This window comes from Euprymna scolopes, chromosome 21 (assembly GCF_053919585.1).
Source record: "Euprymna scolopes isolate OS-2025 chromosome 21, ASM5391958v1, whole genome shotgun sequence".
Lineage (NCBI taxonomy): Eukaryota > Metazoa > Mollusca > Cephalopoda > Sepiida > Sepiolidae > Euprymna > Euprymna scolopes.
Genome location: NC_136502.1, coordinates 44555742 through 44699311, shown reverse-complemented (window position 1 = coordinate 44699311; position 143570 = coordinate 44555742). Strand labels below are relative to the sequence as shown.

The 143570-nt window shown below is 32.7% G+C and overlaps 3 protein-coding genes and 1 pseudogene across 5 annotated transcripts; 1 reads left to right on the top strand and 3 right to left on the bottom strand.

The window, feature by feature from the left end:
• The first annotated feature begins 26914 nt into the window (after nucleotides 1–26914).
• LOC145242179 (SMC5-SMC6 complex localization factor protein 2-like) lies at nucleotides 26915–105993 on the top strand. Of its 3 annotated transcripts, none has more exons than XM_080105172.1 (24): nucleotides 26921–27094; nucleotides 37401–37461; nucleotides 40317–40382; nucleotides 41551–41594; nucleotides 44935–45060; nucleotides 52121–52354; nucleotides 55810–55870; nucleotides 59467–59506; nucleotides 61861–61950; nucleotides 65587–65619; nucleotides 69331–69382; nucleotides 72514–72551; nucleotides 73184–73346; nucleotides 76334–76435; nucleotides 79827–79970; nucleotides 82689–82746; nucleotides 84575–84766; nucleotides 89874–89951; nucleotides 93357–93435; nucleotides 95832–96014; nucleotides 96589–96717; nucleotides 98987–99070; nucleotides 100761–100829; nucleotides 105350–105993. In XM_080105172.1, the coding sequence occupies exons 3-24, from the start codon at nucleotides 40369–40371 to the stop codon at nucleotides 105497–105499; spliced, it is 2163 nt and encodes a 720-aa protein (XP_079961298.1). In that variant the 5' UTR covers nucleotides 26921–27094; nucleotides 37401–37461; nucleotides 40317–40368; the 3' UTR covers nucleotides 105500–105993. The 3 variants fall into 3 exon arrangements, with proteins under 3 accessions (XP_079961300.1, XP_079961298.1, XP_079961299.1); XM_080105173.1 differs by lacking the exon at nucleotides 26921–27094 and adding an exon at nucleotides 30847–30949; XM_080105174.1 differs by lacking the exon at nucleotides 44935–45060 and having other exon boundaries at nucleotides 26915–27094.
• Nucleotides 105994–107280: 1287 nt separating this feature from the next.
• Nucleotides 107281–107724, bottom strand: LOC145242772 (uncharacterized). Its single transcript, XM_080105910.1, has one exon. The coding sequence runs from the start codon at nucleotides 107722–107724 to the stop codon at nucleotides 107281–107283; it is 444 nt and encodes a 147-aa protein (XP_079962036.1).
• A 19761-nt stretch (nucleotides 107725–127485) lies between these two features.
• Nucleotides 127486–140172, bottom strand: LOC145242170 (uncharacterized). The gene is made up of 5 exons (XM_080105156.1): nucleotides 140050–140172; nucleotides 135188–135337; nucleotides 133431–133512; nucleotides 129041–129225; nucleotides 127486–127897 (listed from the first exon to the last, which is right to left on the bottom strand). Exons 1-5 carry the CDS (start codon nucleotides 140050–140052, stop codon nucleotides 127808–127810), a joined length of 510 nt encoding a protein of 169 aa, XP_079961282.1. The 5' UTR covers nucleotides 140053–140172; the 3' UTR covers nucleotides 127486–127807.
• Nucleotides 130727–130863, bottom strand: LOC145243197 (U2 spliceosomal RNA; annotated as a pseudogene).
• Nucleotides 140173–143570: the final 3398 nt, after the last annotated feature.

The window sequence follows — 143570 nt, the reverse complement described above, 5'->3', positions numbered from 1 at the left end:
AACAAGTTCAAATCGCAAGGCCACGTTATGAGTTTAGAGGGTAGAGGGAGAAAAAGGATTCTTTCCCCAAGAGATGAACGGAAAATTGTTCGACAAGTAAAACAAAACCCAAGGATCTCTGTTGGGGAGATTGTTGATGAACAGAGCACCTCTGGAGTGAATGTATCTCGACATACAGTTGGTAGAGTTTTGAAGAGAGCTGGTTTAAAAGCATGTCGTCCGAGAAAGACTCCCTTATTGAAGCCTATGCACCTGAAAGCAAGGCTAGCCTTTGCAAAACGTCATATTGATAAAGATGTTGCATTCTGGAAACGTGTTCTATGGACTGACGAAACGAAAATAGAGTTATTTGGCCATAATAAAGTGTCTTATATTTACAGAAAATCTGGCGAAGCTTTCCTGCCTAAGAACACCATACCCACAGTGACGCACGGTGGAGGCAGTTTGATGTTTTGGGGATCCTTTGCTGCCTCTGGACCAGGGCGACTTGTTAAGGTCACAGGTAGCATAAAAAAGGAAGATTATGTTAAAATATTGGATGAAAACCTGAAAGACTCTGCTAAAGAGCTCTCACTTGGTCGTCGTTGGTGGTTCATGCAAGATAATGACCCAAAGCATTCGGCTAAACTGACTAAGAAATGGCTTGAGGACAATCATATTAATGTTTTGGAGTGGCCATCACAAAGCCCAGACCTTAATCCAATTGAAAATTTATGGAGAACATTAAAATTGAGGGTAATGCAAAGGAAGCCTAAGAATCTTATTCAATTGGAGGATTATTGTCAGGAAGAGTGGGCTAAAATTACTACTGAAGAGTGCAACAACTTGGTTGTAAACTATGAAAAGCGACTGAGGAAGGTAATCAAGGCCAAAGGCTATACAATTGATTATTAAATAAATCGTGCCAATAATTTTGAACAAGGGTTTTTTGCAATTATGTTTGTTGTTACTTTGTTATTTATTTTTTCTAAAATCCGATTGCTGCATCGGAAAGGCCAGTTAAAAAACATAATATACTTTGTTATTTTCTTTAATTTAATCCCTTTTTTAGAATTTATTAGACAAAATTTAACTTTTATTTTACCGTGCCAATAAATATGATCATCACTGTATATATTAACATTATATATATGCATTATATATATATATACATTTTGTATATATATATATATAAAATACATATATATATTATATATATATATATTTTATATATATATTTCATATATATGTATATATACATTATATATATATTATATATATATATTATATATATATTATATATATATATTTTATATATATATTTCATATATATGTATATATACATTATATATATATATTATATATATAATATATATATTATATATATATATATATATTATATATATATTTCATATATATGTATATATACATTATATATATATATTATATATATATATATTATACATATATATTATATATATATATTATATATATATTTCATATATATATATACATTATATATATATATACATCATATATATATACATTATATATATATTATATCTATACATTATATATACATTATATATTTATACATTGTATATATACATACATTATATATATACATTATATATATACAATGTATATATACATTATATATACATTATATATAAATATATATATATATACATTATATATAAATTATATATATATATAAATATATATATACATTATATATATATAAATATATATATATACATTATATATATAAATTATATAATATATATACATTATATATACATATATATGCATACATTATATATATATACATTATATATATACATCATATATATATACATTTTATATATATATACATTTTATATATATGTATACATTTTATGTATATACATTATACATGTACATTATATATACATTGTATATATATACATTATATATATACATTATGTGTATATACATTGTGTATATATATACATTGTATATATACATTTTTTTTATACATTATATATGTATACATTTAATATATACGTATATATATACATTATATATATACACATATATAAACATTATATATATACATTATACATTATACATTATACATTATATATATACATTATATATATAGTAGACCACTTTTTTCTTTTTTTTCTTTTTTGCTCAACATAACACCACCAAACGCCCGGGAAACGCCAGGCTGAAATGCTGGTGGAGAAAAAAAATGAATATTCTTTACTGCTTTACTAAATGTTTAATAAATACATGGGAACCATTGATGGACACTTGGATATTTTTTGTCTCATATAGAAACCAAGTGTTAGCACTAGGAAGAGGGGCTCCTTTATTTCTGACATCTAACTCAAGTTAAATGTAAAAAAAAATATAGTAATATATCCGATTTTGTGAAGCATGTGTATGTGTAACATTTCAATAACAAATAAAATAGTTCTTTATGCATACATGTGCTTGTTTTTTTACATGCTTTCACCTCCTTTCACGAGTGTTCATTTATACTCTCGTCTGTTTAACTAAGATGAATAAAACACTTTTCATGAAGAAAGACACACATGGAAACGTCTACTGGGTTTTCTTTAAGGTTTTTATTTGAAGAGAATTTACTTAGGAGAGAGAAAGAGACCAATGTTACTGTATTTAGTTAAATTCACAGATGTGATAAACCTAATCATAAAGAGTTTCAATCCATATTTCTGCAGAATTAAATGAATACTCCTGAGACAATTATCATTTTTGGCCCCTACCAGAGTACCTCTTTTGCCCTCCTTTTGGGGGACTTGTTTTCCCCCACATTAAAAACGACCTTGTGTCACATTTTGGGAAAGCAAATAAATACCATTAAATGAATACTCGGATATTTAGGTCACTCATAAAGTAAGTGTTAGCCCCAGAATGAGGCTTCTTCACTTCTGACAAGCGAACTGAATATCCTGCTCTACTAGTGCACAGTGATTAGCATATGAGTTGACGTTTTTAAAAAAGTATTTATAGAGATATAAAAATTCTAAACCTTATGTCTAGAATCTTTATTCTAAAGTTGAACAGGCCGACATTGGGTTATCTTACTGATAGTTGATTTAGGAAAATCGACTATTACTATGAAAAAGTAAAATGTTAGATAATAAACATTATTATTATTTTTAGTGTTATGTAAAAAAAAAAGGTATAAAGAGAGAATGTTTTGGAAAGAAAGAATGTTTAGTAAAATATTTAGATTAACTTAAAAACAATTAAGGAAAGAATGCGGTGGATAAAAAAATAACAGATAGAAAAACGTGATTCACATGTCAAAAGATGTGAGTTGAATTACGTTATTACAAGGATTAGTTTGAATATATACAGAGACAGAGAGAGACGGGACAGGAGTTCTCAGATGGTAGGGAATCGTTCAGCCGTGGAAGCTATCATGCGCAGGGAAATAACAAGAATGTAGGATAGGTATCTGTGTGCAATCTTCCAACAGGAAACCATTTGAAACAAAAGCTGTCTGAAAACATAACCGAAACTTTCTGATCATTTCTTTAGATGGATGATCATTTAAGCTTTGGCCGGTTCATCAACCAAGACTCCAGATGAATGAAGGTAATGTTTTCCTGTTTGGGAAGATATAATTCCCCTAGAAGATGTTCGTTCCTTTGTTGTTAAGGAAATGTTTGTTGTTAAAATGTTTGTCGAACTGTTGTTGAAACTAGATATATCTGTTTCTTATATGTGTTAAAAATGTGCACACGCACATACACACAACAAACATTACATAAACGACTATATAACATACACACAGTTTGGTCCCCTCATTTATACGTCCCTGTTTTATATACACTCGTGACACACTCCTCCAAGTTATACAGAACTAGGCAATACAAAACAAAAATCTATTGCATAATTTGGGTTCTAGAAAATGTTTCATATTTAAAGTTTACACATAAGAGATTTCACAAAGAAATCGAAATTCAAAAAATCTTGCTTCATTTGGTATCTAATGACTTGATCAAATTCAAGGCAAACCTGAAATATTTTAAATTTTTAAATAGGAGACTGTGACCATATTATGCCTAAAACCCTACCTTAAAATCTTTTAAAACAATCAAAAGAAACTGAACTTTGATGAATATTTAATGTCTTGGACTCCCAACCCTATTTTTATCCCCCTTTGAATAAAACTAAATTAAACTAAATATAGCCCACATTAAAATTATTTACGCTTAGCAGATGTGCTTCAAATTTTCTAATGATTGGTTAATTAGTTTGGGAGCGAATCTTATACATACAAGTACATAAATCTAACTTTATAAAGATAAGGACGATTTGAAAATATACATATGAACTTAGAGTAGTGATGAAGATTCTGAGTCAGTATTGCTAGTAAATTTATGAAAATGCATCTGTTGTCGACTGTGGGAACATGGTAAATCGCTATTCATTATGCCTCTCCAAAACAGAACCACACAGTTTTAAAAATGTGATATATAAAAAAAGAATTACTCCAACGCTCCCATTGTTACGTTGTGTGTGTATATGAATATGTTCCATAATGACATACATGTTGAATAGTGGGGTTTATATTTTATCTGTATATTCATGTATATGTAAATGCGTGTATGTTTATACGTTGTATCATTTAGTTGATCGTCTAGTGTGTATATTTTAACATTTATGCAACAGTTCTAACAGGAAACGATTGAAATGGACGTATCGAAACAGTTGTAAACAAACAGTTCTTTTTGACAGATGTAAATAACACAAGACTTACCTGAATTATATACAAACATTTATTTTCATGATCTCAGCTGACATCTTCAAAGAGTATAACGTCTTTACATCTTGGCTGCCTGAGGAAACGCCGCTCCCTGCGTTATAGAGAGACCAACTCCCCTTTTGAGTCGTCTGTTCTCTCTGATGTCCAGCTAACGACTGACTTGAATTTCCCCAACTCTACATCTCATTACGTGTCTCAGACCAACAGCTGATGTAACCTCAATTTAGTTATTTATTTATTTATTTATGCAAACCAAAATGCATGTTTACATCTATTTTCTATTTTCACATTCCTTTGTAGCGATATTATTATTATTTGCTGTCAATCACTTTTCCCCAATCTAATTGTTTATTTTTCTAATCATAATAATTGATCCAGCAACTCGCCATCGCTCGAATCAATTAATAATAATAATAATAATAATAATAATAATAATAATAATAATAACAACAACAATAATGTTTTGACCCTTGGCCCTTACTGCCACAGTTAACACAGATACTACGTTATGATCACAGCCAAAGGGTCACAACATATATTACATCTCTGTGCCCGTTTTACTTGTACTTTATTGGAATGTGCTTTGATGAACTCAAAGCAATCATATGCCCCTTCAACTAACTCGGCAAGCAACAAAATCCCGCCCTTCACTGTTGAGGTCCCTACATACCAGAAAGCCTTCCACTCTAATAGTTTCTTCCCACGGACTGCTAGACTTAAGGATTCCCTTCTCGTTTCTTGCTTATCTGACTGTATTAGGATGCAAATTTTAAATGTTGCATGAACAGAAATCTCATGGCTCAACTCCCCACATAAAGTCCTGTAGACATTATCAGAATTAGTAGCCCCTCATGTCCAAGTGATAATATTTTCAGGAAAAATATGTTTTTCTTTGACATTTGGACAATTGTGCATTATACTTAACAATAAAAAAAGGTTGACAAAAAAAAATATTTACAACAAATAACTTTTTACATTTAATCTTCTATCGACCTGTATGAATTTTGGAACAGTTTTTTAATGTTTCTAATTTCAGGATTGAATAGTTCATTAAGGAAATGAAAGAAGACACAAAGGAATTAAAGAGAAATGTTTATAAATAAACTTTTTTTGGATCATATCTCCTTTCTAGTTTGTAGGAGTAATTTCGATGAGAGTATATTCACCTCTTAAAATGGGTGCGGATTTTCTCTCAACCATTTTTTTGTTTTCTTTTTGGTTCACTTAAAAGCTTTAGTTTTTATTAGTGATGGGATGATTCCAATATTTTCCCCGATTCTGATATAATTACAGATTCCGATTCTTTATAAATCTGTAATTATTTAACTATAAGATTATTTTCCCCGAATTTTCGTAAAAACACATGTTAAATATGCACATATTTTCTCAAACGTAAAAATACACTGATGAGAAATGATCTATCGATTTTAGTTTTATTGGTATTTTAAAATCAATAAATATTTATTATTTCATCATTATAACCAGCAAGGGAAGATTTTATTTTAAACAAAATCAAATAAAAGAAGACAATTAAAAGAATCGTTTTGGCATCGGAAAATAGGTATCAATTTTTCAGATTCCGATACCGATTCTGATACCCTCAAATCTTCCAATTTTTCCGATTTCCAATTCCGATTAATCGTTCCAACACTAGTTTTTATAACCACTTGTAGATTCCAAAAGGAGAATTAACTACCTATATTATTATCTTGAGTGCAAAAACTTTTTTATTGACTAGAAATTAATTTTTTTTTTAACCAGAAAAGAATGTGTGGAGCCTTGTTATATACAAAACTGAGCATATGGAAAGCAAGAAATTAACAAACGAAAAGGTTAAGTTTAAACGTTTACTTAAAATTTAAACAACCATGATATGAACTGTTTGTCGTGTCAGGATAGTCTTCACGGCAGTAGCGGCGGTGGTGGCGCTTTTCGGTATGAAAGCTGATCGGGTGTTGAGATGAACTCGGTGGCGATCTAAGTTTTGGTCCGGCTGGGTGAGGGGCGGCAATGGCAGGAATATGGCTTAGCAAGTGCGGCGATCCTTAATAACTGGTGTCGCTAGCGAGGGGTTGGTGAGTGTTGATGATCTGGCGGCGGCCAAAGAGGGGTAATGTTCGGGGCTTGTATTAGAATCACGGGTGAGATGACGGCGGTGCTGGCTGTGCGTAGTAGCAAGAAGTAAGCTGCTAAGTTCACAGCTCGCCACACATGGCCGATCTGCTTGTTTATCGAGAAAACTGGCGCTTTTATAGTCACGAAGAGGATGTAGTTGTGGGCAAAGAGAGTTTTAATCGCTGGCTTGTGTTTTGCTTTTTAATTGTATTTGTTTTTTGTGCTTTAATGCATTGTAGGGAATCGTCTGTTTGGTGTATGTATGTATGCATGTGTTATATCGATTTAAAGCTAATAAAATTGTGAATGTAATATAGTCGGTGTTTTATGGTTGCAGTGTTTTGTGAAATAATTATTCGTGTTTATATGCTGCAGGAGTTGCGTTTACTGCGATGTTTGTGTTTTGTATTTTGGTTTTTCTTTTGATATGTAGCCTTCTCTGGCGGTTTTCTTTGTTGAAGTGAGGTGCGAGCTATTCTATTGATGTGTGTACATGAAAAAATGGGCTTTGAAGTTATCGTGTGTATTTAGTGAGTTCATTTGTGTTGTATCGACGAATGGCTTTGTCTTAGTGTCGCCATTATTGTCGCTGTCGTTGCTCCTGCTGATTTCTGGTTTATTCATGTAAATATGGAGGGATATACGATATAACAGCCTGGCTGAGCACTAATGTTTTTTTAAACATTTTGTATTTGGCAGTTGACGAGTTAACATCCAGCTGGGAGTGTTCTTTTATTTACTAATTCCGACATATGTGTCCATTGAAAAAAGAGCTCAAGATTCGGTGAGTTGACAAGAAAGAATTATGATGAGTGTCCTTTGGGTGATGATGTTGGTGCATGGACTGGTTGATGATTGCTGTGATGATGAATTCTGGCCGGTATGTCCTTTGTTATTTTCAGTGGGAGGTGTTGCTTTTGAGGTAACTGCTGAAGAAGTTACAATCCATTGCTCTTCATTTGTGTTTTGGGGAGTTTCATACAGAATGTGCAGAAGAGATTCCTTATTCTAATGATCTACTACTTGTCTGTTGTAATGAATAAGTCGAAGAATTCACACTAGCTAACTTAATCGCTACTTACTGGTATAGGGTCACAACTATGTAACAAGAGTTAATAGGTAAGTAGATGTAGAGCAGTCGAGATAGAAGGGTCAACTGACAATGGAAGACCAAGAAAAACAAGAAAAGAAGTAATAAGAATGGATTTGAAAGAAAAGAATTATAAATAAAGACAGCCAAAGATCGGTAAAATTTGAAGTCAATTTTTAAAATGTCGGCATATAAAATATACATCAAAACGAATATAGGATATAATAATATATTATTATTGTATATTATATAATATATAATAATATACTATTATATATTTTCATTATATATATATATATATATATTATTGAAAAATTTATAATATAATAATATATTATTATTGTATATTATATAATATATAATATATTATATAATAAAATAGTATTATATATTTTTATTATATAATCATATATTATTATTGTTGTTGTAATTGTAGTTGTTGTTGTGCTGCTGTTGTTGATGAGCAGCATTCATTAATTTTAAAGCTTTATTCTAAGGACTATGCAGAGAATACAATAGCAGTCTAAAAGGAAAGAAGGAGCAAGGGAAAGTAATTTACTTCCGGAGAGTATAAAAAGAGATCGAAGAGTTCTCATTTTCATCACACCTGTGAAATGATGAAACGTCTAGATGTTAAAATGTCTACATGTCGAAGGAATGCGATGGAAAGTAAAAGTATGAGAGGAAATGTCACCAAGACCAAAGTGATGATCAGTGGTTGTAGCGTTGAAAAACCTCTCGGAAAGAGAAAAGTTTGTGGAAAGGGAGTCGGTGCACCTCCAATTTTTTGTGATACTTGTATTCATTGGAATCACAAGAAGTGATGGGGGAATAACCAAGCTTCTATCTTTACATCATCATCGCTCTGATCTCCATCTCGCATCAATTGAAATGAATGGCTCTCATCTTGGGGAGGCTTCATGTTTTGACAAGCTTCTGGGCTTGATTTTTACTCCTGATCTGAAATGGAACACATACATCAAATCCATTGCCAAGGCCGCTGGAAAAATGGTGGGATCATTCTATCAATCCAGTAGATATCTCACTGCTGATGCAATTCTCTACCTATATAAGAGCCAGATACGTCCAAGGATGAAGTACTATTGCCAAATCTGGGAAGGAGCAGCTAAAAAGGACTTATCCTGCCGTGATAGTGTTCAAAATAGACTTCATAGCCCACTAGAGGATGCCCTTTTCTCTTCCCTGCAACCTTTTTCTCACAGAAGAGATGTTGCAAGTCTGTCTCTGCTTTATCGTTATTTTCATGGCAAGTGCTCGTCCGAGCTCAAATCTATGGTCCCCCCCTCGCCAAACTTTAAGAGAAACACTCGTCTAGCTGAAAACACTATCAATAATTTCCCCCAATCTTTATCTGTACCTAAACCTAAACAGATTCCATGAACAAAGTTTCTTTCTTAGAACTGCATGCCTGTGCAACTGTCGTCCATATAATATTTGCCGTCCCTAAGAACAATAGCCTCCTTGAGGGCATTTATGTTTTCTTCATCAAGAGAAGACAACTTTTGTTTTGTCAATACCAATGAAGTCTAGGACTCCATGTTCGACAGCAGAATGGTCGAAAAAGGGTTGAAGTGCATCTACGTAAGTAGCTACAGGATTTAACATGCTATCAATTAAGTAAGAATGGCACGTAGGTAGTGCTTTAATAATTTGATCAAAGGCCGGTAACTCTTCCTTAACTTTTGCATTGGAATTCAAAAATTTAGACACCTTGTGAAAGGGAATTATGTACTTGGGGAGTTTCCATGCAGAACCTCCCAAACATTTAATTAAACTGAGATTATCTATCCGTGGAATAAGGTCCAGACCAATTATGCCATGAATAGCAGACCCATTCAATTCAGAGTATCCAGGACAAAGACGAAAACCCTCTTTAGTCAATTTTGACGTAATCTCATCAAATTTGTCCACTTGAAATTTTAACCTCAAACCATCTGCAAACAAGGCAGAAAAAGGAAAGAAGCGCTGATGCCCCAATTTAAGAGACACTTCCAGCTCCCTACCTGAAGTAAAGAGTTCTATGGGGAACTATTGAATGTGCCAAAAATTACGGGGACACTAAAATAAAGTTTATTAACGTTTAAAAAACGATTAAAATAATGGCACAACGGGGGGGGGGGGGAAACCGAGAGAAAAGATTCACAGTTCCCCAAAGAGAAACAATGCGTTAGATGTTTCTTTCTGCCGGCACAAAGAATTGCGGTGCGGAAACCTTCTTTGTGCCGGCAGAAAGAAACATCTAACGCATTGTTTCTCTTTGGGGAACTGTGAATCTTTTCTCCCGATTCCCCCCCCCCCCGTTGTGCCATTATTTTAATCGTTTTTTAAACGTTAATAAACTTTATTTTAGTGTGCCCGTAATTTTTGGCACATTCAATAGTTCCCCATAGAACTCTTTACTTTCGACATAATATTGTTATTTTTACGCTATCTATTTTCTCCTGATGAGATGATACCTGAAAGAGCTCTCGAGAGACTTCCACCTATTATATTTAAAAAAAAAAAAAAATATATATATATATATATATATATATATATATATATATAAAGCTGAACGCCTGTGTGTCCATAAATAGGCTCCTATATGGTTTGCTATTATACTAAACTGACCACATACAAAGAGGTATCTAGGATCTGAAATGAGTATGATTAAATAATGCCCCAGGGGTGGAGGTCACATAAGGGGCATGCTCACACCGTTTCACATAGAGCTACCAAATTTGGCAGGATAACTCACCATGGGGAAGAGGGAATTTTGACGGGTACACTGCTCTCCCACCAGTGGGAGGGTGGCTTGAAGGGGTCACTTATAACTGGAAACTATGAGCACGTTCACACCGTTCAATGGACATTTGTAGAATTAGCAAATATGGCAAGATAATCCACCCTGGGGTAGGGAAGTTTTGACAGGTATTTGATAGATTTTCTTAGATAAAAATAAGACTACTTAATGAATGTATATGATTTTTGAAATATGACATTTTTTTTTTCATTACATACTTCATATATATAGTTTTTATTTTCTGGTTCCCCGACAAAAGGAGGGTGGACCTGTAAATTAACCCTTGTCTGTACGTCTGTCCGCACTTTTCTCAATAACTACGCCTTGGAATTTTTGGAAATTTTGCACAAACATTAAACATGATATGAGTAAAAAAGTAACAGAACGGATTTCCCGGGAAACTCCAGTTGCCCCCCTAGGGGTGCCTTTTGGGTTAAAATGGCTAAAATTGACTCTTATTAAAAAAAAATATTGATGTCTTGGATTTTTATAAAACTTTCTGGAAAGTTGTAACTAACTGATCTCCATATAATTTTGTTTGTCTATACTTCACGCTAACTCTTGGGTCTGCACCAGGCGCTCTTTTAGGACTAATAAAAATATTCCATTTTTGGGACTATTTTACCATATTTGTCCAAAATTTTCTGTGTTTTTTTTTTTTTTTTTTTTTTTTTTTTTTTACAAAGGCATCACCACATTATCAAGGCCCAGAGGCCACTCAAGGATAAGGGTTAAAGAGTGTACAGTAGAAGTTGGTCAATATAGTAATCATTAGTAATGAAAATTTGGTAAATTTAATAACTTATATGGAACGGCTCATCAAGAACTTATTTACTTTAGACTTGAACAAAACCATATTGTAGTCAGCCGGAAAGCAGGAAAACGGAAGACAATTCCACAGGCGTGCAGTTCTAAGAAAGAAGCTTTGTTCATGGAATCTACGTTTAGGTTTAGGCACAGATAAAGAGTGGGGGAAATTATTGATAGTGTTTACAGCTAGACGAGTGTTTCTTGTGAAAGTTTGGCGAGGGGGGACCATAGATTGAAGCTCAGTTGAACACTTTCCATGAAAATAACGATACATCAGAGACAAACTCGCAACATCTCTTCTGTGAGATAGAGGTTGCAAGGAGGAGAAAAGGACATCTCCTACGAGGCTACGAAGTCTATTTTGAACTCTATCAAGGCAGGACAAGTTCTTTCTAGCAGCTCCTGCCCAGATGTGGCAACAGTATTCCATCCTTGGACGTACCTGGCTCTTATATAGATAGAGAATAGCATCAGCAGTGAGATATCTACTGGATCGATAGAAAGATCCCACCATTTTTCCAGCGGCCTTGGCAACAGATTTGATATACGTGTTCCATTTAAGATCAGGAGTAATGGTCAAGCCCAGAAGCTTGTCAAAACTTGAGGCCTCCTGAAGACGAGAGCCATTCATTTCAATTGATGACAAATGTGGATTAGAATGTTGATGATGTAAAGAGAGAAGCTTGGTTTTAGATGCATTAAAAGTAACCAGCCACTCCTTTCCCCATTGTACTACGTGCTCAAGATCAGAGGAGAGAGAATTGGAGAGAACTTGGTCGTTTACTGTCTTAGATGTGGTACCATAAATGGTAGTGTCGTCAGCATAAATGTCTACAAATGATGTAAGGATATGATTTGGAAGATCATTAATGTAGATCAGGAAAAGAGTTGGGCCCAGGATGGATCCCTGAGGGACACCGGCATTAATATTGTGAGCTTCTGATTTTTGCCCCTCAACTACTACTCTTATGAACCTATCAGAAAGAAATGATTTAATAATTGAGAAGACTTTTCCAGCTATACCATAGCTAGCGATCTTATGAAGTAAACCTTTATGCCATACCCTATCAAAGGCTTTAGATATGTCAAGAGCAATTGCCCTAGAAAGATTGCCACCGTCGAGAGATTTGCTAATCCTATGCGATATAACTGTAAGGACATCTGCTGTAGATCTAGCAGAACGGAAACCATATTGAGTGTCACTAAGAAGGTTATTTTTGTTGAGATGTTTGATTACTTCTGTATTTAACACAGATTCTAGCAACTTACTCATGACGCACAGGAGACTTATTGGCCTGTACTGAGAGGGGGATGAGCGATCACCTGAATTCTTAAATACAGGGCATACTGATGAGATTTTCCAGGGAGATGGGAAACTATTCTCCTTAAGACAACGTTTAAACAGTTTTGTAAGTATGGGCGCTAGTTCAGGTTGAAGTTTTTTGAGTACTATAATTGGAATACCATCAGGGCCAGTTGCTTTACTGGAATCAAGGTTTTTGATTAGCTTGGCAACATCACGTACAGATATACGTATATCACATAGCGTGTTTTCTGATACAAGAGGAAATATTGGGGGTTGGCGGTCTTGGTCGCAAAGGGTAGAATTAGCTGCAAAGTTCTTGACAAAGAGTTTGGCTTTGTCTGATGCTGACGAGATTACCTCAGATCCATTGATAATAGTTGGGATGGAGCACACGCTTCTGTTCAGGATTCTGTTTGCTATTTGCCAAAACTGGTGGGAACCAAGCCGCTGCTCAGCTACTTTGGACTTAACAGATTGAGCATACAACTCTCTTGCGTTCCTTATTACTTTCTTACAATGGTTGCTGGCAGTCCTGAAAACGGCTTTAGTTTCCATACATCTATTACGTTTGAAGCAGTGGAAAAAGTGATTTCTGTGCGCAATGGCAGCAGCACATTCTGGAGAGAACCATGGCTGGCTGTTAGGTTTTTGCTGAAACTTTTTAGAGGGTATGAAATGGTCAATACCTACAATTAACCATTCAGTTAGGTCTAATACTATAGAGGACACATCCTTTTTAAACATGGAATGCAGAGGTAGATCAGATATAAATGTACGGAAGCTATCCCAGTCAGCCTTAGTGTATCGATATACTGTACGATGAAGAGGTACGTCTGGGGACTTATTACATTTCATTTTTATCTTAATTGATACAACAGAGTGGTCGGAAGATCCAAGAGGCGACAGAACAGAAACTGAACATAGTTCAGGGCAAGTTGTGAGAAAAAGGTCTAGTAGGCTCGCATACTGGCCGTCATTATCGGGCACACGGGTAGGTTCCTGAACAATCTGAGTGAGGTCATAGGCAATGGAGAAATCATGACAGAACCTCCCCTCATCTTCGGTCTTGTTTGAGTGGGTCAACCATTCGACGTTGTGAACATTGAAGTCTCCACATACGTGAATGTTAGCTGAAGGATAAGTAGAAAGGACTTGGTCAATTTTCTCAGATATGCTTTGAAAGATAGTAACTCCGCTGTTGTGGGGGCGATAGAGAGTAAATATAAATGCAGTAGTGTGAGCTAAAGCAACCCGGAAGCACATATAAGGTAAGTTAGGATCTTCCCTGGAGATGTCCCTCCCACATGGAAAGCTATCTTTAATATAGGCACATATTCCATGCCCATGGCGATCTTGGGGGTCAGATTTAGAAGTTAAGTTAGAGTATCCTGTAATTGCAAACTCATCAAGGGAAATAGCCTGTCCAATGCCAGTTTCACTTAAAAATAAAAGGTCTGGTTTAGTCTCCTGTAATTGGGTTTCAACCTCTGGAAGGTTAGAACGTAGACCCCTGATGTTGGAGAAGGAGACATGGTAGTAGGGGTCTACGTTGGAAGTTGGAGAACCGGGTTTAATCGTGTATTTTTTCTTGAAACTTGTCATGATGAAATTTTGGAATTTGTGGACTAGGTCGACAGATTTACTAAGAGCAGGACAGAGAGGGGAAACTAAGAGAGAAAAAGAAACGAAGAATTTTTTTTTTTTTTTTGTACCACATGATAAGGTAAAGCCGTAACAATTACCCACTAGTATGGCATCGAGAGGCCCCACCAGAAGCTACTGCATGGTCCAGATTCCATTCACCAAATGGCAATACAGCAGCCCCAGTACTTTGCACCTGCTGATAGGACAGCCTCCTTAGTGGTTAATCCAAGGTTCGGGTCCCTGACTATCAGGCGGATAACGTCAGCCCAGACAAAACGTTTACCTCCAGCACCCTTACTAGTGACATGGCTACAAGGATAGACATAGAAACAGAAAATTTCCACCAACTCTGCCAACTGTTCGCGCAAAAATACTGCCAACCTAGAAAACAGCTTTTTCTTCTCCCTTTGTCAGAAAAATCACTCATTTAAAAAATGAGGACTGAGGGACAAATAAGAAGAAGCGAGAGTAACAGGAGCTGCCGATAACGCATCCACAATGCGTTTTCTACTCTCCATTAAAAAAAAAAAATAAATAAATAAATAAATAAATAAATAAATAAATAAATAAAAAATAACTATTAAGTATTGTACTTAATAAAAGTCCAACGGACCTGTTTAAGGGAAAGTATGGTGATAGATTCCCCTCCCACGAACTAAAAATGAGTACAATTAGGTAATCTATTTATGCAATCAACTCGGTAGATAAATAAACATTTATGGACGAGAAAAAAAAAAAAAAAAAAAAAAAAAAAAAAAAAAAATTAAAGCTAGCATTTAATACAACAGAAATACATAAATTAAATACTGAAATAAAATGTAGTTATTAATATTTGAATCTTAAAATAAAAAGTGCGAATTAATAGAGAAAATCACTTATCACAACAACGCATTCCGTCTCCAAACTAGTGAAGAATTTAACTTTTAATAGCGTTCAGAAGATTTTTTTTTAAATTAACCGTTAAGAGAAAGCGTGATTTTATTCTGAACTTTAACTAATCACGTTTTAAGCAACTTATGATATAAAACAAAATCGGATGGGGGGGGGTTTCTTCCGAAGTTAGTTGGTGACGTTATAAGTAATGCGAGATGAGATGGGAGCCAGAAATTAGGGGTGGGGGACTGAAAATGATAATATAATGGATTGATTATACAATATTTAAGATCAACTTGGTAGATAAACATTTATGGACGAGAAAAAAAAAAAAAAAAAAAAAAAAAATTAAAGCTAGCATTTAATACAACAGAAATACATAAATTAAATACTGAAATAAAATGTAGTTATTAATATTTGAATCTTAAAATAAAAAGTGCGAATTAATAGAGAAAATCACTTATCACAACAACGCATTCCGTCTCCAAACTAGTGAAGAATTTAACTTTTAATAGCGTTCAGAAGATTTTTTTTTTAAATTAACCGTTAAGAGAAAGCGTGATTTTATTCTGAACTTTAACTAATCACGTTTTAAGCAACTTATGATATAAAACAAAATCGGATGGGGGGGGGTTCTTCCGAAGTTAGTTGGTGACGTTATAAGTAATGCGAGATGAGATGGGAGCCAGAAATTAGGGGTGGGGGACTGAAAATGATAATATAATGGATTGATTATACAATATTTAAGATCAACTTGGTAGATAAACATTTATGGACGAGAAAAAAAAAAAAAAAAAAAAAAAAAAAAAATTAAAGCTAGCATTTAATACAACAGAAATACATAAATTAAATACTGAAATAAAATGTAGTTATTAATATTTGAATCTTAAAATAAAAAGTGCGAATTAATAGAGAAAATCACTTATCACAACAACGCATTCCGTCTCCAAACTAGTGAAGAATTTAACTTTTAATAGCGTTCAGAAGATTTTTTTTTTAAATTAACCGTTAAGAGAAAGCGTGATTTTATTCTGAACTTTAACTAATCACGTTTTAAGCAACTTATGATATAAAACAAAATCGGATGGGGGGGGGGGGTTTCTTCCGAAGTTAGTTGGTGACGTTATAAGTAATGCGAGATGAGATGGGAGCCAGAAATTAGGGGTGGGGGACTGAAAATGATAATATAATGGATTGATTATACAATATTTAAGATCAACTTGGTAGATAAACATTTATGGACGAGAAAAAAAAAAAAAAAAAAAAATTAAAGCTAGCATTTAATACAACAGAAATACATAAATTAAATACTGAAATAAAATGTAGTTATTAATATTTGAATCTTAAAATAAAAAGTGCGAATTAATAGAGAAAATCACTTATCACAACAACGCATTCCGTCTCCAAACTAGTGAAGAATTTAACTTTTAATAGCGTTCAGAAGATTTTTTTTTTAAATTAACCGTTAAGAGAAAGCGTGATTTTATTCTGAACTTTAACTAATCACGTTTTAAGCAACTTATGATATAAAACAAAATCGGATGGGGGGGGGTTTCTTCCGAAGTTAGTTGGTGACGTTATAAGTAATGCGAGATGAGATGGGAGCCAGAAATTAGGGGTGGGGGACTGAAAATGATAATATAATGGATTGATTATACAATATTTAAGATCAACTTGGTAGATAAACATTTATGGACGAGAAAAAAAAAAAAAAAAAAAAAAAAAAAAAAAAAAAAAAAAAATTAAAGCTAGCATTTAATACAACAGAAATACATAAATTAAATACTGAAATAAAATGTAGTTATTAATATTTGAATCTTAAAATAAAAAGTGCGAATTAATAGAGAAAATCACTTATCACAACAACGCATTCCGTCTCCAAACTAGTGAAGAATTTAACTTTTAATAGCGTTCAGAAGATTTTTTTTTTAAATTAACCGTTAAGAGAAAGCGTGATTTTATTCTGAACTTTAACTAATCACGTTTTAAGCAACTTATGATATAAAACAAAATCGGATGGGGGGGGGGGGGTTTTCTTCCGAAGTTAGTTGGTGACGTTATAAGTAATGCGAGATGAGATGGGAGCCAGAAATTAGGGGTGGGGGACTGAAAATGATAATATAATGGATTGATTATACAATATTTAAGATCAACTTGGTAGATAAACATTTATGGACGAGAAAAAAAAAAAAAAAAAAAAAAAAAAAATTAAAGCTAGCATTTAATACAACAGAAATACATAAATTAAATACTGAAATAAAATGTAGTTATTAATATTTGAATCTTAAAATAAAAAGTGCGAATTAATAGAGAAAATCACTTATCACAACAACGCATTCCGTCTCCAAACTAGTGAAGAATTTAACTTTTAATAGCGTTCAGAAGATTTTTTTTTTAAATTAACCGTTAAGAGAAAGCGTGATTTTATTCTGAACTTTAACTAATCACGTTTTAAGCAACTTATGATATAAAACAAAATCGGATGGGGGGGGGGTTTCTTCCGAAGTTAGTTGGTGACGTTATAAGTAATGCGAGATGAGATGGGAGCCAGAAATTAGGGGTGGGGGACTGAAAATGATAATATAATGGATTGATTATACAATATTTAAGATCAACTTGGTAGATAAACATTTATGGACGAGAAAAAAAAAAAAAAAAAAAAAATTAAAGCTAGCATTTAATACAACAGAAATACATAAATTAAATACTGAAATAAAATGTAGTTATTAATATTTGAATCTTAAAATAAAAAGTGCGAATTAATAGAGAAAATCACTTATCACAACAACGCATTCCGTCTCCAAACTAGTGAAGAATTTAACTTTTAATAGCGTTCAGAAGATTTTTTTTTTAAATTAACCGTTAAGAGAAAGCGTGATTTTATTCTGAACTTTAACTAATCACGTTTTAAGCAACTTATGATATAAAACAAAATCGGATGGGGGGGGGTTTCTTCCGAAGTTAGTTGGTGACGTTATAAGTAATGCGAGATGAGATGGGAGCCAGAAATTAGGGGTGGGGGACTGAAAATGATAATATAATGGATTGATTATACAATATTTAAGATCAACTTGGTAGATAAACATTTATGGACGAGAAAAAAAAAAAAAAAAAAAAAAAAATAAAAAAAATTAAAGCTAGCATTTAATACAACAGAAATACATAAATTAAATACTGAAATAAAATGTAGTTATTAATATTTGAATCTTAAAATAAAAAGTGCGAATTAATAGAGAAAATCACTTATCACAACAACGCATTCCGTCTCCAAACTAGTGAAGAATTTAACTTTTAATAGCGTTCAGAAGATTTTTTTTTTAAATTAACCGTTAAGAGAAAGCGTGATTTTATTCTGAACTTTAACTAATCACGTTTTAAGCAACTTATGATATAAAACAAAATCGGATGGGGGGGGGGGGTTTCTTCCGAAGTTAGTTGGTGACGTTATAAGTAATGCGAGATGAGATGGGAGCCAGAAATTAGGGGTGGGGGACTGAAAATGATAATATAATGGATTGATTATACAATATTTAAGATCAACTTGGTAGATAAACATTTATGGACGAGAAAAAAAAAAAAAAAAAAAAAAAAAAAAAAAAAAAAAAATTAAAGCTAGCATTTAATACAACAGAAATACATAAATTAAATACTGAAATAAAATGTAGTTATTAATATTTGAATCTTAAAATAAAAAGTGCGAATTAATAGAGAAAATCACTTATCACAACAACGCATTCCGTCTCCAAACTAGTGAAGAATTTAACTTTTAATAGCGTTCAGAAGATTTTTTTTTTTAAATTAACCGTTAAGAGAAAGCGTGATTTTATTCTGAACTTTAACTAATCACGTTTTAAGCAACTTATGATATAAAACAAAATCGGATGGGGGGGGGGTTTCTTCCGAAGTTAGTTGGTGACGTTATAAGTAATGCGAGATGAGATGGGAGCCAGAAATTAGGGGTGGGGGACTGAAAATGATAATATAATGGATTGATTATACAATATTTAAGATCAACTTGGTAGATAAACATTTATGGACGAGAAAAAAAAAAAAAAAATTAAAGCTAGCATTTAATACAACAGAAATACATAAATTAAATACTGAAATAAAATGTAGTTATTAATATTTGAATCTTAAAATAAAAAGTGCGAATTAATAGAGAAAATCACTTATCACAACAACGCATTCCGTCTCCAAACTAGTGAAGAATTTAACTTTTAATAGCGTTCAGAAGATTTTTTTTTTAAATTAACCGTTAAGAGAAAGCGTGATTTTATTCTGAACTTTAACTAATCACGTTTTAAGCAACTTATGATATAAAACAAAATCGGATGGGGGGGGTCTTCCGAAGTTAGTTGGTGACGTTATAAGTAATGCGAGATGAGATGGGAGCCAGAAATTAGGGGTGGGGGACTGAAAATGATAATATAATGGATTGATTATACAATATTTAAGATCAACTTGGTAGATAAACATTTATGGACGAGAAAAAAAAAAAAAAAAAAAAAAAAAAAAAAAAAAAAAAAATTAAAGCTAGCATTTAATACAACAGAAATACATAAATTAAATACTGAAATAAAATGTAGTTATTAATATTTGAATCTTAAAATAAAAAGTGCGAATTAATAGAGAAAATCACTTATCACAACAACGCATTCCGTCTCCAAACTAGTGAAGAATTTAACTTTTAATAGCGTTCAGAAGATTTTTTTTTTAAATTAACCGTTAAGAGAAAGCGTGATTTTATTCTGAACTTTAACTAATCACGTTTTAAGCAACTTATGATATAAAACAAAATCGGATGGGGGGGGGGGTTTCTTCCGAAGTTAGTTGGTGACGTTATAAGTAATGCGAGATGAGATGGGAGCCAGAAATTAGGGGTGGGGGACTGAAAATGATAATATAATGGATTGATTATACAATATTTAAGATCAACTTGGTAGATAAACATTTATGGACGAGAAAAAAAAAAAAAAAAAAAAAAAAAAAATTAAAGCTAGCATTTAATACAACAGAAATACATAAATTAAATACTGAAATAAAATGTAGTTATTAATATTTGAATCTTAAAATAAAAAGTGCGAATTAATAGAGAAAATCACTTATCACAACAACGCATTCCGTCTCCAAACTAGTGAAGAATTTAACTTTTAATAGCGTTCAGAAGATTTTTTTTTTAAATTAACCGTTAAGAGAAAGCGTGATTTTATTCTGAACTTTAACTAATCACGTTTTAAGCAACTTATGATATAAAACAAAATCGGATGGGGGGGGGTTTCTTCCGAAGTTAGTTGGTGACGTTATAAGTAATGCGAGATGAGATGGGAGCCAGAAATTAGGGGTGGGGGACTGAAAATGATAATATAATGGATTGATTATACAATATTTAAGATCAACTTGGTAGATAAACATTTATGGACGAGAAAAAAAAAAAAAAAAAAAAAATTAAAGCTAGCATTTAATACAACAGAAATACATAAATTAAATACTGAAATAAAATGTAGTTATTAATATTTGAATCTTAAAATAAAAAGTGCGAATTAATAGAGAAAATCACTTATCACAACAACGCATTCCGTCTCCAAACTAGTGAAGAATTTAACTTTTAATAGCGTTCAGAAGATTTTTTTTTTAAATTAACCGTTAAGAGAAAGCGTGATTTTATTCTGAACTTTAACTAATCACGTTTTAAGCAACTTATGATATAAAACAAAATCGGATGGGGGGGGGGGGTTTCTTCCGAAGTTAGTTGGTGACGTTATAAGTAATGCGAGATGAGATGGGAGCCAGAAATTAGGGGTGGGGGACTGAAAATGATAATATAATGGATTGATTATACAATATTTAAGATCAACTTGGTAGATAAACATTTATGGACGAGAAAAAAAAAAAAAAAAAAAAAATTAAAGCTAGCATTTAATACAACAGAAATACATAAATTAAATACTGAAATAAAATGTAGTTATTAATATTTGAATCTTAAAATAAAAAGTGCGAATTAATAGAGAAAATCACTTATCACAACAACGCATTCCGTCTCCAAACTAGTGAAGAATTTAACTTTTAATAGCGTTCAGAAGATTTTTTTTTTAAATTAACCGTTAAGAGAAAGCGTGATTTTATTCTGAACTTTAACTAATCACGTTTTAAGCAACTTATGATATAAAACAAAATCGGATGGGGGGGGGGGTTCTTCCGAAGTTAGTTGGTGACGTTATAAGTAATGCGAGATGAGATGGGAGCCAGAAATTAGGGGTGGGGGACTGAAAATGATAATATAATGGATTGATTATACAATATTTAAGATCAACTTGGTAGATAAACATTTATGGACGAGAAAAAAAAAAAAAAAAAAAAAAAAAAAAAAAAAAAAAAAAAAAAAATTAAAGCTAGCATTTAATACAACAGAAATACATAAATTAAATACTGAAATAAAATGTAGTTATTAATATTTGAATCTTAAAATAAAAAGTGCGAATTAATAGAGAAAATCACTTATCACAACAACGCATTCCGTCTCCAAACTAGTGAAGAATTTAACTTTTAATCTATGTATGTCTATTTAGCAGTTTTGCATGGTCCTGAACTCTAATATAAATATGTTAAGGCCTTGGGCACTTTTGGGGCTAAATGGGGAAGGCAGAGGGCAATGCTAAATTTAGTAATTTTTTTATGCCTCGTTCACTGTGCACTCACGGGGGATTATGCATGTTTCACTTGTTTTTTATTATAAGAGAAATTCTGGACAAAAACACAATTTTCATTAAAAATATTTCTCTAAAAGTGGCTCTTCCCGAAATGTTTCCTCCCAAATTTGAACCCAGTGCTTATGCTCGTTTTATAAATAGTATTTTCACGTTAAATTCAAGTTATATATCTTTTTCATTAAATCGTTAGATAAAAGTACAGAATAATTACAAAACACCCTCTCCATATTAAGAATGGCTTTCTAAATAACATTATTATTTCAACATGGTAACATAAGTGCATAATGCTACCCCAACTGTACTGACATGCAGAAGTTCAAATGTAATGTGAACAGACATCTTGCTGCTCAACTCCCTACATAGTATCCCTGCAACTTATGTTTCTGATAGTAGCGTCCTATATCAAAGTGGCACTGTGCCTTGTTTGAGATGAAAATGTAATAATTTTTCTTTTTTTTAAATTACCTTGAACCTTAAAAGAGGGCCTCCAAGCAAGCACCAATATTTCTTTAAAGCAAATAGGGCATACATACTTAGGTAAACCAACATACATTGTTTTTAAATAATTTCCCATTTATATTCATTTGGCTATAATCTGTTACGAATAGTAACGTTTTACCGATTTCGGCACTTATCCAGAAAATCAGTTTTAAGCAAATGTGTGTGTTTTCCAATATCACCCTCCTCGTGTTAAGAATGGCTTTCTAAAATCTCGATTCGAAGTTATCTCCCTTGTTTCTTCAGGTTGCTTACAAGATGACGTCGCTCACAGTTTAGTCAAAAAAATTTATTTCCTTATTTAAAAATAAAACTATATTTTGACAATTTTATCAATTTATGTGATTGTATATGTATACAACTTACGTGATTGTATATGTATACCTTTAATAATGCTATTTTTTAAAATTTTTATATGACTTGGCACAGATGGTAACGAATAATGCTAGAAAGCTATATGTTTTGATTTCGATTCTAGTTTATTGGAAAGCGCATAAAATTTCACATTGAACCTGAAAATATGGTAAAAATTGAACCATTAGAAAAATTTTGATAGATTTTTAAAGTTTAAAAATTGAAAAAAAATTAACTCGTAAAATTCAATTGATTTCATTACGTAAAAAAAATGGCTGCATGAACGCGCGCATGCACTTTGTAAACACTGTTTGTTTTTAATAAAAAATAATATTTCTATTATTTTTTAAACAACTTTAATAGTTTATTTTGGAAGTATATTCCATAAAGAAAATGAACAACCCACTTTAAAAAGAGAAATTACAAGTTTTCATATATATATATATATATATATATATATATAGTCTTTGAAGTTTTTAACATTTGAAACCATACAAAAAATTACTTTTTATCATTCGTTAAAAAACCATCTAATCAGTAAGTCATTTAATCACCTGCAATCACTGCATCAACTCTCTCGAATTTCCTATAATACCAATTGTTTTATATTTTTCAATGGATCATCAGTTGTTTACCATGAAACACTGTTTCGGGGATTTAAAAACAAAACAGTATATTACATCATGGATCCCCAGCAGTGTTGATCAAACACCACCACCCTTAATCTTAGGAAGAAGACATGTTACAAAAATTTAATCCAATTTCCTATTCTTAATTGCAATTACTAACCTTTTCATAGTATAAAAATGAATTTCTTACCTGTGCGATTCATCAATTTCCACATTTAAAATGGATACATTTTTTAATTTATCAGTCTTGTATTTATAAGATTTGGATTAATCCAAATAACTACTTATCACCCTCACTATAATTAGTAGTTTGTATATTTACATTCTTATTTATTTAAAATTAGATATATAAAGGTTAAAAATATTTTATTTTTACATATATACATTTTTATATATATATATATATATATATATATATATATATATATATATATATATATATATATATATATATATATATAAATTTATTATATGTAATTATAAATACATTTTATACATTGCTAATATAGTTTTGGATTTCCTTTATTAATATAGTCTGGTTTATCTTAAACGATTCAAAAGCATCAGGATAACGAACAAATGCTTTATTTAACTGTTCCACATATATATATTATTCGCACTTTTGTGTTAGAGGTGTCAAAAATTCCCAAAATATTCCGACACATCGCATTTTACATTTTTTTTTCTTAATGTTATAAAACTTTGTTATATTAAGTGAAATAGCTGAAAAAAAATTTTTTTACAATTTTTAGTAAAATAGAACACGTGCATGCACTTTGTAAACACTGTTTTTTTTTTGTTTGTTTTTTTAATAAAAAATAATATTTCTATTATTTTTTAAACAACTTTAATAGTTTATTTTGGAAGTATATTCCATAAAGAAAATGAACAACCCACTTTAAAAAGAGAAATTACAAGTTTTCATTCATATATATATATATATATATATATATATATATATATATATATATATATATATATATATATATGATTTTCAGAATGTGAGAGATTGTATAATAAATTCCACAGCCAAATAACGTCGCAGCTCACAAGAGCCATGACAGTCAACGAACCGGAAGTCCAAGACTCGAGTTTCGCCCTCATTTGGGCTCATCAGTTAGACACATCAGAACTCAGGATTCGTCTTGTGTGCGGGCTGCGGGGTGTTTGCTCAGTTGGTAGAGTGGCAGAGTGCTTGCCTCGCATGCAAGAGGCTCAGGTTTCGAATCCTGAGTTCGGATGTGTCTAACTGATGAGCTAGCAGTGTCAGAAATTTCGTGAAAATAGTGAATAATTCCACCCCATCTTTCCAAGCTTATAACTCCTCGAAAAATGTAATTCAAGCCCTAATTATTTTTTCAATTAAAGGAGCAAGGACCAAGGTTTCATTAAAAAAAAAAGACAAAAAAAGAAAAAAAAACAATGTGTTCTTATAAAATAAGGTTTTAAACTTCGGACTTTACAGGTAAATTTCTAAAAAAGCGATTTTTTTTTTTTGTTTTAAATTTGAATATATTATTTATTGACCTTTTCTCTTTAATTTGTGATATATAAAACTCCCCGACATAAATAAATTATTTACTTTTTAATAGACATTTCAAAATGGGTGACACTTGGAGGGGGGCGTGAATTAAAAAAAAAACGTTTGTCTAAAATATTATATTCGGTTTATTGGAAAGAACATAAAATTTCACATTGACTCTGAAAATATCGTAAAAATAGAATCAATAGAAAAATTTTGATAGATTTTTAAAGTTTAAAAATTGAAAAATATTGAGTTCGGAAAATTCATTACTGTTTTTAAAAAAAAAAAAATATTTCTATTACTTTTAAAACAACTGTAATAGTTTATTTTGGAAGTATAATCCATAAAGAAAATAAATAACCCACTTTTAACGGAGAAATTACGAGATTTTTATATTGTATTCGCAGTTTCGTGTTAGGGGTGTCAAAAATTCCTACAAAAATTCTGATACTGCTACTGATGAGCCCAAATGAGGGCGAAACTCGAGTCTTGGACTTCCGGTTCGTTGACTGTCATGGCTCTTGTGAGCTGCTGCGACGTTGCTTCTTGGCTGTGGAATTTATTATATATATATATATATATATATATATATATATATATATATATATATATATATATATATATATATATATATATATATATATATATTATTCGCAGTTTTGTCTTAGAGGTGCCAAAAATTCCCAAAATATTCTGACACATCGCATTTTTTTTTCTTAATGTTATAAAACTTTGTTATATTAAGTGAAATAGCTAAAAAAAAAAAAAAAAATTTTTACAATTTTTAGTAAAATAGAGTTACCTGCCTTAGAATAATGAATTATTCCTATTTACAATGCCTCCCCACGGGACAGAGTTAGACACCAGGGTCGTTTTTTAATGTAGAGAAAAGGATTGTTATTCTGAATTGCCAAATTGGCTGTATAATGATTACGAAATATGTTATATTTGAGTTTATTTTATGACAGAGCAACAGTCAACATCGGGCGGCAGCCTGCTAGTTGGCGCTGTTTTACAGTTTGTAAAGGGAGACAAGTCTCGTTTATTAAAAGATTCGTTCATTTTTTTCATCTCATAATTTAGGACGCGATATTTTAATTAAATCAAAACATTTTAAAAAGCTGCGATGATTTTTTAATGTCACAAAGTTAATAACATTAATAATACAAAACGTAGTCTTAATGCGACTATTAAGAGAATCGTTTTTGTTTTCATATCATAATTTACGATGCTAAAAAAACAACGAACAAACGATATTTGCATTAGATGAAACATTTAAAAATAAAACTGCGGTAACTTTTTTTTAATTAAAAAGGAAATAGGAAGTTTTCTAAAAAATTGTCTTTAACTTTAAAAAATACAAAGGATGAAACCTTTAAAGATGTGGCGACTTCTTTGTTATTGTTACAAAAAAAATGTGACGATAGTTGTAGAGGAATTGTAAAGAAATTTGATAACATTAATAATACAAAATGTAGTCTTTACGCAATTATTAAGAGAAAACCAATGAACCAACACCTGCTACTAATTTCGACATAAGTACGAAATAATGTTTTCACCTGAAATGCGTTCGTTTAAACGATCACCAATGTAAATAAGAACCGATTTTTATTTATTATTTATTTATTCATACGACAGGAATTCTGCATAAGCACTTCTATTTTGCCTATGGTGTCTCTTTTTAACTATAAATTGAAGAATTATATTTCGATCGCAAAACGTGCAAGAAACAATTGCGTTTGTATTTCTTTTATTTATTTATTTATTTATTTATTTATTTATTTTTCGGCTAGCCAATGACGTCATTTCCGGTTTGTCTTTCAAAACGCAACAAACACTTCCTGTTTCTTTTCAAAACAGTATTTCATTCTGCTTTTTTGTCATTATGTTGTTTTTGTTCAATATTTGATTATGAAATGAAATTATGATTACTTGAGCATGGCGGAAAGTTTCAAGTTTAATCATCCTAAAGCAAGTAAGTTGGAGACGTCAATTAAAGCGTTCAGCTTTTCTTCCTCGTAAATGTTGCATTTTTAAAACGTTATCTAATGTTTTAATTTCCTGTTTCATTATTATAAAATAACATTTCTCCGATTAAAACCTAAATTTTGGGTTTGTATTACTGTACACATAGATTCGAAAAAGTTGTCAAAAACACATATATAACAAATAAATGTTATCAAAGGCAAGATAAGTTACTTTTCTACCAAACTGGATATATTTTTCTTGTTTTTATTCAATATAACATGTTTATTCAGCTCGAAAAACATAGTGTTTTGGAAAATTCAAGATGGCGCCTGACTCTCTCTTAACACGGCAAGTTTGGGAAAAGGTGTTATAAATAAAAAAACTAGACAAAATACTGTTAAAAACTCGCTCAATATATGTTACCGTGACATAGGTTGACATATATTCGGCGGCTTTTTAACAGTATTTTGTCTAGTTTTTTATATATAAGACCTTTTCCTAAACTTACCGTGTTAAAGAGAGAGTCATGCGCCATCTTGAATTTTCCAATACACCGGTAAACACTGTATGTTTTTCAAGCTGAATAAACATGTTACATTGAATAAAAACACGAAAAATATATCCAGTTAGGTAGAAACGTAACTTATCTTGCCTTTGATAATATTTATTTGTTATATATTTGTTTTCTTGACAACTTTTTCGAATCTATGTGTACAAACCCAGAAAATCCTTTTAAAATTACCACTAGTATAGGGGGCTTTTGGGGGGGGGGCTGAAAACGAAAGTAATGTTTAAAATTCCAGGAAACAAGTAGTTGCCACGATATGAAGAAATAGTTTCGAAAAGGGGGGATCACCTTTCTATATTGATTTAACGTAAAATGAGCACTCACTTTATGGCCACCTTTTAGTATGGGGGTAAAAAAAAACTTGGAGTTTTCGGGTGTGCTGAAAACGAATATCGCATTTAAATTTTCCGCAAATAAGTAGTTTTTCGGGTATTAAGCAATGTAATTATTTATGTTCTAATTTACTTGCCTCCCCACGAGGGCAGAATTAGACACAAGGTCGGTTTTTAGTGTAGGGAAAATCCAGCTCCCAAAAAGGGGCACTCTCGATAAAAACAAAAATAAAAATTGATCCAGACTAGAAGGATTTCTACTCCACTGATCGAGGTATAAGCTATTTTACCGGCTTAAAACCAAATCGAAATTGTTTCACATGTCCAAGTTTAAAGTCTGTAGACCAAATGTGCTCGATTGTTCGTCCTAAACGCTACGCAATTATGCAGATTGTAGGAAATATGCGTAAATAGAATTGGTAAATATCCAGATACGCTACAACAAAAAAACACCGACGACTAATTTTTTTTTTTTTTTTTTTTTATATAGTTCATTAAGGTCGCTGACAACGAATCTGATAGTCAAACTTGGGGCAAATTTACAGTTTGCATGGTATTAACCCCTGAACCCACGAACTACTTTCCACCATTTTGCAGCTTCCGTTTACGCTACGCGCGTGCGCTGCAGCATAAACGACGCCGGGCTTCCACCTAGCAAACTGCCTTCTCACATGGCGTATCAATCAAAAAAATACAGACTGATATTTTTTAATGGCTTACAATTAAAGAAAAGAACAACAAATTGGGGGACCTTTTTTTTTTGTCTCACGTAGTTTTAATGCGGTTTACAAAAACATAGGACCCAACAATTTTTATGTTTTTCGTTCTTTCTTATGTGGCTTGTTAATAGGTGCTTCTGCAGTTTAGTTAAGCGTTTTTCCGTAAATAACGCGCCGATATTTACCAATTAAAACACGATTTTACATTTTTCGAAGATTTTACTGTTTAAATTAGGGGCGCGAGCGGGGGAGGGGAGGTGTTGTTGGGGCGCTCGAAGATAAGGGTTATTGCGCATGGGATAATAAGTAATCGTTAGTAATGGAGATTTGGTAATTTGGATTACTTAAGGGGGCGGTTTATCAGGAATTTGTTTATGTTGAACTTGAAGACATCCAAGTTGTAGTCAGATGGGAAACAAGCAATTGGAAGAGAGTTCCACAGGCGTGCAGTTGAAAGATAGAAGCTGTGGCTGTGTTCATGGAACCTACGTTTTGATTTAGGGACAGATAAAGAGTGGGGAAAATTATTGACAGTGGTTTCAACTAGACGGGTGTTTTTCGTGAAAGATTGGCGGGGGGGGGGCAGAGATTGGAGCTCAGACGAACTTTACTTAATTATTCATTTTTTATGGTTTCTTATGGGATGATAGATTTTATTTAACTATTATCATACTCAATTCTATGGTGCTTATGCAGAAAGTGATATCCGCGCTATTTTTTAAATCGTATTTCCACGTTTAATTGAAGTTTTATTTTTTTTTATTCAATTGTAAGGTTAAAGTACAGAATAGGTACAAAACACCCTCCTCTCCCCATGTTAAGAATGGCTCTTTAAATAATAACGTTATTATTTCACCACGGATCACTTTCTGCATGACGCATGAGTACCAAAAAACAACGTTATTTACTTAATTGCCATGTCGTAGTTAGTAACATACTGCATTTATTACATAAAACTTTCACGATTCAATGATCCGCTATTATTGTAACTTAAACAAGGGAAGTAACTCATAGTTTGGAATCTGTTTATTATTTAAGTATAACTTGCAGTTTCTTCAAAAACTATTTTAATTAATAATTTCTATGTTATCATTTTTCGTAATTTTTGGTTATTTTACTAATTTCGACATGACAATTAAGTACCATTGATTTTAATTACAATTCAATCTTTTAATTTTCATTCTTATTCCGAATAAGTGTCGATTTTTTAGTTTTGTTTTTTAATCAAGCTGAACGTTGGACTTGCACCGAAAAAATAAATTAAAACAAATATTTTAGAATTTAGAATAAATGCTCAGTCTTGCATATAAATTTAACGTAAAATGATCCCCCATTTCCGGACCATTCTAGTTTTTAGGGCAATTTACCAAAAACAAGTTTTCAAAGAAGCAAAGCCATATGAGGTAAATTTTGACCCCCTTTTTTTTTTTTTTCAGGAGGTGGGGATTGATGCTGAAAAGTTAGTAAAGCGAAAGTTAGCAAAGCTTAGCTTCTTCACCTCTTAAAAAAAAATATATCTTAAGCCTACTATTAACCCGAAGTACAAATGGCAAAACTCTCTCCCTAAACAAAAATTCCTTTAACTTTACTACTCACCCTAAGTCCAAGTGTTAAGTCTCTCCTCTTTTAATTTTCAATAGAAAAATGTTGTAAAACTACATATAAAGGTCTAAAAAGTATGATTAACTGCCCTAAAACTCGAGAATGGCCCACAAATGAGGAGTCATTTTACATTAAATATATATGGAAAATTGATCTAAAATAATTTGACTTTTCGTGTGTTTGGTTTCCCTACTTTTTATCATGCTGTGCTGCTCACCTAAAAAAATGATTTGATGGGGGGGGGGGGGTCAAAGCAAAGGGCGTCTGTTACCTCATGCATATGTTGGTAGGGTTCCAGTCCTTACATTTTCTTCTTTATTGGGTGGGAAGGGGGAATGCAAATCGGGGGGGGGGGGATAAATTAAAATTAGACAATATTTACGAAATATTAGAAGAAAAGGTAAAACAGTAGTGAAAAACGATTTTGCTAAAAAATAGAATTAGAAAAAGGTGGGTGATGTTGTTTATCCGAAAAATAAATAAACTGGTAAAGGAATTGACGTTTCTGCAAATTCCATAAATCGTCAAAACTCGGGAATTTTTTTGTCATTATGTTGTTTTGGTTCAATATTTGATTATGAAATGAAATTATAATTACTTGAGCATGGCAGAAAGTTTCAAGTTTAATCATCCTAAAGCAAGTAAGTTGGAGACGTCAATTAAAGCGTTCAGTCTTTCTTCCTCGTAAATGTTGCATTTTTAAAACGTTGTCTAATGTTTTAATTTCCTGTTTCATTATTATAAAATAACATTTCTCCGATTAAAACCTAAATTTTGGTTATTTCGATTCTTATTTAGAATTAAACCTAATTTTGGTAAAGGTGTAGTATCTTTCCAGTTCCACGCTCAAGAAATTCTTTAAAATTGCCACTAGTATATGGGGGTTTTTTGGGGGGAAGGGGGGGGGGCTGCTGAAAACGAAAGTAATGTTTAAAATTCCAGGAAACAAATAGTTGCTACGATATGAAGAAATAGTTTCGAAAAGGGGGGATCATTTTTCTATATTGATTTAACATAAAATGAGCACCTACTTTATGGTCACCTTTTGGGAGTGGAAGTAAAAAAAAAAACTTGGAGTTTTTGGGTGTGCTGAAAACGAATATCGCACTTTTATTAAATTCTTAGATGACTATTCTGCATTTGTACTCCTGAACCTTGTGCTAATTTATCTTCCTCCGAAAGAAAAATAGATTCTACCTATTTTTGCAAACAACCTAAAAGGGTTTGTGATAAAAGCAGGTAGCCATAAAACGAAAAAAAAAAAATTCAATATCTTATTTGGAAGGTAGGTCAGTTTCGCATACGGCACAATCACGTTGAGACACCGGTTCTCGATAGATCACCGAAGTTAAGCAACGTTTAGCCTGGCTAGTACCAGATGGGTGACCATTTGAAAAGGCTAGGCGCCGTATGTGCCTTCTGGAAAGATTGGGTGTGGGGCCAGCACCCTCACCCCAAAAAAAGGACTCCTCACTACTAAAGCATCTACAAAAATTGTGGATGGCTTATGCCCCTCCAGGGGCTCAAGGCTATGGATGAATGGATGGCTAGTTTCGCATATAAATTAACTGTAAAATGATCACTTGCTTCCAGATCAGATAGTGTTTTACAAACATATAACCAAATATAATTTTTGGATGGGTGGGAGATAGCAAATCTTGCGCATTTTTTTTTTTATTATGTTGAACAAAAAATGGCACGTGTTCTTGCAGCCAACCTTTGATGATCCTATTTCAATTTGTATTTTTAATAAAGCAAAGTTTATTTGTTTGATTCCCAAAATTTGGTCGTAACATGTGTATGCTACTGTAACATGTCTGTAGGGAAACACATGACTTACCTAACTAACACGTGTGCATAATTCAACGGGTCGGTCATGGAATGAAATGAATGAAGAAGAAAGAAACAAAAATGGCTACCTTATCTCTTTATATGCCTGCAATGTTATCACCTGATATGCAGATGAGATTCTCCTGGTTGGAGATAAAAGAGGGTTGATTTTTCAGAGAGACGTTCATTTTGAAGTTGAATTTTGAAGAAGTAAGTTCAATCAGCAGAAGTGCATTTGCAGTTGAGAGAAGGTGCATTATGTATACAGATGTTTGGAAGTTGGAAGTTTGGACAACAGTGTCAAACTTAACCAAGAAATTGATATGAAGGGCAGAAGAAATAACACTCGAGTTATTTAATTATAATGTCTATCATACAACTGTAACATATTTCATATGCGAGAAGTTCTTTGAAATTCAGTTGCCAGAATTCTTGAGAACTCTATTTCACCAAAAGAAAAATAAACGTCATAAAAACATGAACCAAAAATTAAGTATCAGATCAGGTCTTAGTGTTGTTTTATATGCCTAGGGAATTTTAGTTGGGTTTTCAGGCTTATTATAAAATTTCAGTCATCTACAGAGGATTTTCCCCTCTTCCGTTTACATGTCTTGAATTCAATCTTGATAAACTTGATAAAACTCCAGGTCTTTCCTGGCTGATTTTTATTGACCTTTACTGTTCGCGTCATGTCATTGGTTATTACTTCTACAACATGATCATGTCATTCGTTATTACTTCTACAACATGATGATGTTGTTGGTTATTACTTCTACAACATGATGATGTCGTTGGTTATTACTTCTACAACATGATGATGTCGTTGGTTATTACTTCTACAACATGATGATGTCGTTGGTTATTACTTCTACAACATGATGATGTCGTTGGTTATTACTTCTACAACATGATGATGTCGTTGGTTATTACTTCTACAACATGATGATGTCGTTGGTTATTACTTCTACAACATGATCATGTCGTTGGTTATTACTTCTACAACATGATGATGTCGTTGGTTATTACTTCTACAACATGATGATGTCGTTGGTTATTACTTCTACAACATGATGATGTCGTTGGTTATTACTTCTACAACATGATGATGTCGTTGGTTATTACTTCTACAACATGATGATGTCGTTGGTTATTACTTCTACAACATGATGATGTCGTTGGTTATTACTTCTACAACATGATGATGTCGTTGGTTATTACTTCTACAACATGATGATGTCGTTGGTTATTACTTCTACAACATGATGATGTCGTTGGTTATTACTTCTACAACATGATGATGTCGTTGGTTATTACTTCTACAACATGATGATGTCGTTGGTTATTACTTCTACAACATGATGATGTCGTTGGTTATTACTTCTACAACATGATCATGTCGTTGGTTATTACTTCTACAACATGATGATGTCGTTGGTTATTACTTCTACAACATGATGATGTCGTTGGTTATTACTTCTACAACATGATGATGTCGTTGGTTATTACTTCTACAACATGATGATGTCGTTGGTTATTACTTCTACAACATGATGATGTCGTTGGTTATTACTTCTACAACATGATGATGTCGTTGGTTATTACTTCTACAACATGATGATGTCGTTGGTTATTACTTCTACAACATGATGATGTCGTTGGTTATTACTTCTACAACATGATGATGTCGTTGGTTATTACTTCTACAACATGATGATGTCGTTGGTTATTACTTCTACAACATGATGATGTCGTTGGTTATTACTTCTACAACATGATGATGTCGTTGGTTATTACTTCTACAACATGATGATGTCGTTGGTTATTACTTCTACAACATGATGATGTCGTTGGTTATTACTTCTACAACATGATGATGTCGTTGGTTATTACTTCTACAACATGATGATGTCGTTGGTTATTACTTCTACAACATGATGATGTCGTTGGTTATTACTTCTACAACATGATGATGTCGTTGGTTATTACTTCTACAACATGATGATGTCGTTGGTTATTACTTCTACAACATGATGATGTCGTTGGTTATTACTTCTACAACATGATGATGTCGTTGGTTATTACTTCTACAACATGATGATGTCGTTGGTTATTACTTCTACAACATGATGATGTCGTTGGTTATTACTTCTACAACATGATGATGTCGTTGGTTATTACTTCTACAACATGATGATGTCGTTGGTTATTACTTCTACAACATGATGATGTCGTTGGTTATTACTTCTACAACATGATGATGTCGTTGGTTATTACTTCTACAACATGATGATGTCGTTGGTTATTACTTCTACAACATGATGATGTCGTTGGTTATTACTTCTACAACATGATGATGTCGTTGGTTATTACTTCTACAACATGATGATGTCGTTGGTTATTACTTCTACAACATGATGATGTCGTTGGTTATTACTTCTACAACATGATGATGTCGTTGGTTATTACTTCTACACATGATGATGTCGTTGGTTATTACTTCTACAACATGATGATGTCGTTGGTTATTACTTCTACAACATGATCATGTCGTTGGTTATTACTTCTACAACATGATCATGTCGCCAACAGTATCAACCATCACTCAAAAGCTTTGGAATAAGCGCTTAGGATGTGATGTAAATTTCCTTTCCTTGTCACATGGTTTTCTATTAGAATTCTTGGCCTTATCCTATATTTGTGGGTTTCTTAGGCTTGGCAGTATGTTGTACATCAACTAAATTAGAAAGCAAATCTTGTTAAAAACTTACTGATTGCTGAGATCACTCTGACTAGGTAATGGAAATGACATCTTTTTCCTTTGGCTGTGTTGATTTGTGGAAGGGAGATAACCCAATCCCATTTTGTCTTTAGCTACTGATTCTAATATAACTTAATACTTAAGCCTCTCTTCTAATACTCACAACTCTCTCTCTCAGCATTCCATTTCCTGCCTGATCTTTTCTGAATTCCAACTGCCACCAATTTGGGATTTTTCGATTCAACATATTGCAGCCTTTCTCTTGTTTTGATTATTTTGAATTCTTCTTTAAGGATGCTGAAGGGAAGATGCCACACATTGTTGTTACTTTAGAGTATTTTAGCACTTCAAGCCATCTTCTCGGCCAATTAATAATTGTTCTGTTCAATCTTTTCATAGTATGAATTGAAAAATCATAGAAGGGCAGTGGTCATGATATCCAGGACAATACTGTATGCTGAAAGGGGCATGCTTTAAAACTCTCTGGCGGCCCGGATTTATCTATCTTGGTCAATCACTCAAGATCTTTTATAGTTTGTCGGATTGGATTGTGGCTGCATCCTTAGGGTTGCTGTTGAAGATTTTGCTCAAGCTCTCAACAGGTTTTTCAGTGATGGTTGATATTTTTGCTTCTCTGATCAAAAAACTGGCTTTTTTCATGAGCTTGCTTTTCTTCAATACCAGTGACCTCAAGTTTACTTATTTGAAATTTATTCTGGCTCATGTCATATTCTCTTCAAGCCCATTCAAAACCCATCTACCTCTTACGACTGATGTCCTCGACATGATTAGATCATTTATGTAAGCTCTTGGGGAAGGGGGGGGGGTCTGACATACTTCTGAAGTAGATGGTGGACCTCGGCATCCCACCTCAGCTGCTTTAACCAGCATGTTTATGGCTAACAAGAAGCAGACAGTGTACAACTGGTAACGATAGCTTTTTCCAGCTTTTATCTTTCTGATGCTGTTGTTTCAGAAACTACTCTTTGTCAGAAATTTTTATAGTAGTTATTAGTTTAGAACTGTTGAAGACACATGATGTCTTTTAAGGGTTTATTTCATCAGTTTGCATGACATGGACCCATAGGCATTTGTGATGGCCAACAATGAAACTTATTTTCCTTTGACTCTCTTAAGAGTTGTGTTAAGATTCCTGTGTGTTCCAGGCAGATTGGTATACCAGTGACCTCGTCTTTCTGGATTGATGTATCAATGTAGCTATTCTTGAGAAGGAAATTCGAAAGGCATCTTGTTAATGGCCCAAAGAAGATGTCGCTCTTAGTAATAAGCAAATAAATATGGAATTGGCACAGCATCTTTGATGATTCTTCTTTTTGAAAAATTTGTGTGCACCATTTGTACACCAATGTAAAATACCTCACTCTGACCGGGTGCTGAGGTAGATCTCGATTCTCTCGTAACTTCTTGAATAACTCCCTAGATAGGAAGTCTTGTCTCAAATAGGTGAACTGGTGGTTGGTGAAGAATCAAAAGATTGTTTGCATCAAATGCTTGTTCCTTTTCAAGCTCTAACATGGAATTACAGAGAAGTGTTCATTTCTCCTTTCAATGCTTCCAATTGCTCACTGCACTTCTAAGAATATCTTTGTGAAGTCAAAAGGGTTCCTCAGAAAATTGTCTCTTTTCTTTGACCTTTCTTTCCTTCTCCTTTTATGCCACTCACCTCAGGATTTTTAAAATTTTGCTGAGTATTTCCCACGTTTACATGACTGATGTTCCTCTCTAGCTGCAGTTTTAAAGAGTTTTTTAAAAGACTTTATTTCCTTTCTCATTTCTTTGATTTTATTTGCCCTATGTTTGCCAATATAGGGTGTCTTTGGCTGTTATGGTTCAATGTAACCTGATCTCTCTGCCACCATGTTATTTTTGCCATAAATTTTAGTCATTTGTCTATATATCTCTGAGTTGATGTCTTGCCAGGCTTCCTTGTTGTTCGCTGGGCCCACTTTATCTTCTTTTGTGATTCTGTGCCCTGATTGGGGAGGGCTGTAGTTTGGAAGGACTGGCCCTTGGGATGTGATTTCTCTTCTCGTACCAACTCTGTTATATTAGAACTTATACCTGCATATTATTCTTGGTTTCCTTCCTTAAGATATTTCAATTGATTGTGGTGAATTTTTAAGCTGCTTTGATTTTGTGTGTGTTTCTGCATCTTTACCTATTTGTTGTCGATAGAGTAGTTTCGTCCATTTCCGTTAAATCCATCCTGTTGGGGATCTCTTCCACCCCCTTCTTCAGATATATATATATATATATATATATATATATATATACAAAATATAAACAAAAGTGATATAATTCAGGGATGAGAACAAGAGATTTTAGAACTCATCATTTTCTCAAGCAACCCTCAGATACATGTTTCACTCGAACAAAATAAATTGGATATAAAATTCATCATTCAATTTTGTAAATAAATGTTGAAAATTTGAAAGTGTTTTAAAGTGAACATTTAAATACATTTCTTTTTTTCTTGCCTACAGGCTATCAGATAATTGAAACTTGGAATAGCAAACAAGGTGACTTCACACTTCAAAATAAAAGGTAAATTAATCTCTAACTTTGTTTTGTATTTGTAAGTATCTCAAACCAAAGTTTTTTGTTTTTTTTTTCTATTTGGTCTAGACACTTTTTATACGTCTACATAGATAAACAATGATACAAAATTCATGTCAGTAGCCACCAAATTATGACAGTTAAATTTAATGACAATGTTTTAGTGGGGTATAACTATGTAAAAATCAAGAGTTGAGTCAAACATGCCTGGCCATCTTCTAACTCAATACCAAAAATATTTGGAACCTTGTACTATGCCTAGGATCTCCAAACTACAGTCCACGGGCTAAATCTGGCCTGCTAAAGTTTTTAATCTGGCCCATGGAGCTTTTATAGAAAATTTAAAAAAATATATATATTCAGAAAAAAAAATTTTAAATGAAAATATGTAGAAAATAGTGTGATCGTTTTTCTTTTTGTTCAGAAAATGATTAAAAGAATGAGGTTTTGGAAAACAAATTTCACTAAAAAGCAAAATTAATGAACAATATAAAACACGTCCAGGACATATTTTTAATTTTGCCTGTGTCGCTTTAAAAATTCAGCAAAATTTGTGAAACCCCTGTACTATATAAGTCTATAGTATATATGGTGAGTTACAGTAAACAGATGTTTTTAAAAAAAAGCAATTCAAAATCAATACCTCACTAAAACATCCATTTCCTGTGACTCATCCTGTTTATTTATATATATATACATATATATATATATATATATATATATATATATATATATATATAAAGAATTACAAAGATAAATATAAATATTTTAAAATTGGAACTTCTCAATACAATAAAATGTTCAACATACACTAGTTTCTTACATTTTTTTAATATATTTTCAAATTCATACTAACCAGTGATGCATTTATCCTAATGTTTATCTTCTGATGAAAAGAGCTTATCTTTAAAAATCCATGGGTTAAGGATTTTCCATTATTATAATTTTTTGTTTAAATTTTTCACGGCTCAATAAATATTGTAACTTGTTCAATTTTACTTTACATCATCTATTTTTCCTATCTTTTATATTTTTATATGTGTAAATATTAGTTAGACCACACTGTAAGACCACTCAAGATTTATTAGCTGTTAATCTATAGACATAAAAGCTAACTGACCATGACAGCCCACCATCTGGAATGAGCATAACTTTTGTAGAATCTCCAGTGATTCACAATCACAGTAGGAAACCTTACCTAAAAGAGACAACCACTTTAACAAGTGGAGAAATCACACTTTGACTGATTAAATCCGAAGCTAGATATTTTTTTACATCACAATTGTATATGCACCTTATAAAACGTGCATCATCATGGGTGCTGTTTTACAATTTTTCATTGTGCTGAGGGAGACGACTAATGCTTAAAATACATTACCATAACATTAACTTTTTAATTAAAAAAAAATTGTCGCAAAAAATGTAGAAAAATTTGCCGCAGCTTCTTTTTTAAATGTTTACATTTAATGAAAATATCTTTGGTTCATTGTTGTAAATTATGAGATAAAAACGGAAACGATTCTCTTAATAGTCGCATAAAAACTACATTTTGTATTCTTAATGTTATCAACTTTGTTAGATTAAAAAAAAAAATTTGTCGCAGCTTTCTTTTTTAATGTTTTGATTTTTATAAAAAAGTATCGTCCATTTGAATGTCCTGAATTGTGAGATGAAAAAATGAACGAATCTCTTAGTAAAAGAGAGTTGCCTTGATCAGCACAATGACAAATTGTAAAACCGTGCCACATCATACATTTTTACTCCGAACCAACATTGCTGGTCGATTTTCATTTGAAAATTGTAAAGCTAAAGAATTATCCTTCAAATAATATAAAGCTGGTGCTTCCAGATCAGGCTGTCTGAAGATATCAGCTTCCTGATTTAAGGTCCTGGATATGACCTTAAACTATATCCAGTGGTGAGGCCCTAGCTTGCGGGCTTTGGGGAGCATGGAGCCACCCTTTAATTACCATTGCTCTCAGGTCCACTCTGACCCGGAGTGGTAGTACCTGTTAGGGTCCCAACTATGGGTTAAATAGAAACAACAAATATATTCTATTAAACTTTTTCTTCAAAATCTTTGGATTCGGCATTAAATAACCCGAAAAGGGTTGATATGCCGTAAAACAGAAACAACCAACCAACCAATCCTGATTTAAATGCACCAAACGTTGATGTTTTTTTCCTTTAACTTTTCAAAATTCAATCATATTCTGCACACCCAATAACAAAATATAATTTTTCGCTAAAGAAAAAAAAAACTAAACACCATAAATAAATATTTAAAGCTATGCAGAACTTGTAGCATAAAAACTTTTACCAAAACGATTGAACCCAAAAAAGGGTTGATATGCGATAAAACAAAACAATCAAACTAAACACGTAACAAGTAAATATTTAAAGAATTTTATGCATAAAACTTTTTTTTCTTCCAAAATTACCAGATTCAGGATTAAATAACCAGAGAAGAGTTGATATGCTATAAAACAAAACAACCAAACCAAACACCATGAATAAATATTTGGAAATATAAACAACTCAAAAAATAAAAACTTCTTTCCAAAATCACTGGATTTGGCATTAAATGACCCAAAAAGGGTTGATATGCCATAAAATAAAAAAAAAGACAATAGAAAACATTTTGACGATGTGTTTTCATTTGTGTTCTGCGTTTTTAAATTTAGAAGCAATAAAATGTCTGAATTATGCCTTAGTCATTCTATTTCATTTTCTATAGAAATCTCCATGAGATTTGCCATCAACATAATTTTAGAGTTGTTTTGCGAAATAAAAGAAATCAATGGTTTATTTTCTATTAAACAATTCTTTATTTCTATTTGTAGATTTCATTCCCCAGATGTGCAATATTTAATGACAGAAAACTAAAAGCTAACCATGGCTGCACAGAAGTAAGTATGAATATTTTAAGTTATTCCTTTTTTTAAAGTTATTCCTTTTTTTAAAGTTATTCCTTTTTTTTAAATTATTCCTTTTTTAAAGTTATTCCTTTTTTAAAGTTATTCCTTTTTTAAAGTTATTCCTTTTTTTTAAATTATTTCTTTTTTAAAGTTATTCCTTTTTTTAAAATTATTCCTTTTTTAAAGTTATTCCTTTTTTAAAGTTATTCCTTTTTTTTAAATTATTCCTTTTTTAAAGTTATTCCTTTTTTAAAGTTATTCCTTTTTTAAAGTTATTCCTTTTTTAAAGTTATTCCTTTTTTTAAAGTTATTCCTTTTTTAAAGTTATTCCTTTTTTAAAGTTATTCCTTTTTTTAAAGTTATTCCTTTTTTAAAGTTATTCCTTTTTTTAAAGTTATTCCTTTTTTTAAAGTTATTCCTTTTTTAAAGTTATTCATTTTTTTAAAGTTATTCCTTTTTTAAAGTTATTCCTTTTTTAAAGTTATTCCTTTTTTAAAGTTATTCCTTTTTTTAAAGTTATTCCTTTTTTTAAAGTTATTCCTTTTTTAAAGTTATTCCTTTTTTAAAGTTATTCCTTTTTTAAAGTTATTCCTTTTTTTAAAGTTATTCCTTTTTTAAAGTTATTCCTTTTTTTAAAGTTATTCCTTTTTTAAAGTTATTCCTTTTTTTAAAGTTATTCCTTTTTTAAGTTATTCCTTTTTTAAGTTATTCCTTTTTTAAAGTTATTCCTTTTTTAAAGTTATTCCTTTTTTTTAAATTATTCCTTTTTTAAAGTTATTCCTTTTTTAAAGTTATTCCTTTTTTAAAGTTATTCCTTTTTTTAAAGTTATTCCTTTTTTTAAAGTTATTCCTTTTTTTAAAGTTATTCCTTTTTTAAGTTATTCCTTTTTTAAGTTATTCCTTTTTTTAAAGTTATTCCTTTTTTTAAAGTTATTCCTTTTTTTAATTTATTCTTTTTTAAGTTATTCTTTTAAGTTATTCTTTTAAGTTATTCTTTTTTTAAGTTATTCCTTTTTTAAAAGTTATTCCCTTTTTTGAAGTTATTCCCTTTTTTAAAAAGTTATTCCCTTTTTTAAAGTTCTTTCTTTTTTATAAGTTATTCCTTTTTTTTAATTCTGTTTTTCAAATCATCTTAATATTATTTTATTACATTTTTTAGGCAAGTGACATTAAAGAAATATCTTCGGGTTCTACTTGACCGACGTAAGTAGATATACAATTTTTTTATATCTCATCCTTTTTACAGGAATTATAGCATTTTCATTTTATCCTCACCATTCTCTGGTGCTCCCAGCTCAGGCTGTCTAAAGATACCGGCTTCCTGGCTTAAATGCACAAAAAATTGAGGGGTTTTTTTTTTTGGTGTTTTTTTTTCTTTCTTTTTCTACAAAACTCCATCATTATCTCCAAAGTCGACTTTCTTTCCCTTTCTTTCTCTCTTTTCTTTGGCTCAGTCAATAGGATATTAGAATATGCAAACTGGTCCCCTACAGAAAGTAAAAGTCCCTCAAGAAATATAAAAACAGTTTTGGGTCAAATTCATTTTCTGAACCGGATTTGGCGTATATAATCTCCAAACTGTATTCAGTATAGGGTCTTTTATGTTTATTAATTGTTAATAGTTTTATTCATTTATTTTTTTAATTTCACCTTCTTTGCCCTCCCCTCACCTCGGAAACCCAGCAGTGGGAAATGTTGGGGAAAATCCATTCGCTGTATTATCCCAGCAATACAAGGAAGGTATACTCATGCTAGTAAGTGACTGTTATTCAGGTTCCACTTTCTTTTCCCAGCTCATTTTTGATGAACACGTCAATTGTAATCCTTATCTGTAACAACTTTTGTCTTACTAATAGATTGGACCTTCCCACTTTCTTCTAATACTTGCTCTATCTTTTGCTTGTAGTTTAGAGTTGGATGAGTTTTATGCATCATCTGATGGGTTATGTTGTTGTAGGTAGATGGGTTTTATACAGGTAAATATTACGATGAAATGACTAGTTGATTGATCAGGAAGAGCCTCTCCTATCATCCGTCTACCTCAACTAAAGGCCAAAGTAATGTCATGAGGGGCCAGGTCTTCTTTGTACCCAAGTCATGGTCTGCTCAACCACCAAGATCCCGTTCCAAGGTATTGCAGATTGCCATCCATGGCAATCATCAAATTATCTCCATTTATTATTGAAAAATGATGAGATCTTTTATAAAAATTAATATTATTTAGTTTATTCAAACTGAATATTGAACAAACCTCTTCGGGCTTGGAAAAAATGATGCGGAGGTTAGCTGACAACCTTACTCAGAACAGTGAAACATGATGCTATGATGATGGACTTCACTGCTGGAATCATCATAGGCTAATATTTATATCTGCTACTGCAATGGATAATTGTTCCAGGTTAGCATTCGTTTAGGATGCGGCAAATTCTCTGGATGGGGCTGGCTCAACCACTCCGGTGTGAATGCCAAAACAAGTAAAATTACAAATAATTAAATCCTTTGGACTAAATAATAACTTGTTTATTATTTTCTGTTAACAAAAAAAGCAGCTTAACCCTTTATGCCCTGGTTGAACCAATTTATTCAGACATAAATGAATATGATGGCATAAAAAAATGTGGGAATTGATTCAAACACGCCTTGTACATATTAGTTCAGTAACTGAGTAGATGCCAGATAACTCCAGATTGCTACTGTCATTGCTTACATTCAGTATGTTACCATCTAAAATTAACAATAAATATTTTTTAATCATCTACATCATAATTCAGGTCATAAAGGGTTAATTACTATATCCACCACCCCCCTATTACATATTTGCTTGTTAAGTAATATTATCAGCACAAACAATAGCATCAATAACAAAAAAGTATATACTGCTTGAAATAAATTTGCAATATTCAAAACATTAGAAACAAATGCAGACAATATTGCGTAGAAGTTAACGATTCGTTAGCTTTAGCTGTTCATTAAAGGAAGCTTTTTTTCTGTCCTCTTCACCTTTTAATCGGCTTTATCTTCATTTTCATTATAAGACTGATTGGAACTGGTTTTGTCGCGGCAGCAACATCCAATGAGTGCGAGTGTAGTTGGCTGGAATGAAAATGAATCATCCTGGTTGGTTGACAAGTTGGATGACCAACTTCCGCAGAACTGACAGAAATAATATTTTACTCATAGGAAAAAGTTTCCAAGTTAAAATTTTTATTGTCGATCAAAAAATGACTTGGAGAAGTAAATCATTTTTTTTTTTCTTCCCTCCCCCCTCCCTGGTACTCCACCTGCTCTGTCAGTTGGGAAGTGATTTCAACATTTTTAGCCATCATAATAGATGAAATTCTTTTATTAAAAGTCATTCCTTACAGCAAAAAAAAAAAAAAAAATGATTTTGACAAACATACTAGATGTACAATTTTCTCTTTTCATTCATATCTCGTAAAATATGAAAAGAATTATTTTGTAGCAGTTTCATTTTTGATAGATTATTTTCAATGTGAATTAATGTTTCGATCCAAAGTGATTCATCTATTATCCAATGAATACGCTTTGCATGAAATGCACTTCTGTTAGATTACTTACAAATTTTTAGGTTCGTCTCCAGAATTCCTCTTATATATATTTAAAAAAAAAATAAATAAATAAATAAAGTTTGTATAATGTACATAACCTTGACAAAGCAAAAATATATTCCAAAAATAATGTAAATTGATCAGATAGCTTTATTTTTTATAAAGAAAATTATTTTGTAAGCGATTAATGGGAATCCACAGGCATTACAATGTAAATCTAGTAAGTATGAACTATTATCTTTTATTTCTTGATATTTATTTTTTTTTTTTCAAAATATTGGCTGTGATATCACTTCGGAAATCATTAATTTTTTTTTTTTTTTTTTTTTTTTTTCATAAAAATAAAACTACTTGATCAATTTATGTGGCTTTGGGAATGTGATATTTTCGTTTTATCACAGGTACACACATTGTACATACTTTTCTTTATTTTAGTTTTATTAATATAGGGGAAATTCTAGACAAGAACCATTTTTTTTCTTTGCATTTAAGTTGAATTTAAGATGTCAACCCAAGCCAACATGAAATGTGGCCCTGTCCAAATTAGATCAACAAAGAATCCTTATTTAACATTTGATATCAAATCTTTTCTTGATCGCTTTCTTTTGTTCGTTGAGCCCAGAAAATGTGGACTGCAATTAATCAAATATGTTAGAATGGATTTTGTCATTAATTTTCGTTTTGACCAAATTTCTTTATTCTATACTGATGACCCCGATGTGATGTACGAGTCGCTTGCCTGTACGTTACTATTTCTGTTCCAATTTGAACTAACCCATTCTGCTTGATTAGATATGAAATAAAACATAAAAAGGGCTGCATATTCAAATACAAGTCTAATAATTATATCTTTTTCAACTGCTTTCACACACCTGCACACATCTTTAAATTTTTCCTTTAATTTTTGTCCGTCTTCATCTCTCTATCCTCCACATCGTACTCTTTCTCTTCTCCCGTCCCATGAACGGCAACAGAGGAAGCAATCTGGCCCCGACCAACTCAAGGGAGAACCGTACAACAGAGTGGCAAAGTTTCCAACTCCATCACTTCTTCCGGTCTAAAGGATTCAACATCTTCCGATGATTTTTGCAGTACAACAGGTAGGAGTGCCGATCTCCTACCTCAACGTTGCATGGGCATGTTCTCCATTAAACCGTGGAAACTCCTACCTCAAGTATTTGCATGCATTGTTTGGGTTTTTTTTGTTTCGTTTGGTTATTTTGTTATATATTGTTATTTCTTGTTTTGTAAATAACGTCTAATGATGTTGGAGTAACACTTACTGACGATGTTCTTTGTTTTTATGGTCTTCTTTATTAGAGAAGACCAACTTATGAGAGAATAACGTTTTTTTTTTTTTTTTTTTCAAAATGTTTGAATTTCAGATATCAAAAAAAGAAAATATGTTCAATTTGTTTTACTAACATTCTTATGCAATTAGCTTTTCTTTAATTTTGTATTTTACATTTTTCAATGTTAAACTAAAAGTCAACATAATTTTGTTTTGTAAATACCATTTTCGAAAGAGAAATTGTTTATAATTTTTTTTAATCCATTATTAATTGAGATTTTATATCTATCTGAAGTGGAACTATACTTCTATTACCAATCTTTTAATCTAAGCTATTATGATGATTTGGTATTGCTATGAGCTAGGAGAGACAAGAATCGGGTGTTTTCATAACAGAAAAAAAGTATATAAAATGATGTCAGCTGTATATTACAACCTTTGTAGTATGTTGTCTGATTCAAGATAAGCTTCTCATTATATCCCCAAGCGATGCATATGGATGGCAAGAACAACAAGATAGATGGTTAAATGCAGATTTATATGTAAGATGTTATTATGATAAGGGATTCAGTCTTTATGTAATTTCTGCCAACATATCTCAATGGACCAAGGCATGGGGGAATAAAAGAAATACAATTGTGATATCATAAGAACTGAATGAACGACCCCAAAAAAAGAAAACATTATGAGTCAATGTTATTATAAAGTCTAATTGACTGTCAAATAGGGAGGGGACTTGGAGATTGAGGTTGGATAAAAGAAAATGTAAGATTCTTAGCTGTATGAAACAACCAATGGTAATAAAATAAAATATCAAACAAAAAAAAATACATCCAGTCCTGAACATCTCCGAATGATCGGAAGATGATGCTATGGTCCATATATTGTTCAATCTTTTTTTCCCATTATTTCCATCTCACTCCACTTCTTTTTTTTTCTTTTTCTTTTTCTTTTATACTTGTATTTTCTCTCTCATTTAACTGTTCATCTTAGTTTTTTCCTCATGCGAATTACTCTCAGTCTTTAGGTGGAATGTTAACAATTCGTTATAGCCTTTTTGTGAATCCTTCATTCACATAACATAAACACTTCATTAGTTTTAATCTTTTTCTCATGATTTAAGCAAGTGTATGAAATTGTATTATGAGGATTTCATAATCCTTCACCTGGACTGAAACAAAACATATCTCACCATATCCATTTTGGTTCCTTCGCAGCACAGGATAATTTGAAATCAGTCTCCTCTTTTGGGGCATGGTGTAAATTGATGGCATGTGGGTTGATATGCTGCGGATTCACTCCATAGCCTAGCTAATGGGACACAGTGTTTCAAGTATCTATTCTAAGCACCAGCTATGCTTAGAATGATTTTTGAAAAACTTTTGGCGCCTCATGGTCTTTGCTTTTTTCACTAAAAATGTTTCATTTTTGTCTTTTTAAGTTAACCACTTAGCCTTTGTCATTGTACCTATTTACTATGCCTCCCCACGGGACAGAGTTAGACACCAGGGTCGTTTTTTAACGTGGAGAAAAGGTACAAAAATAAAAATTGTCTCAGTCGTGAAGGATTTCTCCTCCACCGAAAGAGAACAAGAAATAGAAGTGCAGCATCTGAAGAACAGATACTACACTTTGATCTTGTCCCGAAGGCCAAGTTAGCCTTTGTCATTGTATTTGATTTTGCTTTTTGCTATGTGACTTCATGTTTCTCCTTCCTTTTATTTTTAAAGGGAGAGTGCAAGAGAGAGGAAGAGATGGATAGGGTGTTCTGTCTAGCTGACTTTCACCCGCATGGACATATAGACAGTTAAATACATTGCTCGTGGGCGGAGGAGGAGTGGGGGATCAGGTAGCTGTCTGGTAACTCAAATTGAGGAAGCTATCGATGTGCTATGGCCCTGCTATGATTTCCCATTAAAGTATCTATTTAAAAGTTGAAAGTGTATTATTACTTCTATTAATAACAGAAATTTGGTATCTCTCTAAAGTCAAAACTATATTATTACTGGGAGATGTATTAGGTGTTGCCTACTATTAAACATAGTATTAAATTCTTTCAAAAAAAAAAAAATGAATACAATAAAAACGGAAAGAAACTGAGACATGTGCATGTGAGTATTATGGGGGGGGGGGTCTAAACAGTTCACTTCTTGTAAGTAAAAAAAAAAAAAAAAAAATACTTGAGCTGAGATCAAAACCAAAATCTAAAGACAATGAGTCAAGTATGATAACCATTAGGCCAGCGATCTTTAAAATGTGTTTTCAAACCTGCTTATTCTTAACATAAGTAATATATCATGTGAATGGTTTGAATATTAAAAATAAAATCAAAATCAATACATTTTTCTGAAATTGCATGGTATTATTATTTCCGGTAGTGTCAATACAAGAGTTATGTCCCTTTATCACAAAACTTCAAGAAATAAAATGGAAGTGACTTTTCCTGTTGTCAATTACTAAGTTTTTTGCTTGATTGTATTATTGTTTATTTATCAAATTTTGTTTTGAAAACTTGAATTTTGTCTGGAGAAGTCCTTGAAAAATGAACATTGAAAATCTGTATGATCCTTGTATAACTTCTTAGGATTGTCACATCATTTATTTTGATGAGTTTTGTAGCTTTGAAAACTGTACAATGTTCTTACTTGATTGGAAGGAGTAATCAACAAAAATGGAGAACAAAATGTTAATTATAATAAAGAGCAAAATAAATGGAAAGACAAAGATTAGTCAGACATTACTGAACTCCAAAGTATGACTCACTCTACATTCAAACAAATGAAAAATCAAATCAAATGAAATCCAAAGCAAAAAACATGTTCAAACCAGACACCACCCCAAACAAAACCAATTCGCTTCCTCTTTTGAAATTGGCATTCACAAATATCCATGGACTTAGAAGTAACCTAGATGATGTAGAATCTTTTCTTTTAGTAAACTTTCCAGATATCCTAGCATCAAGTGAAACCAATATATGCTCTTCAATCCCCTCTACAAATAGACAAAAGTTTATAGAAGCTAGAAACAACTGCAAGATATATAAAAACATTTCCTTGTGCTAGAACGTTTATTTCTTAAATTCTACTCAAATTATGCAGAATGTAAAAACTATGCATAAATAGAATTAAGCATAATAGTTAAATGAAACAATCATCTAATAAGAAAACAAAAAATGAATAATTAATTAATGAATGTTTGCTTTTCAAAACAATATGCAAATTAGTTAACTTTCATGTAGTTACTCACATGTCCATGACTGAGTATATTAAGATGTTTGTTTTAATTTTTAAATAGAAAAAGTAGGCTTTTAATGCCAATGTCAGACTGAGAAAAAATAATCAATTTTATAAGTATAATAGACAGTTTATTACTAATGGAGATTTTGTATCTGCCTGTTTAAAGCCGAAACTATATTTCTATTTTTATTACTAATGGAGATTTTGAATCTATACATTTGAAACCAAAACCATTCTACTTGTATTAATAATCTCCTTAGCTGTTATGGAGATTTTGAATCTGTCTGAAGCTGTAACTGTACTTCTATTTTTATTACTAATATTCTTATCAATTACTTTTCTTTTTTTTTTTTATTTTCTTCCTTTGAAGATTGTAACGATGGGTATGGGGCAGTCAAACCAGCTGCCAACATTGTCCTGCTTTTTATTGAAACCAGCTGAGAGATCTTTTTAGTATCCTCGCTGTTCTCTTAAGTGCAATTGTCTGAATCTCTTTTGCACTTGGTTCACCAGGAATATTAGTTAGGTAGGACTTCAGGTTCTTCTTCATAAGCCTTGTAGCAGCTATAATAACTGATATGATTGATATCTCCGTAAGATTCCAGTTTCTTTTCATATCATACATGAGACCTTGATATTTGGTCTGTTTCTTCCTTTCAGCTCTGTTCAGACCTCCATCATTAGGGACATTCACCTCAACCAAGGTTTAATATGAGATTTCGTACGTTTGAAGTAACTATACTATTATTACTTCTATTTGTTTTGAGATTGTACTACGTTTTAATATTCAATTCTGTTTACTGTGCTATTTTAGACTATCTTTCAGAGAATGGGATAATGTAGTATATTTTCTGTTGCTATGAACCCTACTCCCAGGAATTACCTACTTTTTTATATGGGAGCCGGCGCTATAATATGGTATCTGTTCTGCTGCTATAAACCCATCCTTCCAGGAATTGCCTCCTCATTTTGTTTAGAAGAGTGGAAGATAGTGTTGTAATGATTTTCCTCAAAATTATGCTAATGTTAAAATACTTTCATTTTGTTTTTGTTGTTTTTTTTATTTGTTTGATGTTTTTTTATGTTCATGTTATATCTTTTCCATCCTCCAAAAGGCTGATCGTTACTGTCAACTGTTGATTGATTTTAGAAATGTTTTAGATAAAATCTTGAAACCATATATATATATATATATATATATATATATATATATATTTGAAAAGGTAAGAAAAGAACAAAAGTCTTGTTTTGTTGATATTGTATTTTTAAAAAAATGTTTAAATATTATTTTGGTGTTGTTCTTGATGAAATATTTTACCAAATGTGAATTTTATATTTTTAACTTATTTTTTTTATTTTTTTTTTTTTTTATGTATTTTTAATTATTTTTTAAATTTTATTTTGCTTGTATCTTTTTTGTTATTTTTTTTTTGTTGTCATTAAATTGAATTGGAACATTTTTATTTTTACTAAAAAGATTTACGGAAAAATTAAAATTCATCTGGTATTTTGTATTGTTTGAATTATTCAAACTACTGTTTTCATCGCGGACATTCTTACATTTCTGCTGGCGTAACCTCCAAATTTCAGGAATATTTAGTCAAACTTGGATCATAGGCACAATGGATAAAGGTGCTAAGTATAATAAGTACTAAGTGACAGTCTTTTGAAGGTCCATTCCTTGGTACAGTCGATACTATGGATGCAATTACGAATTACTTAAGATTTGTTACTCAGTTATAGCTGAAGAAATGTAAGTAAGCTACACCTGCCTCCCGGAGATTAAATAAAGGGTTCTGTCTGAAATTTTGTGCAGATTCCCAAGTTTGAAAAGGCACCCTTGAAGAAGGTCAGAAGTTACATCAGTAGAAGTGTAAGAATAATCTATAAGATGAGATCAGTAGTGTACATAAATCTTCAGCTCAAAAATTCAGAAATGTGAATGCTTCCTCATTATTATAGCAAAATTCAAAATATTGGTTTTCGAATAAAACCAGTGATATCTACTTAATTGTCATGTCATATAGTAATGGACATATCCAAAAATTACAAAAAACGATAAAACAGAAAATTAATTTTTGATAAATAGTTTTCAAAGACAATTAGCAAAAATTTAGTTTTGCTAAAAAAAAAAAAAAGAAACCAGAGAGTTCAAATCATAACAAGGAAGTAATTATTTTCTCAAAGCTTTGCAGATCTCAGATCAGTTAAGTAAAACTCAGTTTTCACTAATTGTCTTCGAAAACTGTTTTCATTAATAATTAAGTTTCTACCTTGTTTTTTATAATTTTCTGATATGTTCATTACTGTGATGTGATAATTAAGTATATACCCTTAGTTTTGCTATTATAACAAAGAAATGCTGATCTGATATTCAATGTTTTTTTGGTTTTTTGAGATTGATGAAACCAATATGCTAAAAATGATCCCCAAAAATATTTTAACACCATTTGTTTTGCAAGTCAATATTTAATACCGTTATTGATTTTTATAATTAAACCAGAGCCGCTGACAGAGAAATTTTACATTGAAAAATAGACAAACTTTTTTATATCAATAAAACCAATTTTAAACGATAAACCATTTTCATCAAACTCAGTTTCATCTCAATAGTCATTACTAGTTTACAGCTGTTTCCAAGATGTTTATTTTTAGTTATATAATGGAAAATAGACATTGTCTCATAACAGCTGTAAACAACTCTGATACCATTGTGCATACTTTTGGAATATAATTTGAAAATAATTATTTTTAAAAATGTGTGTGTATATAATATATATATGCTATCTTCTATTAGCAATAAATGTATGTATGCACGTATTATAAGTTTGTTGAAAAACAAAGCACCAGTATAACTCCAATGACTCCGGCAATCTTACTTATAATTTATAGTTAGGACAATCAACCAATCAGAAGCTTCAAATGTAATAACATCTATATATAAATATCGAATTTTGAATTCAATTTAGTTCACTATCAACCTCTGTTTTGAAACAACTGAATCATGACTGCATTGATTCTTCACCGCCATCTTTGTTACTAAGAATTACTCAACACTAGAGATCGTGACTGCACTGATTCTTCACCAATTTGATTTACTACCACCATCTTTGTTCAACATAATGTCTCAACACTTGGCATATTAATATATGGATATATTATTATTTAGCAATTAATTATTTTAACAAAGTGCCAGTTTGGGGGGGGATAACTGGAAGTGTTTTTTTTTTTTTAAGAACTTAATATGGGAACAACCTTTAATTTGAAAATTTCAGATTTATATTAAATATAATTCATATTCATTGGATACCAATAAAGCAAAATTCCTTGAATTTCAAATCCTTCTTATGACTCCTTAAGTTTAAACTTTAACTTTTAGTCATTTTCTTGAATCAAAATCATGTAATAAGGATTCTAGACATAAGGTTTAATAACATTATATCTTAATTTTAATCTTTCTGATGGGAAATAAAAGTAGTGCAAAGCTGTTTTTTTTTGGGGGGGGGGTATTTTTCTCGTAGTATAAATATTCACATTGATGGAATGTAGTTAAAAGCTGTTCATCCCAAAAATTTGTATCGAATTAAAGATTTTTTTTTCTTTTTTTATTTTCTTTGTTTCCCTCCAAATCAGAACCAGCAACCTCATCGCCATCCGTCTCATATGATAAAAATGGAAAAGCTGCAGCTACATTGATTCCAACAACTTCTCGGTCATCTTTGGCTGCTGAAGATGGAAGGTCCTACAATTCTCCTAAAAAAAGCGAGACAAAGAATATGTTCCGGCTTGTCAGAAAAAATTTGGATGACGAGAAAATACCTGGAATTAAAAGAGCACGAAGCTCCGAATCATCTCCTGAAAAATCCTGTGAGTAATTGATTGTTATATATATATATATATATATATAATTAGTCTGACCAATTAGGAATGTTAGAAGATGCTGTATGTACCATGCTGGGATGTAGAAATTTCCAGGTTGGTATCTGGAGACACATTTAATCCACTGGGACAGATGCACCCTCAGACTTCATTAAGACATGCATCTAGGAAAAGGAACACAAAATATGAGGTCTACTGTCTGCTTTGTCTTGTGGCAGATATTGCACTGACTGAGATTAGTAGTTGTACCAAAAAGTGTGGTTGGTCCTGCACAAAGCTGTCACCACTGTAAACATTAGCTGGATGGATTGCCAAAAGACTTAGTTGTTGTGGCCAACCTCATGTATCAAAATCAACAGGAGTATCATCATATATACATATATTGTTTTTAAAATATGATTATCCACGTTTCGTCGTCTTCAACTTATCAGAGTGGCTGAATCTAGCGAGATTCGAAATCAAGACCCCATGAAAAGCCTAAACCTCTTTCACTTGGCTATCTTGCACAACTACTGAATATAGGCTTCTTATCATGGGATCCCGATTTCGAATCTCGCTAGATTCAGCCACTCTGGTGAGTTGTAGATGACAAAACACGTGTCAGTGGATAATTATATTTTAAAAACAATACATATGCCGCTCCCTTCCTGAGGTTACCAAATTGGTCAAAGGAAAAATTATTCTCAACTCGCACTTAGGTAAAAATACATTTTCGTATATATAATTGAATTCATTAAAAAAGTATCACTGACAAAAACAAATAAACAACATATATATATATATATATATATATATATATATATATGTATATGTTAAGACAATTTCATGTTCCTATGTACATTATCACTCTCTACCCCTATTTTCCAAAGATGGAATCTCCTGATTGTGAAAAATGCAATGCAAAAAAAATGTAATTTATAAATTTTTATCTGATGTTGCCATTCGTCAAATATGAAATTCAAATTAAAATACACTTTCTTGGCTATTGGGTTAAGATAAAAGTGTAGTATCTGCTCTGTCCAAAAATGGTACAATGATATCATAAGGTTTGCAATCATGCTGGACATCCATAGAATGGAAATATTTTAAGCACAGCAGCAATATACATCAAATAAATTTCCATGAGTTTCACTAGTATAAATGAATGTTAATGTATGTGTGTGCTCTACAGAAGAAAGGTTAGAGAATCTACATTAAAGCTAAAAAGTGTCTTTATGTCTTAAATTTTCTTTTTAACTATCTGGCAAATATACTTGGTGAACCAAGTGCAAAAGAGATACAAACAAGTGTACTTAAAGGAATGATTAGAATCTTAAAAAGATCTCTCAGTTGGAATGTATGAGATAGTGGGTGAATGTCTGGCATCCGGTAGGATGCCCCAATCCCAGCTAGAACAAAATGATTAGAAAATTGAAAAAAAAAAAGTTTAATTTACTAGACTAGACACTGTCCTCGAGTGTCTTCAGTCTCTCTGTATTTTTCACTAAACCCTGACCAAATATTCAAAATGACATAAGTATTTGAAGCCCAAATAAGATCACCTTGTCACGACTATAGATTGTGGATACACAAACCAACCAGTTGAAATCTTGTCATGGAATCCAGCTACATTTAAAAAAAAAAAGAGTACTATAAAAATAAACTATAACATTGGTCACCAGGGGGAGATGAAAATTAGTGTTCTTCACCGTTTTACTCCACATTCGATAGGTGGAAGAGAACCTTTATTGAACACTCTGATATCTGTGTATCTCTTATGGAAATCAAGTGTTAACCCCAGAAAGAGGTCTCCTGATTTCTGAGAACTTAATGAAGTAAAATGAAAATAAAGAAAAAAAGATAAATTTTATTTTTGAGCAGTGTGTGATTCATCGTTGACAATGAAATCATTGTAGTAGACGAAGAGGGAGACAAAAAGAAATAAATATAAGGAGTAGCAACTGGAGGGGGAGAAGGAAGGGGCAACCATCATTGTGTTGTTTTTGGTGTCTTAAATAAGTTTCCAGACTTTTTTCAGATGGGCATTTTTTTTTTTTTTTTTTTTTGAATAGTACACACATGAAACTAGTCCCCTTGGAAGTAATCTCCTCCGGCTGCAATGCACTTGTTGTATCATTCCAACAACTTCTGGAAGGCCCAATGGAAGTCCCCTTGTGTGAGCATGTCAATGACCCTCATTATAGCCTCTTTCATCTCCTCAATGTCTCATCTCTCATGATGTTTTTCTTTCTGATCTTTTTTCAACACCCTTGGGACAAACATTGCATAAATCTTCTGCATCTTCAGTTCCTTGTGAATAATTGTGTGTACAGTTCCCACACTGACATCAAACTGTGGACTTATTGTCTCTATAGACACACAACAGTCCTTATCCATGAAATTCTTTATTTGGTCAATCAACTCTGGTGTTCTGACTTCCATACTCCTCCCACACCTCTCTTCCTCCCTCACAGACTCCCTGCCTTCCTTGAATCTCTTATGTCACTCAAAAACGGATGCTCAATTCATGCAAGATGGTCCAAAAGCAGTCTGAAGCATTCCATACATTTCTGTGGCATTTTTTCAAGTTTAAAACAAAATTTTATTGCATATCGTTCTTCTAAAGTGTCTTCGCGTCCAGATTGCATTTTTGAAATTCACCAGCTGATACAGTCGGGTTTTAGTAGGGTGTATTCAAATTCCTGCTGTAGCTGTTCCTTTGAGCCTGAAACCATAAAAATTGGTCAGTCATCTCATAAGATGTATCGCAATGATATACTGAATTTTCAAGAGTCTACGACAATTTCAAATGCCTTTACAAAAACGTCTGGAAACATAACATATTTTAAAGCATTTATTTACTTCAAAACATGATAGTGCTGAAACAGGTTAGAACAAGAACAAAATGGCAGTCATCAATGAAGTCTCCGTAATCACTCAAAAAATTTATCAAAATACTAGTATTGAATGGATTTCTATCAGTATTTTGTTTCATTTTTGAGTTTTGAGCAATTATGAAGACACCAAATATGACCGTCTTCTTGTCGTTCTAACTTAGCAACTCAGCACCACTTGTGTTTCAATCTTAATAAATGCTTTAAAATGAATTAAAACACCAAAAACTTATCCAGGTAGGTAAAGGAGTAACTTATCTTGTTTTTGGTAACATTTATTTGTTATTTATTGGGGAGGGGGTACCACTTTTTTGGTTTGTTGTCTATACTAATAAATGACAATGTCTTCCACATGTTTCTTTACATGGCTTGTTGCACTTTGGTATTTTTTTGCCAATAAATTTTATTTTATTTGAAACTTTGTTCATCGGTGTGTCATGCTTCAGTTTGAAAGCAAATTTTTTTAATGCACAGATTTAATGAATGCGGCTTAAGAATGTTTCTCGTTCTTATGAGATGATTTTATTCTTACCATTTTTGATGGAATGTTTTGCTTTCTTTTTCTTACAGCTTTTGGAGTCACGACAGAAAACAACTTTGAAAATTTGGATGATTCTAACGATTTTGCAGAGTGGGTTTCGGTTTTCACTTTATTTTCAAATTTTTTATTTTTTTCTCCTGTTTGTTTTTTTTACATTTTCTTTTTTTTTACATTTTCTTTTTTTTTTCTTTCATTTTTTTTCTTTTCTTTTTGATTTTTTTTTTTTTTCACTTTGTTTTCGTTTTTTTCATTTCATTTTCTTTTTAGTTAAAATTAGTGATCAGACGATTCCAATATTCTTCCCGATTCCGATGCAATTACTGATTCCGATTCTTTATAAATCTATATTGTTATTTTTTCCCCCCAATTACTATAAAAACACGTTAAATGTGCAAACATTAAAACACACTTGAGGAGGGGGGGTTGTACTGGTCATTTAAAATCAATAAACATTCATTATTTTATCATTAGATTTTATTTTAAACAAATTCAAATAAAAAAAGATGATTAAAGGAATCATTTTTGGCATTGATTCCAATACCCCAAAATGTTCTGATTCCGATTAATCTTCCCAACACTAATTAAAACAAAACTTCAACTTACAATACAAAACTAACTTTGCAATCTAGTGGGAGATAATGTCTTTTCTCGGCAGAAGATATGTTGCTAGTCTCTATCTGCTGTATTGTTATATACATGGCAGATGTTCGACAGAGCTCCACTCTAACTCCTAGCCACCTGCCCTCAGAAAAGTATTCATAGCAAGAACTCACCTACCTACAACTGCCACAAAGAATTTCGCTTTCTCTTATTTGTACAAAAAACGAAATGGAACTTCCATGAACAAAATTCCTTTCCTAAAACTTTTCATCTGTGTAAGGAAATATCATGAAGCTGCTTGGCAACTAACTACAATATGTAATGTAAGCTTGTTGAGCCGTCCACTTTAATAATAAATTCTTCCTCAGTAATCGTTTGCCTATCCCAATGATTTGATTCAAATCATCTCATGGTGATGTTCATTGTCAAGTTGAAAATCTCTTTTATCTTCAAATGGCTCCTGGGCTTTGACAAGTGACTCACTATAAAAAAAATTAATTTTTTCTTTTTTTTTTTCTCCGTTTTCTTTTTCATCTTTATATTTTCATCCATTTTTTGCAATTAAGGTCTTTAATCTTTTTTTTTTTATCTGCTAATTTTTCTATACAAGAACATTTACAGTACTCAATCGTATGAATGGTGATACTAGAAGCGCTTTAATAAAAGAATATTTAAGGCTTTCACAAAGTCACCCATTCATTGGCTAAACAAGAATATAAATATATAGAACAAGTGAAGCATGCATGATCCCCTGTGAGTGCACAGTGAACGAGGCATAAAAAAATGACTAAGTTCAGCATTTGCCCCCATTTAGTCCCAGGATGTCAAATCCTGGTGAAAATGAACAAATGGTGCAGTTTTAGACCTTAACATACGTAAATTTGAGTTTTGCACCATGCAAAAAAAAAAAAAAGAAAAAAAAAAAAAAAAAAAAGAAATGACTCAGTCTATCATTTGCCCCTCCCCTCCTCCATTTAGCCCCACAAGTCCCCAAGGCTTTAACATATTTAAATTTGAGTTCAGCACCATGAAAAACTGCTAAATAGACATACACAGAAAATTTTGGACAAATATGGTAAAATAGTCCCAAAAATTGGGTTTTTATTAGCCCTAAAAGAGCCCCTGGGGCACACCCTAGAGTTATCGCGAAGTATAGACAAACAAAATTATATAGAAATCAGTTAGTTAAAACTTTTCAGAAAGGTTTATAAAAATCCAAGGCATCAATTTTTTTTAATAAACATGAAAGTGTCAATTTTAGCCATTTTAACCTGAAAGGCACCCCTGGGGGAAGGCAACCAGAGTTTTCTTGGAAAATCCGTTCTATTACTTTTTTTACTCATATCATGTTTAATGTTTGTGCAAAATTTTCAAAAAATTCAAAGCATAATTATTGAGAAAAGTGCGGACAGACAAACTGACAAGGATGTACAAATTTGTTAACTTTACTCCTGAGATCGCATATAAGCAGTAGATAAACCAGATAGGGCGTTACTATTGTGTCAGCTTGAATCAAGTTTGAATAAGATTTTTTACTTCACTATTCGTGTGAAAACTGAGCCCAGCTTCTATAGTTATTTATTGAGAAGATCAAAGAAAGATGGTAAAAAGATATTCTAATTCCATTAATAAAACAATATTACGGCAGCATAGATGACAAAGATGATGAACCAATGTAAGTTATCTGTGAAATGTTTGATGTCTGAAAGCCAAGATGAAAAGCATAATAGGAAATGTTTTTTTAATCTAATATATAAAAGAATATATGTCTGTCTGTCTCCATATTTTCAAACTCTATCTCCTCTGAAACTAAGTCGCAGCATGGCGCTAGAGGCCTCAAATGATTGGATTTTTTATGGTTCTTTAGCGAGTTAAAATAGTTTTCAAGGGGTCAAAAATGGATCAAAATTGAAAAATCGTTACAAATTTTGTACATTCATCTTAGTTTATTTTAAATTTTAATCAGTTCACATATGTGTCATGTTGGTACAGTGGTAACGTCACCACCTTTGAATGGTACAGTTTCGGTTTCGATTCTAGCTAATAGCACACAAACCCTTGTTTTTTTACTTTTGAAATAATATACAACATCTGGACAAATTAAAATATATTTAAGTATATTTTACGACTGGGCGAAGCCGGGTGCTCCCCCTGCTAGTATTCGTTAAAAAGATAATCAAGTTTTATCGCAAACTCAAAAGTCAATCTGAGAAAGAAAAAAATTATAACTTCAAATAACTCAAAAAAAAATAGGCGATGGTGTATTATAGTAGACCCCCACTTCTCTCCAAGAATAGACCAATGCCATATGAGCAACACATCAGGTCACTAGTAAAAGATGGTGTCCTTTCAGACGCCAAGCATACTATTCAAGCATATGTGCTTAACAGTCTGACTATAGCCTTACTTCTGTTGAGAGGCAGTATGGTTCTGGGTAGTCCTAGGAAGTTCACCCTCCCATACTTACCTTCTTTGAGAAGGGGTTAGTTCATCACTAGCCACCTGACATACCTACCAGAAAATGCTGACACAGGAGGCTGCTCAGGCATTTTTTGCAAACACAGGTGTACCACATCTTGTGCACTGGACTACAATCTTCATCTTTTAATCTTGTGTTACATCTTTCCACATTAGAAGGCAGATGTGTACGAGACGATCTAAATGTATTAGTTGAGTATACGTCCTCAACAATTAGTGGCCTTGCTTCTGTTAGATTGAGATATTATTCTGTACAGTCCTAGGATGTCCACCCTCTCAAGCTTTACATTCTCACTTTGAGAAGGTAATAGTTTATTGTTAATCACTTGCAGCACTCCTACAGGGGAATGCCGATGGTCTGTGTGATCATTTTACGGGAGCTAGTGTGCATCATCTCTTGTGTGCTGACCTTGTATTCTCCCACTTTCCGATTATGTATCATGTCTTCACGCAGTGGGTACCAGGTAGTCTCAAATCACCTGTTATTGCAAACTTTTGCTTCACAGATTCATTGTGAAGAATAAATATGGTCAATTTTTACATATGACATCTTTTGTTAGCTAAGATGTAACAAACTCTAAATCTCTTTTTTTTTTCTTTTTTTTTAGATCTCCAAATTGTTCTGAATCCCAGCTTGACAATATTGAGGTAAATTGCTTGTTTTTGTCTTTTTTTTTTTAACTACATATCAAGACCAAAGGTCACTTAAGGAGAAATTGTCCTTGATGATTTGATTAAATTTAATTCACTTTGTCCAATTGGAACAACATATGTATTGTTTTTGAATAAATGAATATATAGTTTTTTTAAGAAGTCAATATACATGCTTGTCTCTGTGTATGTGAAAGCATTCCCTATGGACTCTGAAACAGATATGCTGATTTTTTTTTTAATTTCATACAAATGTACTTTGTGTCTGGTAGTGTATTTAGATAGGTTTTCTATCAGAATACTTTGGATAAGTGTCTATAATCGAAATAATCCGATTAAAGAAGGAACAGTACAAATTTGACCAAAGTTAACACCTTATACAGCCTAACATCACAAGTGCATTTGAGACTTTTTATTACAGTACAAGTAGAAAGTCTCAGCATATAAGATCAACAGCTGTTTTTTTTATATGATAGGGGTGCATTCAAAGTTAATGTTCACGTTTGTGCATATTTTGTTATTTCAGTGGTTAGTATTGTACAATAAGTTATATTAGGATGTTAATACTATTAGTAAAATTTATTTTATTAATATTTGTTTGTTTTTTTTTAATTTTAATATCTAATAGTTTACGGTTATTAGCAGTGTGCTCGAGCACAGGCATGTTGTCTAAAATCTTTCTAAATTGACATCAAACTGTGCACTTATTATCTCTATAGACACATGTCAATCCGTATCTGTGAAATTTTTTCTTGGATAATCAACTCTGGTGTTCTGACTTCCTTAATCCTCCTGCACCTCTCATCATCCCTTACAGACTTCCTGCCTTCCTTGAATCTCTTGTACCTCTCAAAAACTGATGCTCAATTCATGCAAGATGGTCCAAAAGCAGTCTGAAGTATTCCATACGTTTCTGTGGAATTTTTTCAAGTTTAAAACAGAATTTTATTGCATATCGTTCTTCTAAAGTATCCTTACGTCCTGATTACATTTTTGAAATTCACCAGCTGTGACAATCAAGTAGGGTGTATTCAAATTCCTGCTGTAGCTGTTCATTTGAACCTGAAATCATAAAAATTGATCAGTCATCTCATAAGATGTATAGCAATGACATACTGAATTTTCAAGAGTCTAAAACAATTTTAAATGCCTGTACAAAAAATTCTGGAAACTTATTGAAGGCACCTCTATATATATATATATATATATATATATATATATATATATATGTGTGTGTGTTTTAGCTCAAAGCAAGTATTGTTCAATGTCTGTTATGTTTTGATTGTTCAAACAGTATTGTACAATTTGACAGCAAATACAACATTATTTTTTTATTATGACATTATTGAAACACACCTTATACTAAGTACAATAGTTTTAAATATAGTTTCATCTTCAGACAAATACAAAATCTACAGTTTTAATAGCTGATTATTATTTATACTAGCATGGGTGCCTGAGTGTTTGGAGGTGTGTGTTGAGCAAAAAAAAAAAAAAAAGAGTGATAGTAGAAAGGCAGGCTTGAACCCGTACCACGAAGAAGAAAAAGCGTGAAAAAAATGTGATGTCTTTGCTGTTATGACCACCGCCAAACCGGAAATGACTTAGGTTTAAATTAAGGCTAGACAATCGAAAAGAGGGGATGACTTTCAAAAATATCGGTGAAAAAAGCAACCCCTCCCTGTATAAAAGTGCCCAGTTGAGGGTGAAGAAATTAATGTTTTTAGCTAATTTTTCGGTATTTGTCATCTGAAGGATCAAGCTGCAAAACGATACTGATCTTGTGAAAATCCGTCGCCTCTGTCAAAAGTTTTAGGCAGACATGCAAACATACATACATAGATTTATATATTTATAGCTCAAATTTTTTACCCAAATCGATTAAAAAGCTTGCCTTTTCTCTGAATACCCTTTATGTAAAATTTCAAATGTTTAGACCAGAAATTTGTCTTTAGTAATTTGGTAGAGACTGCAGAGGTCAATTTTTTTTTAATTTGACCCCTATTATGACCCCTTAACATTTATTGTTTTGGGCTCAAATCAAGTTATTAAGTTAGATCCATGTCCAAGGAACCTATATCTAAAATTTCAATTGTTTAAACTCAAAATTGGCGGAGGAGTTTGGTAGAATTCTCAAAAGTAAAATTGTTGAACTTTAACCTCTTAACAGCCAAATTTCTGTCCGAAAACCGATTACAAAGATTTTCCTAAATCTCAGTACCCTCTGTATCAAATTTCGAGTCTGTAGACTGAAAATTGACAGTCATTGTGTAGGGAAATGTACACAGACAGACACTTTCACTTTTATAGATATATAGATTATTATATAAATGTTTTTTTATTTGTTTCAGCTCAAAGCAAGTGGCGTGCAATTTGATAGCAAACCTTGTAGTAAAATTATTTTAACTTTGGATGTTTTATTGGCTGACAAAATACAGCAGGTAAGAAATTTTTTTTTTTTTTGTAAATAAGCACCTCATCATCATCTATTCATGTCATGGATCTGCTTGAGTCTTTAATGTCATCTCGTTCAATTCTCCATCATACCTGGTAGGTGTTCATAGGTGCATTGCAAGTTACTTGATGTAGGTTCTGTGCAGTCTCCCCACTGAACCACATCCTTGTTTTGGCATCCACAAAGGAACATCGCTGATGACTTCATCCTTAGCAATAACCAGCAAATCTGGTTCTTTTCTCTCTGATCAAAATTGAGATCTGACGAAGATGTCTGTAGAATTGCTCTCTCGTGTGCTGCTGTCTTCAGGAGATATTAAGAGCAGCTCTTAGCATTCATACACACTATCAATTTACACATGCACCATCAATTTTATTCTTATATCTTTTTGTGAAAGTCCCAAGTGCTACTTCCATATACAAGAATTGATGTAACAATGGCTTTAAAGACGTTACATTTCATCTTCCAGGGAGCTTTCATCTTGTCTCGGCCAGGTTCAGATGAATAGGTACCATTACCTCAAATTACATTTACTGATTTTCATGATCTGATAGTATTTTTGTAGAGAGGGAACAACCTTAGGTGTGAGAAAATGTTTAGAGCAATAGAGAGAACTGATTTTATATAAGAAGCAGGAAGAGCAATGAATTTAATATATGAAAGATTTGATGATGAAGACCAAGAAGTTCTAGAACTATCATCTCTACACTCCATCATGTCTGGTAGGTTTTCATGAGTGCATTGTGGGTCTGCTTGAAGTAGGTTCTTTACAATCTTCTATTCAGTCACATCATTGTTTCAGCATCCTCAAAAGAACATCGTTGATGATTTCATCCCCAGGAATGATCAGCAAATCTGGTTCTTTTTTCTCTTATCAAGACTGTGATCTAAGGAAGGTGTTGCTTACTTGTAGGGTGCTGCTTTCAAGTGATGTTAAGAGCAGTTCTCAGCATTCTGGTGTACACACAGTCAAGTTCCTTCTTCAATCTTTTTGTTAAAAGTTCAGGTGCCACTTCCATATACAATGACTGACGTAACAATGGTTTCAAATAATAACATTTCATGTTGGTAGGAAAATTTAACTTCCAAATTGCTTTCATGTTGCCAAGGCTGCTGGAAAAATGGTGGGATTATTCTACCGTTCCAGTAGATATCTCACTGCTGATGCAACTCTCTACCTGTATAAGAGCCAAGTACGCCCAAGGATGGAGTACTGTTGCCACATCTGGGCAGGAGCTGCTAAAAGCACCTTATCCTGCCTTGACAGATTTCAAAAACCTAGTGGGGATGCCCTTTTCTTTTCCCTACAACCTCTTTCCACAAAAGAGAACAAACTTGTCCAGTTCAACACCGGTTTTGTTGAATCACACATTTAGTTCATTTTGTGTGCAATTTTGCTTTGCAGCTTTTTTGTTAAGACATTTTTTAGAAGAGATAAGAAAGCTGGTGCTACTTCATCAAACTATTTAAACTTTTTTACCTAAAATGCACCAAACATTAATGTTATTTTTTTTTCCTTTCCATTTGTAAAACTCAGTCGTATTCTGCAAGTATAAAAAACAAATTTTCCTCTAAAAATACAATCAAATCAAACACCATGAATAAATATTTGAAGATGTTAAAGACTTTAAGCATAAAACCTTTTCTTTTTTTCCAAAATTACTAGATTCGGCATTAAATAACCCGAAAAGAGTTGATATGCCATAAAACAACCAACCAAACCAGATAAGCATCTAAGATCATCTAATTGATTTTTTTTTGGGGGGGGGGTCTTTCCCAGGAAATCATTTGAGGTATTTAAGGGGAAACTTGCGACTACAGACTGACAGACTGTTTGAATATTAATCTTTGTCTTTTTTTGTCCCCTTCTCCTCTATCATGGTCATATTTTTCACTCATCATATAAGCACAAAATTTTGTAGAGACTGTTCGTATTTTTTTGTGATTTCCAATCCCTTTAAGTTTTACTCACTTTTTTGTAGACCATCCATCTCCATTAAAAACTAATTTCCTTTGATTTTCTGAAGAATTTCTTTGCACATAACTGAGCTATTTTAATCTTTCCTCCACAATGGTTCACCCACTCATCCCAAACTCTTTGTATTGACAAATGCAATCACAGATCTGTCAGTTTGTTTCACACCAGCTATGGAATCACAATCCATAGCCCATGATGAATACAGAAAAACAGATTTGATACACATTTGTCCTCTGATCTTACTTGTTAGTTGCTTTTCACACAGCATCTTTGTCATCAAATTGAAAGCTATCGATGCTCTTTTAATAAATTTTGAAATATTTATTTGAAAAATTGAGTATTTTGGGGTAACTATCAGGTGAAATATTTAACAGACTTTGTTATATATTAATGTTTTCTCTCTTCTCGCTTTTCTCTTTTCAATTTTCTTATCAGTTTGTTCAAACTGGGGATGGAGCATCCTACCGGATGCGAAACATTCACTCGCTAACTCGGATGTTACAACTGAGAGACCTTTTTAAGATTCTGACCTTCTGTCCTTTTAAGTGCAATTGTTTTGTATCTCTCTTGCACTTTGTTTATCGGGTATATTTTCCGGGTAGTTTTTGAAATTCTTTTTAGTCCAGTTGCTCCTATAATTACTGGAATGATAGTGATCTTCCTAAGATTCCAATTTCTTTTCATGTTGTACATAAGACCTTGGTATTTCGTTTTCCCTCTCAGCTCTGTTTAACTCGGCATCATTGGGGATACTAACTTCTAAGGTTGCTTCGTTCTATTTCTTGTCCCATATCACTACGTTAGGTTTAATAGCTCCAGTTTAAACCTACGTAGCTGTAGGAATTGCATAGTCATAGTGGATGGTGTATGACTTATTTCCAACTGTTTTTTCTGGTAAACATGTTCCCAGGACTTGCTGCTACACTTGATATTCAACATTTTATAGATGGTCCAGTGGAGATATTTACATGTATAGTAGTCGTTCCCCAGCAGATGACTCACACTCTCTACTTCCGTGTGGCAGAACCTACACTTGTCATTAAGGGTTGAATTGAGAAGGATTTTTTTTTTTCATGGGAGTCAACACTTATCAAGGCCTAAAGGCCACACAAGGATAAGGGTTAATGAGTGTACCGTGGTTACCAGGATAACAGCATATTAATAGTTAGTGGTGGAAATGAGGTAGAAATACCTTGGGGGGGGGGGGTCAACAAGGATTTTTTTTTTTTTACATTGGACTTGAAAACGACTATATTGGAGTCAGCTTTAAAGCAGGCCAGCGGAACAGAGTTGCACAGGCAGGCAGTTCTAGGGAAAAAGTTTTGTTCATGGAACTTGCATTTATATTTACGTACATATAGAGAGTGGAGGAAATTGTTGATAGTTGTTGTAGCTAGTCGAGTGTTTTTTTTTTGTGAAAGTTTGGCCAAGGAGGGGGTCCCTAGATTGAAGCTCAGACAAGCACTTGCTATGAAAATAAAAATAGAGTAGAGACAGACTCGCAACATCTCTTCTGTGGGAAAGAGGTTACAAGGTGAGTAAAAACGTGAAATTGACATGACAGATGATTAACAATAGTCATTGTCTTGTATGGATTCCACCTTTGAGTTCAGGATTAATTTTTGCATTTTCTTTTGTATTTAGGATGAACTCGACAAAATGAACAAAGAATTGCAAGTAAGTGGAATTTATGAAACTCAATTTTAGACATGTTTAATAAACATGTGACCGTGTGAAAATCTTTTTGAGTAATTTTGTAGTGATACTGATATCACTATTCTTTCATTGAATGTTAATATGATGGGCATTATAAATGTTACCACATTGCCAGATCAAAGCTCCAAGACATTAATTACAGAAATTAGTTGAATAAGAATATATAAAAAATTGAGAAATTAAGAAGAAAAGAAAACTAAAATGAAAATAAAACGAAACTCGCAAAATCGTTTGAATCATCCAGTGTACGAAATTGTTTTCGGCCATGGTTCCATAATCTGTGAAAGAAAAAAGTGAAACGTTTCGTCAAAAATGATAAGAATAAAATCCTCTCGAAAAAACGGAAAATATTAAGTTGCGTCCATTCAATTTGTGTTCAAGATGTGCTTTCAAATTCGAAGGAGCACACTGTTGCACACACAGCTTTTACTTGAGGTAACATCACTTGGAGAAGGTGCACCATTCTTTCAAAAAGTTAATGTGGGTTAGCCGTAGTGAGGAGATCTTATTTGGGCAGCGAATACTACGTGATTTTGAATATTTGGTCAGGGTTTACTTCTACGGAAAAAGTATCTTCAAGCCAGGTTGTTCTGACAAACCCCTGTACAGAGAGACCTTAGACACTCGAGGACAGTGTCTAGTAGGCATTCAAGTTCTCTCCCTTAATATACAATTTCAAACTGAAGTGTTATCCACTGACCAGCAGATCAAGTTTCTCAAAGTAAGTATCACAAACCAACTTAGTGTTTGAAAATAGCGAAATTCTCTTCAATTTTAACTTGTGAATTTATTATTTATTATGGGGATTATTTTGATAAAATTTAAATATAAACAGATTTAATCGTTTTTTTTTTTTTTTTTTGTTTTTTTTTCCTCTTTATAAATTAACAATTATTTCTCTTGTGGTATTAATATTCCCCCTCTACTCAAGTTGCTTCAAGTTATTTTGCTATTTTTAGTACTGGCACAATATTGTGTGCCTCTATGCATATAAAAAAATCCTATATGAAAGAAAAGGAACATCTGTTAATAGTGTCAACAATACAGCCGTCTCCATGTTTGATTATCAAAACTGCTGGAACAAGCAGAGTGTATATATTTATTAGCAGCATGCATCTTCATAGAAGTGCAACAAACATGATTATACATATGTGACAGCAATAAACGGATAAATCGTTATAGAGAGAACCTATACTATACAACAGATATAGTATTTGCCAATGAAATAATGGATGATCTATTTGTTAACTTAAAGTGATGATTAGTAGTTATGTGAGAAAGCTTCCCTGCTCAATTTGTGGAAAGGTAGTTTAATGTAATTCAGTTTCTTGTGGTGCCTGTAAGCATTGGATACACAAGAAGTGAAGTGGAATTACTGGTAAGGATAATCAGTTTGTGTGCAAGATGTGTAAGACAATCGAGACAGATGAGAATTCTGATGTGGAGAAAAAGACGAAGCTATTGAGCTTGTCAAGAAGTTTTTTTTTTACCTTGGTAATACAATTGGACCAAGTGCTAGTGTGGTTGCAAGAATTAGGAATGGATGGAGTAAGTTTACAAAACTTCTGCCTTTCTAACTAGCAGAGTGGTACCACTGTTGAACAAAGGAAAAGTCTATCGGGCAATGTGTATGCAGTGTAAAAATTTGTGGATGTGAAATCTGGCCAGTGAGAATTTAGGACATGTGTTGCATGGAGAGAAATGATATAAAAATGATACAATGGATGCAATGTACTGTGAGTCTTGAAGACAGGTGTAGATCAGATGGCCTTAAAGAAAACAAAACGTTTAATCTGCCATTAAGCAATTAAAAATAAAAAAGATAAACAATCCTCTAATTGCAAAACTAACAAACTAACACAATTAAACAATCAAAAAGAAATCCTTTTTTGCTGGATACCAAGCCATATTGGTATCCAAGGAAATGAATTAACTGATTCAGCAGCAAAAACCGCCTTAAGCATCCTAACTGATTCAAATTTTAAAATTTCTTACTCAGATCTTAAAAAAAAAACATATCAATACATACACAATGGAAAAATAGCAAACTTTCTGGAATAAATTTCCTAACAACAAATTATACAAAAATAACACCAAAAATTTAAAAATGGAACAAAACACCAAACTGAAGAGAAAAGAAGTCATACTAGAAAGAATAAAAATGGGACATACTCATTTAACCTACTCATATTTTTTGGCGAAGAGAAAATCAACCCATTTGTATACCATGTCAAACTCCACTCACAAATAAACACATTCTAATTGAATGCACTGACTTTATAACAACAAGGAATAGTTTATATAAAGAAAAAACATTAAGGATTTATTATTTGAGAAAAACAAATCCCACATAATACTTTCATACCTTAAAAAATGAGCCTTTAAGCTTTAAAAAAAGAACATATTACTCATATGTCAGCTAAAGCAAGAAATGAAGGCCTCCTAAACTCATAGATAATTGGTATAAAATAATTGGTATGAAATGATTGATATAAAGTAATTGGTATAAAATAATTGGTATAAAACGATTGGTATAAAATGATTGGTATAAAATAATTCAAAGGATTGAAATGCCGTAAAATCCAACAAAACAAACAACTGTTGAACAATATAGGGAGGTGTGTGCATAAAAGTAGATTTTGATGATATGACCACAGTGAGAGAATGACTGATGGTTCTTGGCTTAGTAGGTATGGAACCATTGGGATAGCACATTCAGTTTATAGAGGAATTCCAAGGAAAATATGGAAAGTGATAAGAATGAAGCCAAGATAGGTTACTTTAGAAGTTAATTTCTTAAAACCTTCACATGCACATAAAACGTTAAATCGAATATGATGATTTAAAAATTATCTAATGGGCCAACAAGACAGCAATTTTTCTAATTTATAATAATCACCGGTCTGTTTAAATGTATGTATGTATGTATGTATGTCTCGCAAAAAATTTCAACAGAGGCGACGGATCCTGACAAGATTGGTATCATTTTGAAGTTCGGCGTCTCAAACGACAAATATCGAAAAATTGGCCAAAAACGTAATTCCATCACCTTAAACTCTGCCATTTTGTACAAGGAGGGGTCGATTTTTTTTTTTTTTTTTTTTTTTTTTTCGCTGACATTTTAGCAAGTCACCGTCACCGTTGGATTGACTTTGGTTAATTTCAACGTTTTTGACTTCCGGTCGCATCATGGAGACATCGGCTAAGATGTCAGATTTTCTTTCATTTACTTTTCTGCCTCCACGTCACGGGTTCGAGCCTGCCTGTCTACTACCACTTTTTTTTTTTTTTTTTAAACACCTCTCTTCACCCTGGCTGCCTACTGTTTTGATTCCCTCCCCACACTACTCCCTTTTTTTTTCTTTTTAAACGCTTCTCTCCACATTCACGGGTTTGAGCCTGCCTGCCTACTACCACTTTTTTTTTTTTTTTTTTTGCTCAACATAAACTTCAAAACATCTGGGCAACGCCGGGCACCCAGGCTAGTTTCTAATGAAATTTGAACAGTCGTAATTTGGTAGCTAATTAAGCGATGAAAATAATTTGCTATCACTGTTTATGTTTACGTTGCCACAGTAAAACTTTTTAGATATAATGAAAATGAAGTTTTGGTTTTTCCAGTATTGTACATCAGACAACAACAAAAAATGCAATGTTTTCCTTCTTTAATAGGATGATATGCTTCGAGGAGAAGTCTCTAGTATGTTAGCAGAATATGAACCTGGTGAGTATACATGTTCAATTTTCTTATCACCACATATTTATCATGGTTGAATTGAAACTATTTCAGCCATAATAATATAATAAAGTACCAGTTATTTGCGATCCACCTTTTCGTTAACATTTTTCAGCAAAAAATGGAGATCTCTACTTAGCTTAAAGATGAAACCACAACAAATATTTTGAAAAATAATTTATTGGAATGTTTTGAAAAATAATTTGGAGATGATGAAATGTGGCTATATTATTGCAAATTTGATGAAAAGTGTTTGTGCCTTTGATTTAAGTTATTTGCAATCCACCTTTTTCATTAACATTTTTCAGCAAAAAATGGATCTCTACTCAAAATGGTACGGAAATGCTAGTTAGGATTAGAGTTGGATTAGGGTCTTTTGCCCGTAGAGGCTATGTTGGATGAGGTGTGTGCATTGGGGAGAAACTTAAGCTTGTTCACCAGTTTCTGTTGCATGGATAAGCTAATGTGCTTGGGGTTAATTTGGTAATCGTTTTTGTGACAGGTAGCGGCAGAACACATACCTTAAAAATAAAATCATTAATATTTTGAAAAATAATTTGGACATGATGAAATGTGGCTATATGATTGCAAATTTGATTAAGTGTTTGTGTCTGATATTTTTTTTTTTTTTCAACGCAAAAATAAAATACCGCTTCCTTACAAAAATAGTTTCTGCTTTGTCTCTAACACGCTCATTCAATATGAACATGATTAAAATCAACAAAGAGGGGTTCTTATTTAGAATTCCTCTATATTAAAAAAACAAAAATAAATAAAAATCTGAATAATGCACATAGCCGTGACAAAACATAAATATCACATTCCAAAAATCATATAAATTAAAAAAGAAAATCAAATTTTAACGAGTATCTGAAGATCAGCCATCTTGTCCACTAATTTTCTCTGAAAATTGTTTTCATTAATAATTAATTTTTCTACTTTATAGGTTTTCATAATTTTTGGATATGTTCATTACTGTGATATGATGATTAAGTAGATAACATTGGCTTTACTTCAAAATTCAATATTTCGATTTTTGCAATTATAATAAAGAAGCGTCAATGAAACTATGAGATCAATTTATGTAATTTTGGTATATGTTTTTGTTTCATCATGGCTACCTACTTCATACAGATTTTTCTAGATTTCTGGGGTTTTTTTACATAGGGGGTATTCCAGATTTGAATTTAAAAAAATAATATCTCTTATATAAATGGCAAATCTCTGTTAGTGTATGTCATATGTTCGGCTAAAAGTCCAAAGTTACAAATTAACATTGATTTTCAGTTAGGGCAGTTGTTAGTGTGTTAGATTGTAGACACTAAGGTTGTAATTTCGATCCTAGCTGATGCCATTAGTTTGATCTTTATTTTTATCGCTTTTCAGTCTGTAAAATAATTTTTTCAAAGATAAAAAAAAATTTTATTATTGCTAAAGAAAACACTTTTGTTTACAAACCATGCTAAAAAAAAAAACAAAGCCATAAATGCCAACATTTTATTTTGTGTATAGGTTGGTTAATTTAATTGATATAATATTTGGGGGGGGGGGGTAAAATCATCCCATGTACATTTTTCTTTTTTATTTGTTTTTTTAAAGAAAGCATTTATACAATTAAGGGGTATTTTACTGCTATCCTTTAAAAATTGCAAATTCTTCATTTTAGGGCGATCACATCTTTTTTTGTATTTTATTTGTTTAGTACTTCTGTAGTTTACAAACTGTTCTATTTTTTAAATATGATTTTCAAGTTAAATTCAATTTAAAGTAAAAGTACAGAATAGTTCAGAAATCCCCCACGAATACAAAACGAATGCAGTGTGCTTTTACAGAATTTGAACTGAAATATCCTCTTCGTTTTAAAATGAAAATAGTAAAGTTTAAATTGGTATGTGATACACAAAAAAATGAAAATTCAAATTTTATATTTCGCAATATTTTATTCTCGAAAGATACTGTAAAATTTTTATTTAACATTTTTTTACTTTTTCGATGGGCATTTTATTTTATGCTTGATGAGTGGTCGAGTTTTTAAATTTGGGTGAGGGTGAGTTTTGTTTTTGTTTTTTTGTTTTTTTTATTCTGCAGTTTACAGACCGAGCTAGTTATGATTTTCATGCCCAATTTAATTGATATGCTGAAATTATTAATTACTTTACAACATTTTCTGCTGAAAACAAATAAAAATATTTTATTAGTTTTTAACTTGCTAAGTCAATATAAGACATTTTTCTAGGCTGAGGCGGCATTTAATTAATGTTAAATTCAGTCTATACTTATATTAAAACTGTCTTCATTTTTTTATGCAAAAAAGTAAAAAATAATAACATACTTAAACCATCAGAAAATTTCAAATTCCAGCTAATTCAAAAGTTGCTGGGAAATAAATCTTAAGAAACTTAAAAAAAAAAAAAAAAAAAAAATGATATAACAACTCCAACGCTCATGCACATTACTGAATGTTTTTTTAATTTTTTTTCTGTTAAAGGCATCTTAACATTTTTAGGGTTATGTTGACACCTACATTTCCTATACGAAAAATAGACGTCATCATTCTCGATGCGTCATATGACCCGTGTTCATGTAAAACATGAAATGCATGAAACTGAAACAAAATAATGAAGCTCTTATCAAAATAAGTTAAAACATAGGGATATAACTCCATATTAATAAGTTTATTCAGTTTGAAAAACAAATTGTGCCGAGCGTTATGTGAGAACAAGAAAAAAATGTCCCATGATAGAAAATAATGTATAGTCATCAAAAAGTGCTCAATAGACTCAAAGAGTAGCAGGTGTCTTTAAACACAACTTGATTTATTCTATTTGTTTTATATGACCCCCGAGCACTACCTGGTAGCCTTGCTAGTCAGCTATATAAGAGTTAAACATATCTAGTGTAAATGAGTGTTCTGAACAAGTTAACATAGGATATAAAATTGACTTAAGCATCAGTAGGAGGAGACAATAAAATAACTGAAAGAAAATTGATTCGTTAATAAAATTAATCGGTTAAGAAAGTTTTAAAGCACAAAATTCTATTTAATTTTGTTCATTTTTTGGTACATTTTGTGTATTGCTATATGTGTAATCGTTGCTAATCTATTTTTCTCTTTACAGATGAACTTCTTCCTGAACACAGAGAAAAAATTGAACAGGTTTGGTTTACAAATTCATTGACATTTTTTTTTTTTTTATTGTTTCAAAATTATCAAATGTTATTTATTTATTCAGTTTCTTTTAGTGTGTCATCCTTTTTAACTATAATCCTAATGTAACACTTAAAATTTAATGTCTAAAATTTAAGTTTAAGGGATCTTAAAAAGAAATTAAATTCTGAATTGGTGTCTAATGATTATGGATAAAATTTAATGCAAATCTGAAATATTTGAATTTAAAAATCAGAAGTTGTGCTCATATTATGCTCCCTAAAAATCCTTCAAAAACCTTCAAAGAAATTGAAATTTGAGGAATATTAATTAATATCTAACATTTATTGCTAAAATTTCACTAAAATTAAAAGTATCTTTATTTTCATAAAGGACTTCCATCCCCTTCTGCATAAAACTAAAGAAAACTAATTATAGTCTACATCACACACCCCTACACCTATCAATTATATTCTAAAATTCATAATAATCAGTTACTTGATTTAGGATTGAAACTTATGCATATGGAAACACATACACATACATAAATTTATATAAGTAGAAATTACGGCCTTCTATGAATTAGTTTCTGATCATTTAAATTTTTTCTTTTTTTTCTCTCTCTCTCTCTCTCTCTCTAGCTGAAGGATTTTCCGCAATTCAAGATGAATGAATCTCCTCCATGGGAAACTGTGTTCAAAGCCTCCAGATACTGTTGTCTATTTACTCCTTCTCTATACCCAAGCCATTTTCGATTTGTACCTGGTAAAAGCAAGATTGACAACACTCTTGCAGAGACGAAAGGTAACAGACTCCTCTACACATGACACTGATGCACGCACTGTTTTCCTATTTTTTTTTTTTATTCTGTTCACATCCTAACTTCTTTTATGTTTGTTGTGTTTACCAATGATAATCCTGTCTATGCTACCATAGGTAAATAAGTTACCAGTCTCATCAAGGCGGAGATGATGGTTCATTTTTTTTTTTTTTTTTTTTTTTTTTTTCAAGAATCCAGTCTTCGGAATAAATAATTACATTTTTAAATAAATTGAAGTACATTATTTTATTGCAAAGAACATGGTACGACAATTAACAAATAAAAATTGGCTCATTAGAATCAAACTTTGATTTATCAGTTTAAATGAATTTTTTGGTTCAACTTCTAAAATCTGAATGACTTAATTTTTAAGATATATATATATATATATATATATATATATATATATATATATACTAACAAGCTGCCCGGTCATAAGATACACTTAAATAATATATTTTAATTAATGCTGATTATGTGTTTATTATTATAGAGACATTTCTCTATTGATTATTATATTGTACCTAATATATAGTAAAATCAAAACTAAAACAATATATATATGACTGGGGTACCATCAGCTAAAATCAAAACCAAAACATACAACTCTCCACCCTCATTCTTTAGCCCCTGAGCCATGCTCATATGCATATATATATATATATATATTCACCTTTCATCCCTTTTTTAAAAGATGGAATAGTCCAATTGTCGAAGACAAGAGTCAAACAAACAAGCAAGGACACTCAGATGGTCCACAGAGTTTTATAATTATATAAATATATATATTGTATATATGAAATCAAATATATTTGTTAAACGATAGCAAGTACAACAAGCCATGTAAAGAAACAGAAGATATTTACATTCATATACGGTCTGAATGTTTAAAAAGGCCACTTGAAACCTGAATATGATAGTCTTTGTCATAAACTCTTCTGGTAGGTTCCACGGAGCAGAAATATGGGCAGAAAATGCTGCCTTCTTTTTCTATTGAGATGAAAGTGATGATGGTCCATGTTTTGCGGGTGGTCATAGAGACTGTGACTTGGTGCCATGAAAAATTCTTCAAAATGCAGATTTAAATTCCTGTTGATGATATTGTATATAAGAGCCAAGTCTCTTCACATCCTCTTCTCTGTGAGAAGAGATTTGATCTTTGAAGCCGCTCTTTATGGGTAAACGTGGAAAATCCTGTCACCATCCTGGTTGCCAACAGTTGAAAACGCTCCAAATATATATGATCTTTTTGTAAATAAAGATTTGTTGCTTGGAATGCGTATTTAAGAATTGGTCATTCTAAAATTTTATATTAGGGACAGAATGTATTTGCCATTAGGTTGAGAAAGAATCTCTGGATTAGGTGGAGAACCCACCTAGCTTAGTTTGCCATATTGATGCATATACTAGCAGATACGGTCCTTAAACTAGAGACTATGAATGTATTTTATAATGTTAATATTTTTCCCAGGTCTAATTTCGGACAGAATGGTAATATCTGTTTAAGCATCTGATGCTATCAGATCAGGCTGTCTGAAGATACTGACTTCCTGACCAAAAATGCACCAAACATTGATATTATTCTTTTTTTCTTTTCCCTTTGCAATTTTTTTTTCTACAAAACAATCAAACTAAACTCCATGAATAAATACAAAACAATCAAACTAAACTGCATGAATAAATATGTAAAGATATAAAAAACTTGAAGCATAAAAACTGTTTCCAAAATTACTAGATTCAGCATTAAATAACTAAAAAATGGTTGATATGCCGTAAAATAATTGTAGCAGACGAATTTGCAACAAACACAAGCAGGAGTGAATTCTCGCAGTTGGAGATTTTGAATACACTTCCTTCCTGGCTTGTCCAATCAGAAGCCAACTCTCGGTCACGTGACAGAATTTACAAAACGTTAAATCAGCAACATACTTTCTTTCTTCCAAGATCTTGGACTGACAACATCTCCATGTGAAATGGACTTGTCACCTCCAACTTCTCTCTTGGGACTTAACAGAACTCACTCAGCCTTCAGGCCTAGGTTTCGATTATGACGTGAATATAAACAAGCCAACATGGCTCTCTACATGTGGTACACACATGAACTCATCCTACAGTGACGCACGTTTCCACTACTACTACATGCACAAATATCCATGAACTCTGTCTCTTTCAACTTTAATCTACGTCTCCACAAAGGAACATTTTCTAAGACTGACTCGTATTCTTATAACTACTAAAGAAGATAATCAATAAAGCCCTTAAAATGAGACTTCTTTTCTTGTATTAATTTCTACACAACCAACCAACCAAACCTTCATTTGTTGCTACAATGTTCAAATTGTAAGTTGTTAACTAATTTAAATGCTTTTATTGTTGCAACACTGTTCATCCTGGACAGCTTGAGCCTGCTTCTACACTGACTTTTACCATGTCTCAAAACATAGTGACTTGCAAAGTCGCAAGAGATGGTTAACCAATCGCAGTTCAATCATCAAAGATCGATCACACATCAGCACCTCCAAGACTAAAGTTCTCTTTTTCCTAGTTTTCTTTTTTTTTTTTTTTAAAGCTCTGGAGATCACGGTCTCCAAATGATGATGGGATTTTGGAAGACATGAATCATTTGCATATCACAGGTTCATCATCATTAATGCGGCAAAGGTTGATCAAGTCAGTTTAAATTTTATTGATTTAAAAATGAGGTAAACGACTTCTATTATATTCTGCAATTTAAAATATGAGTTATTCCCCTTTGCTGATTTTTTTATTTTTAAGATGATTATTTAAAAATGTTTTATACTAGCAGATAAAGTAAATTTATTAAGAAATTGTTGTGAAGTATTTTATTATATTGCCAATAACAAGGTATGACAATAACAAATGAAAATTGGCTAGTTAGACATATTGTTGAAGAAACATTTGGGGGGGGGGATTCTATCAATGTATTTTATTCTCTTTCTCTTATTTCCAGATGTATGGAGCTTGGACTTTTTGCTCAAGTCTGACATCCTCCGTGTTGCGTGGTGTGCTGTCTCCAACAAGAATCTCATACTTCGTTGGCTCTTCTTTATTAGTAAGTAATTTAAGACAACCTATCTACATTGATTGCTCTTACTCTCTAAATGAATTCAAAACAAATTTTACATTTGAATGTTCATTTGTTTTTTGTTTTGTTTTTTTTGGGGGGGGAGCGGCTCATCTTTGGAACATATCTTCTTTACCCTCATAAAGAATTACTTTATAATTTTGATTATTCGGACTACTGTTCTTATCTTGTGTGCTATTCGCACAACATTTCGGCTGATGTAACCTTCGACCTTCTTCCGCTATATCTTATCAAACTTAGGAATCTTTCTGTTGAACTCTGGAATATTCATAGAATTTCAAATGGAACCCTTTATGTAATTCACAAGAGTAGTATGCTCTCATTCCATCAGCCATGACTGGGTAGAAGTATTGAATAATTCACAATTGTATTCTTAATATTGAGGATTGAAGCTTTGACCTCCAGAAGAATGTCATTTAGAACTGAATTTTACTTAGTACTTTATCTGTTATACCACAGACAAGATACGCCTAAAGATGGTCAGAAGTTACATCAGTCTAAACGTTGTGCGATTAACACTCAAGATGAGACCAATAGTTTGAATAATACAAATTATCGATCCTCATCTCAATAATGACTATAGTTTATAGAGAAAATAATTCAGAGGACATTTGCATTTAAAATGATGCAGAGGAGGTGATCTGCAAGTATAGGATATGAGAGAATGCGAAGACGATTTTAAACTGAACAAGCCGCGCATGCATGCATGATCCCTATTTGGTGCTGCATGTGAAATAACGCCACAAAAATAGTGAAGAAATGATGAATGTGAGAAGAGTGAAAGGCCAACGTTGCCTTCACATTTTCGACAAGTTTCAGAAAAATCTAATGGATGGGGCAAAAGTTATGGGGTAAAAAATGTCATTTTTTGCAATTTTGAGGCATTTGTGACCCCTTTTGAGCTCCTGGAAATGTCGAATCCCAGTGAAAATGGGCAAACAGTGCAGTTTCATGCCTTAAGACATGTATATTTGAATTCAGCGCCATGGAAAACCACTATATAGACATACATATCAAGTTTTTGAGTAATATGAAAAAAGAGCTCCAAAAGCCATGTTTTTTGTTTTTTTTAGCCCTAAAAGTCCCAGAGGGATGTGAACCAGAATTTTTCCAGGGTCACCCATACTGAATTAATATTAAGAACAATGGCCTCCATATTTTAGCCAAGCTTCAAGAAAATTTAATGGATAGATCAAATGCTATGAGGCAAAAAGTGTAATTTTTGGCCATTTTGGGACATTTTTTACCTCTTTTGAGCCCCTGGAGATGCCAAATCCCAGTGTAAATGGATAACAGTGCAGTTTCATATATATATATATATATATATATATATATATATATATATATAAAATATGGTTCTTGTCTAGAATTTCCCCAAAATTTATAAAACTCACTATGTTTGTCTGTTTGTCTCCATATTTTCAAACTCTGTCTTCCAAAACTAAAAGTCAGAGCAGCGTTAGGAGCCTCAAATGATGGATTTTTTATGAACCGTTCTTTTATGAGTCTTTAGCCGGTTAAAATAGTTTTTAAGGGATCAAAAAGGAGTCAAAATTGAAAAAATCATTGTACATTTTGTACATTCATTTTAGTTTATTTTTAATTTTTTATTTTTAATCAGTTCATATGCATGTCACGTTGGTAAAGTGGTAACGTCACCAGCTTTGAATGCTACAGTTTTGCTTTCGGTTTCGATTTTAGCTGACGACACCCAAATACTTTTTTTTTTACTTTTGAAATCACAACTCTATAATAATATTTACAAAATCTGGACAGATTAAAATATCGTATTTAAGTGTAATTTATGACTAGCAAAGCCCCCCCCCACACACACACACACGCACACTAGTTAAAAAGGAGAAATAAATTGATCAGCATAACAAAGGTAGAAGAAGTGAGTTTAATAGAAAGACAATGCAGAGGAAGTGGCTCACCAAGGAACACAAAGGCCATTTGAAATAGGATTGTTAATCAAGTGAGGCAGATAAAAGACCAAACATAGAGGTTAATATATTTAGTTTATAGGCAGTTTTACGATAGTTTACAATCGCTTAAATATGGTGTCTCGATAAAAACCACTGGGTTGACATCAGGAAGAACACCTGGCCTATAAAAATCTAGAATAAATAATAAAACAACTAACCAGGGATCAGTTTAGAAATCAATTTTTAAAAGCTGTACGACGCTTGTGGGCGTGTAAAGCGGTTATTAAATCAATGATGTTACATGAAAATTTTTTTAAAAAGGTTTTTTAAAATCATATCTCGTGTGTATTTGTATCCATAAAAAACAAATGGAACTTAGTAAACATTTTTTTTTGGGGGGGGGGGGGTTATGTTAGTGGGGTACAAATGAATTAAGTTTATCAGAGATCTTACTGTAGAAGCACAGGGATGTGGCGATGAGATAAAGCTGGGATTTATTAGACATTGCATGTTTTGTTTATTAACAAAATAATATACTCTGGTGGGACCTGTGGAAATCCTACAGCAGACTCTTTCGTATGTAATATATTGATATTGGCATTCTGTGGATGTTTAGCATAAATAGAGACACCCTGATATTATTGTAGCTCTTTTGTTAAAACTGCAAAAGTATTTATTTAAGCTAGCAGGGATGCTTGGCGTAGCTCAGTCGTAGAATACGCTTAAATATGATATTTTGATTTATGGAGATTTCATATGTATTATCATAGTCAATTTCCTATTAATTCTTATATATTATAAAATTGTGATTTCAAAAATAGAAAAATATATCTACATGACTTAGGTGAATCAGCTTGAATCGAAACCAAAATGAAAACTTATGACGAAAATAAAATACATACATACATACATACATACATACATACATATAATTTCAGAAAATAATATACATAATTTTATTTTCTTAAGTTTTTGTTTTGGTTTTGATTCAAGCTGATGCACTTAAGTCATATGGATATATTTTTCTATTTTTTAAATTACAACTTTATAATATTTTATATATATATATATATATAACTTGAGTTCCTTCAGCTATAATCGAAACTGAAATGTATGAAGAATTCTTGATAAAATTATTTATGAAAAAAATAGATGACTTGAGTGCCATCAGCTATAATTGAAACTGAAACGGAATGAAATGGAAGATCATAACAATTAAATGACAGTTACTTGGAAGAAAAAAAAGATGTAATCGTGACACACAAAATAACACACACTATCGTATTAATATATAGATGTCATGAATTTCAGATGATATAAACAAAATGTCATCATAACAAACTGATAATTAAAATCCAACATTTTTTCATCTGCACAGTTGTTTTAATGTTTCTATTTTCCTGATTTTTATTTTTTTTGTTTTCTCTGTTCAGTGTCGGCGCATAAGGAAATGGCTGTGTCTGAATCGTGCTACAAAGTGATCATGAATGCTATTCAACTCCAACGATCTGCTTCCCGTACAAGAAAAACATGGGCGCCGGAAATGGCAGATGTCTTACGATTGTTCATCAATTATGGTCAGTTTCATTCCTTGCATTTTTCAACATATGACCATCTCTTTGTTTTTGTTCGTTCATTTCACAATTTTTGCATGATTCAGTAAGTTCTTTGCCTTTTAGCAGAATTCTGACTTTTTTTATCCTTTAAAAAGCAGGAGGGGGTTTTTCCATGTTCATGCCAAACAAGGCACAGTGCTACTTTGATGTAGGGGGCTACTATCGGGGCATGTTGCAAGGATACTATGTAGGGAGTTGAGCAGCAAGATGTCCATTCACATTACACTTGAACTTCTGCATGTCAGTACAGTTGGAAAAGCAGGAACCCAGAAGGGAGTTTCAAAGTTTAGCAGTTCTAAGGAAGAAATTATTAGAGTAGAAGGCTTTCTTACATCTAGGGATTTCTACTGTATAGGGGTGGGATTTAGCTGCTTGTCTGGTTTGTCAGGGGTATTTACGTCAAAGAGGTACAATCGGAGTTTTTACCATTAAAATACTTGTAGAACAGGCAGAGAGATGCAACATTTTGTCGATGGGACAGAAGTTGAAGCTTTGATGACAGTTTAGGATCTATCAGGTTGGCGACTCTCTTTTGAACCCTGTCCAGAAGTGAGAAACTAGTAGCAGATGCACCAGTCCAAATATGGCAGCAGTACTCCATACATTACAAGATACTTTCAGGCGTAAGTAGCTTTCTAGCATGGTAGAGAGAGCCCACCTTCTTCACAGCGACCTTGGCAATGAATGTTCTCAACCTATCTGTTCCGGCTCATGTTCCCTGTGAACGCTAAGCCGAGGAGTTTGAAAGAAGTACTTTCAGGTAATGTATCTTTAGTCGTAGCTTATTGGTGGTTGAAAAGGTTTCTTGTAATTATTGAAGGAAACAAGCTTAGTCTTAGCAGCATTGAATTTCTGCTTAAATCAATAGAATCTCCCGTGGATTTGAATTCTCCAAAATAAGGAAAAGCTGATTCCTTTAATATCACTAGAGTCTTAAGTTTTCACTGCTATTTGGCTGAATTATATTTCTCCTTCTTCTCTTTCCCGGTTTTTGTCTCTCTTGTTCTTCCTCTCTCTTATTTTACTCTGTTTTATGATTTTTGTCCAGAATTCACATTAAAGAGAAACAAAAAATAAAGAAAAATCTGTATGATGCACATACCTTTGGCGAAAAGAAAATATTATTTTCCAAAAATTCACATAAATTGATCAAGTAGTTTTATTTTTATAAAAGAAATCATTTTTAAGCGATTAATGGGAATTCATAGGCATTACAACATAAATCTCATACATTTGAATTATTGTTGAGTTATCATCTCCTTTTGTTTTTGTTTTTTTTGTTTTGTTTTTTTAGATTGTTTGCAAAATGGTGGATAAGATGGCCACTCTTTGGTTACTCATAAAATTTGATTTCCTTATAAAAAAATAAAAATATTCAATCAATTTACATGATTTTCATTTCATCACAGGTGAATAAGAACTGTCACGTGTCTATTGAGACAATAAGTGCACAGTTTGGTGTCAGTGTGGGGAAATGTATTCACAATTATTATCGAGGAATTGAAGATGCAGAAGATTTGCGCAAAGTTTGTTTTCAAGATTGCTCAGATTCAACTTGCTGTTTCATGTTCTAAGAAAAGACCTTTATTCCTTATTCTCCTGCCATGCGTGACTTCTCATTACAACTGTGACATCACCCATGCCTCTAACATGAATGTGATCCTCTTGAACGTGATCATGATCCCCAGTCTGTGCACATGTTCTTCTTTTTATAATCTTCTTTCCTTGTCTTACCATGATGTCACTTTGCAAACGGCTCAGTCATTTGCGTATAATTGCCATACGCAAATCTGCCTTCCTTTTCCTTCTAATAACAGTTTTCTCTGGAAACTGAAAATGTTAATTTTGCCATGAAGGCTAAAGCTTCAAACGATTCATAAAGGGGTTAAGAGAGTTCAATGACTTTCGTTTCGGCAAAGAATGACTCCTTTTGTCCATTCTCACACAAATCTTAAAGACACGCTGAGGATTTCAGAGCAGTCAATCTCAACGTTTCCTTTATCATTGACCTCTTGGCTTTATATATTTCTCCATTTTTTTCCTACTCCCATACAAAAAAATTCATAGACATCATAAAGTGACAGAAAAACAAGAAAGACAGAAAGAACGTTTTTATTATTTAGAACTTTAGGTTTTGTATAAAAATAATTTTCTTCACATCATCCACAACAACGAAGTCAACGTCATATGAATCCAAGTATATACATTTCTTAGACATGACACAATCTGTAAAGAAATTATTTTTAAATTTTCAGGTATTTCAATTATTTACCCTCCGACTATATAATTTTTTTTTACCCCCTAGAGGTAAATTTATCCCTGGTTGAGAATCTCTGCCTCAGAGGGAAATAAGGATATGTGTGCAGAACAGTAGATTTTGTTGGTATGGCCACATTCAAAGCAATGGATGAGTTCTTGGGATAGTAGATGTAGAAAAGTTGAGGTTCAAATAGGAAGGCCAAGGAAAGCATGCAAGAAAGTGGTAAAAATAGACTTGAGTGAAAGGAGAATAAATAACCTGACCAGAAATAAATCAATTTGGATTTTGATTTCGGCAAACTGTCCAATACATGCCATCAGGTAAAATAAATGTTAAATCGAATATGACGATCATGATGATGCTTCTTGTACATAAAACATTTTTCTTTAAATGTCATAATTGTTTCCTTTCTTCTTCAGGAGCTTCTTTTGAAGACCTCGTACCAGAAAAGGATTTGTTTAAAGTTGAAGATTTAAGGTAAAAGCAGTTTTCTGTATTGTCACCATATTTTTAATCACAAACCATTTTTTTTTTTTTAAGGACCAAAACATCTTAGCAGTCTTCTTCTACTCCCACCCCGGCTTTCCTTTTTTTTCTTCCCTCCCACCATCTTTCTTTTTCCTCTTTCTCCACTCCCCATCTTTCCTTATACTCTCACTTTGTCTTTCCTTCTGCACCCTTCATCATTTATTTTTCTTCCCAACTTTGTTTTTCTATCCTCCACTTTCCCCACCTTTCCTTTCTCTACCACCTCCATCTCTCTTTCTCTCGCTTCCCTCTCCCTTATATCTCTTTCTCTCTCTTAACTGAATCCATATGAATTATGCAATATTATTATTAATTTATGTCTGGCCGTGAAAAAGGACAGGGACAAAATTATGCTTCACTAATGTTTGTATATATATATATATATATATATATATATATATATATATATATATATATATTGGTATAAAGATTGGGAAAAGAAGAAAGGGGAAGTAACAAAAAAGATGAATGACGATTGGGGAGTTAAACTTGACAAACATGAGAGCCTCTTGCTCTTACCCCCTCAATTGAGAGGCAGCTGTGTCTGGTGCGGTGTATTGACAACCGGCTGTGTCTGGTTCCGTGTATTGACAACCGGCTGTGTCTGGTTCCGTGTATTGACAACCGGCTGTGTCTGGTTCCGTGTATTGACAACCGGCTGTGTCTGGTGCCGTGTATTGACAACCGGCTGTGTCTGGTGCCGTGTATTGACAACCGGCTGTGTCTGGTGCCGTGTATTGACAACCGGCTGTGTCTGGTGCCGTGTATTGAATGCTGGCCAGTGTGGCGGTCAGAAAGAGAGAACAAACTGGTGTTAAATATGTGTTGGTGACTCGTGTGATAAACAAAGAAAATAACTTTTTCTTTCACCTGAGAAGTTTGTGTCAAATTTCTAATTTCTTTTGCGACTGTCTCTACACACAATGTTAAAAAAACATCCTTGTGTTTTCTTTCAAATGTTTGAAAATCAATTTCTTAAAAGCCGGCCAACACATGCCAACATGTAAAATGGATGTTAAACTTAATAATAATGATGATGAAAACAAATTTTTGTTTAAATATTTATTTTCACAAAATGAAACTTTTGATTAAAGTTAAACTTACACTAAAAAGTAAATAAACAAACGAGGGAGAGAATTACTAATCAAAAGTGGAGAAATTTGTCCAACATCAATCATATTTCAGGAATGTTACAATAAACATTAAATAACAGTTAACTAAAAAATAATCAATCATATTTCAGGAATGTTACAATAAACATTAAATAACAGTTAACTAAAAAATAATCAATCATATTTCAGGAATGTTACAATAAACATTAAATAACAGTTAACTAAAAAATAATCAATCATATTTCAGGAATGTTACAATAAACATTAAATAATAGTTAACTAAAAAATAATCAATCATATTTCAGGAATGTTACAATAAACATTAAATAACAGTTAACTAAAAAATAATCAATCATATTTCAGGAATGTTACAATAAACATTAAATAATAGTTAACTAAAAAATAATTGAAGAAAAATGGGGAGGCAAATAATAATTCATAAAATGACCCGTCTCAAAACCAACATGCAGATATCAGGCTCAAAGTGTTTCCACAAAAGTCAAATTAATTTACATGAATCTCCGGTGTGACGCATTATTAACAGTCTAAGGTTGGTATGGATGTTGTACATGGCAGGCTTATCAGTTCATTCATGAAACAATTGCTTTCAGATGTTGGCATATCTCTAGCAATAAACATCTTTCTCATTCTGCTTTACTTTTCAGGTCCGTAGAAGTGCCTGTGAATAGCAAACAGAAACCCGGTGCTACCACAAATCACACAGTAAATGATGCTCCACAGATGACTGAGAACCAGGAACCGGACTCTGATCCTCACCTACCTACTCCCGAACCGCATTATAAGATCTCAAATTTAGCGAATGTGTTGTCAGTTTTCGCCTTTGCTATTGAATCTCGGTAAGTTGTGTTTTCGACTTTGATCTTTTCAATGTATGCCGACAATTGTGATCATTTGTTGTTTTTTTTTACATTATTTTAATCTCCATTTTTCTAGTTGGCAAATTTATGTACATATCCCATCAGTTTAGTTTTAATTAGCATTTGTACTGCACAAGTGTGCCAAGAACTAACAGTGTTCACGCAGGCTTGAAAAGGCCTTTGAAATATGATAAATGTCTTGAAATTATTTTAAACATCGTAGTCTTTATATTCAGTAAAAAATTTGTGTAGGAATATTAAAAATAAAATTGAAATAAATACTATTAAAGTATTTTTTTAATATTAAAATATTTTGGATCAAGTAAAGATTAGATACCCCAAAGCACAAGACAATGATTGGTAAACATTTCAAGTGACTCCGGTTATTCGACCTACCTTGACATTGCCGGTGGTTGTTTGTAAATATGTCAAATAGCAGACATGGTCGAATGTTCGCGAGCAAGATTTTTTAAAAATATATTTACAAAACTTTTTAAGATTTAAAAGAAAAAATATATATTTACAAAACTTTTTCTTTAATATTAAATATTTACAAAACTTTTAAGAATTAAAAAAAAACAACTTTTTCTATTTACACAAAACTTTTAGTGTAAGTAATAAAACGAACGTAAATTTAACAAAATATATTTAAATAAATGGGTGTCTTTCCGAGTGCATTTTTTTAAAATATATTTACAGAACTTTAATAGTAATTATAATTATGATAAAAAAAGTTTTTAAAAATAAAAAGAATGGACTGTATTAATTACAAAATATTAGAAACTGAAAATTTTGGACGCTAAACTTACTTGTACTTGATTTACCTTTATGGAGAAGTAAGCAAATAGCAAGTTTTTTTTGTTTTTTTTTTTAATGAAAATTATAAAAAGATTTGTATCTTGTGATACTGCACTTCATCTTTATAAAAATAAAAGTTATAAAATATATTTTTTAAAATCTCGATTGTTTTGCTTATACTTGTGATTTTATAATGCATAAAAATTGCCTTGGTCTAGAAGGATTTCTCCTTCATTGACCACCCACATACATCGCACTTTAAATAAATATTACATTATATTAAAAATGCACAAAGAAAATTTTAAAAAATTAAAAAAAAAAAAAACACACACACCGTACATAAAAATTAATCTTGGTCGCAAAAATCTGAACAAGTCAGTTATTTCATATTTGTTTCTGCCATTAAAAAGTTTGGTTATAATAACTTTTTAATTGACATCATCTGAAATTCTCAGTTATAATGTCGGTTTATTTATTTATTTAGTATTATTTTACGACCTGCCCCAGTGTAGTATAAACACACCTAACCTCTCCATGTTAAGAACGGCTTTCGGAATAAACCCCTCCCAACCTCCTCATGTTAAGAACGGCTTTTGAAGTTGGGAGTGTTTATTCTGAAAGCTGTTCTGAACATTGGAGGTTGGAGTGTTTATAATACGCTGGGGCACGTCGTAAAAATTTACCATTTATTTATTATTATTATTAGTTTTATTAAAGTTCTGTAAATATATAAAAAGAACGCACTGAGAAAGACACCCATTTATTTAAATATATTTTGTTTAAATACGTTCGTTTTATTACTTATATTAAAAAGTTTTGCATAAATAGAAAAAAGTTGGGTTTTTTTATCCTTAAAAGTTTTGTAAATATTTAATATTAAAGAAAATGTTTTGCAAATATATATTTTTTCTTTTAAATCTTAAAAAGTTTTGTAAATATTTTTTTTTTTAAATCTTGCTCGCGAACATTCGACCATGTCTGGTCTTTGACGTGTTTACAAATAACCAACGGCAATTTCAAGGTCCAACAGCCGGTGTCACTTGAAATGTTCGTCAATCTTTGTTTTCTGCTATGGGGTATCTAATCTTTACTTGATCCAACATTTTTTAAATATTAAACATAAACTCGAATTAAATACAATTTTGAAATTACATCATATTATTTCCGGTATTTAATACAAGAGTTACGTCCCTTTATCATGAAAATACTGGATGTTATCCATATACTTTATGGATGTAACTGAATTGAAATTCAAAATCGAAATAAATATTATTAAAGTATTTGTTAAATATTGATTAAAATTATATACTTATTATATAATTTTTTATATATCAAATGTTGTTTTTAACACTTGAATTTTGTCTGGAGGAGACCTTGAAAATGTGTATGAACCCTGATTAAGAAATATGGAAAAGTCCATAACTTTTAATTGACTCCCTTTTGGAGATTGAAGGTTCAATCCTTAGTGTGGGCAATAGAAAGACTACAATTGCGAATTGCTTAAGACTTCTCCCTGATCATAGCTGATGGAACGAGGACATACTATCTCATGGATTAAATAAAGAGTCCATTTGAAATTCCGTGCAGATTCCTGGGTTTGGCAAGATACACTTGAAGAAGGTCAGAGGTTACATAGTCAGAAGCATTGTGATAATAATATTCAAGATGAGAGCAGTAGTCCGAATAAAACAAATTTTCTTTTCTTCGTTTTCAGAAAGTGATTGAGGATGCATTGGAATCGTATGGATGAGGGCAATCTGGAAATTTTTTAAAAATTTAAAAAAAAAAAAAAAAATTCTAAATTTTAAACCAAATAACGAATTTCCTTATTTGGGCATAATCATCTGAAAATACATAAATGAATATAACTTGAGTTTGAAACAAGATTTTTTGTTCATTTATAGCTTTTGAGAAGCGTAATGAGACGTTTTTGGAAATTAAATAAGAAAAAAAATATTTTACAAGTTGAAAAATGTTTGGTTTTTGTTTCCACCCGTGGGCATACTGTATACTGTTCTAGCATCTGTGCATGAATTATGTGATTATATCTAAAACTTGTAATGTAAATACATATAGAAAGTTTTGCCAAGCATGAAAAATGATGCCAAATTTATTTTAGCAACACAAATAACCACTGAATTATGACCATTTAAAATTTGTTGTAAATTAGAAACTTTATAAACTGAATGAAACGTGCTTACAAATTTAATGTCATCTTGTGGTAATTGCGAAATGATCATAATGACAACTATGATTATACTTCCAGCCAGTAATTGCGAAATGATCATAATGACAACTATGATTATACTTCCAGCCAGTAATTGCGAAATGATCATAATGACAACTATGATTATACTTCCAGCCAGTAATTGCGAAATGATCATAATGACAACTATGATTATACTTCCAGCCAGTAATTGCGAAATGATCATAATGACAACTATGATTATACTTCCAGCCAGTAATTGCGAAATGATCATAATGACAACTATGATTATACTTCCAGCCAGTAATTGCGAAATGATCATAATGACAACTATGATTATACTTCCAGCCAGTAATTGCGAAATGGTCATAATGACAACTATGATTATACTTCCAGCCAGTAATTGCGAAATGATCATAATGACAACTATGATTATACTTCCAGCCAGTAATTGCGAAATGATCATAATGACAACTATGATTATACTTCCAGCCAGTAATTGCGAAATGATCATAATGACAACTATGATTATACTTCCAGCCAGTAATTGCGAAATGATCATAATGACAACTATGATTATACTTCCAGCCAGTAATTGCGAAATGATCATAATGACAACTATGATTATACTTCCAGCCAGTCTAAACATTGGAAAAAAAATCCAGTTCCCTCTAAAATGAAAAAGAAAACAGGGGAGCACAACTTTGACCATTTATATATGATTTGTTTCAACAGCTAACACATTGGATTTTCGTAATAGTAATATCAAGCTAAAGCTAAACACTTTTCTTTTAATCATAAATCAATAAAAAAATTTCAGATTTGGATCATGTAAAAATGGAAGGAAAAACAATTTGATAATCAGGCAAAAATTTAATTCACTAAAGTTTTTGACTGGGATTTTTTTTTATAAAAGATAACTTAAACCCCCATATAAAACTCACTAAATTGATGAATAGCCCTTTTTTTAATTTGTGTAACTCTTTCTATCTGGTGAAACACTGATGTTATTGTTTTTTTTCCTTTTCCTTTGCAAAACTCAATCATGCTCTGCAAGTCAAAAACAAAAAAAAGTTTTCTCTACAAAACAACGAAACTAAACTGTGAATATTTAAAGCCTAAAGCTTTTATTCAAAATTACCGGATTTGACAGTAAATTATCTCAAAAGGATTGATATGCCATAAAACAAAACAACCAAACCAAACACGATGAATAAATATTTGAAGATATAAATAATTTACTTGAAACATAAAAGTATTTTTTTTAAATTACTAGACACAGTATTAAATCACCTGAAAAGGGTTGATATGCCATAAAACAAAGCAATCAAACCATCTTTCCAAGATGGGGTTGTTTTCATATGCAAGAATGCAGACAATAATGGTTGTATTTAGTTAAAACACACTAATGAAATAAATTACCTGTGTCTAAAAATAACATAATGGAGTAACTGAAAAAACTGTTATCTGCTTAATTGTTATGTTGCATTATTTGTAATAAACATATCCAAAAAATATGAAAATGCTAAACAGCTTTCGAAGATAATTAGCGAAAATTGAGTTTTGCTAAATTGGCCTAAGGTTTTCAGTTTTCAGAAAATAATTACCTCCCTTGTTACGATTCGAACTTTCCTGATTAATTTTTAGCAAAACTCAATTTTTGCTAATTTTCTTTGAAAACTGTTCTCATTAATAATTAATTTTCTACCTTATCATTCATCATAATTTTTGGATGTGTTCATTATGACATGACAGTTAAATAGATACCATTGGTCTTACTTGAAATTCAGTATTTTGAATTCTGTTTTAATAATAAAGAAGCACCAAAAATCTCGTGACACAAAAAAAAGAATTAAAGAAAAGAAAATTACATTTTGTTTGTATCCAAATTTTATCAAAATAACCCAAAAAAGATGAAATTGAAGGAAATTTGTTGTATTTGCCCATTTTCCACATACTAAACTGATTTGTGATACATTGTTTATTGAAGAGAAACTTAAAATTGAAACTTCATTCAGAAGTGTTTTTGTTTTTTGTATCAACTTTATACGTAATCTAACAGTTTTGTTATTCTTTTCACAGGCCGTCGTACACATCGGATCAGCTAACTGCCCTCTTTTTAATGTTATGTAAAATAAGAATGGATATAGGCATCGCAACGTGAGTAAAGAAAAAAATGTTATCTATTTTATTGGAAATGAATATCAACTAAACGGGAGCTCTCTATGGAATGGAGGTATAAATGTTGTGTATTATACTGGCCAACTCAGTGATTGTCTCACTCGTTCTATCTAGTATCTGAACACTACTTGATGAATCAAATTGCAATCTTTTTTGCCTCTTCTTCACAGCTGGAAGTATGCTATGAATGAACAGAAACCCATTGGATATTATTATTAATCTTTTTAATTCTACTAACCATTTCTGTTCCCCTTCAGATAGAAACCTTAGAAGAATTTCTATAAACTACAGAAGTTCAGAAGTTTTACCTCCACCAAGGAGGTTATGTATTTTGTGGAATTTATCACTATATATTTGTTTGTGAACAGTCTAGCATCCAGATTGCTTGACTAACTATCACTAAATTTGTTAAAAATATTGGTCATAGTATGACTTAGAACTGATTTAAGTTTAGGAATGTCTACGAGGTGTCTTCAGTAAGTTTACAGACTTTTTCGTACAGGCATTTAAAATTGTCGTAAAGTCTTCAAAATTCAATATGTTACTGCTATGCATCTTATGAGATGTCTGACCAATTTTTATAATTTCAGGTTCAAATGAACAGTTACAGCAGGAATTGGAATACACCCTACTAAAGTCTGATTGTCACAGCTGGTGAATTTCAAAAATGCAATCTCGACGTAAGGATACTTTAGAAAAATGATATGTAATAAAATTCTGTTTTAAACTTGGAAAAAAATGTCAGAAATGTATGGAATGTTTCAGACTGCTTTTAGACCATCTTGCATGAATCGATCATCAGTTTTTGAGTGGCATAAGAGATTCAAAGAAAGCAGAGATTCTCTGAGGGATGAAAGGTGTGGGAGGAATAAGGAAGTCAGAACACCAAAGTTGATTGGCCAAATAAAGAATTTCATGGATAACAACCATCGTGTGTCTATAGAGACAATAAGTGCACAGTTTGGTGTCAATGTGGGAACTGTACACACAATTATTAGTGAGGAACTGAAGATGCAAAAGATTTGCACAAAGTCTGTCCCAAGGTTGCTGAAAGAAGATCAGAATGAAAGACGTTGTCATGACAGCAGGAAGATGATCGAGCTGATCAATTCATATCCCACAGTTCTTGATGCTCTGGTGATCTGTGATGAAAGCTGGATCTACTGCTATGACCCAGAGACCGAGTTCCCAGTGGAAGCATGCTGGTTCTCCCAGACCTAAGAAGGCCAGACAGAGCAAATTCATCTAGAAACTTATGATGATCCCTTTTTTTTTGACAGCACAGAAATGATCTGCATGCACTGGGTTCCCACTAGACAGACAGTCAACAAGGAATACTATGTTGAGTTTTAAGCAAGTTCAGGAAAAGAAGAGGCCAACACTCTTCAAATCGGGTCAGTGGCGTTTCCACCAGGACAATGCACCAGCCTACAACTTCATCTTTGCTACAGACTATTTAACCAAGATGAGCATAAAGACAGTTCCTCACCACTTTCAGATTTTTGAAATTCACCAACTGTGACAATCAGGCTTTAGTAGGTTGTATTCTAATTCCTGGTGTAACTGTTCATTTGAACCTGAAATCATGACAATTTTAAATGGCTGTACAAAAAAGTCTGGAAACGTATTGAAGGCACTTCGTAGTTCATAATTTTATTGCTGCTGAGTAGTCTGTACGGACTTTGTTTTGCAACATGGCATTTCACCGCATCACTAATTCCATCACACGATGATTTTCTGTGACAAGTTGCAAAGAAAATCTAGTCTGCTTTGATGTAAATTTATGTGAACGTCAATTAATGCGGTATTTACATTTTGTCGCCGTTGTTATTAAGGATAATATATGTTGAGAAAAGAAAAAAGAGAAGGGGGGGGCAGGTTCGGATAATATAGATAGGTAGGCGGATTGAGGATGATTATTGATGATAGTAAAGATGGGAATTATTAATTAATGATGGGGGGGGGTCGACATAGACCGGGGGGGTGCAATTAATGCAGTATTTACATTTTGTAGACGTTGTTAAGAATAATATATGTTGGAAAGAAAAGGATAATATAGATAGGTAAGTGGATTGAGAATGATTATTGATGATAGTAAAGATGGAAAAAGTAGAATTATTGGTTAATGGGTTGGATAATATTAATTGGTGAGGTTATTAGATATATGTAACTTGGTTAATGGGCGGTAGAGGTGAGGATAGATAATTAAATAGGAAAGTAGTAGGTAAAGGTTATTGGTTGTATCCAAGAGGTAGTGGGTAGGGTATTTCTGTTATGCTAGTTTTTATATTTGGAATGGAGTAAAATTACTAAGGAGATATTGTTTGTAGTGTTTGCAATTTATTGATGTTTCGTATTTTTTATTTAAAAGTTTATCTTTGTCTTTAAAATTTGTGATAAATAATTTTTCATATAAACAAAGATGACATGGGGAGTTAATTGATTTGTAAGTGCTGGATTTTTTTAGGATTTCCCAGGTGATAGTTGGGGTGAGGTGTCTTCTGGTTAGCTGTAGGTAGTGGTTGGTGAGTGAAGTTTTGTTTGGGTGATTAGGGTTGTTTATGGAGCATTTGTGGACCCTGAATCTTTCCTTAAAGGGGGTACTTGATACTCCCACTACTCCCCCCCCCCCAAGTATTTTTTAAAAAACTTTAACGTCTCCTTTTCTTTTTTCTTTTTTCAAACGTATCTAATAGAAGCTCTTTAGCGTCTTTTCACAACTGAAATTCAACTATAAAACCTCCTCACACTACCACACGACCTCCCTCTCTATCTAATACCCCCCCCAAACAACTTTCTATCCATTTCTGTAAGTTTAAACTTCAGTCCACCTATAAATTCCGATGAAATTGGTACTCTACATCATCTCCTGGGGTGAAAATCCAATGGAAACAGTAATGTAAATTTATTATGGGCTCAATAAAAAATTTAAAAAATTATATATATATATATATATATATATATATATATAAAATTAGTTATTTTTAATACCTACAGACACTAGTGATTCATCCTTCTGGAATCATTGGTGCAGGAACTTATGATTGCCGTTAGTCATGGGATTCGAACCCCGCAACAAAGCTATCTGTGTCTCCATTAGCAAGGAACAAACCACAGGGTCACAATGCTATATATATATATATATATATATATATATATATATATATATATATGAGAAAGAGGGAGATTACTAACAACCTGAATTCATAATAATTCATAATAAAAAAAAAAGTTGAATCGCTTTTTGTACAAATAAGATAAATGTTTAATTGTAAAAGTTACTTTTTATTTTCTCAAATCAAATATGAAAAATAAGATTTTTCTCAATTTTTTTTCTATAAATTAACAAAATTTTGCTGTACTTTTGTTTTTTAATCTCTATAGACGTTCAGTAGTGTACAAAATTCAAGCTGTCCTCTCCCGAATCATCCAAAAATATAAAAAGTCTGAATGGCCTCAGAAGGTGAGCATGGAATTATTCTGATATTTATCTCATTTAAATGCACATTTTCAAATATTTTTTCTTCATCTCAACACCAAGTTGTTTACAAAACCCAATAAAAAGAAATGTACCATAGGCGCTTTTATCTCGTTCGAAAAAAGGCAGCGTTCTCTAACCGGGTTTCTGATCTGTGGAACAGAGGTAACAACAATGTCTATCATATTAGGTTTAAAGTCACCTTCGACAAACATTCATGGTGTTTTTTATTGATTTAATACATTGAGCAAAATTAGTTTCTATTGAGATTCAAGGTCGTTAATCTACAATAATATCGAAGAAATCTTGGCCCTGGCTGGCGGCACATAAAATAGTCATGAAGCCGATGAGAGAGAGAGCACTATCCAAACATCCACCGAGAGAATACTGGAACCTGGGAAGGCTTTTTGCCACCCAAATCTTGGGGAATACCAATGGGCATTACCAGTGAGAAATTAATGGCAGCAGCTTTTGCAATAACACAGATGCAGTGGTTAATGAAAGAAGTGGAAAACACTGGAAATCTGGGGACATTTGTCACTTGGACTCCAAGGAACACCACTGGTTATCATCAGTGAGCAATCGTCGATGATTGCCTATGTGAGAACTCCTAGTGAGTACCGTATAATAATAATAATAATAATAATGATGATGGCAAAATTGTGTGCAAAAAGTAAAAAAATTGGTATATTTATTTATTCAGCAACAAAATATGTTTGTCATAAATATGGAAAGGTCAAATCTTTTAAAATGATTTCAAAGGGTTTCTATTAGTGATGTGACGATTTTAACATTCTTTCCAATTCCAATACGATTACCAATTCTGATTCCGATTCTTTTAAATTTCTAAATATCTAGTTATAGAGATTTTTTTCTTTTAATTTTTGGATTATTATAAGAAATACTAGTAATGTATGCATATATTTTCTCCAAAGCAAAACTACCCTGAAAGTGTGTGTAGGAAGGCGGGGGATGTACATTACATAAATAGATATTTATATTTTTTGATCAATGTTTTCTTTATAATTGACTAGCAGTTCAGCCCGGCTTTGCTCGGACCCTATATACTGTTCATAACTTTATGTGCATATGTATATATTAAAAAGTTTGATTCGTGTTCAGGTAACTTACATCTAAAATTTCAAGTGTTTAGCAGAAGAGTTTGGTAATCTGCAAAGGTCAACTTATTCAACATTGATCTCTTGGCAGCCAAAAGTTTGCCCAAAAACTGCTTAAAAAGCTTGCTGCATGTCTGAATACCCTTTTATGTAAAATTTCAAATGTTTAGACTCAAAATTGGCTGAATAGTTTGCTAGTGACCGCAAAGGTCAAATCTTTTGAACTTTGACCATTTGGCAGTTAAATTTTTGGCCAAAAACCGATTAAAAAGCTTGCTCTATGTCTGAATACACTTTATGTAAAATTTCAAATGTTTAGATCAAAAATTGACTGAGTAATCTAGTAGGGACCGCAGATGTCAAATTTTGTTTAACTTTGACCTCAATTTTGACCCCTTAACATTTATTTTTTGGGGCTCAAATAAAATTAAAAAGTTTGATCCATGTCCAAGTAACCTACATCTAAAATTTCAAGTGTTTAGACCCAAAATTGGCAGATGAGTTCGGTAGAGTTTCAAAGGTCAAATTGTTGAACTATGGCCCCTTGACAGCCAAATTTTTGGCCAAAAACCGATTAAAGAAAAAAATATTCTCAAATCTCAATACCCCTTATGTCAAATCTCGAGTCTGTAGATTGAAAATTAACAGAGTAGTTTGGTAGGAAAATGTATACACACAGACACACAATTTTACTTTTCTAGATATATAGATTGAAAATAGTGATTTTCAATACTTATTCTGAAATTTTCATTATTTTTCCTATTCGTCCACTCGTGCTTTTACCTGTGCCATTTTTACTGCACCATTTTTTGCCGTTTTATTTTTACATAAAGTTATGATTTATAGCTGTTAGTTTTAAAATCAATAAATATTTAACATTTTAACTTTAATACTAATAAAATAAAGCTTTAAAAAAATAAATGTATCATTTTTGGAATTAGAAACTAAGCACAAATTTTCCCGATTCCGATACCCCAAAATGTTTCGATTTTACCAATTCTGATTGATCGTTCCAATACTAGTTTTTACAAAGTGACTTGACATTTTTGAAAAGTTTTTTTTTTTTTTTTTTCCCAGACTGTCTTTTGCTCTTAGAAAATTGGCCCATCAAAAGTCATTCTTGCTTCTATACAAAAAATCTGAGAAATTGAAATTTTTCAGTTTCCATGTTTTATTTTCATGTGTAACCCCCTCCTCTCTATCCCCACTCTCATTTTTACACATGCTCTTGTTTGAAAGGTTTTTGTTTTTTTTTCTTTATAGATGATATATCTATCTGGCCATCTATCCACTTTGTTCTCTCACCATCACAACATGCTGTTCCTGACAGAGACCCTGCCACACTGTGTTCGAAGTATTCAACTAAGACGTCACCTTGCCACCCTTCAGCTTTACATAACAGTTGGATTGGATGTCTCAGAAATAAGAATGTCACCAGATATCAAGGTACTGCATCCACATATCTAGTTTAAAGTCGATAATTGAAACTACCATAATGCCTTCTCCATTTCCTAGAAATCCTATGAATAATACGCAGATGATGGAAAAATAATGTCATGTCAAACTTTTTTGGACTGCTGTTCTCATCTTGTTGATTATTCTTACAACGTTTCTGCCAATGTAATCTCTGATCTTCTTCAGGTGTACTTTCTTGAATTTGTGGCGCAATGGATAAAAATGCTAAGTTAATTGGTTCTAAGTATTAGATATTGACCAGACGACTGGATCTTTAATTTAACTAAGAAAGATATGATTAGATCAAGTATTTATCCATTAATGCCATACGATTTCATTTTCTTGAGAAGGCTTTCATGATAGACCTTGTTGGAGACATATTATTGAAATATATATGAAAAAAAGCATTAGGGAAACAAACGCTGACTGACTGATATTTATTGAAGTTAAAGTCCAAAACCTTAGCTCATTTCTAAATGATTTATTTCCAAGTCTGAAATTGTGAAAAGGTTGTTCTTTGTTTTTTTTTCTCCTCAAACGATTTATGATTTGATGTCTTATTCAGATTTCCTGTTTGCTTGATGTGTTTCCATTCCTGAAAGGCTTTGTCCAATCGGAACTCTACAAGATGTACACAGCTATTGACCTCCTTACAATTGCGGTAGGAGACAGCAGTCTCAATAGCTCAGATCGGGTAAGGCCCATTTTTATTCTAATCTTTGATTCCAGGATATGATATTAAACTGCCATTATATGGCAAAGAACCAAATCTAGAAACTCTGGTGGTGGGACTGAAATAAGTTATATTAAATATAAATCTATAATTTGTTTTATCTTCACCCAACCAATGCCAAGCATTGAGTTTTGTGTTAACAAGGAAAAGCAAGACACACAGTTAAATTGTGCTGATCAAATTGATATTATCAGCAACCAATCATGTACGCATGTTCATTTTTTGTAATGTCTGCATTTCACTGAAAATTTGGTGCTTCTTCATTATAAGAACAAAATTTGAAAATCCAAATATTGAATTTAAAGTAAAACCGTAACAAGGGAGGTAATTATTTTCTGAAAACTTTGAAAATCTTAGGTCAATTGAGCAAAACTCAGTTTTCGCTAATTGTTTTTGAAAACTGTTTTTATTAATAACTAGCGGGGGTACCCGGTGTTGCTCGGGTGTTTGGAGGTGTGTGTTGGTGGGGGAGGGTAGATTAAAACAACCCTGTTAAAAAAAAAAAACGTTGGCCGGTTGTTTGGAGGTGTAAAAGAAAAAAAATAGTTTTAGTATAAAGGTAGGCTTGAACCCCGAACATTTGACGCGGAGGTGGAAAGGAAATGGAAAAATAATCCTGCGACCTAACCATCTCGACCACAGGAACAGATGAATTGATAAGTGTGTTAAGTTGACGTTTATAAACCGAAATTAGCAGGTGCGACAACGTCAAGTTACGGAAGCCAGTTTCTGTTTTCCCCGCTACGCGGCGATCAAACAATTAAAAAAAAAAAAAAAAAACTAACGTAAGGCAAACAAACAATGAAAACAGAAAAACGAACACGTGAAAAATGGCTTAAATAAGCCTGTTTCGATATTAAAATTTAAAAAATCGGTGGGTACCTGGGTGCTTTTGGGTGTCGCTAAGAATAAGCGAAGTAAAAAAAAAAAAAAAAAAGCAGAAAAACGAACTTTACGTGAAAAATGGCTTAAATAAAACTGGTTCAATATTTAAATTTAAAAAATCGGAAAAAAAAAAAAAAAAAACATCTCCCACCACGATTCGAGCCCAAAACGTTTAGATAATGAGCCAAGGCCTTAACCAACTGAGCTAACGCGACGTACATGAAATTTGTTCATTTTTTCAACTATTTAAAGTAAATCAGGTCACGACGTCATCTGACGCATGCGTAGACTCTGTCAATATCACGAGAGGACCGTTTTTGTTGACCCCCCCCTCCCCCTGTCAAAAATTGTCGATTTTGGGGTGAAAAAGTTAACGTTTTTGGCCAATTTTTCGATATTTTTCGAGCAAAGGATGGAGCTTCGATGTGATACTGAGTTTGTGAATTTTCGTCGCGTCTGTCGAAAGTTTTTAGCAGATATCCAAACATACATACATACATACATTTTCGCTTTTATATATATAGATTAATTTTCTACCTTATCATTTTTTGTAATTTTTGGATATTTTCATTACTGCGACATGATAATTAAGTGGATATCATTTGTTTTGCCTGAAATTCAATATTTCAATTTTCGGTCTTATAAAGAAGCACTGAAAACTCTATATTGATGATGATGGCGACGACGACAGAGGCATTGTAGATACTCTGATGATGAAAGTTTTTGTTAACCAAACAGAAAATTACTATGACTGATTGTAACTGCTGTTGGTACGATGTATATATGTGATTTTTTTTTTATGGAAATCACTGCAGGCAAGGTGTGAAGCCACTTGATGTAAGAAGCTGACAAAAACGCAAAGACAGGAGATACCTATTGACCCTAGTCTTGCAAAGATCAAAGCTATAGGTAGGGGAAAAACAGCAGGAAGAAAGTTACACAAGCCCACAATCCTTGGAAAGCAGTTACTGGTTGCAGACAAGAAGAAATGGTGGGGACCAATTAAATTGCAGATACGTTTCTGCATCTTATCAAGAACCCTGAAATGAGACGAGAAATTCACCAGCACAAATATGACAACAACGCTTCATGCATAGTTTGATAGTAGATTTATAGAAATAGAAAATAGTCTCAATGTGAGAAAGTGTTTTGAGCGAAAGAGAGAACCTATTTTATGAGAATCAAAAAGAGCAATGGATCTAATATATATGAACTCTAAGAAAAATTTGATGAGAAAGAAAGACTATGTAATTATAACTCTCTCTTTCTTCAACTTCTTTCAATTTCTGTAAATATTTTAATCGTTTTTAATTTTGTTATTTTTCTTTTAAATTTATTATTTCAGGAGGATTTACATAAACTGATGGACCGTGTTACTCAGTTGTCTGAAATGCTCAGAGACAATGGCCGTATGGTTGCATGCTCAACAGTAAATATTTTTTATCCTCTTTCCTTTTATTCTTTGTTTTACACAGTTTTTTACACAATAACATTTTATTCAAAATGTTTATATGTATTTCATTTATGTCAATCTATTGTCCGTTGTTATGGCATTAAAATAATTATAAACCAAATTTAATTTTCTGATGGTCTAATGTACAAAGATGAATATTCAATGAAAAAAACTGGTGTGGATTGCGAAATGTATTTTAACAAAATATTGCAACAGATATAGTATGCAATTGAAGAAATAGATTGGATTTTTTTATCAAAAAAGACATAAATAAAAATTATGAATTGGCTAGTTAGAATCAAATAACGATTTCTCAGATGCATTGTTATTTAGTTTTAAAGTCGAAAATTTGACTGACTTTATTTTATATAGTAGATGACGGTGATATAAATTGCAATCATAGTTTCGTCTGTTATAAATGAACATTATTTTAATATTTGTAAAAGTATTGACATTATAAATGGATATCAGATGAAAGAGGATAATGTGGATATTCTATATTTGAATATTAACAAACCATTTAATATGCTGTTATCTCCTCATTTGCTTTTATTTTTCGTATTACTTGAACTCATCACTCATGGCCGGAAACTTTGTTTTCATCACCCTGGGCACGTCTGTTATTCATGGCAATCCAGCGATGCATTTTGAGGGTGCTGGCAATGGTCCTGTTGTCATAACTTGGATTGGTAGAGAGCATGATTTGTACAGCAGCACATCTCCGATCTCGCTCGTTGAACATTGTGTCACTTTCAGACATGATAGAAGGCTCCTATCACTCTTGGGATTTGTACACAACTGGACAACTAGTAGATGGTCTACAACAAAAAAAGAAAACCTGTTTTCATCAAACAGAATTGGAATCATGTCGTCTGTACTAGGGTGACAATTTTGTCTCACCTTGTACTAGGTAACATTTAGTTCTAAGTGAAACTCGTCTCAATGTTGAAGGTTCAATACTTAACGTGAGATGATACTAAGAATACAACTGAGAATTACTTAGGTTTTCTACCTGGTTATGGCTGACAGAACAAGAGCATACTACCCCTGTGTCTTAAATAAAGGGTTCCATTTGAAATTCCATGCAGATTCTTGAGTTTGGCAAAATACACCTGAAAAAAGGTCAGAGTTTACATTGGCCGAAACGTGAGAATAACACAAGATAAGAACCGTAGTTCAAATAATACAAATTTCTATCACATTCTTCAATTTTAATGGGGTTATTCCATTCTGATTTTGTTTATACTTTTAGGTGATTATTTAAAAATGTTTCAAATTAGCCGTCATCTGTGCAGGACTAAGTAATTTGGGAAATAAATTTATAGCAAAGTACATTACTATATTACCAATAACATAGTATAACAATAACAAATGAAAATTGACTAGTTAGAAGCAAGTTTGATTTGTAAGCTTAAATGCTAATTAGGTCTGACTTTAAAAATCCGACAAGATAACTTTATAGATTATATTATTAAAATGAAAAACTTTACATGGTTTTAAACCAGGCTAAGACATTTGTAAGAACAGACTGATTCCAAATATACAGAGAAAAACCATATACGACTGATGTATGGGCAGATACATAAACATCTTTGCTTTATATATAGAATGTTGTCTTTCTGAATTGTATCTTTTTTTTGTTTTTTTTTCAATTAAATTTCCACAGGTTAAGAGCAAATTGGTAGTTTTGTGTACAAAATGGAAAATCCTTATCGAATCACTCAGTCTCACTCAGGTAAATTTATTTATTTTTTTAATGTTTTTTTTTTTTCATAAAATTGTGTTTACAACTAAGTTATTACCATTTTTTTTTAGTCTTTCAAACTTTCGTACTTATGCAATATAATTCAGTTTCAAAAAATGTATTTTAGATAAAACCACTATTATGTACTTGCATGCCATGTTGAAATTAGTAAACATTCCTAAAAATGATCTATGCTGTAGATGTCATTCAAAGACCTTTTCATTTATTTTGTATTTTGTTGAAATCTGAAAACCATCTTTTATAGAAATTTGAAAACCAAAATGTAAAAACAAAAATGTTAAATGATAAAATCATCTATAATATAAATCTTACCTTTCTGTTTAAATGTATGTATGTTTGTATGTCTGCCTAAAACTTTTGACAGAGGTGACAGATTTTCACGAGATATCATTTTGAAGCTCAACATCTTGGACAACAAATATCGAAAAATTGACCAAAAAATATTAATTCTTTCACCCTCAACTGGGCAGTTTTCTACAAGGAGTGGTCGATTTTTTGCGAGCCATTTTTGCAAGTCATTGTAGCAGTTGGATTGACTTTGCCTAATTTTAACGTTTCGAACGTTGCGTCATGGAGTAGCCGTAAGACGTCAGATTTTCCTTCACTTTCTTTTCCGCCTTCATGTCACGGGTTCAAGCCTGCCTGCTACCACTTTTTTTTTTTTTTTTTGCTCAACACACACCTCCAAACACCCGGGCAATGCCAGGCACCCAGACTAGTTTATTTAAAAGGTTGAATCTTTCAACAAATATGTCCTCAAAGCAAGATTTCTTCTTTTTGTTTATTTTTTTATTTTACTAGTATTAACCTTAAGAGAGATGACTTTATTGTGGAAACAAAAAATATGTCTGGTGTTGTTTACAATAGTTTTTTGAAGTAAAGTCTCATATGAATTTTTTTTTTTTTTTTTTTTTTTTTTTTTTAGAAGTTTGGAAATCAAACTAATGGGTATCGTCAGCTAATGTAGCAGACACACCTGAAGTTAGGAAGTACATTAGCTGACTATTGCCAAATAATGTAATGTTTTTAAAAGTCAATCAAATCATTGATTTTAAAGGCTAACAAAATTTTGAAAAAAAAGTTAAATTTTGTATAGCATTACTTTCAAACTCTCATCAGCAAAACCGTACATATTCCAGATGCGGCATAAATACTGTTACAAAATAAAACTCAGATTTATCCTAACAAAATAATTTATTACAAAACCCAATTACAGAAAATGAAAACCCAATTACAGAAAATGAAGACCCAATTACAGAAAATGAAAACCCAATTACAGAAAATGAAGACCCAATTACAGAAAATGAAAACCTAATTACAGAAAATGAAAACCCAATTACATAAAATGAAGACCCAATTACAGAAAATGAAGACCCAATTACAGAAAATGAAAACCCAATTACATAAAATGAAGACCCAATTACAGAAAATGAAGACCCAATTACAGAAAATGAAAACCCAATTACAGAAAATGAAAACCCAATTACAGAAAATGAAAACCTAATTACAGAAAATGAAAACCCAATTACATAAAATGAAGACCCAATTACAGAAAATGAAGACCCAATTACAGAAAATGAAAACCCAATTACAGAAAATGAAAACCCAATTACATAAAATGAAGACCCAATTACAGAAAATGAAGACCCAATTACAGAAAATGAAAACCCAATTACAGAAAATGAAAACCCAATTACAGAAAATGAAAACCCAATTACAGAAAATGAAGACCCAATTACAGAAAATGAAAACCTAATTACAGAAAATGAAGACCCAATTACAGAAAATGAAAACCCAATTACAGAAAATGAAAACCCAATTACAGAAAATGAAAACCCAATTACAGAAAATGAAAACCCAATTACAGAAAATGAAGACCCAATTACAGAAAATGAAGACCCAATTACAGAAAATGAAGACCCAATTACAGAAAATGAAAACCCAATTACAGAAAATGAAGACCCAATTACAGAAAATGAAGACCCAATTACAGAAAATGAAGACCCAATTACAGAAAATGAAGACCCAATTACAGAAAATGAAGACCCAATTACAGAAAATGAAGACCCAATTACAGAAAATGAAGACCCAATTACAGAAAATGAAGACCCAATTACAGAAAATGAAGACCCAATTACAGAAAATGAAGACCCAATTACAGAAAATGAAGACCCAATTACAGAAAATGAAGACCCAATTACAGAAAATGAAAACCTAATTACAGAAAATGAAGACCCAATTACAGAAAATGAAGACCCAATTACAGAAAATGAAAACCTAATTACAGAAAATGAAAACCCAATTACAGAAAATGAAAACCTAATTACAGAAAATGAAGACCCAATTACAGAAAATGAAAACCTAATTACAGAAAATGAAGACCCAATTACAGAAAATGAAGACCTAATTACAGAAAATGAAGACCCAATTACAGAAAATGAAGACCCAATTACAGAAAATGAAGACCCAATTACAGAAAATGAAGACCCAATTACAGAAAATGAAGACCCAATTACAGAAAATGAAGACCCAATTACAGAAAATGAAGACCCAATTACAGAAAATGAAGACCCAATTACAGAAAATGAAGACCCAATTACAGAAAATGAAGACCCAATTACAGAAAATGAAGACTCAATTACAGAAAATGAAAAGCAAATACTGAAGGAACAAAATGGCAAAAGTATTATCAAAAATGTTTCCTTCAAGTCTTCACTACACTACAAAGTCTTTTGGAGAAATTATCTATAGCAGCACGCACAACATCTAAGAATATTTTCTGCCAGCATTTGTTCAATTTTATCTTTACAGCTTTAATATTTTTACAAGGAGTAGAGCAAGCTTTACTCTCTAGAATGAGAGAGGTCATCCAGGACAAACAGTTGTTTCTACGCCACTGTTGTGTTATATAAGCACTGTTGCTTATCGCACCATTTTGTTGGAGAGTTCAAACTTCATCACCAAACACAGAATTAAACCATGGGGTCAGTGCATCCTCAAGATTGTCCTCAGTGTAACGTTCTTTATTAATCTTGACCCTTGAGGGAGAAAAACAAATGAAGATTTTAATCTCTCGGAAATGGCTCCTCAAATCATCACTGATGCTGATTTCTGCATTATCAGATATTGTTTCACGACTTCTCACGAGGACTCTATCATCTATCATTTTGATGATTGTGGAACTGCTGAAGTGAGAATAACTTTTCGTCCATGAAGATGATGTTATTGAGCGTGCCCTTTCTGATACGGTTTAATAAGAGTTGACTTCTGATGAGTATCTTTACAATTGTGGTTGCAGAGAGTATCAGTCGCTGTTGGAGCTTATAGAGTGACATCTGTAGGTCACTTTCGACATATTCTCCGTATAGTCCATGGTGATGTTTGCATTTCTTTTGCCATTTATCTCATGGATTTTCTTGGTTTGTCTGTGTTATGAGTATATTTCTGGAATAATTGTTATGTCCTGGGCGTGGCAATCAGCTCCTCAGGGGAAATAAATGATAAGTTATTTAGATAATATTAACAATGAAATAGTAGACACATCCCAAGGGATTGATATGTTGGCTACGTTTGTTTGGCAGGTCTTGTCATTGGGTTTTCTTGATGTTGTTAAGCATCATGAGTGACAAGATTTTCATTGTCATTAATTTAGTAGGGACCGTTCTGCTTGAGTTGTGCATGGTATACAATAAGAAAAAAAAAATGGTTTATAAAAATGCAACTTTATTTATTTTAAAAATTAAGGAACATTTTTAACTTGAGCTCCATTCTCAGTAAAGATGTGATCCGAATACAAAATCTTGGCTTCAACTTTATTTTTATTTATTTTTTTTTTTTCCAAGAGAGTTACCACTTATCAAGTCCTGAAAGCCACTCAAGGATAAGGATTAATGAATATACGGTGGTCAGTACGACAACAACGTAGTGATTGTTAGTGGTGGAAATTGGATAGAATTTGATTATTTCAGGAGACAGCTCAACAAAAACTTGTTTACATTGGACTTGAAGATTTTAATTTAGTCAGCTGGAAAGCAGCTTAGCAGAATAGTTCCATAGGCAGGCAGTTCTAGAAAAGAAGGAATTGAATTACAATTACCCTTTCATCGAGAGAGCGATAGGTATACCCGTTTATGAAAACCAAAAAGATATACTTGTTATTACATTTATAAAGTCTGTAAGATAATTGACTTGACTTGACCTTTTTAATTATGTACCGCTATTGTGCTGAGATTTTATAAACATGTGTCAATCTTCAGATTGGATGAGCACTGACATTTTGAGATGAAAAATAAACTTATGCGTCTCCTCATGAGGACAAAAAGAACATGAATAGAAGGCTTTGACGTGTGGGGAGCTCAAGAGCTCCCTCATAAAGGGCTATATTTCATTCTTTTCAGTTGCTAACATATTCACGCTACTGGATTTACACTTAATCTTGAAATAAAAATTTAAAAAATGAATAAAATGTTTCACCGTCTTCTGTTTTTCAGAAAAGTCTGTTTGCCTTTACCCGTCAGCAGTCCCTGATGTCCCCAACGACTGCAGAAATGACACCTCGGACTTATGATTCGGATTCCGACACAAACTCCAGTAGCTTCTCCAGCTCTGTGTCCAGCATCCTCAGTCTACCGGAAATCTGAACTTGTAATTTCCTCTGTGAGTCATTCTAGGCTGGAACTTTTACAAGCAGAAAATGCTCAATCGTTTTGTCAGCAGCAAAGGTCATTGCAATAATAGAATTTTATTTATAAATTGGAAATGAAAGTTTTGCGTCCTGCACTTCATAGACAGGACAACCCTGTGGTCTGCACATTTCTTAAACATTAAAAAACTCATTCTGTTATTGCTGTACAATATAATAACGTATTTCACTGCAATTAATTTATCAAAAAAAAAAAAAAAAAATATGCTGTTCTGCCTGGACTGGTAATATGGGAACATTTTTCAATTATGACTGAAAAAAATAAAAATCAGAAAAGGGGAAATAACTCATATTTTAATGAAAGAATATAAAAAGTTGTTTTCTGTACAACTGAAATTTTATTTTATTTTTCTGTATAAGTTTAAAAAAATGTTTAAACAATAAACCTTAAAAACTAAAATAATTTTATTGCATTCTGGGCAATTCCAGGTAGTTACATCTGGTTATTTTTATAATAAATCATCATCATCATCATTATCATCATCCTGTGGCCTCAACCGAAATAGAACTCCCTAAACCCTTCCAGTGTTCCCTATCTGTCACAGCACCCAAAAGATCTTCCTTGGAGATGAATGTATCTCGTTGTTTCTTATCTGGAAAACTTAACTTTCGTAATCGATTGTGAGATGATAGGTGATTCCACAAATGATGAAACAAGTTCATCTGTGGCACGTGCACAGTGCCCAGCAAGCTGAACACGTCTCTTGCAAACTGAGGTTGATATTTTCGGTAAGTCTCCATATACCATTTCTAAAGTTGGGTGATTTCGCCATGAGAGAATGAGTACTCTTTTCAAATGACGTGTACCATCCATCCAAATGACGTTGTTTTGCTGAAAGAGTCCAAGTTTCAGATCCATAGAGTCAAATTCGTTCAATAAGTATGCAGAAAATTTGGATTTTGAATTTGCAAGCAAGATTGGATTTCCAGATCTCATTCATTTTGTTACAAGCAGTCCATGCCATGCCTTTTCTCAGAGTTCCTGGTGTGTGATCCTAGATACTTGTAGTTTTCAACATATTTGAGGATGTTATTTGTGAGGGTTTTAATTTTGTGATTGTTGCAAATGTTAATTGGCATACACTTAGTCTTGGCAGCATTCAGGTGAAGCCCTGTACTGTTCGCTGCTGATTCAAGAGAAGATAGAGGTGCCTGGGCGCTAATGAGGTTGTCAGATAACAGCATAATGTCATAATATTTATAATAAAAGTAGGATTTATTAAATCAACTTTGATCGACTGATGATTACGTATGCAGGGTGGGCATAAATATGTTACAAAATAAAACTCCGATTTATCCCAACAAAAATTGTATTTCAAAATTCAATTACAGAAAATAATAAGCAAATACTGAAAGAACAAAATGGCAAAAGTATTATCAAAAATGTTTCCCTCGAGTCTTCACTGCACTACAAAGTCTTTTGGAGAAATTATCTATAGCAGCACGCACAACATCTAAGAATATTTTCTGCCCGCATTTGTTCAATTTTATCTTTACAGCTTTAATATTTTGGTAAGAAGTAGAGCAGGCTTCACTCTCCAGTATTGACCCCAAAGAATAATCAAGAGCGTTAAGCTCAAGTGACGAAGAAAGCTATTCTTCTTTGCTGATTCAGGATGGACAGTTGTCTCTACACCACTGCTGTGTTACTCAAGCAGTGTGGCTTGTCGCCCCATCTTGTTGGAGATTCCAAACTTTATCACTGTACACAAAATTATGTCATGGGATTAGTTCACCTTTAAGAATGTCTCCAGTATGACGTTCTTTGTTAATCTTCACCCCGTGACAGAGAAAAACAAGTGGAGATTTCCTTCTTTCAGAAATGGCTGCCCAGACCATCACTGAAGCTAGTTCCTGCATTCTGAAAACTTCTCCTGCATTACCAATTATTGCCTCATGACTTCTCGCAAGGACTCTGTCATTTTGATGATTGTTGGACTGTTGAAGTGAGAATAACTTTTCATCCGTGAAGATGATGCTGTTGAACCTACCTTCTCTGATACGGTTCGCCAAGAGTCGACTTCTGGTGAGTTTCTTTTCAATTGTGCGTGCAGAGAGAAGCTGTCTCTTTTGAAGCTTATAGAATGACATCGGTAGGTCACTTCGACATATTCTTTGCATAGTCCTTGGTGATGTTTGTGCTTCGCTTGCCATTTGTCGCATGGCTCTTCTTGGATTTTGCATGAGTTTTCCTTCACATTTTTTATGAGTTTAGGTGTTCTGGAGATGCTCAGATGGCCTGATTGTTGTCTTTGATTGACAGAATTTCTAAGTAACAATCAATCAACATTTTATAAACATTCTGTTGATTTTGAAGTTTTTCCCTGATTTGAATATTTCTCGTTGCAGGTCCTTCTCATGCTGCTCTATAATGAATTTTCTCTTCAATTCATTGTTAAAAAATGAGTATCTTTTGTTTCTGAAAAATAAGAAATTGTATATTAACCTATCATATAATAACAGTAGTTATTTAATTAATTTATTTTAATAATATCAAGAAAAATAATTAAAAAAATTTTGTAACAGGACTTTTGCCCCAACCTATATAAAAAGTAAGTTTTTTTTAAGGCTTAACAAAAATCTTTAGTGGGTGTCCAGAATTCTACCTATATTAAAAAACAAAGATCCAGAAAAATCTTTGATGTACCTGTAACAGAACAAAAAGATCATGTTCCGAAAATCACACAGATTGATAAAATAGTTTATTATATATAAAATCATTTTTTTATGATTTTTAGTGATTAATGGTAAATTACAAGGCTGAAAGCAAAGAATCTCAGAAGTTGGAATTGAGTTATCTCCCTTTGTTTACTCAAGATGGTGGAGTGAGACACTCTGCCTTACTTCCTCATAAAATTTGAGTTTCTTAGTAAAAAAAAAAAATCAAATAAATGATCAATTTATGTAATTTTTGGAATATGACATTTTTGTTCCATCAAGGGTACATACATCATAAAAGATTTTTCTTTATTTTTGATTTTAAATATAGATTTTGGTAAATATATATTTTTAAACCAAATCGTTTCTTTTCGGCCAAAAAATAACTTTGTAGAGAGGAATATATTTCATTGCTCATTTGATATCTAATAAATTCATCTCTGCGCAAAAACAATGATGCCTCCAAGAAAGATTTCTTCAGTTGATTTCTTTCAATACTTAAACATGGACACACACTTTTTTTCTTTATAATAATTAACATTTAAAGTTTGCATATGTATAAAAAAAACAAACGATCAGTATGAATTTGGAAGTGTATATTTTCGACAACTCGATGAGTCACGTATAGACACATAATTTTTTTTATTCATTTATTTTCATTTATGTTAAGTTTACGATTTAGGGAAGCAGGTTCACTCACACAAACTTGCGCCCATCATGAAAAATTTTTTTTAAATAAGTTAGATAAAAAAATAAATAAATAAAAGAAATAATTGCTATACACCAAACCTGGAACTATATTAGGTAATACATTGTTAAAAGGATTGATATATGTGCTTCAGTGTCAATAATATTTGTATGTGTTTGGAAAAATCCTAAATTATTGAACTTATTATGAAATATGTATTCTAGGCAACAGGGTAAATGATTTGCCCACATCTGCTTGTTTTGAACTTTACCATTTAGCTGGTAATGTTATATTTAACAATACCATTTAGCATGAACTAATGCTATAATTAACTATACCATTAAGCAGATGCTAATGCTATATCTAACTATACCATTTAGCAGGTGCTAATGCTATATTTAACTATACCATTTAGTAGTGGTTAATGCTTTATTAAACAATACTATTTAAGAGGAACTAATGCTATAGTTAACTATACCATATAGCTAATGCTATATTTAATAATACCATTTAGAAGGTACTAATGCTATATTTAACTTTACCATTTAGCTGATGCTAATATCTAACTATTTCATATTTCTAATGCTATATTTAACTATATACTATTTCGCAGGTACTAATGATATATTTAACTTTACCATTTAGGATGTACTGATACTATATTTAAATATACTTTTTAGCAGGTACTAATGCTATATTTAACTATAACATTAGCACCTGCTAAATGCTAAACTAGCAGGTGCTAATTTTATATTTAACTATACAATTTAGAAGGTATTAATGCTATATCTAACTATACTGTTTAAGAGGTGCTAATAATATATTTTACTATACCATTTTGCAGGTACTAAACTTTACCATTTAGCAGGTACTTATGCTATGTATAACTATACCATTTAGGTTGTGCTAATATTTTTTACTATACTATTTAGAGGGTGCAAATGCCATATCTTACTTTACTATTTAGCAGGTTTTAATGCTATATTTAAATATACCATTTAGAAGGTCCTAATGCTATATCTAACTATACCAGTTAGTAGGTACGTATGCTATATTAAAGTATACCATTTAGCAGGTACTAAGATTATGTTTAACCATACCTTTTAGCAATTGATAATGCTATATGTAACAAGATTATTTAGCAGGTACTAATACTATATTTAACTATACCATTTAGGTGTTTATGCTATGTTTTATCATACCATTTAGGAGCTGCTAATACTATATTTAACTTTACTATTTAGCAGGTGGTAATACTATATCTAACTATGCCATTTAGGAGGTAGTAATGCTATATTTAATCATACCATTAACAGGTGCTAATATTTAACTATTCTATAATTCTGATGCTATATTTAACTATAGCATTAAGCAGGTACTAATGTTTTATTTAGCTATACCATTTACAAGGTTCTAATGTTATATTGAACTATTCCATTTAGCAGGTGCTAGTTCTATATCTAACTCTTCTATTTAGCAGATACTTATGCTATGTCTAATTATACCATTTAGCAGATACTAGTACCATATCTAACCATATAATTTAGGAGGTGCTAATGTTATATTTATTGTTTATACCTGCCATGAGATGAATATTGTGCTAATATAAAAACCCTTTTTAAGAAATTAAAGGTGATTTCTCTTAAGGGAATTAAGAAAAAGCGGTCAACCTGAGTGCAAAATGCAACATTTCAACTTTCTGTCATTGAATACTCTCTGACTGTTTTCTGTGTATGCTCGCTAACTTCACATTTATATGCATATTATTTCCATTAATTGTTGGTAGCATAGAGGTAGAATGCTTGTCTATGGAGTCGTGGTTGACTTTGTGACTGGTTTCGAATCCTCAGCCTAGCAGTAATTGTTACTATACTGATAATTGCATAAGCATGAGACTCTAGGGTATAGGCTAACCCTTATCCCTGAGTGGCTTCCGGGCCTTGATAAGTGGTGACCACCGTGTAAAAGAAAAAAAAAAAAAAAAAAAAGGGCTATAATTGCCTGGGAAAAAATAACATAAATGTATTTTGTTATGTAATTTGATGCAAAAAAAAAAATCTACTCGGCATTGCCTTTGATATAATTATCAATTCATTCATTCAAAAGTATCACAAACTAAACCAAAACAAAGCACTTGGCCTTCAGGTTAAGATCAAAGTGTAATCTCAAAGTGTAGTATCTGTTCATCTTCTGCACTTCAATTTCTTGTTCTGTCAGTGGAGGAGAAATCCTTCACAACTGAGACAATTTTTATTTTTGTTCCTTTTCTCGACATTAAAAAACGACCCTGGTGTCTAACTCTGTCCTGTGGGGAGGCATTGTATATAGGAACAAACAAATAACATCTACATAAAACGTGATACATCCAGCAGTCACACAAGAAGCGTTGTGATATTAGTCTTTGAATAATTGACGAGGAAGAACACAGTAACAATTTCATGTATTTCCGTTAATACATATTTAAAAGATAAACTGAGCAATATCGTTGCTCGACTGCTCGACTTGTTGGTGACAACCATACTCCCCGCATGTCCATCTCTGATTGACTTTGTCAACCGGTCCTCGTTATCCGGAAATAATGTCATGGAATAATTCATTATTCTCGGCAGTAGGGGTGCATCCCCAACAATAAGTTAAATTAATTCCATCCGACTTAACTTCCTTAATTTGGTCAATAAACAAAAGTCTTCCTTCCTTTTTGTTCTTTTCCATCTCTGCTCTGTTCTAACAACTCTGCCGACCTCTTCCACATATCTCCATACTCAATAATGAAAACTCATAAGAAACAATCTATATATTAATACGATAGCGTGTGTGTTATTTTCTGTGTCACGCTTACATCCGGGTCGTTTAATTGTTATGTACTTCCATTTCTTGTCATAAATAATTTTACTAATAATTCTTTATAAATTTTGGTTTTGGTTTCGATTATAGCTGATGGCACTCAAGTCATTTAATCGTTTTATAAATAATTTTACTAAGAATTCTTCATAATTTTGGTTTCGGTTTCCATTATAGCTGATGGCACTTAAGTCATCTATTTTTTTTTTATATATATAATTTTATCAAGAATTCCTCATAAGTTTTGGTTTTGGTTTCGATTGTAGCTAATGGCAGTCCAATAATCTATTTTTTAAAGTAATTCTATCAAGAATTTTTCATAAGTCTTGGTTTCGGTTTCGATTTTAGCTGATGGCACCTTAGTAATCTATTTTTTTATAAATAATTTTATCAAGAATCTTTCCTAAGTTTTGGTTTTGGTTTCGATTATCGCTAAAGGAACTAAAGTTTATATATATATATATATATATATATATATATATATATATATTCATAAGTTTGGGATTCGGTTTTGAATCAAGTTGATGAACCTAAGTCATATGGATATATTTTTTTTATTTTTGAAATCGCAACTTTATCTATATATATATAAAAGCGAAAATGTGTGTGTGTGTGCATTTTTTCTGTATATCCGCCAAAGGCTTTTTTCCCACTGCTTCTCGGCTTGCTCACTCATTCTTATAACTTTTTGTATGCTACACAGATGATATCTCACATTTACAAAACGTGGTCGTAAAAATATTTTATTTCGCCCGTTTTTATACGACGACAAAATTCACGCTCTGAATTCGTTTGCTGCAGCTTCTACTGCTGCTATGACCAAGAAAAACGACATTCATTTTTAAATGCTCATTTTCGACTGATCAAAGATCCCTGGCTTTTTGGCCTCGCGATATGTTGTCAGACTATTAACTTCGAGGCCTCAGGTTTTTTTGTTTTTGTTTTTTTTTGTTTTTTTTACTTTTTTTTATCTACCCTCCCCCAAGACACACATACAAACATCCGGGCAACGCCAGGTACCATCGCCCCCCCTCCCATCAGGTTCGCACCTACCTCCCTCCCAAAACTTTTTTAGCCGTTTTTTTTGTCCATGTTTTTTTGAATATTTGGTTTTGAGCCTTCTTTTTTTATCTATCCCCCCTCCCCAACACACACACCTACAAACACTCGGACAATGCCGGGTACCTCCACTAGTAATATATAAAAATCAATAGAACATTAAACTAAGCCTATTTTGTCTCTGCTACTTTGGATAAATACTTTTACAGTTTTAACAAAAAAGCTACAATAATATCAGAGCGTCTCTATTTACGCTGAACATCTACAGAATTCAACATTAATATATTACATATGAATTAGTCCCCTGTGGAATTTCCACAGGTCCCGCTAGTCCAAGATTAAACCCAGAACTCCAACTCCTAATGTAGACCCCCACTACCAGGTCTCCTCCAACATTAGGGGTCTTCGTTCCAACCTTCTAGAGGTTAAAATCCAATTACAGGAGATGAAACCTGACCTATTGCTCCTGTGCGAAACTGGCATTGGACCAACTGTTTCCCTAGATGGGTTCGCAATTGAAAGATACTCAAAATTGACATCGAAATCTGACCTCCAAAATCATCATAGGCATGAAATATGTGTTTACATTAGAGATAGCTTTCCATGTGGTAGGAACATCTCCAAGATCCTTAATTGCCTTATATATGCTTGAGAGTAACACTTGCTCACAGCACCGCATTGATATTTGCCCTCTATCGCCCCCCGGGCCGAGATCAAAGTGTAGTATCTGTTCTTCAGATGCTGCACTTCAATTTCTTGTTCTGTCAGTGGAGGAGAAGTCCTCCACGACTGAGACAATTTTTACTTTTTGTTCCTTTCTCCACGTTAAAAAACGACCCTAGTGTCTAACTCTGTCCCGTGGGGAGGCATTGTAAATAGGAACAGTGGAGTTACTATCATTGAAAGTATCTCTGAAAAAATTGACCACATTCTGTCTGCTCATCATTCGGCTAACATTCACATCTGTGAAGACTTCAGTATTCACAATCTTGAATGGCTGATCCACTCAAACAAGACGTATGACAAGGGAAGGTACTGTCATGATTTCTCGATTGCTTATGAACTAACATAAATTGTTCACAGATTCATCCGTATGCCTGACACTGGCGGACAGTTTGCAAGTCTCCTTGACCTTTTTCTTACAACTTGCCCAGAAACGTGCTCATTCTCTGTCTCCATTGGAATCTTCTGATCGCTCAGTTGTCTCAGTTAAGATAAAAACAAAATGTGATTTCTCAGGTGTACCTCTCCATCGTACTGTATATCAATACTCTATGGCTGATTGGAATAACTTCCCAACAATCATATCAGATATACCTTTGCATTCCATGTTTAAAAAGAATGTGTCCTCTATAGTATCTGACCTGATAAAACGGTTAATTTTCAGCATAGACAGCTTCATACCCTCCCAAGAAATTCCAGCACAAGCCATCTGTGATTCACTTCAGAATGCATTGCTGGCATTGTGCACCACTATTTCTGTTGTTTTCAACGAAATAGATGTTATGAAACTAAAACCATGTTTAGAAATGCTAGCAAAACACTTTTGACAGGGTATGGCATGAGGGGCCTCTCAAGAAAATCAGATCATACGGTATCACTGGAAGAATACATAACATAATTAAATTTTTCTTAGATAAGAGAAAAATCCAAGTTGTCCTCAACGGTCGTACATCTAAACAATATGATATAAATACGGGAGTGCCTATCCTTGAACCTCTGTTATTCCTAATATTCATAAATGACCTCCCTGACAAAATTGTCTGTGAGATGGGTATATATACTGATGACACCACGCTCTATAACAGACACGACAGGAAAACAAATGAACACATATCTAAAGAAATGGTAGAAACACTAGAGGATGACCTCCGATCCATAGTGGAATGGGGACAAAAATTGATGGTCACATTTAATGCTGCCAAGACTAAACTTGTTTCCTTCAAAGACTCTTTATCTGAAAGTACATCTTTTAAACTCCTCAGCCTAACGTTCACAGGAAACATGAGTTGGAACAATTACATTGAGAGCATTGCCAGGACCGCTGCGAAGAAGGTGGGTTCTCTCTACCATGCTAGAAAGCTACTAACGCCCGAAAGTATCCTATACCTCTATAAGGCCACCATTCGCCCATGTATGGAGTATTGTTGTCATATTTGGGCTGGTGCATCTGCCACTAGTCTCTCACTCCTAGACAAGGTTTAAAAGAGAGTTGCCAATCTGATAGGTCTTGAACTGTCATCTAAACTTCAGTCTCTGTCCCATCGACGAAATGTTGCATCCCTCTGCCTGTTCTACAAGTACTTTAACGATCAATGCTCTGACGAACTGCAAGCACTTGTGCCCCCACGACGTAAATACCCCCGACAAGCAGCTAAATCCCACCCCTTCACGGTAGAAATCCCTAGATGTAAGAGAGCCGTCTCCTCCAGTAGTTTCTTCCTCAGAACAGCTAGACTTTGGAATTGCCTTCCAGGTCCCTGCTTCCCCAACTGTACTGACATGCAGAAGTTCAAGTGTAGCATGAACCGACATCTTGCTGCCCAACTCCCTACACAGTATCCCTGATAGTAGCCCCTACAACAAAGTGGCAATCTACCTTGTTTGGGGTGAAAATGTAATTTCAAAAAAAAAAGAAAAAAAGAGTTATGAAAAATGCTAGAGATTCATGTTCTCTACGTGACGTTTAAAGTAGCTGAGCAGTGGCTTGGTTCTCACCAGTTTTGGCGAATAATAAACAGTCCTGAACCAAAGCATGTCCTCTATTTCAACCATCAACAACGAACCTGAGGTAATTTCATCATTGTCAGACAAAGCAAAACTCTTTGCCAAGAACTTTGCAGCAAATTCTACCCTTTTCAAACATGGTCACCTACCCACCATATTTCCTCTTGTACCTGAAAATACGCTATGCATGATGTTGCCAAGCTTATCAAAGACCTTCATTCCAGTAAAGCAACTGTCCTCAATGGCATTCCAATCATAGTGCTCAAAAAACTTCAACTGGAACTAGCTCCTATACTTATAAAGCTGTTTAAATGTTGTCTTAAGGAGATATGCTTTCCAACACCCTGGAAAATCCATCAGTCTGCTCTGTATTTAAAAATTCTGGAGATCGGTCATCTGCCTCTCAGTACAGATCAATCAGTCTCCTGTATGTCATGAGTAAGTTGCTAAAATCTGTGATAAATAAAGAAGTGATCAACTACCTCAGTAAAAATAATTCAGTGACATGCAATATGGTTTCTGTTCTACTAGATCTACAGCTGATGTGCTAACTGTAATATAAACACAGGATTAGTGAATCTCTCAATAATGGCTTCGTTTTTAGAGCAATAGCTCTTGACATATCCAACGCTTTTGATAGGGTATGGTATAAAGGTCTACTTCACAAGATTTCCAGCTATTCCATAGCTGAAAATGTCCTCTCAATTATTAAATCCTTTGTCTCTAATAGACTTATAAGAGTAGTTGTTGAGGGGCAGAAATCAGAAGCTCACAGTATGAATGCTGTCATCCCTCAAGGTTCCATCCTGCGCCCAACTCTCTTCTTGATCTTCATCAATGATCTCCCAAATCACATTTTTAGATCACTGGTAGACATTTATGTAGATGACACCACAATCTATGGCAACACTTCAAAGGCCAGCAATGACACAAGATCTTTCTGATTCTCTCTCTTCTGATTTTGAGCATGTGGTGCAATGGGGAAAAAGTTGGCTGGTTAATTTTAAAACCTAAGCTTCTCTGTTTTCATCAGAATCGCTCTGACCCCTATCTGGTCTCAATTGAAATGAATGTCTCTTATCTCAGTGAAGCACCATCTCTTGACAAGCTTCTGGAACTGACTTTCACTTCTGATCTGAAATGGAACACATACATCAAACCTGTTGCCAAGATCGCTGGAAAAGTGGTTGCTCCAGTAGGTATCTCACCGCCAATGCAATCCTCTTTTGTATAAAAGCCAAGTACGTCCTAAGATGGACACTTGGGCACGAGCTTCTCAGCACATCCTATCTTGCCTTGACAGAGTTCAAAATCGGCTTCGAAACTTAGTAGGTGATTCCCTTTTCTCTTACCTATAGAAGAGATGTTGCAAGCTTGTCTCTGCTCTATCATTATTTTCATGGCAAGTGCTCGTCTGAGCTCCAATCTACGGTCCCCCCTCTTGCCAAACTTTCACAAAAAAACACTCAACTAGCTACAACTATTATCAATAATTTTCCCCACTCTCTATTTGTACCGAAATCTAAATGCAGATTCCATGAACAAAGTTTCTTTCTTAGAACTGCCCACTTGTGCAACACTGTTCCACTGGCCTGCTTCCCAACTGATTACAATATGGTAACCTTCAAGTCCAATGTAAACAAGTTCTTGTTGAGCTGTCCCCATAACTAATCCAAATTCTACTCAATCTACACCATTAATGATTACTACACTACCGCCTTACATTAACTAACCCTTATACTCGAGTGGCCTTCAGGCCTTGATAGGTGGTGACTCCCTTGTAAAAAAAAAAACAGGTTTCAAAGAAATTCACTTTGGTCGCTACATCCCAACAAATCTGTCTCGAATCGGTTAAACGCAATCCCCATCTGTTGAATAATCCAGATCCCCGGGGAGTGACGTCAAACAAAAAGTTGGTCACTAGTCTGGATGCAAGGCCCGGGAGATGATGTCAAAGGGGAGTCCAATTCTAGGTGAGCAAGTTTGACCAATATTTTTGAAAGAATACAGGTTGGAATGTTGACGTTATCTCAGCCAATAAAAAGAGATACAGACAGAGACAGGGGACGAAGCGGAGAGAGGGACACATTCTTCTCCACCACCACCACCACCATGTCACATGTCATTAGACTTGTCAATCTGTCATTCAAAAACAGAAAGGTTATATTTACAAATAAACAAAATATTTTCATAAGCAGCTCCAACAAGTGTATAAATCAAGAAATGACAAAGATTGTTTTTTTAGAAATTAGATACTTAACACATTTGACAAGCGGTCACTAGCAAAAATATAGCACATCTTATAATTCAAAACCTGCTTCTCACATTGTTTCAACGCTTGACCTTTATTGTCTCACTAGCTGAGTGCCTGACTTCATCTCCTTCCACTGCCAGGCCGTCCTGACATGCACTTAATGCCATGCTTTTAAAATTCATACTAGCCGACTTAATCTCTACCTACTGCCATAAGGCCCCAATATACAACAAATAAAACTAACCTTAACGTGTAGTATCTGTTCTGATACTATACTTTATTCTTTCTGTGTGAAAGAGTAATTCTTCTAGATTAAGGCAATTTAATTTTTTTTTTCTCAATTCAGAGTGCCTTTTTTTGAGGAGCTCAGTTTTCCCCATATTAAGGACTTAGTGTCTAAATCTGTCTGCTGAACTTCTATAGTTTGCAAGTCCTAATTGTTGCAGTCCTCCTCAGTCTTCTCAAATTAGAGCCAAATGTTGCGACAACTTGTTGAAATATACTTTCTACCACACAAGATGATCAGTCCGATCAGTGATCAACGTACCATCCTGAGTATAAACTGTCTCGTTAATTGTTGCATTTCGTTGACCTGCTTGTTTCACCATTTATTAGAGTTTACACATGTTCCTGGCTTGAATGTTAAATGACAAAAGAAACAGTTGATAAGCCATAAAACTGTGGCTGTGATAATAAATGACTGTGGCACTATCATGCAGTTGATGTGCTGTGCGTATCTCTTGGGATCGTATTTTGCACCTAGCTACCATTATGGCAACCTTATGAATGTATCTTATCATCCTAGCATGGTGCCGCAAAATACTAAATGTCCATAGTCACATTTCCCTTTTGAGGGAGCGCTTGACCTGTTTTTGAGTTTATGTTGTATTTAAGATCTTCAAGAACCAATACCTCTTTTTTGTACAGGCATTTAAAATTGTCGTAGACTCTTGAAAATTCAATATGTTATTGTTATACATCTTATAAGATGATTGGTCAATTTTTATGATTTCAGGTTCAAATGAACAGCTACAGCAGGAATTGGAATACACCCTACTAAAGCCTGATTGTCACAGCTGGTGAATTTCAAAAATGCAATCTGGACGTGAGGACACTTTAGAAGAACGATATGTAATAAAATTCTGTTAAAATATGGAATGCTTCAGACTGCTTTTGGACCATCTTGCACAAATCAAGCATCAGTTTTTGAGTGGCATAAGAGATTCAAGGAAAGTAGGGAGTCTGTAAGGGATGATGAGAGATGTAGGAAGAGTTAGGAAGTCAGAAAACCAGAGCTGATTGATCAAATAAAGAATTTCATGAATAAGGACCGTCATGTGTCTATAGAGACAATGTGCCCAGTTTGATGTCAGTGTGGGAACTGTACACACAATTATTTGTGAGGAACTGAAGATGCAGAAGATTTGTGGACTGCACCTTTGGGACAAACTTCATCCTTGTCACAAACTATTTGACCAAGATGGGCATCAAGACAGTTCCTCACCCTCCCTATAATCCAGACCTTGCTCCCTGTGACTTTTATTTCCTAAGATCAAGGAAAACCTTAGAGGTTGTCGCTAGGAGATAATTGAGGAGATGAAAGAAGCTGTGACGAGGGTTATTGACATGCTAACACAAGAGGACTTTCATGGGGCCTTCCAGAATTTGTTGAAACAGTTCAACAAGTGCATTGAAGCTGGAGGAGATTATTTCTAAGGGGACTAGAGTTTCATGTATGTACCATCAAAAAAAGTACCCATACGAAAAATGCCTGAAAACTTACTGAAGGCACCTCATAATTATCTTGACCAGGGACAAGCAATCATTGAAGCCAAAAAATGGAAACTTGATAAAAAATTTTTAAAAAAACGTACACAAGACGTTCTCTGCTGTTTTTTTTTTTATTTTACTGCATTTATATTAACGTTAGTTTTCAAAATGCATCTGCTTCCTTGTACAATTTTAACAAACCTCTGCTCTCTTTCTCATTAAAAAGAAATATCAAGAAAAAGGAAAGTTACCCACTGGCCCCATCCTCTAGATGGCTGTCAGCACCTGTCATTACCAGCTGTCAGTTTGCTAGTGGCCTGACCTTTGATTTTTTGCACTATATGACCTTGTTATTTTCGCAACAAGGTTGACTCTTCTATGTAAACATTGAGTGAGAAAGCTCTGATTGAGACTTTTAATGTGAAGCCATCAAACTCATCACTGTCAGTTTATATTCAAAATCGTGTCGGCCTGGAGTAGCGCAGGATGAGATGAAAAAGTTTTTTAGGAACACAATCTGCCTGCACAATGGCCGCCAGAGAGAGTCTTTATCACTGGAGTCAAAAGTTGTTGCAAATTCAACAAAACACTGAATAGTTGGTTGCTGATGAGCCTAGCACTGTTCAAGTGCAACAAAGAGTTGGAGTTAAAAGTGAAACAGAAATAAAATTTGTATTATTTGCATCAGATTACTGTTCTCATCTTGAGTGTCATTTTCACGTTTTTGTTGATGTAACCTCCGATCTTCTTCAGGTGTATCTTGTCGAACTCACGAATTTGGACAGAATTTCAAACGGAACCCTATTTTCTTCACAGGGGTCGCATGGTTTTGTTCCGTCAGCAATGACTGGATAGAGATCCTAAGTAATTTGCAACTGTATTTTTTGGTCGCCCACACTAAGAATTGAACCTTCAGGAGAATATCAGTTTTACAATTGATTTTTCCAAATACTTTAACCCCTGTGTCAGGTTCAAATTTCCCCGAGTTCAATAGAGGGTCAGAGGTTACATCGACTGAAATGTTGTGAAAATCAGACTCAAGAGGAGAACAGTAGTCTGAAGAATCCAAATTATATAAATACCCAATCCTCATCTCAAAAATTCAGAAAAGAAATAAAATTGTTCATAAAAGTGCGTCCTTCGACTGTCATGTTCCTTCACTGCAGCTCTAGCTCAAAATGATTCTTTCCTTCTTCTTAGAGAGAGAGAGAGGAATGATTGCATGCCCAAATATTACAATTCCCTCAGAGAATGAAATTCTTGAAGAGGTATAATGGAGAGATAATTAAGAGATGGCCATTAGCACTGAGACTTGCCAGAAATTCCAGGGTAAATAACATTGAATGTTCACGTTGTTTTGCTCAGCCAGACTTCATGGAGATTTCTGTTAACAGTTGCCGACCTTGCACTGAAGATATGATAAACTTCTGCAGCAAATAAATCTGCAGCATCACCTTGTATACTTCTGCAGGAATCAGTCATTGGGATTCTTGTTATGCATAACCTACTACAATTCTTCTAATGTTAGCAAGGCTGTGTTGTGGCCAGCTCTTCATTGACTTCTATTATTGAAGGCGTATATTTGAAGAGCACATTTTTCTTTTACATCAGAGTCACCACTTATCAAAGCTTGAAGGCCACTTGAGGATAAGGATTAATGAGTGTCACAAGATTGGTGAGGCAACAGCATAATGATTGACAGTGGTGGAAATTGGGTAAAATCTGATTTAAGAGGATGGCGCAACAAGAACTTGTTTACATTACACTTGAAAATGGCTATGTTGTAGTCAGCTGGCAAGCAGCACCGCTGTATAGAGTTCATTGGGTAGGTAGTTCTAGGAAAGAAACTTTGTTCATGGTATTTGCATTTAGTTTTACGCACAGATAGACAGATTTTTTTTTTTTTTTTACACAGTGATCACCACTTATCAAGGCCCGGGAGCCACTCAGGGATAAGGGTTATTGCAAGTACATTACGTTAGTGTGGAGATTTGATGAAGTGTTTACTTAAGGGGGCGGTTCATTAGGAATTTGTTAACATTGGACTTGAAGACATCCAAGTTGTAGTCCGGTGGGAAGCAGGCAGACGGACCAGAGTTCCACAGGCGTGCAGTTCTAAGAAAGAAGCTTTGTTCATGGAATCCGCGTTTTGATTTAGGCACAGATATAGTGGGGGAAATTTTTCACAGTGGATTCAGCTAGACGGGTGTTTTTCGTGAAAGATTGGCGAGGGGGGACCAGAGATTGGAGTTCAGACGAGCACCTGCCATGGAAATAACGATAAAACAAGGATAGGCTCGCAACGTCTCTTCTGTGGGAGAGAGGTTGCAGGGTAGAGAAAAGGGCATCCCCCACTAAGCCACGAAGTCTATTTTGTACTCTGTCAAGGCAGGATAGGCTGTTTTTAGCAGATAGGGAAATTGTTGACGATGGTTGTAGCTAGACAAGTGCCTACGTTTACGTGTACTTTCAACTGCATAAGATTAATGATTGTCATACGGTAGTGGGCATGAAGCATCTCGCTAATTGTTGTATTTGCTCAATTCACTTGCTTCACCATTTGTTAGAACTTAAAACATGTCGCTGTAAGCTGTCCGTTCAGCAAATATATGCTGGTGTGCATTATAGTTCGTCTTGGATCATTTCACGAGTCTTATCTCCATAAAACTATTAAGGAGAATAGAAAGTTTACTCATAACTCTTACTTTCCTTATTTTATCCTTTAGTCCTCACATTCAATGTTTCTGACAAAGGAGGAAGAATTACAGCTTTATTGGTTGGAATCTATCCATATAACATTTATTGTTGGTTAGACCTCGAGTGGTATTTTTCTTTTAGCTTCTTACATAAAGTGGTTTCATGCCTTGTCTGCAGTATTTTCCACTAAAAAAACAAAACAAAGCAAAAAAAAAAAAAAATAAGCTTGGAAACATAGCGTCCTTAGAGTTCCTATCACTCTTGCCTTCCCTGCAAGTTTCCATATTTAAGCAGTGATCTAATCCCAATGCCAGTAACATGCGACTCCCCAGTGCACTTATGCTGCTTCTACTATAGTGGTCTAGAGCATACTCCATTCCCCATCTGGCATGAATCTCGATAACATTCTGCACAAAATAATAATAAAGTAAAGATTAGAAAAACAATTAGGTTTCTTTTTATTTCGTCAAATTTACATTTTCTGTCAAAAGTATTTGATCCTCCGCAAAAAGTTTCATTTCACATCCAAGAATTATTTTTCATCCAATAAGTTATCTTCACTGAAAAGAGACTCTGTCATGCAAAGTCAGGGATTTGAATAGTTATCACTGCAGTATCATGTAATCTCATCTGGAATGCAGTGTGTAGGTCAAGGATTTGTACCCATACAAGTAATGCAGACTAGCAAATATAAAGCTTACACACACACACATACAGATATATATATATACACGCACACAATGAAATAAGCACATACATCATCATCATCACCATTAATGTCTTGCAGTTTACACAGAGGAAGATTATAAGAAACACAACATATCTTTTAACTTTGGATAGCACGGTGAACTAATCCGAGATGAACAGGATTGAAAAATCAAAATTAACAAGCCACAAGTACGGATCACCTCTGGCAACTTCTTGCAAGAATGCTTGGGAGACCAATCTTTAATGGAAAGATCTACAGCAAATCTCTGAAAATGTTATAAAAGTTAAACGATGTTGTTTAGATGAATCATAAGTTTAAGCATTTTTTCCCCTTTGTCATTTGTATTTAATGTGACTTTTAGTATAAATAAAACCATTTTCATATTTAACTTGCTTCATTAAAAATAACTTCAAGGATAAGAAATATGTTTTTGAGGATGACTAAATAATTTTGACTCGCTGTGTGTGTGTGTATGTATGTATATAGATATATATATTTATTTTGGCAGAGGTCACTATCAATGCAGTTGTTTGAAAACAATATCACCTTTTGTTTCTTTATAGTTATTTTTTTTCGACATTGCAAAATAGTTTTATGGTCTCTGGTGTCAATTCATTGAGTATAAATCCGGAAGTTGTTTTCAACTTTTTGGAGTTTTTTTTATTTTATTTTTTTAATATTGACATCATTATTATTATGTAGAGTGTTTAATTACTTGTTTGAAATTTTGGTAAGAAAAAAAAAATATTAAGTGCAATCTAATCATATATTTATATATGTGCATATTTATTTGATTTTATTCATTTGTTGTTTTATTGCTTTTTTTTATTGAAGATATAAAGTGTAATTTGATCCATTCAGATTATTTCCATCTGTCGTTCTTTACGTTTTTTTTTAATTAATTGTGGGAGATATAACAAAAAAATAATTAAACAACAACTTAATAAAAAAGATAAAATACAAATAAATCAATAAACAATCAAATTAGATGTTTTCTCTTGTCAAAACTACAAACTAAAATAAAACACATCTTTAATAATAATATAGTAAAAAAAAAAAAAAACTAAATTAATTCATCATGACAATCAAATGCATTTGAAATGATTTAATATGAATAATAAAGAAAAACAACTTCAGGATACTTCACAAATTGACACCAGAGATGCAAAAACTAGCTTACAGCATTGAGAAAAAAAAAAAATAACCAAAAAAATTAATATAAAAGAAAGCTTTTTTTTTTTTCTTCAATGAGACCTGCATTGATTGATTATATATCTCACTGAATAGTACAGAGAAATTTTGTATACATATTTTCTAGTTAATTGTTTCAAATTGTCTATTGAGTGTTTGAATTTCAGGCTGAAACTGCATGATGATCATGCCATATGTTTGGTTGGTGACTCTAGTACTTTCGGTCCATCTAGAACCATTATGATAGGTTGAATATAAAATAAACATTTTATTGGAACAGTTAAGAATAATAAAAGTATTAAAGACATTTTAAAACATTTTCACTGTTTACAAAATTATTAGTTTCTTGTTCAGAATTCACCCAATATTAAAAATCAAAAATAAAGAAAAACCTGTATGACGTAAATACCCGAAAACAAAATGAAAATATATTACAAAAATTACGTAAATTGAGTAAGTAGATTTATTTTTAAATGGTTGATGAGAATTTGTAAGCATTACAAAATAAATATCACAAGTTTGAATTATCGAGTTATCTCCTTTTGATTTGTTTTTTTAGATTGTTTCCAAAATGGCAGAGAAGACAACCACTCTTATGTTACTCATAAAATTTGATTTTTCTTATTTAAAAATAAAACCACTTGTATCAATGTATGTGATTTTTGGAATATGATATTTTTATTTTGTTGCGGATACGTACTTAATACAGATTTTTCTTTATTCTTGTTTTTTTTTTTAATATAGGGAGAATTCTGGACAAGAACCAATTAATGTTATTAATGGCTAGCTTTTTTTTTGCTTATATATATATATATGTACTCATGATGAAACGAAAATATATTCCAAAAAATCATACAAACTGATCAATTAGTTTTATTTTTAAATAAGAAAATCAAATTTTATGAGTAACAGAAGACATTTAATAATTTTAGTTTATTTTCATGTTCCAATTGGATTGTATTATCTATACGTATTTTCATATTCCAATTGGATTCTATTATCTATATGAATTTTCATATTCCAATTGGATTCTATTATCTATACGAATTTTCATGTTCCAATTGGATTGTACTATCTATACAAATTTTCATATTCCAATTGGATTCTATTATCTATATGAATTTTCATATTCCAATTGGATTCTATTATCTATACGAATTTTCATATTCCAATTGGATTCTATTATCTATATGAATTTTCATATTCCAATTGGATTCTATTATCTATACGAATTTTCATGTTCCAATTGGATTGTACTATCTATACAAATTTTCATATTCCAATTGGATTCTATTATCTATATGAATTTTCATATTCCAATTGGATTCTATTATCTATACGAATTTTCATATTCCAATTGGATTCTATTATCTATATGAATTTTCATATTCCAATTGGATTCTATTATCTATATGAATTTTCATATTCCAATTGGATTGTATTATCTATACGAATTTTCATGTTCCAATTGGATTGTATTATCTATATGAATTTTCATATTCCAATTGGATTGTATTATCTATACGAATTTTCATATTCCAATTGGATTGTATTATCTATACGAATTTTCATATTCCAATTGGATTCTATTATCTATACGAATTTTCATGTTCCAATTGGATTGTATTATCTATATGAATTTTCATATTCCAATTGGATTGTACTATCTATACGAATTTTCATATTCCAATTGGATTCTATTATCTATACGAATTTTCATATTCCAATTGGATTCTATTATCTATATGAATTTTCATATTCCAATTGGATTCTATTATCTATACAAATTTTCATGTTCCAATTGGATTGTATTATCTATACGAATTTTCATGTTCCAATTGGATTGTATTATCTATATGAATTTTCCAGAATTTAGAAGAATGGCAGGAATATTTACTTTTTAGGTACAGGTCTATTGCTAGATAGAAGTGGAAGCAGTAGGGTCCTCAACCACTATGGCAAGTTCATTAGCCAGTTTCAGTCTGAAATCCAAACACTTATTAGATAACTTGAATGAATCAGAAAAAATACAGGCATAATTTCTCTCTACTATTTAACAAAGTTTGTTTGGAAAAAGAAATGCTGTCCAATATGTGTATGATGTGGTCCACAAAACATTCATTTATGAAAATCTTTTTTACTTCAGATGACCAAGATAACCCATAATTTTTCTCTGAATCCTGTGAACTCTAGCTCAGTCTGATGATAACTGAACTAGCAGTGACAATAGGAGTCTAGGCATAGAATATAGTATACAGATTTAAATAAAGAAACACAAACGTGCAGGTATTTACTTTCCTCCCACTGTGGGAAGATGTAACATAAGAACGGAAGGTGACAATTGAAGAACCAGGGCAAAAGAGGTGTGCGCGTTCTGATCATAAAACCCTGTTGGCATTTATTAGTATACGTGCTTCAGGCGATTAGCAATAAATTAATCCCTTCACAAAGATTGGGAGAGTGTACCACCTAGAACTGCACAAGCTCATACCTCAGCCCTGACAAATACAAAGTCATCACCTATATAAAGACTCAGACTGTCGGACTGATTATCGAGGATGCATCTGCAACTTGGTATAAATAAACCCTTGTCAGGTGTCAGATAGAAAAACTGTGTGTGTGGGGGGGGGGGGCAATAATACAAAAATGTAATAAAGAGAGAAAGCATAATCGTATTAACACACTGGCTTCCATTAGATTATAAAAGTTAAGCAACACCGAGTCTGGTTAGTATTAAAATGCGTGAACATTTGGAAATACCAGGTGCTGTATATGGAAGACCTCTCTGCTTATCTTGGCATTGTCTCAAGTTGTTTTGGACTACTTGTTGCCATTGGAGAAGTGTGGTTGGGATTGCACAACCTTTGCTTCAAAATTGAACCTTTGTGTGGAGCATCCTTACAGGGGAATGTATTGTCTCTCAGGACTAAATGGAGGCCAATAACGAGAATATGCAAAGGTTAAAAAAAAAAAAAAAAAAAAAAAAAAAAAAATGTTCGGTCTAAGTCATTGTCACTGCCGGTTCACTTTTATTAGACTAGGTGAAGGTTCAGAAGAGCTGGAGAAATGTATAAGATTACAGGTTACTAGCTGTACCCACCCGACGTTACCTGGAATGCAGTGAAATCAGTTTTTAATTTTTCAATGTTTCATATTGTCTGGGCTGGAGCAAGTAATTTTTAAAATACATTGCAGCTAAGTATGTCATTATATTGCTAATAACACGGTACACCAATAACAAATGAAAATTGGCTAGTCAGAAACAAAGTTTGATTTGTCAATTTAAATGCTATTTGAGTCTGACTTTGAAAATCCAACAGAATAACTTCACATGTTTGATCTAGAAACTTTTAACTTTCAAAAATAGATGCTACAAGAGCAATCTTTCAAAAAGTCTGAAAACGTCCACAAAAGAGAAAAAAAAAAAAAACATGTGCGAATGTCAGGCAATCTGTTCTTCCATGAGAAAATAGAAATTCATGAGAGTCTTTTCTTTTTCTTTTCTTTTTTTAATTGTTTGGTCCGTTTGAAAGCAGCAGCAGCAAGAATTGATGAAGAGGAGAAAAAGAGAATGAGGAAAGGGAGAAAGAAAAAGCACGTCTTCAAACGAGGAGGAAAACTAAGTGATATAAAAGTGGAGGAGGGGACATCTTTAGTAGAGGCTCGTCTTCTTCATGATGCGGAGAAATTCCTCTTGGTTAACTTCACCATCATTATCACGGTCAGCTTCGTCAATCATTTCCTGCAAAACAGTCAACAGTACATGTACAGTAAAGCGAGATCTTCCCCTATTTCAATTCAAAAACTGCATAAAGAATTTTCTTTTCTCATTTGTTATCTGTTGGTTCATGTTATTAAAAAGAAAAAAATATAGAATTTCCAATCATTTTAAAAATTTACTCTATTTATTGCACACCAGGTCAACTAGACAGTGTGTTGATGTTTGAACACATTGCATGGAAAAACAATGGATGTTCAATGAAATCTTAAAAACAGGCTTAGATCTGTGAACCTCAGAGCATGATTAAATCTGGACAGTATTCGGATATGCGTGCACAACAATAGACTGTAATAATATGGCCGTGTTGTATGAGAGTTCTTGGGTTGGTAGATGTAGAACAGTTGAGGTAGCAAGAGAAGCCAAGGAAAACATGGAAGGATGTGGTAAGGATAGATTTAAGAGATAGAGGATTAAAGATCTGACTAGAGATATGGTTATTTTTTTCCTACTGGTTTTTCTCCCCAAACAAGGCACAGTGCCACTTGGATATAATGGGCTATTACTATTTTTTTCCTACTGGTTTTTCTCCCCAAACAAGGCACAGTGCCACTTGGATATAATGGGCTACTACTTGGGACAAATTTTGTAGGGATACTAAGTGGGGAGTTGAGCAGCAAGATATCTGTTCATGGTACACTTACTACAGTCAGGGAAGCAGGAACCCGGGAGGGAATTATAAAGTCTAGCAGTTCAACTATTCAAGTAGAAGGCTTTCCAGTATCAAGGGATCTAGGATGAAAAATAATATCACAGAATAAAAAAAATGAAACAATGACAGTTTGAGCTGAAAATTGTATCCAATGAAGGAGACATCTCGATAATTGATGATAGGTTAGTAGATTTTTGTGTCTGATTATAAGTTACTCCAACTTCCTCCAAGTATGACTTTTTTGTGCGTGATAGTCAGCTAGGTCGGAATTAATATAGGAAATTTTGAAATTGAATAAAATTAATTGATAATTTTTGGAAACATGTTTCAGTTATTAACAAGAAGTGTGATCATCTGTGTTTATAGTCCCATCTTGACTGAATTTACAGGAGAAAAATTACCTTAATTTTATTAATATAGTAGATGTGGCATTAAGAAAAAAAAGCAGTACACACCTGAAGTTCTTCATCTGTCAGATTCTCCCCAAGTTCTTTGGCAACTCTTTTCAAATTTTTGAATGAGATCTTTCCAGTCTCATCATCGTCAAATAATCGGAAGGCTTTCAAGATTTCTTCTTTTGTATCTTTATCGCTCATCTTCTGTGACATAATGGTGAGGAAGTCGTTAAAATCAATGGTACCTGCAGATGAGAAACAACATTTTCTTTACATCTTGTTTCATATCGCAATCAGCTGAAATGAACAGATTTAGCACAACACTTTATCTAGATCTGCCTTTGTGCACTTTCAACAGTTATTGTGAGAATGTCAGGAGATTTCAATGTCAACCAAGAAGAGGCATGTCTACGAATCTAGTATTTGGTCAATCCTCCTCTATGGTTACGATGCATGGCTAATGAGTGATCAATAAATTTAGTATCAGTGTTTAAGTTTTGAAAAGATCTATGTGCCCATAATGAAAGATTCATAGATATAATGAAAATAAAAAATTTTAAATATGCAAATTAGATTACCAACAATCCATTAAAAAAAACAAAAAAAGTACAATTCTGAATTTTTTGAGATGAGATGTGAATGTTTGTATTTTTTTGATTCAACGGACAATTATTCTCATCTTGTATGCTATTAGCACAAAGTTTTGGTTGCTGTAACCTGCGACCTTCTTCAGGTGTTGAATACATGTTTCCTTTTTATCTACTAAAGAAAAGAGGGGTTAACTCTGCATTGCAAGAATTTGAACCGTGGGTTTGAGGGTGGGACTTTCTTTATGATCTACAGACCCACCCTCAAACCCACGGTTCGAATTCTTGCAATGCAGAGTTAACCCCTCTTTTCCTTAGTAGAGAAAAAGGAAACATGTATTCAACACCCGAAGAAGGTCGCAGGTTACAGCAACCGAAATGTTGTGCTAATAACAACCAAGATGAGAATAATTGTCCGTTGAATCAAAAAAAAACAAAAACAAAACAAGTACATAAACCATTTGTATTATTTTAATTGCTCAAACTATTATTCATTTTTTTTTCGCACCTCAGACAATGTAACCCCCGACAGCCTTCGCGTGCATCTTTTCAAATTTAGGAATCCTTATACTGAACTCGAGAATCCATCCAGAATTTTGAACTAAGCCTTTTACTTTATCCACAGAGGTAGATTGTACTTGTTCTGTCAGCCATGACTGAGTAAAAAATTTTATTAATTATTATGTTATTCATTATTACTTTTAACTTTTAACAACCAAGATGCAAATAGTAGTCCAAATAATTCAAATAATGAATCCTCATCTCAAAAATATTCTGAAACATACACTTTGAATTTTTAGATTTAATTTTTTTTTTTTTGTGGATGTGGAGGCTGGTAATAATTAAGATAAACACAATAGTATAATTAAAAAAAAACAAGGCTGATAGCCATTAGTCATGTGCTTTCGTGTAATGAATGAATGCGTGAATGTAGGATTGACATGAAATTCTTAAAGATAAACTAAAATGACCGAAAAATGGGCTGAAATGACTTAAATAAATAAAAAGTAAATGACTTAGAATGACTTTAATGAACTTAAGGATGAATTGAAATACCTTAACAATGACTTGAATGCTTAAAAAATAACTGGAATCCGTCAAAAACAACTTGAATGATCTGGAGAATGACTTGAATGGCTTTGAGACTGACTGGTTTTAAAGTGGGTGATCATTTTACATTAAATTAATACAGAAAAGTGATCCCACACTTTATATCACAAAGTTACAAAGATAAGTACAGCATGTAGTAAGAACAGATACTACACTATGATCTTGGCCAAAAGGCCAAGAAAAGCTTAAAAAGCTAAGAACAGCATCTATTAACAACAGACCTTTGATCTTAACCAAAAAGGCCAAGCACAAAAGTGTTACGGATGGACCAACGGAGTGACTTATAGAGTCGCTTGCACGCGACTAAAAATGTATTAACAAAAGAATGTTGCAGAAGTACATGTCATGGTTTTTACTGCCACAGCACTTTGCCATAACTATATTTATTGTCTCTAGGTAATTCCATTTATTCCTTAAATGGGTACACCAGCTTACCCTACAACAATGGATAAAGAGTATGCAAAGTATTATTCAGGTTGAATTAGATTTTTTTAGATTTTTTTTAGAAAACATTTTTCCATAATAGAAAGATTATTTGTTATTTGGTGACATTTCTCTGACTTTATCTTTAATATATATATTGCAATAGAAAAAGTAATATGGTTAACCTTAAACATGGAAAGTAAAGGACTAGTTGTTAAAACTGGAAAAGAAAAGGACAAGGTATTCTAGTAAAAAATATAAATTTATAACTTAAAATATTGCAGCATTAAGAATTGATTATATAATGTTAGAAATTGAATTTTTTTTTTTTAATTCTTATGCTGCAATATTTTAAGTTATAAATTTATTATATTTTTTACTAGAATATCTTGTCTTTTCTTTTCCAGTTTTAACAACTAGTCCTTTACTGTTTAAGCTTAACTATATTACTTTTCATGCTCGCATTTTTCTATTGTAATCCATGATTTTTCCAGGCTTCTAGTAAATTCACTTGTTCTTTGTTTAATTTCAGTCTTATTTCTTTGTCCCTATAAACATAACATACACATATGTAAAAAAATGTACAGGACTCGTCTGCTTTCAATAACATTATCTCCATTTCATTCTTTCATTCTGTTTCATTTGTTACTTCTCTTTTCACGAAAGCGGGGAATTGGTAACAACAGTAGTCGCTGAAGTAATGTGGTCACTATGGAAACCAGTCATAAAAACGTTACTCACCTTCTTACGTTTTTTTTTACGATTTTGAACACCAGTAAATTCATCATAACTTTTGTTTTACTGAACGAAAATTGAAATTTTTTTTCTCAATATAGCTGTAATAATTGTTTGAAATTTGGTCGAAAATTGAGTGAGCGGTGAAGCTTTAAAGCGGTTCTAAATGACTAAAACGACCACTTAACCATATATTCAAACACTACCATGTTTGAATGATACCGATAAAATGAGTTTTCCCACTCTGATATTGATATTAAAAGTCTACTATTTTTTTTATTTAAAAGTTATTAAAACAAACTTAAATGTTCTAGCACATGGAAATACTTTTTTATATATCTATCTAAATGACCTTGTCAGCATGTGTGCAAAACATCTATACCAAACTCCTCTCTGTATATTTGGTCTACAATCTTGAAATTTGATATATAGGGTATTTGGATCAATGGTAGACTTTTGATTTGGTTTTTAGCTGGTCAAAATTGAGGTCAAAATTGCTAAGAGGTCAAAATTGAAAACAAAACAGTTGACCATGGCTGGAGTAGTCGACTAAACCTGTTTGTGTACACAAATCTACAATCCTAAGTTGAACAATGTTATTTTTCAACTATTTTTATGCATATAGGCATGGCTCAGACATTAAGAAATAAGGCTGGACAGTTATATGTTCTGGGTTCAATTCTAGCTGATGGAACCAAACTTTTTTTTTTTTTTTTCAAAATCACTACTAATATATTGGGTATAATATAATAATCGATAAAGATCTGACTCTAAAATAATAAATATGAAATCTGCATAAATTAAAATATTATAAGTATATTTTGCAACCGGGCAATGCCAGACAGCATGCTAGTTTTCTATAAAAATGAAAATGTTTTAACTTTCACCAATGAAACTGTATGAGAATTAAATATAATTGTTTGAGACTTTTAATAGGGAAATATTATTCAGAAATCAAATCAATTTAAAAAAAAATTTTTTTTTTTTTTTTTTTTACATTTTTGAAAAGTAGGTCTTTCAAAAATGATATTGGATAGAGTGTCATGCTAAATCCATTCCTTTCCATTGTTTGGGTTGGTTTTGTTTTGTTTTATGGTGTATCAACCCTTGTCAGGTTATTTAAAGCCAAATTCAGTCATTTCAGCAAAACATTTTTATACTTTAAATTCTTTATATCTTCAAATATTTATTCACAGTGTTTGGTTTGGTTTGGTTATTTTGTTGGTTATATGGCATATCAATCCTTTTTTTGGTTATTTATTTGCAAATCCAGTAATTCTCAAAGAAAAGTGTTTATGCTTAAAGTTCTTTTTATCTTCATTTATTTATTTATTCATGGTGCTTGGTTTGGCTGTTTTGTAGAGGAAAATTGTTTTTGTTTTTGATTTTGCAAATAGAAATGAAAAAAAAAACAAAACAATAAGATCAATGTTTGGTGCCTTTTAGGTCAGAAAGCCAATATCTTCAAACAGTCTGAGTGTAGCCCAAGGCTTTCAGTTGTTTGCAGATTTTGAGTGCCAAATCTACATTTGTTGCTGAAAATCTTAACCAATACAAAGTTGATAAAATATCAGTTGAAAATAAGGAAGTCTAACCTGTTCCATTTTTGTCGACCTGTGCAATCATGGACTTAATGTCTTCCTTTTTTGGCTCAAATCCTAAGGCTCTCATGGCAACCTGCATAAAAAGAAACAAGACTGTATCAAAATGAGGTTCTTCTTTATTATTTTAGCAGAATTCGAAAATTGAAATATTGAATTTCAAATGAAACCAATTGTATCTACTGAATTGTCATGTCCCAGTAATGAACATATCCAAGAATTATAAACAAAGCGATAAGGTAGAAAATTATTAATGAAAATATTTTTTTAAAACAATAAGTGAAAATTAAGTTTTGTAAAAAAAAAAAAAAAAAAAAAAAAGAAATCTGAGAATTCAAATCATAACAAAGGGGAGGTAATTATTTTCTGAAAATTTTGAAAATCTTTGGTCAATTTAGCGAAACTTACTTTTCACTAATTGTCTTCGAAAACTGTTTTCCTTAATAATTAATTTTCTACCTCGTCGTTTTTCGTAATTTTGGGATATTTTCATTACTGCGACATGACAAGATACCATTGGTATCATTTGAAATTCAATATTTCGATTTTCAAATTTCGCTACAATAACGAAGAAGAACCCAAAATGATAGTATGAGCCCCCCCCCCCTTTTCAGAGTGGCAGTGCCTAAGTTTCCATCTTTCGTGATGAAATGTCAATGCGACTATGCAAATATGTTTGTTTTTTGTTGTGATTTTGGAGAAACGGATTTTCCTCTCATGAAAAACCAGTTTTGTGTCTAACTTTGTCCTTTTAGCGAGGAAGGGGGGAGGGGGAGGCAACTGAATGGGACAACCACTTTTCTAAACTTATTCTTACAAAACTTTAGCAACTGCTTATATATGGAAACTAGGAAGAAAATCATAAAATCATCGCAGATTGGATTCTAGAATATTTTCGGTGTTCTTTTAAAGAATTTACAGTATCATGATATTTGGTTTGACGTCACTTTTACACGCATTACATACATATATTGGACAGGTTTTAGAAATTGACTTCCAAACTAACCTATCTCTGGCTAGGTCTATAATTTAGGCCCATTTCTCTTAAGTTCATCCTCCCATGTTTTTCTTGGCCTTTTCCTGTCAGCTGACCCTGCTACCTCAACTGTTCTACATCTGAGTCTGGTCGAAAGTTAAAAACTACAAAACAAACAGCCTCAAAGTTAGTATTTTACTTGCCCGGTGTTGCCCTGGATGAATAAGATCTAAAATTTAGAAAAAAATATATTAATTTAATCCTTGGGGGGAGGGGGGGGGCATTTTAATTGGCCCAAGTATCCTTAGGATGGAAAGGGGGATTTTGGTTTTCTAATAATTCTAATTTTTTTTTAAATCAAGGAATTACTTCCCTTATGGCCATTTATTCCTCAAGGGATCTATATAAAGGAGAGTTGTCTGAAAGTGTGTGTGTGTGTGTGCGCATGTGCATGTCCAGCTAAAGAAGAATGAAGAGGGCAGGAAAGAGAGTTCGAGGAGAGGGGTAAAGCTAAAGAATAGAAAGACGGATAGAGAGACGTAGAAAAATAGAAGCTTTAATAGAAATATCCTACACTTTATCCCAGGCAATGCCGGGTCAGAATAGCTAGTACTAAATAGAAGAGAATGATTTATCACATAGCAGATACTATATTTCATATATATACTATATTTCATATATATACTATATTTCATATATATACTATATTTGTGATGATAGCAAACAAGTTATAAAAAAGAAAAACATTTGAGAAAAGCAAAATGCATTGCTTCACCTTGAGTTCCTTTGCATCAATCGTACCCGAACCATCCGTATCGAACAAATCGAATGCTTCCTTGATTTCTTGTTTCTGTTCTTCCGTAAGTTCTAATTTCGGACCAGACTTTTTTCTGGGACCAGCATTCAAGTTTTTCTTGTAGACCGACTGTTAAAAATGAGAAAAAAATGCGACAAGTTCATACAGAAATTAAGTCGACAAATTATAATCCAGACAATCAAATTACATTAGAGATTGACCTGCTTGTTTTCGACCTCCATCAAGCCAGAAAACAGTGGGTGATCTACCATCGAGTAAGAGTTGGGAGGGTTTTACTAACACTTTTTGTTTTTTTATACTTTTCCCCCCACCCCACACCATGTCTTTAATAAAACGGTTTTTATAAAATTCTATTTTTTACATAAAAAAACAACTTGATTTGGAAATATTAAGTACAATGATCCCAGCCCCTGGGTATGAATATGGTATTATGGTGACACAGAGCTCTAGCTAGGGTTAGCTTAGTCAACAAAGGTACAGTGACAAAGGTGACCATAATCACCCATTTTTTGATTGGCCTTATGCCTAATTGTTTTGTAAGCATTTTGTTCTCAAAATAAAAAATATAAATTAGCACTCTTAAACGACAAGAGACAACTTATCCATTAGACGAGAGGAAAAGCAGTGCTAAAATAAGTACTTCAGTCTTTCTTTGACTAGAACAATTTAGTTTTGGTTAATTTGTGTTTTTGTACAGATTTTTTTTTCTATGGAATTCGCTCTAGACAAGACATGAAGCCACTTGATGTAAGAAGTTTAAAAAAAAATATGAATGTTTGGATGTCAGAACAACAAAGGCCATCTAATCATCCTAGGAATAATGGATGACACACACTGGAATTTTGTTTAAAGTGGTTTGCGAAGAGCCAGCCTCACTCTCTCGTCCCAGCGGCAGGACAAGGTCAAGACAGCTGGAGGCTAGGTGGGATGCAGGAGATGCTGGAAATGTCAACATTCTCCTACATACAGTGCTTGGTATTCCTAAACACCCACCCATCTGGTATGAGCTAGGCTCAATGTTGTTTAACAAATTGATCTAATAAGGACCGATGTGTCAACTTGATATATATATATATATATATATATACACACAATACTACTTCAAGGTCAAAAACTACCCAAGGATTCTGACCCAGAAAACAGCACTTCTTCCTGAAGTGAGAACTACACTTTCTACTCACTTTAAGTATCTGTTGGTTAGAAAGTTATGCTGATCAATTGCATAGGGGAAGCATCTCATTCAACCTTATATGCACGATAGTTTGAGAAGAAATTTATGAGCCCAAGTCATGAGTTTGAGATACGTTTGCTTGATTTATAGTCAATATTAAACTAAACACAAACAAGCCTACTACAAGAATCATTTGTGATGTTTGTCCAAAATTCATATTAATTTACACTAAAAAATAAAAATAATGAAAAATCTTTATAACATACATACTCATGATAGAAAGAAAATAGGAGGAATTTTGAACAAGTATCCAAAGATTATATATAATCAGTGAACAGAACTTCATTCAGAAATACGTTTTCCTGTTATTACAATGTTACTTTATTTTTTTTAAGTTTATAAAAAAATAGCAGTTACAAAAAATGTAGCACATTTCTAATCTTCTGTTCCTCTATTTTTCTCTCTTTTCTCCTATTTTCCACAAACACCTCTTTCTCCCATGACCAGTCTTCTAGCTGGACATATACAGAGAACTCTTCTACATATATATATATATATATATATATATATATATATATATATATATATATTCCAGGTTAAAGGTATTTAAGAGTGATAACTAATTAATTTAATTAGGTTATTAAGAGTGCTCAATAAAAGAAGAGGAAGATATATTTTCTTAATATAAACAAATTTACATGATTGCAACAATGTTTTGGACAAATGGTCAGTTAAAACCAGAAGTCCTTGTCAGGTGACTTAATAAATGGTTGCTTTCCACAGAAGAAAAGATTTGAGGACTAGCTTCTTCTGTAGAAAGCAACCATTTATTATGTCACCTGATGAGGACTTCTGGTTTTAACTGACCATTTGTCTGAAACATTAGCATATCCAGTGTTACGACCATGTAAATTTTTTTATATTAATATATAGACCATAATTCGTTCCAGACGTTTGTTCGAAAACCGAAATGCTCGATAACCGAAACGATATTTCCCCTTTAAATTAACTGAAATAAAATTGGTTCCAGAGTTTAAAAGTCCCTTTTTATCTGCAAACTTTTATACATTTAATGTCAAAAGAATGTCCATTTCTTCTTTGTTGTTCAAATAATCGGTTTAGCTTTGTGTAAAGATTTTAGAAACAAAGTTTTTTTTTTTCTCATGCAATAAATTGATGTCGTCCCAAGATACGCCCACTTCGTTTGTCATATTGAAATCTACTTTTTTTCTTTTTTTTTTTTTTCTTTTTTTTTTAACTTTTTGGTCCCCTCAAAGTCCTTTGTCCTCTTACACAAAAAAGGGGTTGACCAATTGAATTGTGTCGTTCTGGTGCCACGTTGATGTGCTAAAAATAACTCAAACACTATCTAGACTGCCAAAGGGGTTGCAATGATGCTGTCTAAATATAACTCGTCGCAAAGTTTAGACTCGCGTTGTCAGAGTGGGGTTGGTTGATCATACTAAACTTCAAAAGTATGACGACCAGTATGAAATACAATGTTCCATTGAGGAACACCCTGCCTGTTTACATTCGAAGCGAAGTCAGTGGTTCGAACTCCAAAATTTTGTTTGACTACTGAGGCAAGAAAATCTCCAACTTTTGGTTTGAATATGGAGTTGTTCAATCACTGAAATGTTCAACAACCGAGGCATCACTATATATATATATATATATATATATATATATATATATATATATAATGGATTCTTCATGGAATTAGTTGAAATTTTCTTTCCAAATTAGTGCATAATAATACTGTAAAGTCAACTTCTCTCTGACAAAACTTAGCCCAGCTAATCCTTAGAGAATGGAATAATCTTTTTTAATTCTAGATATTCTTAATTCGAGGCAACACTGATGAAGAATATACCAACTTTGTAAGTCTCTTTATTTTTTTGTGTTTTGTATATTTTGACTTTTAGCTGGACATACAAATATACACAGACAATTATGCTTTAGTGTAACAAGAAAGATATTTTATTTTCATAGAGTGGGGGTGCATTTGTAGATTAACAACCTCTGTTGAATCATTCTCCAAAACTAAAATGATCATTGCCCGAACCAATGTGACTCTTCCTCTCCAGAGTTTCCTGTCTTCCATCAGCTGCCTCAGATTTTCAGGTTCACAGTTGGCGTCGTGTGCTATTTGTTTATTTAATATTTTCACAAAAAAAAAAATTTATGTTAGCAAAAATAATTTTACTTTTATTTTTTTAAATTACAGATTTCGCATAATTATTATATGCAAGATTTTAATAATTTCCTTGCTCGCAAGAAGTCAAACTTTCGGCGTAACATAATTTTTATATAATCTCGAACAATAATTTAAAAAAAATAAATTAAAAAATGATAAAAATTGATACAAACGTTCAGAACAGGAATGTATGGATGCACATCTGGGAAAAAAAAAAAAAAAAAAGAAATCTGACACCCCTACCTCCTTTTACTATCATGACTTCATTTTGAAACAGCGTTTTGATTGACTGAAATTTTGGGCCTCCTTTTAATCGTGTTTTGCAAATATTTTAGTTTGTTGCGTTTTTGGCGAACGGTAAATTACTTGCTTTTTGAGGGCTAATTAAGTTATTTTTGCAGAAACAAGGTTTTTTTTTTTTATCAATACCTTAGGAATTTACTAATTATCTTTGAAATAGACCCAGAAAACTAATATTTATCTTTTAAAGGATTTTTACAATGAATTTATTTAACTTCAAAATTTAGCTGAATTGAGTAGCTCGCCGTGAAAACATTTTCATAACTTTTTTTTTTTTTCACGTGTACAAATATTTTATTTCCTTTAGAAAATTAAGTTTAGTCTTTAATCTTTCAAATACAATAAAAAAGTAGTCAGAAACCTACAAAAAAAAATATGATAAATCGGCTTTCAAAACTATGTCCCTCTATTTTTGCCCGTCCATTTTTGCACGTACCTAGTGTTTTCTAACTATTTTCTATTTTCGCTTAACAATTTAATATAAAAGATATCATAAAACTTGAAAATACTATTTTTTTTTTAAATGGCGCGGTAACAAAAGTGCATAAGCGCCCAAAAATTTAGTTAACTGTCCTAAAAAGTTAGAATGACCAGGAAATGCGGATCATTTTAGGTTAAATTTATATGCGAAATTGATCCCCAATTCTAAAATTTATTATATTACTAGCACCAAATTTTTAGGCTGTTCACTCGTACTTGCCTAGGAAAAGTAGTATGGGGGGGGGGGCAATAACTAGGGTTTTGATTTGCGTTAATTTTATCCAAAATATCTTCAACTCCCCCGCCCCACAAACAAAACAAACTGTAAACAGTGTTCTTGTCGAAAAGATATTTTGTTTGTTTTTTTTTTATTTAGTTTAAATACCATCAATATTTTTAAAGAAAGAAACATCCACAACTAAATAAATAATTTTAAAAAAAAAAACGCAACAACGATATTGTTTTCACTTTTTAATTCAAAGCAATTTCACCACAACAGCGTGTCCATATTGTGGATTTTAAGTCAAGGAAAAGAAATGAAATATTACTTGAAAAGCTAATAAATAAAACAATTTAGACAAACCAAAATGTCTGCCTGTTTCAAATGAATGTATAGAAAATTCAAAACAAACTGAAAAGAAAGGCGTTTTCTTTTTATTTAATTCTACTTACCATGATTGCAGAGGGAAAGCAGAAAGATGTTTTCCAACCGGTGTTGACGCTATGTTGTCCTAAGAGATGACCTAATCTCGTTGACCTAATCACGCTCTTTTCTCGCGCCGACGAGATTACACAGACAAGACATGGTTACCTGCCCTCATGTAGCGAAACAAACAAACATGTTATAACTTGTTCCTAAAAGGGTAGTATAAAAATTGATTAAATGTATTATACCTCTAAAAACTTTTATTTTGACATTTTATTAAATTGTCTGGTAAAATTGTTGTCATGCACGTTTAAACCGCGATTAAGATTCTACTTTTTTGAAGGCGATTACATGTAAACCCCTTGAAAACGTTGCCGGTAAAAAGAAAACAAAAAACAAATGAGGAATGAGTATGAATGAGCATAAATTCTATGTAAAATGATCATCCACTTTCGGACCACCAGGTGGGAATGATCACACAATTTCTAACCAGGTAGCGTTTTTAAGTATATATAACCAATTGGTGGTGGTGGGGGGGGGGAGTAGGTTCACATAAATTTCATGTAAAATGATTTTTTTTTTTTTTACATAGGCATCACCACATTATCAAGGCCAAGAGGCCACTCAAGGATAAGGGTTAAAGAGTGTACAGTAGAAATTGGACATTATAGTAATCATTAGTAATGAAAATTTGGTAAAGTTGATAACTTATATGGAACGGCTCATCAAGAACTTATTTACGTTAGACTTGAAGACAACCATATTGTAGTCAGCCGGAAAGCAGGAAAACGGAAGACAATTCCACAGGCGTGCAGTTCTTAGAAAAAAGCTTTGTTCATGGAATCTACGTTTAGGTTTAGGCACAGATAAAGAGTGGGGGGAATTATTGATAGTGTTTACAGCTAGATGATAAGCCACTTCTGGTTCATCGGGCGATAAATGATCACTCACGTTCGAACCAGATAGCATTTTTAAAGATAGATAACTACTTTTTTTTCCAGGGTGATAAATACATGATCACACGGATATTGGGGGGGGGGGGCTGGATCTAGCACATCTACTGAATCATTTTTCGTAATTTTGGGAATTTATACTAATTTCAACACGGTAACAATGTTTTCACCTAAAATGCGTTTATTTCAAACCCCACTATTCTGCACAAGAATCGGTATTTTTATATATTTATAAAATCATTCCTGTCTCAAACTAAACTACAAACGTCCCCACCCCCACGAGGTATTTTGAGTTATAAAAAAATAATGGTATTTTTTTACGACCTGCCCCAGCGTAGTATAAATACCCCAAACCACCCCATGTTAAGAACAGCTTTCGCAATACCCCCCATTCTCCACCCAACCTCCCTATGTTAAGAACGGCTTTCAGGATTGGGGGTGTTTATTCCGAAAGCCGTTCTTAACATCAGGAGGTTGGAGTGTTTATAATATGCTGGGGCACGTCATAAAAATTTACCAAAATAACATGTTATTTAAATTCATCTGGAATTATTAGTTTACATTTATTTTTTCGTATTGCCATGAAGCTTAAGGTTAGTGGTAGGCTTAAAAAAGAGCAATTAGAAAACAAATGAATAAATAAAATAAAAAGTAAAACTGTCACAAAAACCACAGACGAAAGTAGTTCTATAAAATTACCACCACCAATTGGTCCAGAATTTATTTTATGTGAAAGGAAAGCATTTAAAGGTTAGCAAACTAAGGTTGAAGGGGGAAGCGAAACTTCCCGCTATGCAGGAGCCTGTGTTACATAATTATGGACAAGATCTCATTTCGACACCGCGGACTTGGCAGACGACAAATTTCTACCAAGTTTAGAATCAACAAAACCGTGAAGCATAACTGAATAACCGCCCCATCTAAACGTGAGTCGAACAACATTTTCATATCAAGTAGACGACAAGTCTGCTAAGTTACCTCCCTTAAACAAGAACTTCTCAACCTTATTTGAGATCAAAAATCGGCACTGATAACCAGAAGATCCGGTTCATCACAGGCAAACAAAACATTGCTTACAGAGATGCAGACAGATTTAGAGACCATGCTGACAGCTTTACAATCTCTTTCTATAACCGTCATGCCTGAAGCCAACAGAACTACAAATTATGAGCTGCAATCTATACGCGATGCTGTAAAGGGCATCGAAATGTTCAACCCTGGAAATGATGTCAATTGCTTCATCACTGACTTGAACAAGGTATTTGTGATACACGTAAAGCCAGAACTTATCAACCATCCTAAGATTGAATGAGAGTTCATCAAAATTTACAAACAGTTGCTGAATAAGGGCATATTTCAGCAAATGATAAACTCTCAGCATGATACCTCTACCTTCAAACAACTAAAGGCATGCCTCATAGCATCTCATGACAGCCAAATAATAAATTTCAAACACCTTAGTAGGGCTTGGGATATGTAACGGCAAGATGATGAGAAGGTAGCGGACTTTGCTGGCCGGCTGGAGAGCACAATCAAAGAAGTCGTGGTCCACATAAAAGCCAAATTCAAGGCAGACAACTCACAGGAAATGCCTACAGACACTGTCTTTTCTCTCATAGGCGCCATGTTGATGAGTGATAAAGTGAAAGCATGGACACCCACATTGTATCCTCACAATTTGTTAAAACAATGGACAAGCATTATTATTATTGGTGAGATAGCAAGTGACGCTCAATGATACCTGGACTGTGGTGTCAAAACCGATGACACAACCAGCTATGATTCTATCACTTATTGCATACATAGACCACAACGATTGAATCAAACGACTGGTTCAACTAGGCTACCTGGTACGGGATGGAAATTCTCCCCTCTGAGAGAGAAGGCTGCCACCATGCCTCATAACACCACACCCAGTGACAATCATCAGGTACACAGAGGCAGCACACTCAGTCAGGAAATCTGCCAAAACTATGTGAGAGGCTGTAAATGCTCTTACGGACGTCACTGTAAATATCGACACCCACCCCGTGTCCAAGCATATATTGCAACGACAGACAAAGACACCTCCCCTACAAACATTCCTACTATCAGGGATGAGGATTTTCTCAGCAGACCAGACAAGATATGATGGCTCGTTCCTTTGTCCACCAGACTCAGCATCATGTGTTCAACTTACAGCAGCCCGTAGATCAATCACCTTACATCAACATATCTTTCAATATCAAGGGAACCACAATTACAGACACAGCAATGCTAAACTCTAGATGCTCTACTTACATCATACCAATCTTTCGACTACCTGAGAAGGTCAGAAATTACATTATGCATACAAATATACACATAAAAGGCATAAATGGAGGCATCCACGCCCTAGGTGAGCTTATCTGCGACATTGCCATTGGCGATCATGATTCACTCATTTTCAGCGGAATCAATGTATTGATAACATCCTCTACTTACTGTCCAAATTTTAATCGGCCAAAGCGTCCTGGGTCACAACACATTGGAATTATATATGAGAGCTGGAACATGACAGTCAAATTTGAATGGTTGCTCAACCATGATTCAATAATACACACAGCCGCAATGAT

Coding starts and splice junctions, on each gene's coding strand:
- LOC145242179 (XM_080105172.1), top strand. Junction 69,383..72,513: donor GTTAGCAGAATATGAACCTG/GTGAGTATACAT, acceptor TTCTCTTTACAG/ATGAACTTCTTCCTGAACAC. Junction 72,552..73,183: donor ACAGAGAAAAAATTGAACAG/GTTTGGTTTACA, acceptor CTCTCTCTCTAG/CTGAAGGATTTTCCGCAATT.
- LOC145242772 (XM_080105910.1), bottom strand. CDS start 107,724: ATGCGACAAATGGCAAGCGAAGCACAAACATCACCAAGGACTATGCAA.
- LOC145242170 (XM_080105156.1), bottom strand. Junction 133,513..135,187: donor TTGATGCAAAGGAACTCAAG/GTGAAGCAATGC, acceptor CTTTTTATGCAG/GTTGCCATGAGAGCCTTAGG. Junction 127,898..129,040: donor TGACAGATGAAGAACTTCAG/GTGTGTACTGCT, acceptor ACTGTTTTGCAG/GAAATGATTGACGAAGCTGA.